General features: G+C 39.6%; 7 protein-coding genes and 2 long non-coding RNA genes across 30 annotated transcripts; 6 read left to right on the top strand and 3 right to left on the bottom strand.

The window, feature by feature from the left end:
* Positions 1-7,351: 7,351 nt before the first annotated feature.
* On the top strand, positions 7,352-12,720 carry LOC111249300 (uncharacterized). Its single transcript, XM_022802987.2, has 3 exons — positions 7,352-7,420; positions 7,941-8,140; positions 9,714-12,720. The coding sequence occupies exons 2-3, from the start codon at positions 7,966-7,968 to the stop codon at positions 11,030-11,032; spliced, it is 1,494 nt and encodes a 497-aa protein (XP_022658722.1). The 5' UTR covers positions 7,352-7,420; positions 7,941-7,965; the 3' UTR covers positions 11,033-12,720.
* On the bottom strand, positions 11,486-38,214 carry LOC111249301 (uncharacterized). Of its 8 annotated transcripts, none has more exons than XM_086986470.1 (12): positions 37,920-38,214; positions 29,887-29,987; positions 28,829-28,944; positions 28,237-28,582; positions 25,516-25,601; positions 20,546-20,595; positions 19,860-20,001; positions 17,985-18,251; positions 16,718-16,802; positions 14,844-15,016; positions 13,912-14,041; positions 11,486-11,682 (listed from the first exon to the last, which is right to left on the bottom strand). In XM_086986470.1, exons 4-12 carry the CDS (start codon positions 28,385-28,387, stop codon positions 11,567-11,569), a joined length of 1,200 nt encoding a protein of 399 aa, XP_086842596.1. In that variant the 5' UTR covers positions 28,388-28,582; positions 28,829-28,944; positions 29,887-29,987; positions 37,920-38,214; the 3' UTR covers positions 11,486-11,566. The 8 variants fall into 8 exon arrangements, with proteins under 8 accessions (XP_086842596.1, XP_086842595.1, XP_022658725.1 ...); XM_086986469.1 differs by having other exon boundaries at positions 25,516-25,607; XM_022802990.2 differs by lacking the exon at positions 25,516-25,601 and adding an exon at positions 21,739-21,905 and having other exon boundaries at positions 37,920-38,213.
* Positions 38,215-40,839: 2,625 nt separating this feature from the next.
* On the top strand, positions 40,840-50,039 carry LOC111249822 (cysteine-rich venom protein-like). 6 transcript variants are annotated; one of them, XR_015326475.1, is made up of 6 exons: positions 40,840-40,997; positions 43,137-43,276; positions 43,507-43,734; positions 44,970-45,117; positions 45,596-45,847; positions 47,939-50,039. XR_015326475.1 is itself a non-coding variant. In XM_086987189.1 (5 exons), exons 1-5 carry the CDS (start codon positions 40,926-40,928, stop codon positions 47,999-48,001), a joined length of 651 nt encoding a protein of 216 aa, XP_086843315.1. In that variant the 5' UTR covers positions 40,840-40,925; the 3' UTR covers positions 48,002-50,039. The 6 variants fall into 6 exon arrangements, 2 of the variants coding, with proteins under 2 accessions (XP_086843315.1, XP_086843314.1); XR_015326474.1 differs by lacking the exon at positions 47,939-50,039 and adding an exon at positions 46,089-47,593; XR_015326476.1 differs by lacking the exons at positions 40,840-40,997; positions 47,939-50,039 and adding exons at positions 42,654-42,719; positions 46,089-47,593.
* LOC111249821 (phytanoyl-CoA dioxygenase domain-containing protein 1 homolog) lies at positions 49,892-51,354 on the bottom strand. Its single transcript, XM_022804184.2, has one exon. It carries the CDS (start codon positions 50,964-50,966, stop codon positions 50,103-50,105), a length of 864 nt encoding a protein of 287 aa, XP_022659919.1. The 5' UTR covers positions 50,967-51,354; the 3' UTR covers positions 49,892-50,102.
* Positions 51,355-57,673: 6,319 nt separating this feature from the next.
* Positions 57,674-91,384, top strand: LOC147756321 (uncharacterized). Its single transcript, XR_015327079.1, has 4 exons — positions 57,674-58,370; positions 58,527-58,823; positions 87,330-87,484; positions 91,203-91,384. It is a non-coding gene; the product is annotated as an uncharacterized LOC147756321 (long non-coding RNA).
* Positions 91,385-107,645: 16,261 nt separating this feature from the next.
* On the top strand, positions 107,646-110,109 carry LOC111249221 (uncharacterized). The gene is made up of 2 exons (XM_022802781.2): positions 107,646-108,059; positions 108,408-110,109. The coding sequence occupies exons 1-2, from the start codon at positions 107,830-107,832 to the stop codon at positions 108,745-108,747; spliced, it is 570 nt and encodes a 189-aa protein (XP_022658516.1). The 5' UTR covers positions 107,646-107,829; the 3' UTR covers positions 108,748-110,109.
* Positions 110,110-117,900: 7,791 nt separating this feature from the next.
* Cth (Cystathionine gamma-lyase) lies at positions 117,901-126,747 on the top strand. Of its 5 annotated transcripts, XM_022804035.2 has the most exons (11): positions 117,901-118,152; positions 118,250-118,329; positions 118,609-118,802; positions 120,210-120,388; positions 121,957-122,244; positions 123,098-123,232; positions 123,462-123,737; positions 124,042-124,134; positions 124,604-124,698; positions 124,952-125,087; positions 126,572-126,747. In XM_022804035.2, the coding sequence occupies exons 4-11, from the start codon at positions 120,245-120,247 to the stop codon at positions 126,587-126,589; spliced, it is 1,185 nt and encodes a 394-aa protein (XP_022659770.1). In that variant the 5' UTR covers positions 117,901-118,152; positions 118,250-118,329; positions 118,609-118,802; positions 120,210-120,244; the 3' UTR covers positions 126,590-126,747. The 5 variants fall into 5 exon arrangements, with proteins under 5 accessions (XP_022659770.1, XP_022659771.1, XP_022659769.1 ...); XM_022804036.2 differs by lacking the exon at positions 118,609-118,802; XM_022804034.2 differs by lacking the exons at positions 118,250-118,329; positions 118,609-118,802 and having other exon boundaries at positions 117,902-118,152.
* Positions 120,112-133,596, bottom strand: LOC147756322 (uncharacterized). 4 transcript variants are annotated; one of them, XR_015327082.1, is made up of 3 exons: positions 133,212-133,596; positions 131,104-131,340; positions 120,112-126,917 (listed from the first exon to the last, which is right to left on the bottom strand). It is a non-coding gene; the product is annotated as an uncharacterized LOC147756322 (long non-coding RNA). The 4 variants fall into 4 exon arrangements; XR_015327083.1 differs by lacking the exon at positions 120,112-126,917 and adding an exon at positions 126,924-127,276; XR_015327080.1 differs by lacking the exon at positions 120,112-126,917 and adding an exon at positions 126,924-127,276 and having other exon boundaries at positions 127,788-131,340.
* A 144-nt stretch (positions 133,597-133,740) lies between these two features.
* On the top strand, positions 133,741-143,683 carry LOC111250014 (putative cystathionine gamma-lyase 2). 3 transcript variants are annotated; one of them, XM_086988053.1, is made up of 11 exons: positions 133,741-133,986; positions 134,411-134,698; positions 134,935-135,069; positions 135,599-135,874; positions 136,076-136,168; positions 136,265-136,359; positions 136,849-136,984; positions 137,299-139,186; positions 139,799-140,149; positions 141,542-141,739; positions 143,586-143,683. In XM_086988053.1, exons 1-8 carry the CDS (start codon positions 133,846-133,848, stop codon positions 137,311-137,313), a joined length of 1,179 nt encoding a protein of 392 aa, XP_086844179.1. In that variant the 5' UTR covers positions 133,741-133,845; the 3' UTR covers positions 137,314-139,186; positions 139,799-140,149; positions 141,542-141,739; positions 143,586-143,683. The 3 variants fall into 3 exon arrangements, with proteins under 3 accessions (XP_086844179.1, XP_022660327.1, XP_086844178.1); XM_086988052.1 differs by having other exon boundaries at positions 133,846-133,986; positions 139,786-140,149; XM_022804592.2 differs by lacking the exon at positions 141,542-141,739 and having other exon boundaries at positions 139,786-140,149.
* The last annotated feature ends 496 nt before the right edge of the window (positions 143,684-144,179 follow it).

Consider the following 144,179-nt stretch of genomic DNA (forward strand, 5'->3'; position numbering starts at 1 on the left):
ATTATTATTTACATATTGCCTTGCTAGTTATGACACTTCAATCTGTTACTGTTGTCAGCCTCCGCACATACACATACACATACACATACACATACGTATGTATAAATGCTAAACTAGCAAATTGATGAAATATGAAAATACTAAGGGGAAAATAAGATGGTACGTGCTTCGAATCGGACTACATAATAGCAAAGGCTTAAAATCATTTTTTACTATGACGCCAGAAGAAGAAGACTTATTCGAGTTATCTTATTGCGGAACTATCATTTAAAATGTTTGCATTGTACTTTAAATTATTTTCCCTTAGCTCGAAGACTACATAGGTTATAAATTATCTAAATATATTTTAAATGTTACAAACGAGCTCTGGGTTATGATAAAGTTTCAGCATGTAGGTTGACTTTATATATTCTTATGAAGCATTCGTGTAGTCTAAGGAACAAGTTAATAGTTAGTGAACAATTACTCTAATCTGTTACGCAAGTTGTTATATACTTCATAGTATATATATATATATATATAAATAATACTTTATGCGTCAGATGGCATATTCTAGATATTTTAAGGACAAACGAGGCTTTTCTCATATTCTATGTACTTGTTTGTTTATAACATTATAATATTTCGGTATTTGCATTACGTTGTAGGTTCTAAACTTCTAGATCGTACATGTCGACAGGGAGAGATAGGAGCCACGTCAAATACTAGGCACAAGCTCACCAGGAAAGTACGAGTGGGAGGTTAGCCTAGGGATATGAAATGTATACACGGACCCGTTGTACGATATGAAAAATTTGCAGAACTACAAACGTCAAACAATATGAAAGCTTATCCTGTTTCGCAAACAGCCTGAACACTTTTACAGGGAGAGTATACTAGCCCTATTCACTGATCTCGGTTTGAAACCAAAAGGTTTTACGTCTCCAATGAACGGCTGATGGAGCAGTCGATCCAAACCAGCAGGTAACTGTTCAATAATGCTGATAGACGACGTCATGCTGAAGCACGCATATACTTAGCGTGCCCGTAAATTAGCTTTGTATGTAGAGCATTACGTTTATAAATTTTACTTTGACGGTGATCTTTTTTAATAGAGCATTATTATTAGCAGATTGTCAGGCCAGTTATTTACAGTCTGATGGTATTAGACAAATGTCTGCGTAACGTCGAGGTGAAGATCATTCCTTTGACTGATTCGTGCGAGCCACCAGTACCTATCATTCCTATTACTTAGTCTAAATCGATTTGCCTGTGAGCTAATAAGGAACCAGTAGCCATGCAGACCTGTGTACACTTCGGGCTCCTTGAAGACAGACACTTTGCAACAGATGCAACAAACGTGTGCTAAGGGCGGGAGGACGCGAGGAAAATATTCAGATGGATGGTGATAACGTTTGTTCGAATGTGTCTACATAATGTACCAAGAGAACTTAATTGATTTTAATTTTAAGTAAATTAACGCTATGGAAGATAAGCCAAACCGGCTCGAACAATTAGCCCGTTCAACTAAAGTTCATGCCGGAAAATTATGATATGATCCTTGAAAAATCCACTCATTTTACAAAAAGATTATACATTTATAACGTCACTTGCTTTCACTGGGTCTTTGCAAACGTTATCGGCAATTCTTTGTTTCGCTTTAATCTACGTGCGCCGCTGTTGACTCTTTATTATTTAAAGTACGTGAAGATAATAGCATCTAATGCTAACAATACAATACTAATTATAAATAACATACAAACATAAGATAGATCGGTGCAAGTAAATTCTGCATGTGAACTATTTTAAGACTCAGCAGTGTTTACATATTTAAAGCTAGATCTGTCGCTACTTTTTATGAACGGTATTCTCTTATTAAGTTATGGCATCGAGTATCACACCTACCCTTTTTGTATATGTACATAAATAAGAAGTATAAGCATGCACTTTCGATAGAGGTACTTATACTGGTTTCCGCGCACGCATGAAGATCCACACATTAGGAAACTATAGCTTGAAGCAAGTCATGCGTGAAAAAGTCGAGGTACCTACGATTTTCTTCTGTTAAAACCAGTTACTTAAACTAAATATGGAGGTCACTTCCGAAAACACAGCAGAGTCTGGTCGTTAGCAAGCGTGGACAAGACTTTATAGACTTTGTATCTTGGCGAAGCTCCATGTGGTAATATTCAGTCCGGCGGAGCACCGGACTGACCGCTTTTCCTTGAGGATTAATATTACGCCCTAGAGAGAAAAATGGTCAGTGAGACCTATATTGTACTGAGGCTGCACATTTCAAACGCTTGTCGTCCGCCGCGGATGGATCGTTTCCAAAATCGTTATAATATTATTCACTTCAGCGGAAGTAATTTTTCTGATGCTGCCTGACAAGACCAACTCGAGCTGTCTCAGTCGACCTTACGAATCAGAAGATTTAGTCCGAATCTGATACTGGACGACCGTTTTGGTTTTGCAGTATATTATATGGCTCACGACTCTGTAGGAATGGTCCCTAGGTGGTAGGCCACACTGACCGATGAAACTGCTACGCTGCTTCACCCCTGAAGTTTTCTATTAAAAAAAAACAATGTGATTAGATTGGTTGGCTGCTTAGTGACAGTCAATCTAGTTCCTATGCCCTCGATCTACGGCAGTTTGCGAGAAACGTTTTGTATTGCCGGTCGCCGATAACCTGCGTGCTATATATTATACAAACATGTTTTATACAAACAGTAAGACGCTTTTATAGAACTAGTCAGTTAGCCATCAAATGGTATGTAATGAATTTTTGGACATCAATATATTTGTATTGACATTTTCATGTACTCTGTATTGAAACATACGTCTTAGGTTGAAACGAAAAAGTGTAAAAAGAAGTGAAAACATGCCCAATAGTAGCGGTAGTCCAGTTTAAACTGATCGCACGCAAATTTGATTTCTAAAGTGGCAAGCGGAAACATTACGCGGTAGCTAGCAACGCTCGTACAACGAACAGATATCTCACACTAACGACGTAGACTACAATATAGGGAGTCCCAATAATCCGTTTTCGCTCACTTTCCGTCGTTTGAGTCTGACTTGGCTATCTAGAAAGGGAAGTGTCGTTTCTTTATCCCTATGTATAGTCTCTGCTTACAGTTGCTTGCGATAGATCTGCAAGGCGAAGATGTATTCTGGCATGATGCAAAACAGAACCTGTAATCGAATCTAACCACTGGCGCGTAGAAAACCCTTTGCGCGTTTAAGTTCCGAAAGGTCTCCTAAAGGATACTTCAAAGCTCTACGGCGTTTGGAATTTTCTGACTACCTGAGGCAGCTAAGGCGGCTTCTACAGAGAGTACGTACTTCAACTGCATCTAATAATTTTCCGCAGGAGATGCGAGTACTACAATAAGCATAGAATATGCTAACTGAATAGAAGACCATCTGAGAATGCGGAAACAATCTCCTTTATGGCCTTATTTGTGCCGTCCCAATTCACAGCACGCTAATCGAAGGCTAATATGCATATGTATCTAACACACGGTACGTAATCGATATTTTGGAGTGGAAGCTGATGGTACAGCTCTTTTTCCTTTCCTTCTGATCTAATGATATCTCTGCATTAGGGCTTTCGGTTGCAAGACATCACTTCATAGTCATTCGGCACGCTTTCGACGGTTAAAACGGCGCGGGGGGGGGGGGGTCAGTTCGCAAACGCACTGGCAAAAATAAATCGATGTCCGAGTGCGTAAATATTATTTTGTGCAGGGACCCAGATTAAAAATGGCCATAAAAAGCAATTAATATTCTTTGTGAGCCTTTCCTAGTTCTGTTGGTGACACGACCCGTCTTTATGGGTCGTTTACGTAAGGCCATTCTTTGTTGAACAAGGCTTCGGTCCTGGATATATTTGTTAGTCCTAATCGGACACCAATTAGGAAAGGACTTTGTTTGATACTATTTTTCATCTAAGAAGCGTTTCGAAGAATCTGTTTTAAACGTATGAAACAACTGCAAGGAAAAGGGTTAAATGTCCTGACTGTCAATTAAGTTCATAGTTAAGTTAGTGGCTTTGAGGGATCGCAAATGATTTAAGACAAGTAAGTATACTTGACATATCTGTATCCGCATATGTGAAACTAATATATCAGCATTTTTTTCTGGCCTAGGGATACTCCTTATTCTAACAAGGCTGTTTAACAATTAATTTACGAAATCGAATTTTATATAGTCGTGTTTTGAAGAAGACACTGAATAATAACCTGACAAAATTTAGTTACGAAAATGTGTATCCACTTGCGCATGTATTCAAATGGCTAGAACCTACTTTCGGTCAATAATAAATAAACCTGACTAATAAAAAAAGAAAATGGCGAGATTCATTCGATTTCTTGTTTAAGGCATAACGGAAAAGTTGCATTTTAAAAGAGGTAACAACTAAAGACTTACCACTGATCCATACCAGCCGAAGTACTCCTCTCCATGATGGAGCACTCTAAAAATTGTACTTATGTTACAAGCATTATAGTAGACATTAGTTGGTGCGAAGCATCATGAGTATTAAATGAACTTATCGTAGTACCCATTTGATAGCATCATTTCTAAGCTTATTCGATTCTAAAAATGCCACTCGATAGATTTACCTACTTAGCCGAAATGAAGCAGGTCACTGTATTTAAGCTGACTGTGGTTGAAAGATTCGGAAACGTATCTTGATACGATTTCCGCCTAAAAATTCTGCAGAAAATTTATTAACTTGCAATAAATACTCGTCTCGTTAAGTTACAGTACTCAAAAATACGGGGAAGCAATGCTTGTAATGCTGAATATAAGCGAAAACTATTCTGATTCACTGCCATGTAGTATATATATGTGTGTATGAGCGTATGTATGGATGAATAGTTTTAGGTATAATTTCGACTCAAATATATGGACACAGTTAAAGCTAAGCGAACGGCGTTTTTTTGAACATTAGTTAGTAGTAGTCATTTATTGGATGCTTCGTCCCCGTATGTGCCGTTAACAGGTTGGCTACGATGCTGAGCTGAAATAGTGGGCATTCATTTCTTGGTCGCAAAAAGCGACGAAAACACTCAGGCCCTAGACAAGAGCCAGCTCCACGTGGCAGGATCAACGTGCCCTCTTAGCACTCGAAGTTTCTCGTTGTTATCGCGTGCCAAGTAAAAAGGTCTGGCACAGCCGCTAGTGTCGTGTTTATTCAATCTTCGCGTATGAGTAATTTCGGCTAGATCGTTTGCATGACTGCAGTAAGTAACAACTAACACACATATTAATTGGTCGGTAATTTATACTGGAAAGTTTTTTTTTTTTGTTTTTATATCTAATACTTAAACTTCTTACTACAAATAACATTAATTCATTTAATTGAGACTATTTTATTTATTTGAATATACGTACACATTTATTATTCTGAACCGTCTTTGGATTACGAATTACATTTAATTTGCATTATCTTTTATGTATCGCATAGGAGATCCTATATTGGCTTCTTAGCAGATCTATTTTCTATGTGTCAACACAGAGAAACAAGAGAATTTCTTAAACGAATAAAATCCTGAATGCCCTAAACCATAATAAAAGAAACAGGTTGAGGGCGCAGAAACCTAATTTATGTAGGCCGTTGCGCTGTCTCCTTACGACATCTCTAACGAGGAGTGAACTTTACCGAACAGTTTGGTAGTCTAGTTCTACAGAAAACCTATGTGTATCCTTAAAACGCTGCTACCGGAACTACTAACCTTTTAATAAATACGCACAATGGTAATAATAGCATGTTTTCAGGTTAACGAACATAATTAGGCGAGCTTTTACCGCCCCGTTCGTGCTAAAGAGATAGTCATATGGAGCATAGGGAATTTTAGTGCTAATGCTTTCAAATGAGAACGTCCCAAGACTTGAAGGTTCCATGTATATAGAATTTTAGGACAAAACAGTCCTTTTTGATTTTGCAGGGCAGTGAAATATACTACAAAAGCAAATACACCGAGACAGTGCGGGACGACACCGTAGTCTGCTCAAGTCGAGCTAAAAAGGTTTAGCTTATGCCGATTTGTGTGCTAGTAAATAAATACCTAGAATAAAAATAGTACTTAAATAGTAGGACGAAAAAGGAGTTCGCGATAAACAGCGAGGGTTCTAAAAAAGTGAGAAAACATATCTTTGATTTGTGCATTCTGTGCCGTGTTATGGGTCCTAGAGCCGTCAGCCTGTATTGCCCGAGTCGGACCGAGAAACATTTGTTTTTGGAAAAGTCAATGCCGTACACGTTCTTATTCTAGAAGCTAATCATGTAATACATATCTCCTAGAAATATACGCTTTTTGCACTTTATCGTAGTACTCTCGTTTCATCTTCTGGAGGGAAACGATGAGAAATCTCTAACTAAACAAGCAGTGCGTTTCTTAACTTTTTCTGCAGTAGCTGGTTTGATAATTTGATCTAGTTTTAAATATTCCATTTTTATTGCTATACAAATTCCATTCTACCGAAACAGTTTCAGTTGGCACCTGGAGCAATGTCAGCTTTAGCATTGAGTATCCAGTGTAGATGCTTTCGTACCTACTGTTACTTCACACGGACACTCGAGGTAACCTCTAAAAGCAACAACGTAAAACGTACAGAAAATGAAGTATTCTAACATTAATTATGTGTCCGGAGCTCAGTTATTGTACATGGCAAGTTTACAGGTTTGAGTGTTCATGACGTCTATGAAGAAGTAAAATTTTTACATCGACCACGACCATCGATCGAAAACCACCCGAAATATAATGTTTGATATTGTATCAGCTGTTCTATATCGAACGCATTAATATAAGCTGATTTGTTCCAGTCCAAATAATAACGCCCCTATGATATAAGGAAACTAATCTTCTACTAGAAATATAGGCCTTTTGAGACGGCGCATTAATCCATCAAGATTTTTCATTAAAATTAAAGGTACACGTCTTTCTCTAAAACTATTGGAATTACTACGCAGTTGGCTTTTTCTAGTGAATGACCAGTAAAGCAAACATTTTTTGCTTTACAGTTCTATCGGACACTTTTTTTTATTGCTCACCACTAATAATAGTTTAGAATAAGATTCGCTTTTTAGGCAATTAAAGCTGACGTTGTGTCGGCTTTGCTGTCTGTCATCACGTGAGTCGGAAGGACTGTTTTAGAAGATGCTGCTGTAAAGCCACCAGCATCAAAGATTCTTCGTTAAAAAAGACTCTATTAATCTATCATGATCTCTTGCCAGAGACTCCTTGCTTTCGATTGCAGGATATTCTAAAGCTAAACACTCGTTTTAAGGCGTCAACTGTGTCTCACGGGTATAAAAATTTTGTCGTAAATGTTTATAGTTTCAAATAACTGCTTTTGCACGCAGGGCATATATTTGGCGTGCGTTGCGAAACGAGGCAGTTGAAGCCTCATCTCTACTTGGCGGAGATTTCAGGTAAGGAATTCACGTCCTCCCCGTTTTACTGAAGGTAACAGTTGGCACCTAATAAGGCCACAGGTGGCTACAGCACTAAGGAAATTGTGGCCTGGAACGTGGGCAGCGTTTTCTGTCTCTATCAGCCGTGTGGTTATTTTAGATCAAAAAGTTTACCGGGTTTAATGTACAAGTATGTTGCATGGTATTTACATGGCTTCACAGCGAATAACGCTAAAAGCGAAGAGGTTGTTCTAATGATCTTAATCAAAATGAGAATTTACGCTTGAGGAGGCGTGTGTGAAATAACTGCCTTCACATCTGCATTACATTTACATTGCTATTAAGGCTATAAGTGAATCATAGGACTAAGTGGAAGACTCTCCCATTGTACTAATACTATGTTTTATTAGATTTTCGAAGATAGCTTGCATTCAAGGTAGGACTGTATGAGGGTTGGCTCGAAGGATAATGATTCTTCATTCTTCCTTCCGTTTTTGCATGTCAAGCACGCCTTTATAAATAACATCGTTTTTATTAGTTGTACATACATACCGCCATTCGTCATGAAAGAGGCTGGTGCGTACGTCATTCTGTGCTGTTTTGTGGCTGGCTCATGCGAAGCTGTTACCTTAACACCAGAATCTGAAGATCTTTTCGGTGGCCAAGGGACGTTTGCGCAACCTGCATGGCCACTTAGGTGGCCTTTCCAATGGATACCGTGCCGCATTGCCTTGATACGTAAGTTTTTCATACTTGCGAACGACAAAAAGGGTATTCAACTTGCTCATTATGAGGAAGCGCTGTACAAGTTCAGTAGTTTTTCCTAGTAAATAGATAACGGATGCTGATGTTGCCACATGCTTCGTGCTCTTTAGGGAATACACTTTTATTCTTACTTGATTAGTGGTGTGAACCCGGTTAACTTAATAGTTTCATAAGGATTTGGTAAGCTGGTTGGAGAAATGATGTCAACTATTTTGTGTTACGTTTTGTTTCGCTTGTTTCTAACGTGGGCTGCTCAGCCTAAACATTTTAGTTCGAAGAAGTGAGTTTGTGTATGGTCAAGATATCGTATGTTGTGTAGCTTAAATTAGGCAACTTAAAAGTTGTAGTTGATATTGATGTTAAAATTTTGCTGGCACAAGAATTGACTAGCGGATATAAAGATGCAGTCATAAATCCAAGTATTTTTTGTTTTATCTGCATAGTTGCATCGGTCTGTATAGCGAAAAAGAAACTAGGCTGGCTGGTAAAGGTATCAAAGCCGCTTCGGAACGCAACCAAACGAAAGAAGTTAACATTAAGTAATATTTACATTTAAATTGCAAACATGATTGACTAAGTAACGGAATAATAATAATAATGGATAGACTAATGAATATGTACACGATACTAATTACGAGATCTTATTGCACGCTGTGTGCTTCTAGAACTGGGTACCCCATTCGCTAGTGATTTTCTACGATATTGAGTTTTAACTGCACAAAAATGTTTCTGTTGGCATCTGCTTAACTTACTTTAATTATCCGAGTATAGGCAAGTCAGTTTTAAGAATCCTCCAGCTTCGGCAATGCGTCGAATCTAGTAGCGATCAAGAGAAAAAATGGAATGGAAAAAATTGGCGTTCTCTTTGTTGTACGTTGATCAGCCGTTTAGAGCGGTCACTGATCCTTAACCATTCGTTTAATGACCAAGAAACTAATGGATAATGGTTATATTAGAATTTGTTCACGATTACCTGAATTTTTTCATGTACAGGCCACCAAATTACGTGTGTCCTTGACGTGACACAAAATCATACAGATCCGTCTACACACATCTTTAGATATGAGATAAAGGTGGTTCTCCCGAAATGCCTCCATCCTGGAGAACATCTCAAAAGCGTCGTAGATCAAACAAATTCCAAATTTCTGTTAAACACGTTTTTCTCCATATTTAAAACGCGAAAAAGATTCAGCAGAATCGCTAGTGCCTACAAGAAGTCGCGATACACTGTGACTTATAGTGATGTAATGATTAGTAGTTTATGGTCGATGTACACGTTTAAATATGCTTTTGGATTACTAAAGATATCTGTCGAAGCTAGCAAGAAGAAGTGTGCTTACAGTTAGGATAAATGTCCGTTTACTGCTAGAGCTTCTTTGCACATTTTATCACTGCTACTTTTACCTTTTAGTCCGATTTCGCTTTTTACTATATATTCTTTACAGCATATGTGGATGAGATGCTTCTTGTGTGAAGTTCTGGGTGAAAGGTACGCTATTACAAATGAAACTATAAGAAATCTATACTCATTTATGTTATTTTGCAGACCCTGATTCTACAGATTGCCGTTCAAACAGGCCCAAGGAGGTGTCGGATAAACACCAACGCGATGATTCTGAACAAAGTTTGTCAGATTCACGTTCTGAGAAAATACGACCAATCACCACAACTGCCGTTCCCGAAGGAATTTTACGCCTTGAAAGTGGCCCGAAGCAGAGTTCTATCACCCCTGATGGAATCCCGAGCCATGACGATGCGTGGAAGCCCAGTTCCACTACTCCCGGAGAAACCTTAGACCGTGAAGACGGTGCGATGGTCGGTTCCACGACTGCCGAAGAAATTTTAGCTCGTGAAAACGATTTGAAGCTTAATTCCGATATTCCCGTAGGAATCCTAGGCCATGAAGATGGCCCAAAACTGAGTTCCACAACATCCGAAAGCATCGGAGGCCGAGAAAATGTCTCGAAGCCCAGTTTTAGCACTCCCGAAGAAATCCTAGGGCATGAAGACGGTCCGAAACCATGTACTATAAACCACAGTAAAATCGTAGGCCATGAAGATAGTGCAGAAACTAGTTCCACTACCCCCGGAGGAATCGTATGCCTTGAAGACAACTCAAAGCTTAGTTCCGTTTCTCCTGAAGGAACCGTAAGCTATGAACTTGGCCCGAAGTTCAGTTCCGTTACTCCCAGCGGCATTCAAAATTATGAAGATGCTTTGAAACCTAGTTCTACAACTTTCGAACGAATCGTTGGCGCTGCAGATGGTTCGAGGCTTAATTCTACCACATTCAGAAGGATTCTAAGCGGCAAAGATAGTCCCCTGCCAAAGTTGACCAGCGCCGGAGAAATCATGGGTCGTGAACACGGATTGAAGCCGAGTTTCATCACTCTCGGTAGAATTCTCAGCACCGAAGATGGTACGAAGCGTAGTTCCATTACTCCCGGAAGAGTAGTAGATCGAGAAGGTGATCCGAAGCCCAGCTCCACTGTTCTTTCAGGAGCCCTAAACCTTGAAGACGGGCTGAAGCCGAGTTCTAGCCTTCCCGGAAGAATCGTAGATCGAGAAGGTGGTCCAAAGCCCAGCTCCACTGGCCTTGCAAGAACCCTAAACCTTGAAGACGGACCGAAGCCGAACTTTATCACTCCCGGAGAAATCATGGGCCGCGAAGGTGGACCGAAGTCTAGTCTTATTACCCTCAGAGGAGTCCTGGGCCGTAAAATAGGTCGAAGCCAAGCTCCGCCACCTTCGAAGGAATTATCAACCCTAAAGGCAGTTCCAAGTCAAGTTCCACTATATTCGGAGGAACAACAGGTGCTGAAGACGGACCGAAACCCAGCTCCACTATACCCGGAGAGACCCTAGGCCGTGAAGGTGGTCCGAAGCCGAGTTCTATCACCTTCGAAGAAATCATGGACCGTGGAAACGGAACGACGCCATACTCCAGTACCCTCGAAGAGGTCAAGGGCCTTGAAGACGGACCGAAGCTGAACTCTACAACCCCCGAAGGAATCCCAAGCCGTGGGGGTAATACGAAGCTCTGTTCTACGACGCCAAAGGAAGTCGTAGGCCGTGAAGGCGGCCCGAAGCTCAGTTCTACCACTCCTGGAAGAATCCTTGGATGTATGATGAGTAATTGGTGGTAACGTGGATTAAAAAACTACAATTGAAATTACCGACTCTGGAAAAGTACGCGAAATTAATTTAAGTGTAGATTATAACTGAGTGTCTCCTAAACATTCCTTAGCAGATAATAAATATTAATATACTAACAATGGAACAGTAGCCCAGCAGGGCAAATACACAAAAACAACTAGATAGGGCAATAACATTTTGTGAGTTTACTATTCGTTTAATTATTCAAAGATAAATGTAATTATAAGTATATGATGGACCATTTTAGTTTCCTCGCTGCTTCGTATCTCTGAATGAGAACCGTGGTTTTTCGACAAACTCAAGTCCATCACCTGATGACGGCACTGGTTGACTTGATTCTGAAAATGCGAATACCCTCGCTGAGAGCAAATGAGAATACACATGAGTTAGTTAAGAAATGACGCCTTGGCTTATAACCCAATCAGAGTAGATAACTCTCTAAGTTTAATCAGTTGTAACCATATTTACGGTTCGCGTTCAGGGTGTTTTTTTCTTGCTACTATTGAGAATCAAAACTTCCACACAATGTTTGAATACTGAGAAACATTTATAAAGGACTTATATTTCCTCTATATAAATTCAATTGTTGGAATCCTCACAAGCATTCGCATCGTTTCGATATTAAACTAACCTATCTCATGTTCTGTTAAGCAGACATATAATAATAAGCAGTCGAGGCAAAAAAACTTATGTAGCTTTTTAGCTAGCGATCTGAGGTAGTTAGTTGAGGTCAATGGAGTACAACCTGTTTGCTAGAGTTCAGACAGAAGAAGAGATTAGATCTGTTCACTCATTACATACCGTGTGCTTTTCCATGAAACTGATTTTTATAGATGGAGGCTGACTCGTCTAAAGTTCGAAACAAAGAATTAAAGATGTGCATAGAGCGTAGTTGTCTGCATCTAGCAGCGCATAAACAATGTAAGAACGAATGCTCTACTCAAGATTCACAGATTTGTGCAGTTAGAACCAGTTATGTCAGAATAACGATCAAAAAACGATGCAGATAGATAAAGGGAACCTTTGTGGATTATGTAGATAACGGTAGCCTTCTCTGTAACTTGTGCTGACAGAATAATCAGACTTCTGTCATCGTAGTGTTAAATTTACAGTTCGAATATGACTGGTTAAATACAGAAACGCAACGGTTCACAAAAAGCCACAGCCTCTGCTTAGACGACTTATGGCACTTATGTGGGGCCATGTGATCCTGACGATCCTTCATCCATCCTTGTATGTGAACAAATCTTTTGTTACAATATGACGCCTGCACGTAGGCAAAGTATCTGTTCCGGTTTTACTCAATCTCCACTATACTTAATTTTAAAGAAATGATCTAGTGTAATAAATTGTGGAACGACAACGTAAAGCCCCACACTTCCTTGTAGAGCACGAAATCTGCCTCTTTCTATACAGTCACCCTGTACTGCTAGTGTGGTCCTAGGGTGGTGTCCGCCCATCGCCCACCGTCGGGATATAAACAATTCAGTACTTCAGCCTCCAGTGGCTTTTCAATTTTCAAAAACATTTGCATAAGGCTAACAGCGCTTGGCTCTGGTCCAACAAGATCTCAAACATTAATGCATTGAAGAGATTTGCCTCGATTAGCAAAAGTATTGCCTTGTTTTACCAAGGTGCTCACGTAGTCTGAAAATACAGCATAGTGGTCGATGCATGACGAGAACTGTATGTGCACGACGAAGTGCTGGTCCCAGTGGCATCTCATTTCTTCAACACAACGAGGTAGAATATGGCCGCTTTTTTTTTAGGAGTTTTTGGAAGTCTCTCCTTCCCTTTTGGCAGAGCACAGCTCCGCCGGCCTTTCCCACCGTCCTGGCAAGTATGACGAGTTATCAAACATACCCAAATTAATACAGACGTGCATAGTATTATCTTGTTGAAGTGTTTCGATCGAAGGAAAGTGGAGTGAATTCAACGAAGTGTTGCACCGCTAACAACCTCGCATGATCTATTACCGTTATATGTGGAGTCACATAATGTACTTGCTTCTTTGAAGGGTCCACGCTTTCTGGTGTGATTTCTCGTCATCCGTGTGGAAAAATTCTTTGAGTTGCTCAAAGGCGTGCGTCTACGGCACACCCGTAAGGTGGCGGAAAGCGTAGGTAGGCCTTTTTCGGAAGACATTCTCTCACAAAGTCATAGGCGAATTGAAGTATAAGGCTGCAATAACGGTAACTACAGACTCAACAGGTAAAGAGCTTTAAAGCACCAAGCGCGACTTGCAACCACGCCTAATTACTCATGGCTACAGGCAGAGTCGTATTGAATAAACTCGCTACCGTTTTCACTGCAAGTTCACTGTAAAGCTTTAAAACGTCTCAGACCGGGGAAAAATCCGATAAAATTTGAATTTTGACAATGTTTCAATAGAAATGCATAGTTTCTAAACAGGGAACCCGCCTATAAAAGCTTTAATCTCGGATTATATATTAACGATATAATTATGGAAATATTTGATAGGATTGCGTTTTCCCAGTAATAGTAATAATCGCTTGAATGTTTAAAGATTTTGATCTTCATATTTACTGCATTTAGGAATCGTTCTGAGTAAGTGCATTGATGATTACCTCGTGATACTCGTGAGCCTAGCATGGTTTGCGATGGCTTAAACGGGAGCGTGACCTCTCGTCCGGGAGATCCTTGGCGGACAGCAGGCGGGAGTTCCGGGGTAGCTGTTTCTTCGTGATCGGTGTTTCTCTAAATACGAATATTTAAAATATCTTCTAGTATGTATTCTTGATATCATTCTGGTGCGGCTCATATACTCCGTTCCTGTATGCTTATGTATCTTATATGCCATCCGTAATAATATTCGACGACCAACTGCGCATATACGAGCAACATGGTTTTTCATGGAAGTAGGGAGTGCTAATTTTTACAAGATCCCTGTGGTCTATGATGACACTTTGGGCGTCGCCAAACCCACATCGTTTGATATCTGTATCTGATAACCAAAATATGTTTATCGCGACGCGTCTGTCGACACTACTATCGATCGCCAGGAGGCATGGAAAATTGTATTAGCGGGTTCCTAAATAATTGTACATACTTCGCAAATTTTATTCGATTTTTTAATATTTTCGGCACTGTATTATCTACCTCTTATCTCATTTAATCACAATTGGAAGGCCTATCGAGCTACAACCTAATACAGTAGCTAGAAAGGAAATAATATTCACGTTGACTCGCGAAGATTATAAGGACATTTTCCTACTTACCTACTTTCCGCTATTTGTTTAGTGTCAATTCAAATATGTTTCAAACTACCCAAGCTTTGATTACGTTTGCATCACACTGCAGTAGTTGATCAAATCAAAAAAAAAAAATGATACATTTTTGTCCAAACGTAAGCCAAAGACCTTGCGAAGCCTCGTGCGAGACGTACTGATAGCTGATAAACTGTCGAAGCATTTCGATAACCTTAAAAGGGCAAACAAGCGGCTTGATGCCACTACAAAATATGAGTATCATTCTGTTTCGTAGTACACGTGATATATACCTCGTGTGCGCTGAGTTGTTGAGATGACGGAGCTCGATGTGGCCTAAAGCTGAACGTTTTTCTGGATTTTATCTGTGGTACTGTGCTGTTACCTTCTTCGCGAGAGGTCGCTGCCTGCTGAGTGTCAGGTTCTTGAGTGGGTATCGATTGCAGGCTCAACTGTGTAATTTCTCCTGCATACCACATACAATAACAAATGAATTATTTGAATATGATTTGCTGATGATGTAGCTAAACATTTTTTCCTCGGTGAAAAACATGAAAACAGTATAGGTACTCAAGGAAAAGTAATCACTGGCGATCAATAAGCGAGCATTTGGCTCGTTCAAGCGCTCCCGTTGTTTCGATGCAGAACACCCAGTAGTCGAACTCGGGTCTACTTTGCAAAGCCTAAGGCATCTACGGCAGGCACCTACGTTTCCTTTCGGCATTCCATCCGCATTATTTTTGGCCAATGTAGGGACATTCTGCCACAGTGCAATTCGGCTAGCTTTTCATTCGCTCGGCCACCTCGTATCATTTTTGGCCTTCCAGAGGTCCAACCAAAAGCGTGGTAATACGAGCATGACGTGGTCAGTAAACAACCTTGAAGGGGAATCTCATATATTACTATCTCAATAGATTTGCTCAGGCGTTATAAGATAGTTATGCGAGTGACGACGTGTAATTTCCGATAGGTAATATTATGGACAAATGTATGGATCTTCGTGATTCGCAGATGCTGCGAACAGAACACAAGTTACTTATGAAAAGGGAGGGTGTGTAGTCGACAAAACATCTGACAATTAGTGGAACTATGGCGTACGCCACCTACATTCGGAATAGAAAAATTACAATGAGAAAAAGCATACTGGCTACTCATGCGAACATCGTAACTTGTAAATTAATCTACGAATAAAAAGCTGATGTATATATAAATCCAATTTCATTTTTGCTATTAAAGGTTTAAGTAATATGGAATGGTACCTGAAAGCTAAGGGTTGGTTTTAATATGTTTGTGGAGTACCAGCTGCAGAATACGATTAGTAGGAACATAACTATTCAAAACTCGGACGCGCCTAGTTCAAACCGTACACTGCCAAAAATTAAAAGTCAAATTGGGTTGCTCATTCAAGAAAAATTTTCATCGTTTACCTCAGATTTAAGGTGGTGGAACAATCCAATTCGTAGAGTGGTATGACGTGGACTAGATTCGGGATCGGGAAGTCAGTTTACGTCTCTCGCATATTTTAAACAGACTTTAGGAATGCGTTTGAGCGGATCATCAAAAACTGCGCCAAGAAACGTTCTGACTCTATAGGTTTCTTTAGCCAATTTAGATTGTGTCAAACTTGGCCATAAGTCTCCTGTGGGATTGCAAACGTGGCTGAGGCAAGGCTTTGTATGGATGCAATCCTAGATGCTTAATCTGCGCCACGAGTACCCCGGTGGAACGGTTGTCACTATTGATGTGACTATAGTTCAACGAAATTTTGTTCGGGAACCTTCAGTATATATCGCATCAGATTTTGGTTTCATATGTATGAGAAGACTCATTGAAATTCATTATTGAACTTCGCAAATGCAGACAACGGATCCATGCATTTCAATTGTTTCTCAGTAAACAGCTTTGGCAGCGACGGAGATGCAATTCGTTCATTTCATACTAAAAAATACTTTTACTGAAAAACATCACGGTGACGACTGCGTTTCTGGATGCGACATCTCCTCTGAATTGGACTATGCAGGTCAGCTGCAGAGTGCCTTCCGTCTAAAGTTAAAATAGGACCTGCGTTTGATGTTTCAGTGCCTGAGCAACATTCTGAACATAAAATATTAACATATATCTTTTGTGAATCAGACCTTAGACCGACTTTTATTGTAGCACTATTTACCTGGCGTCTGAACTATTTTAAGAATGTGTCTTCCTTGTGGCAACTCGACTGTCTCTCCGACCGGTTGTAATCTCCTTATTGGCGGCTGTAAGTAGAAAAACGAAAAAAAAAAAAAAAAAGGTAGATACCCAAATACTATTTGCTTAGAATAATACAAACCAAGACGTTAAGGGAACTTTTAAAACCCATTTTCAATTTCAATTTTAAAAAAGTACGCGCACATATCTGTACTCTAATACAGCAAAAAAGCCAGTACGTGAAGTAAAAAAGAAACTACAGTTTTAAATGTATCATTTTTTTCGACCTTCCAAAAAATAACCCCGCTGCGTTATAATTTTAACCTTAAAGTTACGTACTGACACAGAATTTTGAAATATCTTTAAAAAAAGCAATTTTGTTAGCCAAAAAATTATAGAATTAGACTCACTAAGGTGCACCTCTTTGATTTAAAATACACAGGGCGTATGGCTAAAAGACGTCGGCAGGACGAAAAGGTAAGACCATTTTAATTAACGCGCAATCTCTGACGCATTTAGGTAACTTGATGATACCTAGAGGCGTCGTAGAAACTTTATTGTAAAAAAGTTGCTCGAGAAATGAGACCGTCTACAAAAACGAGTAGCGATGGTGTATTAATTTGAGATTTTCTTGTTAAAAACAGGCATCTTTTAATATGATTTTAAAGCAATGGCAAATAATAAAAGTAGTTTGCACTTCTACGCAATATAACAATAATAATCTGAATAATGAACGGCGGCAGAGCCAACTAGAGTTTTAATAGAAAAAAATTATTTTTCCCATGTAAGTTCATGCGCTGTTTCATGATATGATTTCAAGTTTAAAAACTCAAATGAATAGCAAGCTTTGTTACCCTTTCAGTAATAGTTATCGATCAATCTATAGCACTTGCATAATTTTTAAAACATTCGATCCTTTAAAAACTTTTTGTATCTCTTTTGTGACAACGACATTGTACCTCAGCATTTCAGAAAACGTTGGCGATTGTAATTCTCGACGATTTGATCACGCAAATAAATTAAGACCTAGATGGAACCTGTCATCAGCTCCACTCAGCCACGTTATTTAAAGTTCTCGTAACAAACAGAGGTGGTTCGTATCGGACACCTCGTGGTTCCAGCTGCACCTAACTAGATTCAAATGTTCCACCAGGAGCTGTGGTAGCTAAAATGACGAAACGATTAGGAATGGGTATTGGCATTCGATAATAGTTCCACAGTTTATACATTTTCTAAGCAAAGGCACGCACCCTGGATAAACGCAAGAGTACATGCTGGCCTCCACTCGTAGTCACCACTTCGTACAACGGACCAATCGTTGGATCTGAACCTTTAAGACCATCGCTGAACTGCCTCCTTCTGACAATGATATGATTGTTTAATAAAATATTAGGTGGGCTCATTGTCGATGAAACCAGTCTAGTGGGAACACGATTCGTCCCAGGTCTAATAGTCACTCCTGCTGGAAAAGCATCCAGTTTCGAGCGGTCTTCGTCAAAGTCACCAACTTGTGAGACCTGAAATTAGGACGCAAAATCCACATTACTAAACAATATATACGTTGATTTAGGTTGTTAGAGGAAAATGCTAAGATTAAATTGAACGAACCGTAGCCATATTTCACACGCGAATATTATTTTTAGGGAGATCTAATCGGAAAATAGTTGAAGAAAAAAATCAATGCTGCCGTTTCGTATGGAAAGCGTCGTTAGAAGCAAACCAATCATTTTTTGAATGTTATATCCTTTGAGTTTAGTCCTCTTAGTGAAAATCTCACCGTTTTTAGCTTCTAGTCGCACGATTCATCATTTACATAGGATAATGCCCCTAAAATTCTAGTCTAACCGAGGAATTTTCTGAAGTTTTAGAATATTCCTATTTTTAACTAATTAGTCCTTTCGTTACACACGGTTCTTGCTGCTTTGTCACTCAGACAAATTTGCTTTTCTCCGGCACCAGACCAGGCGATCCACGAAAGGACCATCCGGTCACCTAAGGTCAGTCGCAGAACAACACGTTCTGGGTGGTAATGGCCTGTCCGAAATACTTCGAATGTCATAGGTAAAAAAAATTTCAGTACTAGTTATTTAGCTGATGCTAGCAATAACCTAGACAAAGTAATCATTATTCTTATCAGTAGCACTCATTGGCTAAAATGACTGATAACAAAAGGCTATAATGGCTATATAAAGACAGCGCTGAACTTCGACAGTATTTTGATGGCTATTATCGCATTGATTTTTTATTATATATTTTGTTGTAACTTTACGACGGAAGAAGCTGTATGTGGCACGCACAACAAACACTCTTCGCAAAATAAAAGCGACCATATTTCCTTTCCTCTGATAAGGGAAGAATATTTTGGCCTGACCCTGGTCTCTAATATGGGACTTCTGTTCCTATCGGTTCCGGACTAGGAAAGCTTAACATTACTATGTAATAATTATAAGCGATAAATAAAGCAATGTGAATTATTGCTTCTATGTGGAAGTTCGCTACCCAGATAGCGTACTCAGAAATCATTCTACCAGGAAAAAAAGCATCAGAAAGCTAACACGGCGTTTAAGGCTTGAAACTCAATCGGATCTGTCCTACTGGAAAATAAACGACGGCGCACGACTCCCTGCCGTTAAATAGGTAATAAATACACAGTCTATGATTTTGTGTAAATAACCGTATCTATCGAGACATTCTACATGTATCGGGCTGACGAAAAAGGTACTATATATTATCTTACTTTGGATTGGAACAGCATGTTATTGTATGTGTAACTTCTATTTACTAGCTGGAAACGGTGCCTATTTTCCATTGAAACTTGTACTTGACTAGACATTGCACTTTGCTGGATTAAGCAATTTTTTTTTAATTATTAGTCAACATTTGATATAACTTGACTGGCAGTCACAGAAATACTACTCGAATACCTAAAATACAATGAAAATACAATAGAAATGCAGTCTCCCTTCCATGGTTGTAACTTGAAAGAGTAACTCATTAGGAGTAGAAGTTAGGCCTAGACCTACAAAGAATGCGGTGAACGGTCCACTACGGTTTGCATTTAGTGCCCCTTTGTGGTATGATACCCGGTTTTGCGAAAGAGTAATTATCAGCTGCAGTTAGCTCACCTGCGTAACGAGGCGTTTTACCGGTACAGAACGGGCCAGAGCGGAACTAATAACCGGTCGGGTTATTTGATCACCAAAAAGTCGAACGGGCGGTGGGGGCGATGCAGACGTAGATAAGATTGGCGGATGATGGGGGTTCGCCCTGAAGTATTATGGCCGACGCACGAGTAAATCTGATAGTTTTGTGATCACAATCCAGGCCAAAAGCTAATATGTTACAGATCTATTACCCCAGTTAGCGTAGCGGACAATGTTATTCTATGTAAGCGGAAACTGGCTAATGGCTTTGATTTGGAAACAAGTAGGAAAATGTAAAAAGAATAATAGCCATTGTTTACAATCATGGCATTCAATTTATATACTTTGAGTACGAGGCTTCTCTATTCGAATCTGGTAGTTATTTTAGTACATTATACTTTGTGCAATACTCTGTGTGTAGTGCTATACTTTGTGCTTCCCAATTTAGACCAATATTAGCCATTGCATTACATGGAAAGCTTCATTTTGTTTTTCTATTTTATTTTAACCATCAAGTCCCCAAAGTGTTTTTTTTTTAGAATTTTTTTTACAGTTGGATAAATTTGTTCTCAAACCTAAATATTCCAATCTAATTTATAAAATTAAGCGGACTTATTTGATGATCTGACCTTGAAGTAGCAAGTACCCAAATGTTTTCAGCTACTTACGTCAATTGCGGTGCTTCTGTTGCTGGTCTTTCTTGCTCGAGATCATTTTGCTGAAACCAATTAAGAAAAATGGCAGCCGAGCCGTGTTAATTTGTAGACTGTAAAACATAGAATAGTGAAACCATCTTCCTTATGCAGGAGAAGTATCGTTATTTTACAAAAAAAAAAAAACAATTTCTTATTGTACGGAAAGCAGGTAGGTAGCCGGCGTATAGTTTACCTGATGTCGATAAACTGCTTTTTTTAAATTTAACAATTACGGCCGTGCATGACGTCTAAGTAAAGCTCGCCATCTTTTCCGAGGTATTATTAAAATTAGGGAGATAGTCCTACTACGACGCACTTAACCTAATTGGTCTATAATACCACAGCATAGTCGTAATGACAAAGATATTCATATTTAGAGATATTAAATATTATGGCAAAAACGCACTCTAAATACTTAACTGTAGAACCTAAAGCTATCCTTTTTCTTTGACGTTAGCGTTGTGTATGATCTTAGAATGTGGTGTTAAGCAAACTTTGTGACGCAATCTGGGTCTGACGTGATCTATTAATCGGTTATTACATACGTAGAAATTTGGAATATTCGGCATCTAGTTATTATTCTTTTATCGGTTAGCTGTAATAAAACAGATTTCTGTATAATGATAGGCGGCTTCACGGTAACACGGTTTGAGAGCGAAATGATATTGTACGACATATTGAGTCGTTATTAAACCTCGATTATAGAAAGTTTCAAATGTAAACAACGTCTCAAACAGTTAGATATAGGGATTTTCATAAAAACTTACTATGGAATCAATGCAATGAGCGACTTCGTTCACCTTGAAGTTTTCGTTATTTGAAGAAGCATGAGACACTTTCAACTAAATTGAAAATATTTATTTGAAAGTGTCTCATGCTTCTACATGTAATAGATATTAAACTATATATTTGAAAGTATATATGTTGAAGAAAAGACGACCGAGCTCTAAACGATTAAATGTACTAGAAGGACGAAACGACTGGCCATCGGTGTTGCATGAAAGCCAGGGACAATAGCTGTTTTCTATGTAAGCTACATAAAAATGGGACACGTCATTTTTTCTGCAGGAAGGAGACCATTGTAAATTATATCCGCGCAACTTAACTATGAAAAATAAGGAATACTGTTGAAAAACTGAATCTAAGGAAGCTGTCTCTCAGCTTACAGGTTCATTGAGAGCTTTTTCAGGTTTAAAAATCTGGTCGGTAACGCTGTTATTGTCGTCGTTTCCAAACGAACAGCAGACGTTTGACGTAACCTGGTCACAATAGCCTATGGCAGCACCTCCAGTCACGATGCATTCCCAGTATGGCAAACATGCGCACTGTTTTCCTATAAAGTGACGAAAAATATATGTTTAGCTATTTAAATATTATCGCTAGCCGTAAGCAAATAAGAGCTTATGCACAAACCTCTCTGTGACGTTCAATGGTGTCTAACAGAGATAACAAAATATCTGCTGGCGCAAACTCAAATAAAAAATTGTTCCTTTTTATGACATGTGTCTGTACATGAGAAGCTCTTTGAGCACTCGGAAACAGATAGTGCCTTAGTCGGGCGTTAACTTCTATTTCCACGGTGCAAAGGAGCTTAAACCAACAAATTGGAAATGCCAATACACATGCTTCGTTAGGTCTTCGATCGGCCAATTAGGTACGCATAGGTAAGTTCACAAAGTGGTTAAAGACTTGTCCTTTTTCGATTCGCTGAAGACTAACCGGGAAAAAGGCAATTTGCTTATAAATGTAAGTTTTTCAAAACATTACACAATTTAAATCCTAAACGTAACCGTTATGGTTACGTCTCTATGAAAAAGTGTACATTTCAATTGACTTAATGAAAAGTTTTTCTACTCTGTTGTCTATCACTAATACTTTTTCCATTACTTAAAGCTTTTTGTAAGGCCCCCTTGCATACGCTTAATGAAAAGAGCCGCATCAATAGACAACAAAATTATTATAGCATTTACCTGAAGTTTTATGTTAAACTATCTTTTTTCACAGCCCATTTGGCCATTGTTCATTACGGTTTTGATGTCATGAAAATTTCCGGAAGACATTTTTTAATAACTCAAAATCTTCTAAGGTCCTTGCGTACAATAATAGGCTCAAAATTTATGTAGCTAACAACAAAGTATCGAAAATTCGCTAAACGTGTTTATTGTATGTTCCTATTCTATTGTATATGCATTAACTCTGTATAAACTGATATGTCTGTACGCCATGCAGGATACTACCCAAAAAGCTTCGCGCAACTATGTAGGGAGTTCCTACCTATTTTACTCCACCCCAAGATAAGCTAAGTTGGCGCAATACAGCTCACACTCGCACAGTCGCCCACGTCTACCAGTTGGGTGACGCTCACCGACCCAATTGACCGACCTCGCCCCAATTTTTCGCGGCTACGTAGAGGCGTTCTGATTTCTGAGGCGACTCAGCCAACGCGAGTGCTATTCATGTGTCAACATTAATCCAGTTAGTGTGATAAGATGATACTGACCAGCCGTCTCTGCCGGGGCCTACATATGGCTTACCATGTTTATTAGAGAAGTTACAAGCTAACTTTTGATATGCCTAGAATAACGGGGTTTCAGTAAAACGCGAGCAGTGTGCAGCAGCATTGATAATGAATAATCATAGTCAAATTTTAACATCTGATCTAAATATAACTGAGTGAGGCTCATATCAGAGCCTAATGAGACATTTTCTCTTGAATCCTTAATCATCCTTAATTTAAGTTGCCATCCCAACAGGTCCAAGATGTCTGAAAACAACGCTAACAGGCATTAATGTGCTGGTAGCAGAATACTGCGCTCAAAAACAAATATTTTCGAATTATTGCATAAAAATAGGCGTTGTTTACAATCACGATATAACAGTAACAAAAAAACAATCGGCTTGATCATTATCAGCGCACATTTCGTTTTCAGCCTTTGGTCTTGTCAGCTTTCTTCAGTTGGTCTCTTTTTGCCACAACTCTACCTTCACTGCATTGTGAGACGTAAATGAAGTTGACAACAATCTCCCAACTCGTGAGCCAAACGGGCACTGACTTTTAACAGAATTCGAACGTGTCTATTGTGTCATTTGCACTGTTAAGGACCCGCGACAAACCATTGTCATCTTTAAGCCATTTCTGTTCAACTACCCAACCTACCAGCGCAACCTGTAGTAACAAGATGGTTCACTTTGCCAAGAGGGGCTCGTGATTCCCGCATGCAGCTATATTGTCTTATGCCGGCGTCACACTTTGCAATGCAACGGGTCTGCTTTACTCACACCGCATCGATGATAACTGGGACATAAGAAACATCAATGAACGCACCTGAGCTGACTTTAGCACCGGCAAACCCTCAGACAGGTGTTTGGCAAAGTAGATAATTGAAACTATTCTTGCCCCATTTGAATATCACCATATTTCTATTTATGTGAACGATATCAGGCGAAATAAATAATCACGCGCAGCGTATACAAACTAAACAAATCGCAGGGTGCTTTTCATGGACAAACGAGCGGAGCAGGCGATATCTGAGAGGCATGTGTGCTCGTTCTCTCTTGTGCGAGTTTTCTATTCGAAATCAAGGGATATTGAGTAGTACTGACAGATGTCAACGTCACCCAAATGACAGTTCACCTGCGCATCGCTAACCGCAACGGAAGTTGCTACGGTTACGTTTCAGTAAGTTTGACAGCGTAGAGAAAATTGGCCAGAAGTGGCAACGTAGAGAACGATACTCGTCCGTGGTTCGCCCGTGACGTGCATAGGATTGGCTGTGTCTGGAGAGCTTGCCGTTGCACTAGGCAGCCCTGTAAGGCTAGCCAACATTTGATTAATTTATCGATCATAAGTACGCGACGTTCGGTGAAAAATAGCCGTCAAAAATTCTGGCAAAATTAACTAAACGGGATTTGTACTTTCTACACTTCGATTCAGAAGAATGGGAATGTTGGCAAAATTTTTGCGATTGAATGACTGCACTCATAAGTCATACTATGGATATTTTTTTGCGATACCGTTTGCACCACTGGTATAATAGGATAATAGTTTTCTACCGGATTTCATTGCCAAAAACGCCGACGTAGCGACCCACCAGGATATCTATCTATAGCATTTCGAAATTTTCCATACTGAATTCGATTATTGCTATTATCGTTATCAGTAGTAGTTATGGCCCATTTTTTACCGGTCCTCACCGCGGAATAGTCTGAATACTATTATTAATGGTAACTCTTATTTACCTAGTAATATTAGTAAATAATATATATATTGGAAGATATATGATCTGTGACGGCGGAATGAGTAATCTGCAGCATCTATAGGCACGAGGCTCTAATCACCATATCCAATTGAGTAATTTTTCCCGTGATACGACTTCTCATTGCCGCTTTTCTAGCATCAATATATATATATATATATATATATATATATATATGCATATGACACACCCTACCCGCCATATTGGTTTCTGCCGAAAAATTTAAGCCGCCGTTAAAGTTTGTTATTTGATCTACTTCGATGCTTGCTTAAAGTTAAAAAAGTTCCCGTTTTTTAGCATTGACTGACGAGTACACAGGTACGGAGTAGGTAGCATCACCACATGAACAATTTATATCAGAATTTACATAATTAACACCATTAAGATAGTGACTATTTACATGCAAGTACCAAACTTGCCAGATTCCGCACATAAGGATTTTATACGACCATAGAAAATTAAACTAACCCAATCCTCCCTTTTGTTATTTTGGATCCTAGGTGTCTATATTTTGACATTGGTCAATCGAATCCTGTGACAGAATTGGTTCAAAATACCTGTTGCGTTTGAAAAGGCATACGCTCATCATAAATGGCTGATTTTCGAAAAACAAATGATTGCTCAGTGATTAATTATTAAAGGTTTGTTGGCAAGTCAGCAGGAAAACATCGGTCCGTCGACACTTACTTTGACAATATCTTGCCGGGCAGTTATTGGCGTGGGACGCAGTTCATCCTGATTGAAGTGCGCTAGCCAAAGCGAAACAATTTTACCTGTAACTGGGGTGTAGTTTTTGATAGAATATGCCCATGGACGTTTGCCCTAGAATTATTCATCGACAAATGGCCTTGTTCAGCGTACAAGTAAAGGTGACCCGTGTCTGTAGTTCTCAAGCTGTCCAAGTCCTCTTTCTGATATTCAACAATGAGCATTACGTTTTCGCGTCAAATGATATAAAATTAGCAATTATAAGTAGGGGCCACATATGAAACAGTTCACACTTATCTAATACATTGTAATGTTTAAATGCAGGCTTTTTAGCGATTTTGAGATACGAAAACGCGTTCTCTATAGCCGCGATGTGCTGCGATCAAATCTACTGCGAATGTAGCAATTGTTAATATACGTAGCGTGGCCGTTTTGATCGGCTGGTCAGTACTATGCCTCGTTGGTAAAATAGTCCTTTGACTAGAACGACATATATGCCTCAGGAGTATACGCATTACGGTACCTTACGTGGTTTTGTTTCGCTTGAAATGGCTGACTTTAACAAGAGCATCTTTGCACAGACAGCTCATACTGAAGCATCATCCCGATCCGTATTGCAGTACCTTTTCGTCGTATCATCGCTTTTGCCCTCAGCAGTGATCGATGTGTTAAATTATTCATTAGGTCCGGTAGTAATATTGCAGACGACATCGTATAAAATATATCCATTGCTCGCCATCTAAACTCTGGCAGAAGTGACTAGAAACAAAAGTATCACGTCTCTGCTAAGATCCAACATAGATTAGGTCTCCTTGGCTTATTTCGAAATAAATAAAAAACCTAAAATACTATCACTAACGTACTGAAATCACAATAATCATAATAAATCGTACTTTCAACCACAGTGGAACGACTACACAGTGTCGGATTAAATCAGATGCTCCACGCACAATCTGGTCTGATATAGTCCCGACAATGAATGACCAGGTAATGCCTCCCGTGCTGATACCGAAAATTAACAAACTTTTTAACAGTTGATGAATTGTAGGCTACATACACAGGTAACAATAAGTGAGCAGCTTCATATTAGTAAGGAAGTGAGGACCCGAGGTACGGCTTTTTCATCACGATCTCCCATTATCGCTATACCATTTGGCACCAACACTTGGAAAATTCGACCATTTAAGCAATGTACGGCTTACCACTGAGGTGAAGGTTTGCCAGCTCGAATAGCTGAACTCAGACTGCCACATCGATAAACAGTAGCCGTACCGTCCTGCCGACACGTTCAATGCCATTGCCCCTTGTCGATCGTGTAATAATATTGGAAGCGATTGGAAATCCATCTAGACGATGGAACCTGTTTCGTTATTAATTAGGGAACATTCGCATAGATACGGGGCACCCAAGAGCTAAAACAACCCTTTGTCAAATCAGTAGAATGGTCAAGTTTTCGAAATAATGCTCCACTACTTCAACAGTAGTAATGCCTACTTTAGTAGAAAAAAATCGTTCGGTAGCAGTGATATTTATACCAGCATATTCCGTTCATTGGGAATCCTACAAAAATTCGAATGGGGCACAACGTATTTGTACGATCGTCGTAACGATGCTTAGTAAAATATTTATCCGAATTAGCCAACATGTTCCAGGCGCCTATGTCAAAGCAAAGCCAAGACAATCACTTTCGACGCATTGTAATGCCGTCTACGCTTTTACGAAGGCGACAAAATTTCAACGAAACCGTTCCAGCATCAACTCACTGCGACAAAATATGTGCTACGATTTGTTATTTGCGCAAGGCACCTTTAAGGCCAATACATCAGGATCATTTATCTTCCAGTAGTTGATATACGATAATCGGATTCATACTGGCATTTTAAGTTCCGCTAACAAGAACATGTTATGGATGTCCCCATCATAATTCCGCTCACTTAGCCACACCAAATGGGACGGTTCAGGTTCTGGACTGGACGTCAAACTCCATATAGATCATAGGTAGAGCTGCAGAGATTAACTAAATTCCCAATTGCGGTCACGTCAAATGATCAGCGACAGTTACAGCTGGCAGCTCGCCACTTTCAGTCAAAATAAAGAAGGCGGTTCATGTTCATTAGTTCCAGAAAAGCGTGTGACTAGTCAATTTCTATACTCTTATTGTATAGAGATGTAAAACACACACAATGTCGGGTAATAGAAATATCCTTGTTAAGAAAAAAGAATATTTGCTCGTCTAGATTACTTGAAGGACCTGATATTCATTACGTGTTAGAGCGCCAGCTTCATCCCTCATACAGTCGAAGTGGATCATCACTAACCAGCCAACTTCGCATGCTTTCCTATGAAGCCTTAATTACACCTTGAAGCCTACCTTTGAGAATATAAGTAGGGTCAAAATTAGCAATAAACGGTAGAATTGAACGATTCACTCATACTCCAGAGGTATGATCCCAGACATCAGATAACTGTGTATTTTCTCAATGATGCAGCTGGGATTTGTAAGTTCTTTCTCCTTTGGCGGGACATTACCCTACCGTCGATTGCCCACACCGGCAGAAGTCATAACCATAATGCTGTTTGCACTGCAGCCCGAGATGGCGCCGATATGCTAATAAATATCTATCGCTATTTTCTGCGTTCCATAATTGCTTAGTTGGTTAGTGTCTGTTTGTCTGTATACGAACAACGAACTTTTCTCACCCTCGGTTACTCCATTAGCGAAGGCCAATAAGACAAAGGAGATCAACACTCGAGCCTTTATAACCGGCGCTGATGCTGCTGTCAAGGTACGAGGAGCCTGAATCAGCAGACGAGAAGCAGCCGTAACACCACGCGGTAATAACTGCATCATTCTTGCGATCAGAATCAACTACACGATGAAACAGATGAGAATACAGAACTTCACCTGAACAGATCCACCTGTTATTCAGTGTTCAGAAGTGGAAGTGGCGGCAGTAGTAACAAAGAGGACTGGGCTTCAGATGCATCTCCGAATTTCCCGCAATGCGACGATCAACGCAGCTGCAGCGAGGACGAGTTGGCCGGTCTGAATCGAACAAAAAAGAAGTAGGTACATGGAATTGAGTAAGTACATACGTATTATATGCGTTTGTGCAACATGCATGCTACTGATGATGGTGGTGGTGGTGGTGGTGGTGGTGATGATAACCATAAGCACAAAAAGATGGACTTATGATTGAAAAAAAAAGCAAAGCGTAAATGATAGAGAATAAGGCAATAGTATAATCAGAAAAATCTATTTTGCGGTTACTGACGACTTGATGAAACCCACTGAATACTGCTATGGCTAACAGCGATGGATTGGAAGGAGGGTGCCACTCCTGATCTATTTGGAAGTTCCAGAAGCTTCCGGCGGATGCTCGCCGCCAATGCTGGGCGAGACGGCTCCTAAAGTAATACTTATTTTTTTATATCGGACGATAAATGGGCTGAAGTCATTTGACAAAACAGGCTATTTATTGAAGTGGTAGACGTGAGGCACTTCGGATGATGGATGGTGTCCCGCTTTGGTGCCTTAGGGAACAATCGCTCAAAGAAGTTTTTTTTATTAGTAACGATTACATACGTATATATATATATATATATATATATAGTTGGTTATTAATAAAAATATAATAATGACGTGTTGCTATTATCTGCGAATGATGCACAAATATATTGCAGTTGTTCCATGAATAATAACGGGGGAACCTGCATACGTCACAAAACTTCTATTTTGGTTATCAATACAATGTTCGAACAAACTTTTGTATGACATACGCGTGTATTTATGTGAGTAGATCGGGCCCAATAGTGATGACCACTGTCCCTCTCCCCCTCCCCCTAGAAATTCCGCGTATCGGGTCATACATTGGCTGATGCGACGTAAACCGAAATCAGATACAGATATCCTGCTTGAATATATATGACAGGACGTGTTACGTAACTAAAGTAATGACAGTTGCATTATATGAAAAATCAATTAAATTACTCCACTTGTTTTTTTTTTTTACTTTATATCTTATTTCAGCCGATCCCGTAATTAGCAATAAGAAGTTTTATACTGACATTAAGTTGTTTGTGAGACCGTTTCATAGGTGTGTTAAATAAAGACCCTACCTAGCAAGGTCCAATATAGGTAGATATTTTAGCGGGAGCGAAATTCTTGATACTATATCAAAGAAGCGATTCTTGGGATTAGTTCATGCCGTAGTAATAAGTATAAACAATAAATATGGAAACAAAAATAAATATGGAAAAAGTATATACTCTTCTTTGTAAGTTATTGGACGCCAAAAATCTAGTCAGCGTATACACCTAATACAAATGAAAGAACGAAATCATATTTACGTGTTATATGTTCTCTAAGGGTTCCTTTGGCTACCACAGCAGAAAAACCATAAATGCGCGCACGCTTAGCTTATCGAAGTCTCTTGTTCCATACAGGGTTCCTAAAAAATCAAATACAAGGCTGAAAAACTTATACGATGTATGGGAACAGCAAGACAACTCCATTATTATCATTATTAAATGAGTCACTCACAAAAAGTGCCCACCCACAAAAAATATTGATTCTAAAGTATATCTAGAAAATATCGGATTAATAGGTCAAGTTCGTATACGTTCTAAGTATTTCTGTAGAGGTAAGGATGTATTCATTCGCATAAAAGGAAAACAACCTCTTCGGCCATCACATATACAAATTCGTTCAGCCCATGCAGTCGTAGAGGAACCTTGCAGAGGACAATTATGCCATATACTATTTAAATATCGCGGCGACAAGGATCATTTTTTTGTTCTCTGGTAATAGCTTCTGAGTAGGCGCAACCGTCCACCTCTAGGTAAAATAGTTAAAATTACGCGCCGTTCTAATTTATTAAGTGGTTAGATATTTACCGAGGTGTTACGCATGATATTTGGTACTGCGGGGAAGTAGAGACGATTTCTGTATGACCCTAGAAGTGGAGGCCCAGTGACCTACCGTCATAGGTAGTAGGGCATAGCCACAGTGCCTTAGATCGCGTCCGGTTCCTGTTTCGTGACCATTGGACATACTTGTTTGCTTTGGTTAGCTGTTTGCGTTTTGCTCAATGATTGCACGTGACATTTTACTTGCCCAAGTAGGGCCACAGCTGCGAAATGTGGGATTCAGCCCCGACATCAATCGACGTTCGCTTAAAAACCTAGAGCTCGGCTAAAAAGTCAGTACACAAAATTGGAATTTGGAATTTGGAACACAAAATTACAGTTTGTTCATAACAACAATTATATGCTGCTACGAAGACACTGATTAACAAAGAAGAACTCTGAACTGTGATTAGCCTAAAGTTACGAATATTATAATCTCTGTTGCAATGAGCATGCTATACATCGTATAACAATATTTGGAACAAAACAGCAGTTTGTGAAGACAACAGTAAAAAGTTACTTCAGTCATCGCTTGGCTAACGTTCAGTATTTCTGAAGGTTGCGAATCTTCACCGCCACTTCAACCGCAGAACTGTTTATTCACTCTATAAGTGCCTTATAGAATTCAGCGTTTTATCAGCTTAATTCAATCAAATAATCTTATCTATTATAATGTGGCCGTTGGCGGCAGTGAGACTGGGCCTTTATCTGTTTTGTGACGGCACGTCCTTCTAAGTGCGCGATTATCACTAAGGAAAATCAGAAATGTTTGCCGCTATAACTATCCTTGCAATAGATTAACTGTTTCTTTTCTAGTAGGCATATGTCACCTATCCTAACAGATTCATAGAGATGAAGACTTAGCACCTAAAATGATGCCTTAGACAATCAGCTTCTATGATGTGTTTCAATCTATAGATTTCTATCCAGTCGAACCACTATACCTAACATCATGGACCGGTGACTCCCACATATGGACGTAACGTTGCAATCGCTGAGTAGATATATATATACATATATAGATATATATATATACGCAATCTAGCACTCGAGTAATCGGCAAAGCATCGAAATATTTCAGCGACCCATAACGTAGATGCACGTATGCAACGACATGACCAAGCAAGAAGTATGTAGTAACACAAGTAAGCCGTTGTATTTGAACGGTGAACTTCTTTGTCGCTTGAGCCATAGAACGTGCATGCTCCGTTTGTGCTTTTTCGTTGCACACGACCATCTGAGAAAACACAAAAGCGAGCTAAGCCAAATGTGTCAATCTCGCACACTTATATTTTACAATATTGTAATACTGTGGACGGATTCAACCCAACGAAAATGCTGACAGTCGCGGTACAGATAAACAAAAACCAGATAGGCATTGCATGAAATCCGCTTAAATGCGTGTAATCAGGATTTTGCAGTGTCGAAGGGAAGCACTTAAGCTGAGCGAACCTTTCAGGGACACACAATGATAGAACGAATGATACGATGTATATAATAATGGAGAGGGGTTTAAACATAAATATCTACTTTTTACAACTTGCCATTGCGTCTGCATACACCGCGCCTTAATTTTGAAGCATTCCTCATATACGTTTAATGTGGGTACTTTTATGTGGGTACGTTTAATGTGGGAACGAATACCAGTGCTTAGTATGCCCTTGCATCCTTACGAACGTAAGCACTCTTGCCTTATTTTTGTAGTCGCCCACAAAAAACCTATTCATTAAATACGACAGATGCTTCTTTTCGCGATTATACAACTTTTAGCAACAATTATGCGTCAAGTCTTTGACTGCCTCTAATAGTGGACTTTATCACATGGTGACACTCATTATCGTTTCAGCAGTGCAAACAGGGCCCGCTTAACTTATGTTCCTGTACTTTCTAAAGTTGTACGACGCGTTTATATTTAAATAATAACCATATGAGGTAAAAGCTCACCGTTTATGGTGTATATATACTCCGTCTCATAAGACCTGGGCACATCAACCATAACTGTCCGTATGTATCAACGATATCTATCAATTCGAAAAGCAAATAGCTAGAAAATACAATACTTAGACTAAGAAGTAAGATAATGAGATACTGTAAGATATTTGTCTCAGCATTACAAGTTTTTTTATCATATAATTAGGTGGAAAGTGTTCGCTTTCTTCCAGAACACGCCACATTTTCTTTTATTCCTATGACAATAAGTTATTCTCCGGCATTGTTCACGACCTTCTATCTGTCAACCAGCGTATTTGTTTCTTTTCAGCAAAAGTTATCAAATCTGGTGCTAAGCATCTCGCCCAGCTAGGACACCTGCGCTGTCAAATGTGTGCCTTTTAATTTCATTTACTACTTAGCGGAAAAACTGGAAAACATGTCACTGTAAGGCCCGCAGAATATGGAGGACGCAACAAAGTATTCCATTCAAAGTTTAGGAGGGCAACGTTGGTGATGTTTGCCGTGTGTGGCCCTGCGTTGTCATAGAGCAGAATGGTCTGACCTCGTTTATCGAATTTTTCCTTGAATAGCAACTGGGCCAAATAAACGTACAGATCGACTGTTTGGTGAGTAGGAAGCATTTCTCAACGAGTTAAACCCTCGCAGTGTCGTTAAACGCAAAGCATAACCTTTTTTTTGGATAAAGATTTGGGCCCTGGCTTTTTTCTGGAGCCACCCATTCCGATTTTCGGTTCACGTTCATGACGTACAGACACCGTTTCTCATCGCCAATGACAGTTCTGTGAGAAAATCGATCATTACGGTCGCATGACATTCGATACGGGACGAGATGTTAAGACATAGCGTTAAACCGTAATTACTTGTTGTATTCAGAGAACTCATAAGGTACGTAAGCCCTAAGTTTCTCTGTCGAGTCAAAGGTCATCAGGTAGTTAGCGACCGCCGTGTGACTGCAGCCCATCATTTCAATTAATTCCCAAGTTGTTTATCGGCCGTCTTTTTTCAAAAGTGCCTCCGGATGGTTGTCACCAACTTAGAACGCCGGCCGGAGCTGAGGGTATCTTATAGGCCCAGGATACCGATTTCACACCACTTTTAAGTAGTCCTTTTTGCTTACGTACACTAAGTACGTCCTTGCCGTGCACAAGCGAAATGCTTCGGGTTGTTTCGGCAGCTTTTTGACCTGGACGAAGCGCGTAGTACAGAAAGTGTACAAATGCACTTTTTCTCACCTAGAATATCCATCTTTAAGAAACTCCTTAACATCGCACTCATAACACAATAATACAGTTACAGCAGACCGATGAAGGAGGAAAGGCGGTTTCGAACAGTATGTCAGAAGTAAATAACAAGTGAGCGGAAGGCGGAAAGAAAAGTTTTTCAAGCTGCGGGGATTTTCTGCTCTATCTAGTATATACAATAAAGTTGTGCTATTTTTGTAAGCAACCTATTCTAAATTTTCAATTAAAATAAATATTACACGAGCTCACAATAGTGAAGTAACGAATTTAGGTTATAAGTACGGAAAATATTTGTTAGAATGTTTCCAGAACATGAAATATCTCGGATAATTAATTTTTATTTATAATTTGCCATTTAGTTACCTATAGGCTAAAGATATGATGCGTATCGTACTAGTAATATACAGATGTAGTGAAGGGCAGCTGTTATCCATAGCGATGTCTAACCCAGTGCTTGGTCAACGAGGCAGTCTCCTCCCTATTATGTATATGGCGCATTGGTAGCTCATTTCGCGTGGATCGTTTTCTCGAAAATGCAAGCATAATCAATGCTCAAAATTAGAGTTTATAAAAAAAAGTTTTTTTTTCATTAAACTACTACGTACGAAATACTAGTGCAATGGGTCTGAGTAGGATCGAGTTGACTATGGAACGTTACTGCAGTCGACTTAATTTAAATTTCAGAATTTCAGCTTTCCAAACCTTAACTTAACGGTACGGTACTATAATGCTACAGCGGGGCATAGTGAACGGCTTCCAACAGTCGCTGGGACAAGAACACGTTTACAACAAGGAGAAACGAGGTTTTAGGCTACGACAGATCAACTACGATCATTTATATATACCTTCCATCTAATATTACGATTATGGCATATCAGGACCGGTTGACTGCTTCCATTTGCGTATGGTAGACATGTTATGCGTCTAATTGCTTTCACTCGTAACAATTACCTATGAAAATATTTACCTAAGCAAAATCTCGTAGCACGTCAAACACCCTGTTTCATGATTTGGATGCTATAGACTCGAGAAAACGAGACAGTGGTCGGCCATTTTTAGGATTTCCATAGCACAACAGAGCGTCATCAAGACTCCTTCATGCTCGGTCCAGTGTAGGGTTTATTCTTCAGTAATAGTCACAAGAATGGTACTACCGCAAGCTTAAACAGTTCGATGGAAGGCATGTACGGCTCTTGCTTCATATTGGGACTCATTAACGGGGTCTGCGTGAAGAACATTTGGGAGAATCTTCGTCAACGGCTTTAAGAAGCCAACGACAGATCGATCAACGTACACTTTTAGTTGTCTATTATTAACATAAAATTTCTAAAACGCTTGCGACGTACTAGCTTATGATGCTTATCTAGGTAACTAACTATATGAAATCGTGCATGCACAGATTCTTCAAGTCTATCTGTCTTCCAAGGGAAGAATATGCCGATTCGATAGATTTTTAAAAGCTTTAGCAAATAACAGATGACGTCAAAAGTGACCCTTAATAATCGTCGACCGATAAAAAATTCTTTGTATATAATGTGAGCACCTTTTGAAGTGAGCTTACCCACAACATCATGGAACGAGATTTGGAATAGACTCATGCCACTGATACAATTTCAGGTAACTTGCTTTCTATAATAATAATAGGACGCTTTTGATGACCTTATAGCGGGAATCGCATTATGTATTCACTACGGGACTAGTCGCTTTTTAATGCTTATAGATCAAAACATTTACTTGCTATGAAATTACAAATTACATATAGATTTTTAGGTGTCTAACGGATGAGTCGGTACATAGATGAAACACTGATTCACTTTTGCAACTGTTAATTTATTTTGTTGTCACACTATCTGTGAGTAGATTTTTTGAGGTTTATTTCGGTAGCCATTCCTCTAGCTAAGTAGCCGTCGTCTGCTAATGCACGAGCTCTGTTATTGAGTAATTTCCACAGCAAGTATGATATGATATGATGATTGCAGTAGTAATACGAAGATAATGATGACTAACAGTTTACGTACTATCAAAGGACAGTCAATTTCATAAAGTACGATGCCTAACTGCTAAATAAACTTGGATTTAATTAGAATACTATATATACCAGCAGCTGTTGATAATAGAGCTCGCCGTTCGTAATTGAGTTCAACCCGCTACTTGACTTGTCTTGAAACGTAGTAAAAGCTTAATAAACACGATTGTGTTCCAATATGTGAACACCCGCGCCGCATTTGAAATATTGCTGGAATGAACATTCGAGGTAGGTACGAGTACAATAGACCATATCCTGTAATAGCCTTCCACGGCCGGATCAGTATGGCAAATGAAGCGTACTGGAAGACTTAAACTGGAAGACTTATTAAGCTAAAGCGATGATTTTTTTTACTATGTGTTAGAGGAATTCTCTTCCAATTACTCTAACATACTTGTCCCAGCGTTCTGGCAATTTCTGGACAGTCATAAACCTGCTATTCGCGTCCCGATGTGAAATTTCTCTGTTTATGGCTCTTCGAAGTAAATTGATGGTCCGATATTTTTGCCCACGAGTTGTCCTTTTTCACGGCATGAAAAGCCCTGCGGACCTAGATCGACAGAATAAACCGGCTGGAGGCAGCGTTGGATACTTCTTTGCTCAGTCTAAAATGTAATTGAGGCGTGGCGGTAAAGTCTGGCATTGTTATCAAGCAACCACACTGCGTGCTCTCAATTGCCGTGCCAACGATCCATGAATCTCCAATGAACCTGCTGCATTCACTGTCTTGTTTTTGGCGAGTATCTCCTAGTAATAATTGCCCCTAATGTTCATTGCAAGTATTACCATCATTTTACGCCTGAACCCGTTCGACATTGCCATCAGACCGAGGTTCTCTCCAGGGCGACGTCATCCTCTCGTTGGTCTTCGTTCGGATAGCGGATTAAAGCGTTCATTAAAGCTCCGCAAGTGGTACGTCGAATACATCACGCGCATTTCGCATTGGCCTGAATTCAATTCACAGGGGACCTATGTTTTATCGCAGTTTTCAGTATCTCGGTTTAAATTTTGTAACGCGTTACATGTGAAATGCCAGTTTAAGCCGCGCGAGCCTATACTCTTGAAGCTATGCTTTAGTGAGAGAGCTTTTTCGATTGCAATTTTGCATTTTGTCCTTCGGTTAGCATGATCTTCGGTAGTCCAAGATTCGTCCTTGAAATGTGTGCAATATTCATGTACTATATATTTTCGCATAAGCGATCCTTGCCTAATGCCTTTACCAATCTTCTAGGATTTTTCGCAGTGCTATGGCCTTTAAGATATAAAAACCTGCGCTGACTCTTTAAATTTCCGGTTAGGTATTTCTAGAAGACTGAAGCATTTACCAGCCATATTTCGTCTGCTAGTCATGGATGGTCCAGAAGTTATCGAATTTCAAAGTCCAAGAAAAAAATGAAAGTAAAACAAAATTGATGACAAAGGAGATCTTAAACAAACACGCTTGTACTTCAGATTCATTAACTTGCGCCTGTTCTGCAGAGCATGAACGCATAAGCATGCGGTAACTTGTAAAAAATCAATGTATATAATAATAGGTATTTTATCCTTAGATTGTAACATTGAGGAATATAGGTATTTGGCTGTCAGCTAATGTAAGGAGCTGTTCAATGTTGCTCTAAAAAGCTAGTACTAACAGGAGTTCATATGACCACTTATAGGTCTGGACCTGAAGACCCAAACAGCATAACAACGGAAGGAATGAAAAATTCTGATGACAATAGGTTCCATTTTCGATTAGACGTGCCTTTATACGGCGCGTACCACCATAGAACTCCAATTGCACAGTTTCAGGACAATTGCGTCCTTTTCAACGCTCGCCCTGCCCGGGCCCTGATGTTATTTTGTGCTGCAAAAACATGGGTTGCTTTCAAGGCAAACGTAACTGAAACTATCTCATAACGTGGAAGTTCAAAATGCTCGATCTAGTAGCTGATTTGGTTTGTTCGACCTCCACGCTTTTACTGGTAACTAGGCATTCGTAGTGGTAGTAGTAGGAGTTACTATTTTAATCTTCGACAGAGTAACTTGTTTATTTCGGACATCTTTTTTTTTTTTTTTTTTTTTGCTTAGTCTTAGTCGGTAATTCGACATGGCTTAGCATTTTTTTTTTAGTAAAACACCATTGTTATGATAATGATGTTTTTTAGCAAGTGGCAACCTTCATGACGACGTTAACTTTCACTACCTGAATAATCTCTTGTATTACGTCGATACAAACTGCGTATCACTAACACACAATGGTAAAAGTCACGTACGTTCGGTGATCGGTTCGGGCTGTTTGCTTTGCGTAGGAACAGCGACGTTGTTTAGCATGGAGCACTATACAGGAGACGGTGCGTATCCGCGCTCTCGTCGCGCGTATTGCCGCTCGCCGTGGCAAGTTACACGACTTAAAATCAAAGCAAAAAAACGAAGACGTTGCAGAAGTGGGCGCATTCGCATTGAAGTCAGCTGCGCTGTCGGAGTGGGTAGCTTTTCTTTATCGAAGAGCCGCGCGTTGTTTCGGCTGCGTCTGTGATCACTCCTTGCATCTTCTATCAATAGCACCGTGCTGTGACGCATGCCGCAGATTGCGCCGGTCGCTGGCGAGGAGGGCAAATAACTAGACAGAGAATGAGGGTTGTTGAGTGTGTTTCATTGTCTGTCTAGCCGGCTGATGAAGTGCTTCTCTCCTGCTTATGTATTATATCTGAGTAATAATCATCATTACATTAATGACAACTAATGCTGATGGTTCTGTTGTTCCTCTTGCCGATGGAACACTTCTTGTAGCGCGCGGTATCTGTGTATAGACCCGATGACACACGTTCGTATCATTCATTCGATCGCGATGTCGGTTCCAAGCTAGCATTGTTTATCGAAGAAGCCTTAATAATGTACGTATAAAATGATGAGCGCAAAGGACAAAATATTTTCATTGAGAACTCTGGTTGGCTTATCAGTGTACCAGATAAAGGCGGTCATGTACGGTGGATTTAGGTCTACTAGGCCCCATTTAAAATAATTGACACTCGTAATATCCAGCTAGAGGGGGGTGCCATTTAGTAGCTGGAAGACATTTTAGAGAGGTCTGATACAAACGAATTATAGATCTACGATTAGTAGCAAATTAATGTCAGATGTGGGAAGGCATGTCCAACTGTCATGAGCTGAGGCTAGCAATGAACGACATCGAGGACTCTGTTCAAAGTAAGTCGATTCTCTGAGAACTCGTATCTTGCGCTAAACAGGGACATATCTAGTATTTTCTTATACATTTGTGCTAAGATGACCTTAACTCCCGCCATTGCTACAACTAATCGAAATAGTCTGAGCCGCCTCCATTCAATGCCTTAGACCTCCCTAGGAGGCACCCGGAACGAACTTGAGCTGTTTGGTAATTTTCGACCATTCCTGCTGCCTATAATGACAGCAAGAGTCGTTGAAACTGGTGAAAAGTTGGTACTTGTTTGCCCGGTTATTCTGTGATGCGTTTTTACTATGACAGCCTAAGCTGAATTTAGTACAATCAACAACGTTTATTAAGAGCGGGCTCAGTCGTTGCTTTCCTTGGAGCAAGAAAGAGCTTTCGACTTACATTCAGAATATCACTTGTCGTCCCAGCATGCCAACGGCATACCCAAATACCGCACAATTTGTATGAATACAGAGGGTTATTTTGTACGCTTACTATGTCGTGGGATTTTTTTTTTGTTAAAATTACGCATGGTATTCTATTCTTTACACCAATCAAATCTACCGACGTCTATAACCGACCGTCGCTGTAAGCGAAGTTGGTCTGTTGAAACCCTGTTAATCGCTGCCTCATTTTACTTCGTCGAAAATTTATAAACATAAAAAAGTAACCAAGAGTTGCCTGTTGCTATTTACATATACATATCGAATGGAGTCAAGTAATTGCTCTTATCCTCTCCAACATTTATCACCTAGAAGAATTAAATTTATTCTACCTCAAGCTAAGACATCGAATACTCGACTAAATTGAAGTATGCTTGTATAGAAGAACGTCTAGTACTCAAACGGGTACCTATAACGCGATAGGCATAGCCGCCTTTGTCTGCCATAATCAACGTTCATTGGAATCTGTAACCCTTCAACTCTGCCCACGTTTATCGATTCCTGCTGAGGCTCGTTTCGGAATACAACAGTAGTATAAGGCCGTTTCACTCGTCTAGAGATAATGCGGATTATATAAACTGCTTAACTCGTAAACAACGCATTTTCCTAAAACGCGTGAGTAGGTATTAGCTGAGTGAGAATCGTGACACGTACCTATCTAATTAAGCGAGTAGAGTTTCACGACTTTATACGTGTCAACTTGAAACTGATGATTGCTATACATATTGCGAACTGATAATGGAAGGGCTACGATATAACTTCGAATTTGGGTAATCCACGTTTCCACTATGAGCGGTGTGTTCTTGGCTTTTACGTCAATGGCTTGCCTTTACATAGAGAGAGCGATAGGCGTCATGCCACACTCTCAAATAAGGAATCCAAGACAACTTGTAGGAGATGCAGCTAGAGGCAACAGCGCCTCTGCAGATTGATAAAAGTGTTTTATTTGTATTACGTTTTCAACTAAGGTCGGTGTTTTAATGTTTGCCTTATCCCTGTTTTTTTTATTGGTCAATGTAAACCTTCGAAGACAACCTTTTCGTCTTCTTCTATAGATCTAACAGTTACCTTCTCCTAGGATTGGACACGTAAATTCATTTTTAGAAGGCTGTCACCAGCAAAGCACGAGTATGCTAGTCGAGAAGATATGATGGTATTCATTTCAGTCTAATTTTATTTAATTAAATTATTTCTTCATTGCTCTGGAAACGATTCTACGAGCTTCCCTAACTAAATTTTATTAATTAAATACGAAACTGTAGTCTCCATCATATACAATGGATCCATGTTAGCCGATACTGATGACTTTCAGCTAATTGTACGCACTCTGTGTCTGGCAGTGACGTGTCAGCACATTGTCGACTCATTTTTTCTTCAAACGATGATTACGTATCCTTCATCGATACTGCTGCTGAGTCACGATTCAGAGCTTGTTTAGGCGATAAAACTTAGAAAAATTTAACGATTCCGTGACACTTCTAACGGTTTATTAAGACCAACGGAACACGGATTGATCCACATATATATATATATATATATATATATATAGGGTCGTATAAGCGCAAAATGCTGTTGAGAGGCAAGCTTTAATCCGCTAAATCAAGACTAGACTTGTCGCGTTGAAAGGTTTACGCAGGTCTAAAATGCTACTTTTGGTTTACGCGATGCTATCGTTCATGTGCTTTGTGAATACTAAGGATCTGTGCACATCAGAGGTATGAAATTACTTTTGTAAAATTATCACGCGACTCCTCATCATAGCCATCCTGAGTGTATCCCGCATAGGAAATAGTGTTCACTAGAATGCCCATGAGCCTAATTCCAAATCACGCTAAAGCAACACCGATTGAATCTTTCTATGTTGATAAAATAAATCAGCTCAAAGGGCACGCGGTTCTACAACAGATATTGCACTTAAAGCTTATACATATATATATATATATATATATATTAGGTTTTTACTTGAGTAAATGTGGGACGTTTTTGTCTATACTTGGTATTAGAACCTTTATTGCTTTAACACTTATAAGGCCCTGAGACACCCCGTACGCATGCTCTTATTGTTTTTAAACAACACCAATGACTGATAAGATAATATACTGATCAAAGGAGCAACCAGCTAAAAACTGCAATGATAATAATACTAATAAGAAAATAATAATGATAAACTACAGAAATGTAGTATGAATAGTATTGAACATTGAGACAAAACATAAACGCCTTTTGCAGTTCTCGTTTTTCTTTTTGAAAAATATTAAAAAATTCTAAGCTCGTTTTCCAAAGCGAAATATGGTCAGGCCGTCCTACGCTTAACTTTATAACTTGCGGTTACGTCAGCCATGAATAAAAAAACACATTTGATCAAAAGGTTTAAGGCATATTTTGCTCGAGCTACTCTAATTACTAGAATTAATATGTCATACGATAACATTGATCTGTCACGACAACGTTTTCATTCAGATTTTCTAAAATGATAGCAATTGGTTTGCAGTAGCTGTTCTCATAATTATCATACCCATAATCCATATCTACCGTTTTTCGAACCCAGGTCAACATGATACAGCAAATACGTTGACAGTGAGATGTAAACACAATTTAGCTCAGGTACCCAGCCACATCAAATTTCGATTCGTACAACTTTAAAAAAGGAGAGCTGTGTGTTGGTTTGCCGCGCGGAGTAGTGTGACCCTGCTAAAATCACGCAAATGTAACAATGACCCAGCAGGCTAATCAACAGTAATATCACCTGCTTACCAGAAAACATATCCTCATCCCTGTACATTTGTGCTTTCATACTGGTAGGATTTAGTTACTCACAGCCAGGCGTGAACTGCTCTTTAAAAACTCATTCAGCGACAAATATGGCTTGGCTTAACGATCTTGTCGAAGGAACCAAACGCGCGTTCCTCTAGCAGACGCAAAAGCTAGCTAATAATCCGTCAAGAGCGGCCGCCCATGACACCCAGCGCTATCGCCAGTTCATACCTAGCCATTTACTTAAAGCAAAAAAACTTTATAGTTACGAATCAATAGTGCGTACACGATTGTCGCTAGCTTCCTGTCACAAATACATGAGGAAACCCCTTTTATAACAGATTTAGCTATCTCTGGCACCCTTTCGATGTTCAAAAAGATTTGTCAGCATTTCACTCAAGCCGGCGTCAACTCCTATATACATATACATTTGTGACCTTTTTGCTACCAAATAAAAATTCTTCGCGTACACATAAGAGTGCACCAGAATCTCAAATACGAGAAGACTATAATTAGTATCTTGTCAACGCCGTACTGAATACGTGGCAATATTTCGACATTAATTTTACTGTTTTACACGTTGAAACCAGAGAAACTACAAGACGATACACATTTGCACATCCAGTGTTTACCAGCTTGGTCAGATGTTGACAGTTGAGTTACGATGGCAACAACGACCAATGGTAACAAACGGTGAATTTATCCCGTTCACTAATATTTTAATTCGAAGTGAACCGATAGCGTTTTTTTTTTTAATATAATGTAATGCCGATATAGCTGTGTTTGTATTCCGGAGAGAGACGACCATTTTGAATGAGTATGGCGCTGTTGATTTCTATCTTACTTACAAAGTAGCTCTATTCAATTAAGAACTATGTGTTTATTGATTCCTAGCCAAATGGAAAATGTAAACAAGGTATATGTTTAAAGATGAACTATATAATACAGTTTTATGCGGCTATCTCTAAGCGAGGATAGTAATAAGGGGCATGACGTGGCTTTATAGCCGGACAATGTAAGAAATTTCATTTCAGGAAAGAACTATTGACCTGTTGCGGCAAGTGCTATCATATTAAGACTAACTAAATATACTTGGATAGGTACGTCAATACTGCTATCTTCAAAAGCGTCATCCAATGGCATGTGTCGGAACTTACGTGTGCCCTCAAATATCAGAAAATCAATCTGACGAAGAAGAACGTTTTAAGGAGAATATCGTCCGACTTCATAACGTGATCCGGTCTGTGCGCCTCCCTTTGTTTGTTCTAGTCGAAAAACACTTCTGGACTGTACTATTCACAATGGATATCGTGCTGGAATCGAACCGTTCCATCAAATTTATTGTTTCTGATGCCGTGATTAAAATTAATTAAACAAAAAAAAAAAAAAATCGCTACGAAAAGCGCTAGGATTAATTTACGAATAGTAAAAAGATAAACTAAAGTATGATCTTGACAATTTCTCGCACAGATCACAACCAGTCTACGGGCTGACTGCGGCAAACATGCGCCAACTGAAATGGGACGACCAATTAGAGCAAATGGCGAAAATAACCGCGCATCAGATCTGCGTCAATACCTACATCCAGCGCTTCTGCGAGGCAACGCCTAAGCATCTCGAAATGATCGGATCTAACGAACTTGTGCTGTCTGCTAACTTCAAACTTAGGATCAACGCGGACACTGTCATGGACAAGTGGTAGGCGACTGACAAACATTCTCGTCACAGTTATCATAATAATAGGTCAAAATTAATTTAGAGTTTTTTTTTTTTATTACATTTATTTTCGCTTTTGTTGAGTACTTTAAACTTTATAATATAATAGATCGTAAGTGTTTCATATATGACGTTCATTCGTTCATTTTTGGGTGGCACTGAAAATACTACATTCTCGTAGATAGACTCAAGTCAGAGTAGCAGGTTATGATGAGTACTCGACGCCCTATCAAAGCCTTCCAAGCAAAAGGCCAATTGGCTAAATCAACTGAACGAAAATTTAACATCGATCTATATTGAACCGCGTTGGATTTAGAAGGGTCGTTTGTAGCCTGTGCCTGATCAAAATGATTTTGGACGAAACGTTATGCTAATGAGCTAAAAAACAGGCCATAGGCACAAAATAATTTGCTATCGACTCGTACATAGAGATTGATCGAGAAATAGAGCCTAAAAAGTGACTGAACGGGAAATGGTCTTATGACAAGAGGCGCCAAATAGATTTGTCCATATATGCAATGAAATTGTTTCGCACAGACACCTTTTACATTACGGAATATATGATCCGAATTTCTGTATGGTCTATTTGTCTACCCTCGGGTCATAACAGCGACATCTTTCGTTGAGCGATTCCCTAGTCAGTTCTACAGAGAAATGAATCAAGACAGGACACCTCAGAATACAACTCAGCTTAACAGAAACGGCGTATGCGTGCACCTATGTCATGCTGAAACAACTATGTCGTGTTGCGTTTGTTGTAGGAGATGTCGTCGTTGTCGACAACGTTCGACACGTCGTTGCTTTTAAAACGGAGAGAAACAATGTACTCGATGTATACCCCATACAAAACCTAATCGGGCTGGTGAATTGGAAGCATAAGTATTCATATTGAAATTAGGCATCATTATGATAGTTATGTAGGTTTGAGTGTAGTCTAGCCGGCTTTGGTGGGCATAGTGTTATTGTTGTGGATAAAATGCAACTCGGATGTGCCGATATAGCAAGGATCAAAGCCTTTCTTCATGTATAATCCTAGGCTAGACAGAAAATCATTATAAAGAAAGCATGTTCTTCTCAGTGTTGTGACAAATTCACTGTTTCACCCTTCAACTTCATACGCTATTGATAATAAGTCACACTCAAGTCAAGGCGCTCGTTACTGCATACATAGAGCTAATATAATGTCAGCTAATATAAAGTTTGAAACTCTCTAACAGGTTTAAGAAGAGAATGGAATATAACGCGACTAACCTAATTCTGCCGTTCAACGGAAACAGATCAATACAGCCAGTGGCGCAAATACTTTCCGCTGAGACGCACAGCATCGGCTGCGCGTACCTACAGGCAAATAACCGAGGCCTTCAGGTATCCATTTTTACACAGTTAATATTCATCTAAGATTCTACTATTCGGCGAGGAGAAGTTGATAACGTTGACCAACTTAAAGTAACTTCGCTCATTCAACTCCAGTCAAACAGCAGTTATTGCTAACAAAACCAAATCTGATATCTATCTATCCATCTATCTATATATTGATCTAATAATGACCTGTCTGAAGTTCAAACGGGAATTAAAAGACAAAATTAGATAGCACGCATTAACAGGTACCTAATTAAAGTTTCCGTTGATCGTACCTGACCGCAAACAGGGATGAGTCTGGGCTAGTGTTTAGTATTCTGCAATCACAAACGATTTCGACTAATCGTACCCTTATTCCCTAGTGTCATCTGTCCTAGCTTGCTTAACGGCAAGCGCGCTATTCGCTGTCGAGCGATGATTTGTGATCATTTTTGTTGAGCCAGCGTGATGACATCGTTGCTTGTTTTGCAAATGTCCTTTTCAGCTACTTGTAGTCTGCAAATATGCCCCTGCTGGTGCGAATGTAGGCATGAATGCGTTCATTGTAGGTCCCCAGGGAAGCCAATGTCCGGTTAACACAAGCCGGACCCCTGAGGGTCTTTGCAACTAGGATCAAACCACAGTGTTTTCGTCTTTATCCTTTTTTACTTGCCTTTTTGTCTTCTGAGGTAGCAAATTAGCCATCGGACTAAGAAGCTCCAACATTACCGCATCAAATCTCCCATTCCTGTAAAAGGTAAATAAATATACACGCGTAAAATGATTATCGTCTGGCCTACCAGGTTTTCTGTTCAATGCTAGTGTCATTTAATGGTAATTGAAATTCCAGTCGTGTTTTCAAGTTGTTCATTAGGCATATTTATTTGATAATGGTGGAAATGCTTGTTAAGGTAGTTATTGTAGATATCTGATGGAATGGCCAACGCGGTATAGGATGCAATGCTTGAAACATTAAGTAATTTTTTTTCGCTTCACAGGAAAAAGCACTTTTCATCCTGTTGATATTTTGGATCTTGCAAATATAGAAATCCTCGAGACAAGGTTCCAGTGTGCCCATATTTGCCCACTTTGAACACTGAGTGTTTACGAGTGGCACAAACTTTGCAAGCCTACATATACATTTTACCATTGCAAGTCGCGGTTAAACTCTAACTGGAATAGTTTTATATTCAACCTTTCTAAAGCAATAAAAAGGCTGTAGAAGTTTTTCAGGTCAGCATCTATGAAACGTACAGGTACTATCTCGCAAACCTTTAAGACACGGCGATGTTCTGTGTCTTTAACGAGATAATCCAGACTAATGTTATTATAGCTATTATATATGACAAATACAAGGATAGTTAGAACAGCTCAAAGCATGCTTTGCTTCTTAAGAATCATGCGGAACGTAAAGTAACTAAGTTTAACTTGTTCATTTTTGTATTCACTCATAGGAAGCTTATACGGGAGAATCTACAGTCAATTTCAAACAAATATAATCTCTATGAATATATTAATAAAAAAAAAAAAAAGACCACACGCCTCTATGATAAATAAGCGGTAGTTTATTGTAGTTTGAGATCTAGGTCATATAGCAGTTTAAAAATTACGCGACGCCAATTTTATCGGTAATAGATCTACCGTTTACCGCGGTCAGTTTAAGCTAAGAAATAACTGTGGGCGTCCAGGAGTGAATATATACATTGGTTAAATGCTTCTGAGCAGTAGACATGTTGTAGCCGACGATACTACAGAAGCCTCCGCACTGATTCCCCTCTGGTAACCCAGCACCTAATTGTTCATCTAGTAACAAAACGGCGAGTTTATTGTCAGACTGATTACAACAATCAGTTGCCCGGCGCAATTGCCGTAAGGCTCTTGTGATTTCGAGGATATGCTTCTTACGGACGCTGTGCATAAAATGAATGCCGATGATTCCTAATTACATGGTATTTCTGCGATCCTCTATTGACGCGCTTGCGTGGTACTGCGAGGGTAATGATATGTTAAGCTCGGTCCTAGATCTAGTTTTGTCTGCCTATGTTTATTGTAGAAGCTCTAGTCGTCTAGAAGTTGTTAGCTAGTGAATTGCGAATGTATCCTAAACTCGCAGGGATGGCAAAGCTGATACGTAGCCAAACATTGCAGTTATGGTACGAATGGAATACGAAGGAAATGTCCCATACACATGTACTACAAAGGCACATCGCCGGATAGGATTCAGAATGAAATTTCCTTAGGATTCTAGTTGTGGACACTAATGCAATATATGACGTATTTAAGTAATCTGTCGTGTTTAGACCTACCGGCTTCCGGTATAAGTGTTAGTAGATAGACAACTTAGTAGACATAAATACAATGGATCAGTGCTAAACATAGCAAACTACACACGTAGCAATCTATAAGAGTTTTTCTCTATATGCTGATATAAATATATATATACATATATATGCTTCGCTAACAAGCACGCATGCCCTTTTTTATAAATAAATATTAATGTTAAGTTGTGTTTTTTGGAAAGCATTAATGTGTACTGTCCCAATACAATTTCAGATGTGTCGGATAGTTTTGGTTGTGAACATACACTTAATGTACTGATTTTCCAAGCTGCAATCTAATGACCAACTTGCCTGCTAAGATTGAATTAAAAGATCTACGGAAATACACAACAGTGCGTTTACATCCCATGACAGATCGTTCCTAAAGCTGACGTAAATGTTCTGGATGTTTGTTTTTCCTGCCTGTTATACACTACGTCAAGTTGAGTGCACTTGCTTAAATAATTAGTTCAGACTTACATTTGTTTCTCTCTTGATCCTGATTAAGTGATTTTTCTACCGCGTTGCAGATGCTGATAATCTCAACGAGCAACTCCTTGCATACACCTGGGACACCAATACACAGCTCTTAATTTACAACCAGTTATGAGCGATAGTGGTTGGCATTTGAATGATCAAGAGCATAATTCTCCTTCATTGTTAGGACGTTATTGTATAAAGAAGAAAACATGTATAGACACTTACCCACTATAATCCTATAGCAGCCCTTTTAAGCTTTTTGGATTTTTTTTTAAGTTTTCCTTAAAGGCTACGTCAATATGAATCTTAGAGTTTCGTTGCAGTTCAAAAAGATGCATAGATAGTTATAAAAGTATTTGTTGGTTATTTCGAAAACGTTTGCAAAAATATCTCTACTTACAGAACAGGTTTAAAAAACCAAAGTAAGGAAAACATTTATCCTGTATTACTTCAAAAATACATGCAGATTTTTTTTAGTTGAGTTTCAACTTAATCTTAAATTTAAAAAAACAGGCCCGTCAAAGTTTTGCTATGTCACTTATTAACTTAAAGAACTCAATTGATCTTAAGAAACGAGCAGATAAGCGTTTAACTTTATTTTTTCTATTATAGCATGATGTTCTCTATGTCAATGCGGTTTAGGTACTTCATCAAGAACTGGCTAATTATTGAAATATTGCTCCATAATGTGACTTCCAGACTTGTTCATACATTTACCCATAGTTACAGATGGGGGAGGGTGAAATCAAGGTGGAAGTGCATTTTTCAAATTTCTAGGAAACGGTTGGTAACAATCTGGAAGTGCGAAGTCTGAGTTTACTTTAGGATACTTTTAGGGATCTTTAGGATACTTAGGGAGTATGGCCACGGATGTTTGCTCATACGATGTAAAGCTGTAAAAGGCCACTGAATCCCGACCTCCTGAGACAAAGAGGGAGGTCAAGCAGGCGGAGAAAAGGTGGCCGAAAGAAGTTCAAAACTCAGCGCATAAATAAACACCTTTGAGGGTCTACCGCATTAGAACACGCTTTACTTCACGAGAATAAGCAAAATTACAACACTTAGACTGTGTAAGCCTTGCAGCTTTGTTTTTGCTCATAACGCGCCCGTGTCCTCAGGCTTCGTTTCTCTAGAAACTTTGGATAACCGGTCGAGTGATACATGTTAGTTCGTTCATTGAGAATTGAGATCTATCTCTGTGACTTGCCACTTTGCGCAAGAGCAGCCTTCTCTAAAGACGCTCATCGTACAAATGGGATATTTTGCGAATATCCTTTTGCGAAGTTTAACATAAGCACAGGTAAGATACGAACATTTCCTGCTGGGATCTAGATAAATCATTCATTCATCACTATCTAAACTAATCTATAGCTATACTAGAAGGAATCTGGCAGAATAATTTAGAAACACATGAAAATTTTATAATAGTTAAAAACACGAACTGGGTTTAAACATTTGCTGCGAATTCTGTCTACTTTCTCCTCGTTCTTACTATTTTCATTCATATGAAAGAAAAAAAGTACCCTTGGAAACTCTTGACCGAAAAGTAGCTTGACGCTAAAGATTCGCGTCTGTATAATTTTTGAAATTACTCCTATAATGGGTCTACCTAAGTTTGAATGGCTTTAACTTTCGGAAAGCTAAGAAATCACCTTACGAAAGTTGTATCTAATGCACCACAAAAAGCTTCCGATGAGGTATATTCACTACGTACAGGTCAACATTCAGATAGATTGTATGAAAAATGAAATGCGATGGCCACTTTGTTTTCTATCCATTTTGAGTCCTATTCCTTTTCAAGATTTCGAAAATCTATGAAATCTGGAAATCATCATAGTAGTCTGCAACTTTTAATCTGTACAGCGTTGAAGGCTCAAAACAAACCTGAACGTAGTAAAAAAACAACGCTGTAAATTTGAAGACATTGGATTGATGCTGCTTAAAGTTTCCGGAATGTTCTATATAGTATTAATTTCAATGTACAATAAAGTTACTACTATGAGTGCCAGCCTTATCGTAACTTGTTTTTATTTAGTGATTTTTTTTCCTTAAAAATGCAATTTGAACACTTTTGTAAAAAAAAAAGTATCTTGGAAAATTGTACCTAACATGTCCGGTGTTTCTTTTTTTTTCTAAAAATTTCGATTTCAACAGAAATATATTTGCAGCATTTATTTCACATATGAAATAAATTATCTATTTTGCATTTTAATTTTAGTTTTCGTATAGTTTCGTGAAGGGCAGTCGCTTTGTTGGCTGCAACCAGTTATCAAATGCGTAATCACTTTCGTGGATGTCGATTACATGGAAGGTATATGCAGGCCGGGGTTTGTCTGAATAATTTCGTTCACTTTTATGCACCACACGGCCGTCAATAAGCACAAGCCCACCAGCAGGAACTTCTACCGGGACAAATTCGTCAGGACGAAAACTACGCTGTTCGCCCGTGAACTTGAGCAGCGTGCCTTCACCTTGAGAACGTACCATACGACGCGTTACATTTTCGGTCTTATGTGAGCCTGGGATGTACCACAGGCAGCCATTTTCGGGCATTGCTTGATCGATCGCAAACCACAGGCCAACAAGCTTGCAGGGGTCATTATACAAGAAGGTGCGATCCGTGTGGGGAGTTACTTGTGCGCCAATGTTCGGATGCTTAAAGATATACATTGACTGGACAATAGCTGGCTGAACAAACCCTAAACGACGCACCAACTGCTTGATCGGTGATTTGAATGATATTTTTCGAAATACTGGTGAATCCCAGTGAAGCGCATGACCAATTTTGTTCAGAGATCGGTCTTTGGGAACAATCAAGTTTCCTCGGCTGTCTAAAGCGTCCTCTTCAAAGAAGAAGCTGATACGGTCGGCCGAGTTTAAAAAATACTCGTCGTGCAGTTTCACCTGGTCATATGTCGTTTTGAACGCGGCTTTTTCCTGTTTTGAGACATCAAGACCGTTAATGAGTCTAGCAATTTCATCCTTGATTTGGTAGAGTTCCTCAGTGCTAAGAAACTTCGGAATTACAACACAGCCTTCTTGCTCAAACTTCATCAAGTATTCTTGCAAGTCTTCCATATTGAAACTTTTATTGTCTAAACAAAATTATTACGGTGTGTATTGTCAGCAACGTTCAGTCGCTCTCTCGTCGCTGGAGTAACTTATATAAAGTGTAACCATTATCCACTACAATTTGTTTGCCAACGAGTGCAGCGCGAGCCATTGACGACAGCGACTCTTTTTCGCGTCCTATTATTCGTTCTTAAGCGACTCGCTCTTTTCCTGTTCGCTTGGTGTTTCTGCCCAACACTCCTGGCTTGTTGTGTTCCTCTAGCGTTGAACATCGCCTGCGTCGTCCATCCAGAGGAAACAACGGCGTCCTCTCTGGTTAGTCGGCCATTTCTTCTTATTACTGTGTTTACACGCAGAGGCCGTGCGCGTCGCACAGAGACTAAGGAAACAGGAAAATAATAATCCCATGAACAGTTGCGTTATCGCAACAGGTAAGGGAAAGGCTAACAGTGAGTAACAATTAATCATTAAAGTATGATGACCGATACGACGTTAAATCGGGCTGACAAGATAATAGAACACACTAATCTACCGTCAATGGACATATTCGTGATTAACGAAGAGTTAAAAATGATTTAAAAAATCCGTTTTTAATGAATTGATCCATAAATAAAAAGACATATAAATTGATCTATTATCTCATACAAGTTGTGGGTATAAATCGGGCTCAAGCCCGAAATTCGGTATTCTATCTACAGAACATTCAGTGCTGTTGTAGGTGCTGTTGCCAGTGAACATCGGATACGAAGAAAGTTCATTATACATCCAATTATCACGGGTTGGCTTGGGAAAAAGGTGGAAAAATTACTAACAAATAAAACGGATAAAACCGAAAATGTTCTAGGCGTTATTTTTCCACAGAATCTTATTTTCCCTAAAATATATTCCCTAAAAAAGAAGATTTTGAAGTAAGGCTTATTTAAAGAGCACAAAGACAAAAATGTTTCTTTACTTTGCCCCAACGTAGGTACACATGTACTTCTAATAAGTCACACAAGGTTTTGTACTGCACGACATTTTGACTTTAGTTGCTACTGTAGTCGATATCTAGCGACTCGATAAGCAAGAGAGCTATCGTAAACATATTTATTGAAGTATTCTCAAGTTTCAGTTAAAATGTTCTTTAAAAACTACTTACCACTCTCAGTTATAGTAATATAGAGAATATTTTTCAGTAACTTTTATGACACAAATTTTAAGAATATGAAAAATCACCGAAGGATGTCATAATAAAAATACTTTCTACGGTCACTTTTTATTGAAAGTATCAGTATCTCGACGATTTTGAATTAAATATAACTTTGAATTTCGACTCTCGCCAGAAAATGCACAGCGGATATGCTGCTAGATTGCGCGCCGGCAAATATTTCCCTTAAACTTCATTTTTTTCGAGATTAACTAAAAGAATTGATCTCCTAATTACCTCTACGTATACAAAATTTAACTTAACTTGAAAGGTTCGTCTATTTTCCTCGCCCATGAGTGGGAGGAAATGCTGAGGGTACCAAAGAAAGGAGGTATTTAATAAATGCGCGCGTATCTGGTGCGTAGGACAAGACATTCGCAACAGGCACACATAATATATATACATATTTGTCAATTAATTGAAACCATATTTGGCCAAATAGATTTATTAATAACCAGGAATTGCGCTCACTTGGGAGAAGCCATATGTTCAGAACTCAAGTGTGTTTAATAGATTTAATTACCACGGTATAAGACTTGATGAATTTATCGATCCTGCATATTCATCTATCCGTTAATATACTAGTTAATTCTGAGCTATTACAGTAAAAAAGCGGTTAGGAACGTGCTCCTTAATATAACCGTTACTTGAATAAAAAAAAGTTTGGCAACCTAAAGCTTTCCTGCTCTGCGATTTATAATGAGTGAGTCTTAAACGATTTTGTTTGATTCCTTTAGCCACGCTTTAGTACTGCAGCTAAAAGGCCAATAGCCATTCCGACGTGCTAACAACGAGGAACATTTTCCTTACTCGCTGTATCGTTTATTGAGAGGTTGTAACTTTTTCCAGAATATGCGTGTAAGCCGATGAACTGCCTTAACATGGAGCAAAGGTTAAGAACGCGTACAAGTCTCTAGATTCGATCCCAATTCCCCTTTACGACAGCTCCCTCTTATCTTCAAAGAATCCAACGGCTATGAATCTTTAAAAGCGCGAACGATCCCGGACATCAACTCCGTATGTTACAACACTATTCCAAAGGTTATCCACCAAAAATTACCTTCCAGAGATACATCGGCGATACCCGCCAAGCTGTGATGCACACGTGCCTCCTTAGAATATAAGTAATAAACAATCAAATAAATAATTTTACATCTATATCTATATACAATTAAACGAGAGTTTATATATCCTTCTGACACAATTGCATTGCTTATATGTCATAGACAAATAATCGAAAAAAAAAAAGATTTTTAATTGTTTTTCCGTTAAGCTCATATAATTTTCACCACTATGATACCGTTAATATACTCAACGAAGTATCATCCCAACTATAGCTTTGCTTATCACTTATCATCAAAATCGCCGGATAGGTCGTGGTACAAAAGGTACAAATGTCAGGGTCCAAAGAGCTAGACACATAACAATAGTTCCACAAAAACAATCAACCAGTAAGACGAATCGTGCCTTACGGGTTATTTAGGAGCACAGGAAATGGTACAAAATTGCGTTATTAAACCCTGGACATACGATTGCATCAAAGATTCGTTGAAACTGTCGCGCTTTTTCAAGAGTAGCATTCTGCCGGCGACTTTGCTCTGAAATAAAGGCTTTCAAGAAACTTCACAGCGACAAATATTGTTCTTCATGCAAGTATTTCTTTACCATTATGCTTCACTTCAGAGACGTCTGACACCGCACACAGCAGCACGAGTTTTGGGTGACATCGATAGAAGGTAAGGCTCTTCGTAGAACTTTGGAGTGACGCTCTTTGGTGAGGAAATCATAAGGCACCTGAACGACGGCAGAAGATTTTGATGTACGTTTTTCAGAGAATGGGCATTGTAAAAGGTACATGGAAAATCGATAAAAATAATGTAGAAAAAGTAGAGACTGAAAAACAGGGCCGAAATCAGCACGGAGTACCGGGGCGATGTAGTGTTGATTCAAATGATTGTTTTCATCGGTCGTTCAGTAATCGAATGTGCCTTTCGACATTGCCTAGTTATTGCGACATTTCCATTGAATAAACATTTCCTGTCGTTATTTTAGCATAAACCTAACCGTTTTAGTTTTCTAAGAGAAATACTAAGTTAACTTAGCAGTCGAGATCTAAAGGTCTAGTTCGGGCGCCTCGAACTCGGTGATCGAGGCCGATCATCAGGCACATTTAGTAATCATCAGGTGTGGTCTCGTGCGTAATTTTAGGTGTAAGTGATAATAATAATAACTAAACAAGTAGACTGACTTATTACTAAGACGTTTATTTCCGTTTATTTCATATATTATATTTTTTACTTATTAATTACGAATGACGGGTTTTATTAAAATCGTCAGTGTCCTTAGTATAGATCCACCAGTTGAAATAGCTCACTTGTATCATCGACAAAGAAGCTGCATTGCGGTCCAGTTTGGATCCTCAGTTGTGGCCTTATGAAATGTAATAGCTTGCAATATATCGCGTCTTTTATACTTAATTTTAGGGCCTCTTATCCAAAATAGCTATGCACAAGCATGCGATGTTGTTCTTGATTGAAGAGGTACGAAGAGACACAGACGCTATGGATTAATAATTAAAAGCTTGCGATCGTTTTCCTTAGCCCTGCGCGTAAGCGACGGTTGATAGCATACAGCCATTGTTTAAGCGGCGGACAACTTTTTTCAGGCCACAAAAGCGCTATCTGTTTAATATTTAAATAACGTTACTGGTACTTTACAGGCTGGCACGCAGCGATAATACCAAATATACTACAATCAACAAGTAAATATACTACTGTAGGTTTTCTGCAGAAATGTTTGCCTTCGAATCCTGAATTATCTGTCCTGAATCCCCTGAATGATATGGAGTGATTCGTGCACGTCGCTGCATGATATCGAGTTACCTGCCATCTGAGTAGCTATACGCAGCCAGTAGAAAGAGGTTCCTTTTTGGTTGGAAAGGCTCCGATATGTTTCATGTAAAACGCTGCTTGAAGTAAGGTGTAATTCTGCATCAATTGTCTAGTTCTAAACGCTGATGTGCCTTTATCGATCAAAGTCTAATTTAAACAATGCATAACAAGTCTGGGAACAACGTAGAATGAGAAAAATGTAATTTGGTTTTTGGTATTACATAAAAGTATAGACGACAAACTTCAATTGTTTAAGAGCTTGACAAGTTCATTTGAAGTGCGGACGACTACGAAGACGTCTGTTGTTGACGGCACCTGAAAAGATAACTCATAGCCTAACAGTGACTTACAGAACGCGGCTTAAGTAATTGCCCCTCGAGACCTGGTTTAAATTATGGTCTATGCTGCATCTCTACAGACAAAATACAGCTCTCGTACGATGAGTTCAAATTGTATGATGGCTTTCCAACTGATGGGTATATTACAAACGTCCATTACGTCCAAACAAATTAATCCAATTTGAGCGGACGACTCTTAAAATATAAATCTACGAATACTATACTTTACCAACGAATATTAGATCGATTTAAAAGTTTATTTTTTAGCCGTTTCGGTTCACTATAAAGATTCGAATAAGTTAACACATCCTAGTTCAGGTAGTACCCTTTACTTTCTACAACTTTCTTCCATCTTTCTGGCGGCAGCCGATCTAATAAATCTAAGTAAAAAGGCTTCACATTTAGAAGCGATGCATTTTTTGATTCACTCGTAAATTTCGGTCCCTGTTTGAGACCACGTTGCATTGACTGACCTAAATGATATTCAATGGAACGATGTCCGGATTGTATGTTCGATGAAGTAGGGTTTTTCATTGGAGAACTGTTAGCGTTTGTTAGGTTATTAAAGAAATACGCAACGTAACGTTGTCATGCCCCAGCATCATTTTTTACTGCCATTGGCCGGTATCAAGCTTTTTTTTCCGACCAAATTCATCACCCAAACAAATACATTGATTTGCATAACAGTCTTAGGTTTAAGAAGTTTCTAGTATAACACTCTATATGCAATATAACATATACTAGAAAATATATGCCCAATACCCTATAAGCAATATTATATATACCCAATCTTGGATAGTCTGTACAAGTCTGCTAAACACACAACTTTTAACCAAGAATATTTTTCCATTGCGTCGAAGTGAAAGACTCGAATCAGTCGCCATTTTGGGGGTGTCGCACAGAATCAATCTCTCATCGCCGGCAAGGATCTTGTGTGTAAAGGTGATGTTCTTTTCTATCGTGTAAGCAACGAAAGGTATATTATCAAGTAGTTTTCTCATCATTCTCATACGAGAATCTGCTTTCCCTCCTTTTTCGATCTTTCTTAGCGCGTCGAACGATTTACAGCAGTTATCTGAATAACTTCCAGCCGTGCAAAGAGTTCCTAGATCCTAAAGAGCGCCCGCAGTTAGTTGTCACGCGCTTCCTCTCCTCCATTCGGAACGTGCTTTGACGTGCAAGTTGAAATCTTCCATTCAAAACCAGTTAAACCAAACTGGTAAATGGTAACGCTGGGTTGCTTTGTTTTCGATTTCGGAGAAAATATTTTTGTTTCGGCGCCACTGTTCATGCATAAAAAAGTGAAGCCGACAATATCGAATCATTATTTCGAAAGGCAGCATATTAGCGAAAACAACGGAGCACACACACCTCACAGCTAAAACGATTGTTCCAGTCAGACATGATTAATCGGTGTGATGCTAGCCCCAGTTGTCGGGTCCAGTGAAAACTTACTGCTCAGCTTCTATCTGTGTAATACAAGTTAAAGTAAAACTTGACGCTTCCTCCAATACAACGAAACTTTGCATTCTTTTACCTAAATGGTTTTCTACTTAGCAGTTGTATAGCCGGATGGCCATGACATTATTTACCTCTCTCAAGACATACCGACCGAGGTTTCGCTACAAGGAGCTCTTTAAACATGAAATACATAGTCAACTCTTTTTCAGGCCATCTAGAACGTAAATGGTTAAAATCATCAACCTGTAACAAACAGATAGCGCCTAAAGCATAAGCGTGTTTTATCTGTCATCATATATTTGTGTGCAACCATGACCTCTAATGATTTTTCAAAGAAAAGGGTCTTTGTCTATTTAAAAGATATGTGAACTCTAGAATAGTACATTACCTTTATGATAATTATACGGCAATATGTAGGAAAATGATCATGGTGCTAGTTTTCTTCATTGTACACATTTTAGGTGCTATGAAGAGATCAGAAAACTAGTAATAGTCAAGTCTCTAATGCAGGCCTTTCCACTGACTGCGTAGTGATTTCCAAATTAACAAAAGGCCATAACGGGCTGTCTAGAGGTACGATGCTTAGCAACCGTTATCGGAGAGCGTTGCCCGAAACGGAAGTATCTACCATATTAGAGTTAGCATTAAATGACAGTATCACCAGTAAAAAGTCTAAATTATATTTCCTATGAACGCCATCATCTCTTTTTACAACGAATCCCATATGTCTGTTTTCGTAGGCGTCTTATGGATTATATGCCCCAGTCGCTTATCTTATTTAGCTTGACACACTTCACCTCGTCCCTGCAGCATTCGCACTTCCAACGCATAGACGCTATGATCCGTAAATAAGTGGAAGCAAAACGCTCCTCTTCTAAAATATAGGTATCAATTTTGCTACGCTCATTTTCCGGATATTTCCCCACGATACGCTACTATGCACACCCGTGCTACGGCGAAGGATACAAAAGCAGCTCTTACAGGTGGCGGTCCAGACAGGGAACAGGCAACTCGTTTCTGCGTACTTAGGACCCTCCTGTCTTCAGTATTCAATGAGTGCAGTGAAATATGAGGACGACACGAGCTGGCGATACAGCGCGAAACTGGTGGCGCCCTCTAGTCAGCCAGCTGGCAATCGTTGATTAGATCGCCAGGCATGTTTAACTGTTTACCAGCTGATAAAGAAGAATGCCCTTCAGCTCTCCGCTTTCTGCTGCGGCCATATAACTATTACTACTGTCTCTTTAGAATATCTTAGAAAAAAAAAAGACATTTATCTTTACAGCAGCGCAGTACGACTATACAACAACCAATTGAAACTAATGAAATATCAACTAGTTGAGTACGCTGCTGGTCTGTTATAGCTGCCTGTTACCGTGAACGAAGTATTTCCGCGCGTCCAGCAACAAATGGAGCCTTGCTCTCGGTCGATCTGAGAAAAGGCTAATGAAAAATGACGCTTGAGCTGTGATACTGTATCGTTTATACGTTTGTGCCGTCTTCTGTCTAATCGAAGTCTGCTTGGTTATTGGCGGTACGTGACCATTCCGGCAATGCAGTACAAAACTGCAGTGTGCCTATATACTATGTCCTGTATAGACTATTAATAAATTAAGTTAAGATCCTCATAGAAACAAGCAAATCCTTCTTATTCCCGCAACTGAATTTCTATCTTGCTATCTATCCTAAGGTATTCGACAAACGATGCCTCTTGTGATGATGCCAACCTATCATTTGCAGAAGAGTATACAAGCGGTTATTGTTGTTTCTGCTGCTGCACAGCACGCCGAGCACCTGCGAGCCGACCAGCCTGCCCGGCTACCTATTTGCTAGCGATTTTACCTTAATAAACCAGGATCAAGCGTCACTTTGTCTCTGGTGGTGATACCACTGCTTCAGATTCTAGCATAACTATGATCGTTACGACTATAGTTGAATAAACGACAGAAGCAAAAAAGCAACGGCGAAAACCGCATGCATTGTTTTGGTAAGCTGACGATGCTAATCGTTGAACATTAGCGATTCTTATATTGTTGGTTGGTATTTTTCTATTGTAACAGTTCTAGGAGAGACGAGCCGCTTCAGGTACAGCCTAGCTGTTGACCTGCCTTAGCCGCGCTGGATGATTGCCCTAATGGTTCAGTGCGGTATATGTATGTGTCTATCTAGCGCTTCTCAGGCTCTTCTAAAGAGCCACCGATGAGCGACTGTATCGGGCGCAAAGTTGCCGATCGATGTTAGACGTGAACATCGTGGTGAATGTCGCTTCAATCGCTGCAAGGACAAAAATACATAGTAGGTGTATACATAAAAATAACCGACTCGCTAGTGTATGCTTATTGCCCTCACAGACAACACGACGGCATCGGCCTGTAATGTTTTGAATAATCCCTTCTCAACCTAAGGCAAAAGCTGGGTCGAAATTAAGACGAGAAAAAGCTCACAGAAGAAGGGTTCAAAGATAACTGCGGGAGAAAAACAACGACAAATTGTGTCGCCTATATTGCCATGTCTAATTTGAAGCTACTATGAAGGTAATGAACTTTCCCGTGGCTAGTGGAGATCAATAGTGACCCTCGAACTTCCTGGAATTAGTGCTGTGAGCTTCATCCTATTCTTTCTGTAGAATCCAGGGATTATAGTCAAAACCAACGAATGAGTTAGGCCAATCTGTGTGTTGTGCAAACATCTAGTATAATGGAGCAATCACTTAAGCACGTATCGAGGAAGTTCTCGATTGAGGAGCGGTTTCAGTGGCGTTCCGAAGAGGAGCGACACCTGATCGACAAAGCCCTCGAACGAGCTATGGAAGAGGACATTGAGATTTGTTCGTCCGATGGACAGCTAGTAAGGTCTCACCGATGCATACTAGCTGCCGCTAGCCCATTCTTCCATTCCATGTTTAAATCTGGCATGCGGGAATGCCGCGGCCAGGTCGATCTGCATTTTTCAAGTGAGCTCCTGGCATCTCTGATGAGGTTCTTGTATGAGGGTCGATTTGAGGTAAGCGATTCGACGTTCGAGCAGACGTTCCTGATGTATCATCTTTTCGAGCTAAGAGCAGCACTGGCCTTTATAGGAGACCTGATGTCTGACACCGTGGAATGCGATAATGCGCTTGAGTTGTATGACACGGCAATAAATTTTGGTATACCACAGTTGCGCACGTCGGTAGTCGAGTTCCTACTTTCGGTGCCTATTTTTGAGGTGCCATTTGATAAGTTCCCTTTCGACCTGCTTGCTGTCTTGCTGGACAGGGACGAATTGCGAGTCGAGCACGAGGGACAGGTCGTCGAACTTATTTTTGCCTGGGTCAACGCCGATGCTGATTTGCGGAAAATTCACCAGGACGCCTTACTTCATCATGTGCGACTACCCCATCTTCGTCTCAGCGAAGTAGACTCATTTCGTAACCAGCTGGCCCATTTAGATCTTTTTAATCTGCTTACAGAGAGCAACGACTGGCTCGCTGATGTCGGTAAAAAAATGCTTTCGAAGAGAGTTCACAGTGAAGTCCATTTGCACGGGTTCTGGGCTGAGGATAGCTTGTGTGAGTACAGTTTTGAAGCTATGCGCCGACGTAAGGTTGAACAACCTTTATGGATGTTCGACACCTCCCGATACTTTATGATGTGTTCATTTTTAGGCAAGCAACCGAAAATTGAAATCGAATCATGCAACCAGGACTATTTGAGTACGACGAGCCTCGATGGACTAATCATCCGTGAAGACTGGACTAAGCGGCCCAGCTATGTTTTGGGACCCGAGCTGCACATTACTCTCCACGATTCTCTGAGACGTGTGGCAGATATGAAAAGTGAACTAGACAGCCCCGACTACGATATTGTCTTCCTTAAGGTTCCTATAGCTCAGAATGGAGTAACCAGTCGCCGTAGTGAGTGCAAACGACGCGCTTTCATCTTCGACTTCTACAGGGCGAGAGTGTGCTGCGTTACCGAGCATGATGGTGAGGCAATATTCATTGTTGGCTCGCATGTAGGCGTTGAGGACGAGCCTGACCTATTCCTTATGCGAATCTGCCGATATAATCCACGCATAGAACCCCGCTATGGCGACGGCCTGCAGGAGCTAACTTGTGACATTGAGTTGACAAAAGACTATGTGCCGGTTTGTTGCCTCGTTACCGAGAATAAAAAATTGGTCGTGGTTTCGCTTCATGACATAAAGATCTACAGTCTTCAGGGGGACTCGCAAGAAACCTCACATGAGTTCTCGATTTCGCTCGAATTTGAGATTGGTGTCACGGCATGGATAAAGCAAGACACACTCTACGTGTATCTCGTCGACAGAATGAAAGACGTATTCGATAGCACTGACGGCGAAGAAGAGCCGCCCAAAATGCATTTCATATCCGGTTATAGTATCAGTAATAATTTTGATAAGATCTTCCAACATAGGTTGGACTTCCAAGAACGAAAGATTGGTTATCCAAAGGACATCCGATCAATAATTATCCGTGACACAATCTACATCATGTACAAACCAATTCCCCAGTACAGGAGTCCCCTTGCTGAAGGCTTTTACATATACCGTTACGATGAGGACTTGCAGACGATGACTAGCGTCGACCGATTCGAGGTGCTTAGGAAAGCGAAGTGTGACCGCTTTCCTACAAATGGCGCCATCTACGAACGCGACCTGGTCACGTTATTGCCTACCGATATGATGCGTTGTGAGCATACCACGCTACTTGAGGAATTTTGTCACCGATGTTCCTTGGACGAGGCGTTAGAGTATGATCCTGTAAGGTTGGCCTTACTAAGAAAATATTTGGTGTGACTGACGCAATCCAGACTTTCAAAGCCTACTGGCACATATTTCCACATATACACTTATGTAAGTACAAAGTATAAAAGGATTAATTGCACGACTATTTTATAAGCCGTTGGCTCATCAAGTATATCCAATGGTCTACACTTTACAATGTAGACATTCTGTAAGGGCTTTTAAATGGCTGAAGAAAGGCCGACAGTGCTTGGAACTCATTTACTTTCTGATATAAACCAACAGAAAAAACACCGGTGCGATTAATTCAAATACGTCCTGTTTGACTAAGGTCAACAGGGTAGAGAAGACGATGTTAAATGATGACATTGTGGCTAAGATCGAGGTGGCAAGGATGGGATTTTGTTTCGTCTTCGACCAGTCCAAATTGATAACTCTAGGGCTATGATAGGGATTATGTATATGCGCACGTGCACGATACTTATAATCAAGCGATACATTCTCAAGCCTGTGCGTACAAATGTAGCAAATATTTGGAGGTCCCAAATGGACAGGTATATATATATATATATATATATATATACATACATGTAAAAATAACTTACAGTAGTATTAGTAGCAATAAAGGGTACAGGCTGTAATACTTGCCCCAATGATCAGCGTGTTCCTACTGATGAAAATAATTTGCGGTTTTTGGAATATGTAATAATAAGGCGTTTCTAGCTAGTGATAACTTTATAATAACTGTTATCCGTGCCTATTCTAAGTAGGCATCCGAAACTAGACGTTTTGTTGAATCGTTCCCAGTTACAAAATTTAACCTAAAAGTAGGAGCAGCAGCGTGACACGAATTGCATACGCCTACTACGTGCCTGTCGCGCAGTTGTCGTGACATCTTGACGAACAATTTCACTGAACTTGAATTGGGCCCATCAAAGAAACGTTAGGATAGTTAACAGAAACTAAATAAGAGCGAAGTTGGCGTAAAAAAAATCAATCCTTTAATCGGTAATCGGCTGCCTCTTTTTCACCTCGACCTTTTTGCGATAGACAGACGTTAACGGAGTGTGTGCCAATGTTCAATCGACATATTTCTTGTGAGTGTGATAATATTCGACTTTTAGAAATAAAATTGTTACGGAAAAGCGTTTCGTATGAGGCAGAATGCAGTTGTAGTACCTCACTACATCGAAAAATTCGAGGACAGCAAAGTTCGTTCAAACATGCTTTCGAAATAGGTATTTGCGCTATCAATTTTGCCTCTATAAAATAGTTGCCGTAGGGGTACACGACCCGCTTGTCATAGCAGAACGTCATTCATGTCCGGATTTCTTTTCACAACAGTGATATTGTAGGTCCAAATGTCATTTGTCCCAGTACACTGAAAAAAAAAAAAAAAAAAAAGAAGGAATATCCGATAGAAAAAAAGCCATTCGAAGTTAGTTTGCATCGTTTGTAAGCGACCCTTTCCTATGCGTTCCTCCGATTTGGAGAGATAACTTAGCCTGCAACTATTTTCGTAATTCGAAATCCTTAGCAAAAGGCTTTAGTAACCGAATGTTTTTTTTTTTTGCATATCTAGATAATTTTTCTAGATACTTAAAGAAGTCGTTATCGTTTTATTCAGAAGAGGTAGACATAAAATACATAGGTGAATATCAATGCCGATTTCACAGTCAATACATTTAGAAGGTCATTTTGTATATTGTACATACTTTGTTATTAGTTTTTAGTTGTAAGGCAAGGAGGTTCGGGCTGCAGGTTGGCCAAGGTGAGTCTGACCTTCTTCTAATCGTTATGTTGCTATCCCGAGGATGATTCTCTTATTTGAACAGAGTATATTGATTCGCCTCTGGAATCATCGAGTCTAATGGTCCGTTTTTGTCCCAGCTCATTTGTGGTCTAATTTCTATACCAAACCAATATCTTTAAGCATATCTAGCAATTGTACTATACAGAGTATTTTCACTACAAGAAAGATCAGGTACGAAACGGTCTACAGCTGTAAATGTGGACAGTTCAACTCCATTGAATCATAATGATTCGAAGATTCGCTATGCCAAACTACGACAATAGCGATCCGTAGGCTCGCTCAGTTATCGTCATAAAGCAAATGTCGGCAGCGACATGGAACAGAAATTTCTACGATCGTCGGTCGTCCACAACATACAGACACCAACGTATGGCTCTGTATTCGCCGGTCCGCGCACAAGACACGCAACACTTGTTACTGACACCTATTTACGTTAGGCGACAATGATGATTTTAGGTTGTTGGCTTATTTGAGAGATATTGCCCTCGCGCAAATTTCAATGTTGATATCATTTCACTCATCTAGTCCATCCAACCCGTTACCGCAGGGTCAAATGTTACCACTGTGCACTTGTACGAAAATTTGACATTTTAACAAATTTTACAATCGAACCCTTTTGCGTCAATCTATATATATATATATATATATATACATATAATCTGTTTTAAATTATTCAGATGCGCTTATCTTTTGCAGTGAAGCAGTATTCACAGCAGTTACTTTCGGCAGCCTCAGAACATTTTAGATTACATAGAATAGATTAGATAGAATTATCAGGTACGTTTTGTAGGAATGCTCGAGCATTCTTGGTAGTAGCTCATATAGCGGACAGATTTATACATGAGTATAGTTACAGTGAGTAGTACGACGCACTCACTGAGTTATATAGACATCAAACTGTTTTTCAGTAACGATTGTTCGTCATTAAGATGCTAAGGACTAATAAAAGTGCCATATTATTTCGAACGTATTACACAGCCTATTTTCAAAGTTCCAACACAGTAGCTAATGTGGCACAACGCTCTCGAACTGCGCTATCCAGAGCACGACAGGTAACCAATTGATGAACTATAGAATTCAAAATGACCGCCTTCTTAATACATAACGGTTTATTCGTATGTGGTACGTTGGAATTTACCTTCTTTCAATGCCAAAGACAATTGAAAAGTCTGAGCTCGTAGCTCATATATACATTTATTCAAGCGAGAAAATCGAGCAAATAGGTAAGTAATAAATTTAATTATTTTGAATCGCAAAACGGTGTGTCCTTTGCTTTACATTCGAATACTTTTTACGAAGAGTCAGGTGCTTTTTAGTTAGGCCACAGCCAGTGCCGCTTATATCACCGCACTTACAAACTTAGAAATGTTGCATTCACAAGGTCGTACTCAACGTAATATCACAGAATGTTAGCAAGAATGAAACACGCAAAGCTCGAGATTTCTCGTGTCAAACTAATGCTGAAGCTAAGAAAGCCTGCCAGAACTCAAGCGGCCTTACTAATATGCGACACTACATTGTATTTATCAACAGAGAGACTTGTTCTTAAATTAAATGCAACTTTGACTACCCACAATCGTCCTACGATGAATTCGAAAAGAAAACTTACGATAGACGCGATCGTTCTTGCTATCACGTAACTACCAAAAAATAGCTTTGTAAATACATTAGGTGGCTTATTTTCACTTCTGGGTTATTCGTATGCTATAGTTTATCAGAAAAAGGCGACCACGACGTACGAAAAAATCTGTGTTGTAAATTCAACATGATCTGCGTCAAGTGAAACTTAATGGCTAGGGTAAACACGCTCATATACGTCTTAAGTTTAGGATCTCCGCGTCATATTCAGTGGTTATCGAAAAAGGCGAATTAAATTTCATGGATTCTCTTTTGTGTGTTGCGATAATTAAGAAAAATCAGATAAGTTCCTTTGACTTTTGTTTCATTATCATGATTTTCTATTGTATTCGATTTAACGATAAACCTCTAAGCGTTCATTTGCATCAATCATTTTTTAAAAGTTCGCTCGTTTTGGTTCGTACAGAGTTATCTACAAAGTAAAGAAACTTTGTGCCAAACAAATAATAATTAAAGTACCTCCCGTGCGTTTTTAAATATAACTCCGCAGCCTTTACTATAACTAAAGGTACACGACGCATGTTGTTGGGGCATTATGATACTTGCATCCGTGCACTTAGCATAACCGTGGCGCAAATACTAGGCACAAAAGTAGAAACCTTGGAAATAAAAGGTGTGGACTTCAGCAGCTGGGCTGATCACCTAGAACATCTTCAAATGTAATTTCAAACCGTATCGCCCGAGGGTTGAGGATGCGATTATTCCAAAATATCTGAGCTTATAACTTGAATTGACTGAAATTACGTTGTAGCTGGCATTTTAATAGTTTGGCAGACAGCTTTCAGATACACGAAAACAAGTTGTATGTAGCTAAGTAAGCTTCTTACGTATTTGGCGTAAATAGGAAAGAGTTTTTCATGGACAGAGTCGCTCAAAGTGGAGGGCCATTCTTCTCGCTTTTCCCATCAAAAATGTCCATGATTGTCCTTTTGACACATGGTAGGCTCTTTAAGCTTCGCCTATTCCTACTTTTTGGCGTCCATTCGTATGGACGTTGTTGCGCAAATGAAACTTAAGCAGCCATTAGAGCTGTCAATGGCACCGCGATGGGCTGATTAAGGATATCGATGTTTGATTACCTGTGCCAGTTTATTTTATGGATACCTCTGAGGATAACATCAAGAGCTAACAAATTGAATCCTAAGTTTGAACTAACTAACTAACGAAGAATTCGGATAGTAGACGTATTTTCTAATTAGGTTGCACGCCGGGTAATTCTTGATCCTGTGAACGATGGTTATTGGGACGCCTAGAATATGACAACCGTAAGTGAATTTGCCTGGTCGCTTATGACATAATAATTGTATCGATGTCCTCACATTCACCTACTGATAGTTATAACAGTAGGCACAGCTGAGCCTTTGGTTTCCTGTCGGCTTTTTTCGAGGCTCGGGCAGCATTTTCCTTTAGAAGTATACGCGTTTTTGACAATTAGAAATTGTTATTTTTTAAATAAGAAAATAGGCTTATACGAAGATGTAGCTTTTTAGGAGTATAACCATGGAGGCATGAACTTAATAGCAGATAATATCTTCTATTTTGAGGCTCACAAATGTTTAAAAACGAAGTTTGAGCAAAACACTGCAATATTCACGATGAGCTCAATATAGATAGATTACGGTTTTTTTTTACGGAGAGCTAGGACCCTCCTCCCAAGGTAATCAGTTCAGAAAATTTCAAGGTACGGTGTGCGCTAGCTAAATCTGAAACGATTTTTCAGTTGGAAGTTTTACCATGCAGTAATGTACCTAGTTGGTAAGGCCAAGCTCTAAATAAATACGTATTCTCTCGGCTATAAAATCATAGAATTGCCGTGGCTGGATTAATTAACGAGTAGCTTACATAGAATTCACTGGCTAGGTTCACTAGGAACATAATGTCCAAAATTATGACCTTTTCTAATGAGACACGATTGTTACACACTGATGCAAAGAAAGATAGTTAAAAGCGAAATGACTCCCAAGCTCACCAGAAAGATGCATTTCTAATGATATTGTCATTCCGATACGCAGTTTAGCGGCCATTTTGGAAACGGGCATAACTATTACTTGTAGGAAATATTTCAGGTATACGTCAGATATGATGAGATTTAGGCAGATGCCTTTTGGGTATGCTAACGCGAAAAATCACGCCCGCTCCCGTTGCCACTCAGTTGTTAGGTAAAGCGTAACAGCATTTTTCTTCGATGAAGAAACTTTTGCTATCAGTCGGAGATACAGTCCCCTACACGCATTCGGGTTGTATTTAAAAGAGATTTGATGAAAAAATGAAGCCAGATCATTTGGCCAGCTCTTTTTTAAAAAGGCAAGACCGTTACGAAGGAGGTCCTATGCCAATTCTGACGGAATTGTGGATCGATAGAGTAGCGAACAGAACAAAATATGACCTTCAGCAAGACGGCGTACCCGTTTACAATTATCCTTTAGTCAAAGATTGGCTTTCGGATAATGTGAGCATTTTTAGAGAAGGTACTCCTGCCGTTAGCCAGCTAAATCTAAACAGCCGTAAGCTAAATCTTTCTTTTCATTTTTCCTTGCAAGGCATACTTGAGGCTCTCACTAGTCCCATATATATTGGCATCTTTATTCGAATCGCCATCTCCACAAACCTAGTAGTTGTTAATCACGATGTAGTTAGTCTCTCTAGGGTGACACACTCAATGGTTCTATTATTACCCTTTGTGTAATTATCTGAAAAATCAATTAGAAAAACATGTTCAGGTATAAAAAGTTTATGATTATCAGCCCTGCAAAACACAGAGTCAGGCCCAAACGACATGTAACGATAATATGCTTGACTTACAGAAAGGTCAAAACTCAATACATATGTGTAACAATATTCTGATGTTTCGCTGATTTGCCCTAAGCAGAGTCGTTGCGGTATCCTGAAGTCCAGTGTACTTCGGTTGTTTGTTGAGAAATCTTTATCTAGCATGAAGACGGTATTGCTGATTTTGTAAGTTACCACTTGCATAGGTCTTGTCACATGAGGCGCCCTATTAACAACCCGTTTGATGGTTAAAAAAAGCAGTCTGTTTGGTCTCATGTAAAGCACTGGCAGGTGTCAATCTTTTTGTTTTTACAAGATAATCAGTTTTATTTCTTAAAATGGATGCATTTGGTAAAAAGCAACTTTTGCTAACCGGTCACGTTGCGATCTATAGGAATTGTTGCGGAACCTTACTCGAACCAGATGAGTCAACAGGGTGATAAAACAGTATGTATTCCATTTATTATGTCGCACGTCATCAACGATAAGAACTGTGCGCGCATAGCAGTCCCCATCAATCATCGTAGCATTTTGATAGCTACCTTATCCTAACAGGATTGAACGGGCTCGCTAGCTACTAATATAGATAATGACGCTAATTATGATCGTGGTCAGTGACACTGGCCAACGAGGCGAAAAAGTCTAGATGATCAAACCTTTAAATATGTCTTGCTTCTGTAAGAAACCGACTGACCCGTGTGTCGATTTGGCGATGCCGCTGCGGTAGGAGATAACGCCGTAGATAACAATACGTCACTCGTCAAATTCGACCGGGGCAACATTAGGTCGTTGTGTTTGTTTTCGGACTGCTCAAAATGAACTCGAATTTCCAATACCGTATGCGACTTGTTTTTGTAGGAAAACCTCCACACGTTTCTATTCCTTTGTTTGTGTACAGCGCAGGAGCCAACTAGAATTATTTGCAAGCTAAATGTGATATTTTTGGAAATTTCGACAAAAGTAATTCGCGGGCGGAACTCTTTAAAAAGAATACGTTTCGTATTTTTAGAATGTGGCTAAAACTGCAGGAAAGTAGTCGTAGGCAGTACCTAATTCTGCAGGGATATCGTCCATATGGAAAAAATAACTGACTTCTATTTGAATCTAGACGGATAGCGAAATCACTCGAGCGCGAGATGTTCGGGCCCCAACGGTCAGAGCGTTCCTTAGGCACTCCGAAACCGTAATGCCAAAGCGTTCGACCGTCGGAGGTCGGAGAATTCTAAATCGTCGTCCTTCAGGTTTTACACAGCTCACAAAACTAGCTGGCCGTACGGCCTGATGAACAGATAAAGAAAATACAGATTAACATTTGAAACTAATTTCTTGGTTAATGCCTATGTCGTTCTTATTAAATATGTCGTTTCGTGTTTTTGTGACGAAGTTTAGATCTAAACGACGGAACAGTGTTGTACGCGTTTGGTACAAGATTACTGCTCAGCGATCTGTACAAGGCACTGCTAGACTGATGAGTGAAAATGGTCCTTTTGCAAGGTAGATTACGTTGTTAGCAATTCGACAACGTGACATTCGATATACCTATCCCAAATGGGCCCTGCATTGCCGATCAGTTGGGCCTTAGCGATGAAAAATTATATGAGGATGTTGTTTACACAGCGATGTATTTGCGTTTGCACCTTCCGTCGACGCCACTTCGCTGATATAATGCTGATCAAGACCAAATCAGGTTACAATATATTGTTATTAAAATGAAGGTATACCGCAGAAGTACAAACGTTTGAACAAAGTTAGCAAACCCATAACGACCCCATTTGTTTTCGCTGGCCATAGGCAATTACAGTTGATTGTGATCGGAATCAAACAACCCAACTTATGAGCACGAACGCAGACATTTTCAACTATAGCATACCTCGATGAGTATCATATAATCGTATATCATTCTTTTTTGCCGAATATTGTCAGAATGCAGCAATCATTTATTTAAAGGAAGTTCACTTAAGCAACGCATAAAGCAAACGTAGCTTTTATTCAAAGCTTAACTTAAATTTATTTTTTATCAGTTCTGTAGTAAACTACGCGTACACGAATCAATATTGTTAAAAAAGCACGAATTATATAATATCCTGGTACCACGACATCGTTTTTCAAGCAGTTCTAACTTGGTCATGATGTTTACCTATGGGGTGAACGCCCGGTCAGGTGTGCATTGTCAGTCGTCGGATATTGGTCTGACAGATGACTTCTTTCATTTAGGATTTAGAGTAGCAACGTAATGGCAACAAGATCGATCATTTACACACCATAGTATTAACCTAAAAGGGGCTCTGTTATATAATTACGGTATGAATAGGTTAAATGATTGAAACGCTACGTTGCGATTTTATTGCTTTATTTTAAGAGAAGAATGAAGCTCCTGTCAAATTGTAGCAAATGAACTTGCGTGTTCTATGAAAAGCGACTAAATACGATAACGAGTAAAAAAATTAGCACCGCACAATTTATTACTCTAAAGCGATACGTTGGTGCGCTTCGTAGCCACCAGGCTGATGAATGCCTCATTGATTCTTCCTTCCGAAAGCGGATTTTTCCAATTAGAAGAATCTTTCATATGTCAAGTTGTCATAGATAGTATCTTTAATTTTAGAGCTTGTCACGCACGTTTCTTTTTCTTCTAATTATGTTTACTGTCATATTTAATTGCGCATTGCCGGATGTAGGACTCGGAACCTACTCATGGATAACGGTTGAGTGTTTTCAATCCTCTTATGCGATTATGAAAATCGTCTTTTTTTTATTAAGCCCTTGTGATGCAGGTGACCTGCGAGCCTCAAAAGCTATTGTACAATACTAGCACATTAAGAAAAGAATTTCTTAGCGCTGTGGCAGGGGAGTCCTGTACCCTTTGTTAAACGATCGTATCACAGTTGTGTAGTACGCACCCTAAGCACCTACGCCTTCGAATCCCCGGCGCCAGATCATTTGGTAAACGTGATGAATAAGTGGATAACGCACTTGCCTGCTAATCTTAGGGACACGGTGCAGTCCATGTTCGAACCCGGGCATAGACAGACAGGCCTCATTTCGTCCTGAAACGTAAAACTCCAAACACGGAGGTCCTTTGCTAAAGCCATATTTTCAAATATCGGCTACAATATTGTAGCTTGACTGCGGAAAGTATTGGATTATATATTAATGATCCGTACATTGTGAAATGAGAATACAATAAAGCTGAGCAAGTACTATAATATAGCAGTCCAGAGTGACAATATATAATAATTATTTATCAGTTTAGTCACTATGGTTTCAGCATCGTTCCTATGGGTGAACATATGTACCTCTATATCCCTATCTGTCCTTCTATACGCCAATGAAGGAAGAACGTAGGTTCCAGGCACTTTCCAGAATAATCTACTACCGTTTGGCGGACTTATTATTACGATTACTGCGATTATTAGGCTCTTTTATTGGGTCAATCGGAAGTTTGGCTTTATGAGTCGATGCAAAACCGTTCATTACGTTACCGTACGTTGATTCTGTATGTCTAAGGGCTACTGGCCAGCGTCGTTTTGTCCCGTTCGAAAATGGCACTAATTGCATACAAGGCACCCAAACATTCGTACCCTGTACCACCATATAGGGAACAATGTTTCTTCATGTCGCAGACGATGTCCTAATGCAACAAGCCCACATAAATACTAAACGCTTTCGAAACCGACAAAATTCGCATCTTTTTTTCTCTTAACAACCGACCGGCTTGGAAACGATGAGATAATTATCGATGATCGCGCTATAATATACGAACATTGCGTATTGGAAAAGCAAACCAAACTGATCAATAGACTCCCTCGTCTCTGCTAGCCGATTTGTTTTTTAGCTTTAGATAACATATATCCGTCCCGGGGTGGGTACACGCTGCGATCCCCCCCCCCTGTGTCTCGATATCGTGCGAATGACACAACAACATGACACCCAGTCAACCATCAGATGGCGATGTCAGCATTGCTGGCCAATAATGACTGTTGTTTGGCCCTGGTCCTTGTTGATCTTTCATTAGTTCCGGACACGGGCGGCACACATGGGCTAAGATAGGGATATATGAGGAGATATAAATGAAAAGAGGACGAGTACCTGATAATATACTGCTATATTTTATAGAGCAGTAAGAGAAATAACAATAGCGACTAGTGTGTCCCGTTAGTTAACACTTTGTCATTGGATACCTCTTTATTTGATAGGCCTTGTTCGAGGGAATTTGAATATCTTTTTATCATTAGAAGGCTTGTCGTTATGGTTCGGCCACGATTTTTCGTACTGAAGGACTGTACACTTGCATAACTGTCCCCTGAACGAACTCGTACTACTATATTTTTAACATTTTTAAGAAAATGTTAGCTTTAAGTAGATTCATACTAATCAGTGTATGTAGATACAAACAGATTGGCTTGCGTTCTAATGAGAGCTGGAAGCTGACTAAGATCGGGCCAACTGGGGAAATGCATTACCCTTCAATGATATCAGCCAATTTCAGCAACGTTAACAATGAAATTTTCAGTCATCTGAAGGCAATACGTTAGACTTAAAAACAATCACGTCAGGATAAAAACAAACAAAAGCAAAACATATATGATTAATAAAAAGCACATTATAGACACTTTTTTTTCTGGGATTATCGGAAACTCGTGACGTGTTTTGTGCGCGGCTTATACATAACCATACTTAAAATTGACTGTTGTGAACGTCACCGTATCTATCCGCAGAAGAACTTACTTTTTAACACATTATCCTAATCGAACCCCAGAGCCGTTTCTAGCGGGCTGTATGTACTTGACAGCATGCTATCGAGTACAATGCTCGTCGCTAAATGCTATACTTTTTCGGGCGACTCGTCTCGAAATTTCCCTACAAGCTCAAGTTCTTAATTTTTTCACAAAAATAAAGTAGGAGTATATTGCGGAGAACTATGCGTTCACGAAGTTTCGTCTTCGGTGGCTTCGGTGCTACAAATACGCAGTTGCAGGTGTAGCGCCGTCCTGTTACAACCACATATTGTTTATGTGAAACTTATCCAGTTTCAATAACAAAAAGTGTTTTAACATGTTTCTGCAAAAACCATCACTAACAAAAAATCGGCTCGAGGACACTTTTTCATGAGAGCTCCGAACCATGCTGTTCGTTCGCGCACGTCACGTAAGTTAAATATTTTACAACAGACCTATGTTTCTAACTACTCTTTGCTAGCAGCCTTTCCGAGCAGACTCTGCGTAAGGCACAGGACAACAGAGAAGACCTAGATCGTGTTAACCTCTGCCACCGTATCGCACACGGAAGTCCTGAAAGGTGCTGCATATCTACTGTGCAGTGTGCGATATTATCGAAAATTTCGGTGTTAGAATAACTTTTATGTTTTCTGTGAAAAAGGTCAATGATTTAAGTCAAACGAACTTCTAGGCTAAATTTAGAATAAAACGGTATCTTCTGCTGGTTCTTGTGAACACTAGCTCGTCTGCTTTGGTAATTTAAATTTAGCACGAACTGTTGACGAAGACTGACACATCGGAGATGGATGACCCAATAGGACTGGCTGTAGAGAGAAGATTCGATGTGGCATATATTTTGAGCGATGCTAAAGCCGATATACATCGGTTGATTGGGTAGGCCCTTTCAGTTGATGTCAATATAATATGTTGAATTTATCAACGTCTTATAAAATGATTGAAGCTCCTAATTAAGTCAATCAGTAGTTCAATGTAGACAAAGAAGAAAGTAGCTTCTGTTGCTGACACATTTGTTTGGCAATTGTCAACAATTACCAACTGCATGTATTTTATGCTTCTACGATGAAGGCGCAGATGTAACGAGTTCTAAGCAGGTCCTTTTAGAAATAGGACCGCAAAGCCACGACTGGTCGAATTCTCGAATGGAAATACCACCAACTGTCCATGAAGTGTTATCCTTGCAGTTTACGCCAACCGCAGCCGGTAGGATTAATCCGTTGCCAATCATTTTCATCTTTAATCGATACGAATCGCACATTTATAGCCGCGTGGCATTCGCTGCCATCCTTGAGAAGATCGTTTCAGAATTTGAAGAATGAGCGTTCCGCGTACTTGACGGCAAATCCTGAAGCCAAGTGACATTTATTGATGTCCTTCTCATCCACGATAATCATAGCTTTCTGCTCTAATAATAGTAGCAATACATACGTCTAAAAATAGGTTGTTCGAGACTGGCGATCGAAATTCAAACCTTTTATTAATCTTTTAACAATAATCGAACCTGCTCTGAGTTATCTACGTTACATGCAATCCACTGCTCACGATGTTACTTCCTGCATAAACTACTCTATACAACCAGGATGTCTTTTTTGGAGAACTGCGAGACAACGTTATATATATTTCGAAGTAACAGTGTTGTTAGCACTTTCATAGCTTTTCTCTAGTAACCTTTAACCTAGAGTGCTCTGGCAATACTTCAACGATAATTGCGTTGGAAATAGTATAACAGTGCCGTAGTCCTATATACATTGGAATATACAGTCATAATAGATGCGCTTCCGGGTTGGACATATAATACCATTTGGCTGGCCGGCCGTCCGGCCTCCCGCCCGGCTAATTGCTAGTCATTATCAGCGTCCGTCTGTAGCATTTTTAGCTCCAGCAGTATATATCTTTATCTGTCCTTTCCATAGTCCATTTCAATAGAAATTTTTAATGATATCGTCGAAAATAGAATATATATTTTGTGCTTTAAATCACTATGAATTGGCTACCCCGCGTCTATACCACTTCTCAGACTCAAAGGGATGCTCTGCAACGTTTACCGACAGCAATCTCTCTATGGTCATTGTGGATAGGTAAGGCAATTGGATGGAGAGAAATCATTTTGGCTAGAGCTTTGGCCTTAATTTGAAAGTGACCTACGAACTATCGAAGTTTCGTTAGACTAACGTATCTATTTATTTGAAAGAACAGAAAGCTTCCTTGCTATTTTCACCTACCAAATATACCTACAAAAATATAGGTTTTTTTAAGGTCTGGTCTCGTCGTACATTCGTTAGCTGTTTGATTCCATGAAGCACAAGGTATATAAAATCTAATTTCTCTAGGTTAATTAACTAGGTACCTGATGGTGCATAGCCGGTTAAAAGTAAATTTACAGAGGCACATCTAATATGGCACACCGCCTGTGCGTTATCTGCACACACCATTGGATTGATCGTGTGCATTAAAAAAGCCCGCATGACCGCCTTGTGCTAATTTTTTTTTTCATTAAGGACGTTACGCAAAGGTTTTAATAATTCATTTCAAAGCTAGCATCTTCCTTCCCTATTCTCTGTGTTTCTAAGCACATCGTATTAACTACTAATTAGAAATAAACTATTGCCCCAGTTTGTTAGAAATTCCGAAGGTGGTTAAATTCAAACTAATCTAATGCTAGGCTTCGGACTAGCTCAGTTTGACAGGGTGAGATTACCATCTAAAATCAGGGGCAAACATTAAATTGCCTCATGTGGCGCTTTATTGCGGACGTATGTCATTGACTTCCATTGTCGCCAATACATGTCATCTGTTTTTCTTTCGCCGCCGGAAATAAACTGTCATTATCATTGTACAGTTCTACGGTCCGCTAGCTCATAAGCTAGGAATAGTGACGGGTGACGTTTCAAAGGTTTCCACAGTTGCCTTTCGGATGTGTCATCCTTTAGTTCGGACGCGAGCAAAAGCAATGCCGACTGCAGCGATGAGGGTGGCTGCGATCTGCTTACATTGGCCTGTCATTGCTTTGTCAAAGCGTAAAATAGGGCTTGTTTGACTGCGAGAGGTCAATCTGTCCTAGCCGATGGCGTAGCAAATAGGCCATTCATTTATCAGTTTATGTGAGTATTTCCGTTGTTTTGTAGCTTAGCGCTCACGCGTGAAAGTCGCCCACCACAACCCGCCAACACTTCGTCGTAAGAAGTTGGAGCGGCTCACACGTCGGGCGGATGAAAGTGGACGGATTCTTAAACGGAGACGATGCATTCATGTAGCTAGAGCGCTGTTGTGTAACCAGCGAAAACCGTTTTGGGTCTGAAGCAGTTACCATGCTGGTGGAACCAACGGTGATGAGCTGGAATTTGTTGGATGATGCGTGCGGGACCCCTGCACCGTTACTGTTATTGAGTTTACTCAGCCGATAACAACAGTACTCACTTTAACAGATTATCGACAACACCAAGAATAAAATTTTTCATTTTATTCTTAGTAGAGAGAGATACACCGGCCACGTTCATTCAACTAACCTATACCCGAAGGGATCCGAATCAGTTCGGTCTGAATCATACACATACAGACAGGAAAGATACTAGTCGATGAACTATAATGTTCATGAGTGTAGTTTAAAGTATCTATTACATCTCTAAGTATAACATGCCTGTCTAAATATAGATTCAGCTGTTTACGTTTAGGACAAACGGCTAGTCCTCGGCTGTCCAGGGCTACCTGCAAGCTTACAAGTTAATCTGACACAAGTGTTTATTTGACTTCAATAGAACCGCACTTTGAATAGAAATGAATGGTATGAAATTAGCTGCATCGAACTGACAACGACATTTTGAATTCCGCCAACGACACAAACGCTATACAATTTGACTGAGTGAAGGGCGTTATTATGCGTACCACTAATCCACTGGCTTTTATAAATGTGTTTTGTGATGCGATAGCTTTTTTTAACTACACAAATATAATTTACAGTTTCAGAATCGCTCCCACTATAATAGCTCTTCAAGGGGTTTTGTGTAAGAAACTAATTCTATCCAAGCAACTGATATTTACCGAGTGAACTTTACTACGGTGTTTTGTGTCGAGAGTGATTTAGGCTATCCTTTCGAAAGTTAACTATACCTATCTCGTTCCAGCTGGCGTCTAGTAAAGGTGCTCTCCAAGCCGGCTTAGACTCGTTCGCTGACCACTAGTCTAATTTAAGTATATCATTTATACCTTTCTTGTAAAGGCTTAAAGGCAAACGGATTGTGCAGGCCAGGCTTTATAGTTGACCGCTTGACCAAATATATTTCGACCAATTTAGCTCTGCTCGTACGAAGCCCTTCACTCCAGGTTGTTAAAACAACAGCCAGTCTACTGCCGGCATAAACGCCATCTTGCTTTGTATATCCTGTCTTACCTGTATACACATGCCACTTGAGGATATCTCACTTAAATCAAACTGCCGACCTTAAGTTAAGATGTCTGTTAAAGTGCTTGGATTACTTATACTTACTTACACGAGATGTGATGCATTTGCCTCGTGTAAAAGTGGATTCGTTTAAGCCTGTTGCGCTCCACCTCCCTCATCTTGGACAATTTAATAGAATACCATAGAACAATTATAGCTAGATTAGATGGCAAGATGCAGAGCTCAAGACGGCTCGGCTGCCATATTGTTGTCACATAAAGGCCATCGAAGGAAGGGCAACGACGTTATCTTTAAAGACCCCCGTCTTACAGGTAATTACTGGCATGCTTGCGTTTCCCTTTGACATCTTACTTTCTTTGTCTCTTTACATAATCGCCCGATTTGCAGCCGTGAGTCTACGTGACTGTATATCTATTATATCAGGTATTTCGTCTGCCGAAGCGAAACCTGCATCAGCGGGCAAGGCAGGCATATTTGCGGTTAACTCTTCGTCATTTGTTTGTTTGTTTGTTTGTATATTTGTGTGCTTCGGTCTCCTAGATTGACGGGGGGGGGGGGGGGGGGGAGGCAAGCACAAAAGTAATTATGTGAAAGCAACTTGAGGTTATTAGAAGCACGGCACAACCAAAGGCGGTGAGAAAATTAAATATAACTCTGTTGCTATTTGCATACGCAGATGCATCATGACAGCATACGATTATATGTTTAAAACGAGTTAGTGATTGCATTTTATGTAGGTGATTGACTAGTGTGTGGGGGGACGTGGGGGGAGCTTTACTGCCATTTGGTACCGGTAAACACAAGTTAAATATAGATGGAAATTGCTATAAATTAGCTTCATTACATAACGAACGTTTTGTACACATCAGGCGATCACAGTGAACTTTATGGACCTCACAGGTTGTTCTTGTTCTTAAATTAGCATCATAATCACACTGATAACGAGTTAACAAACAAACGCGTTGCTTAGTTTTGCAGTCTACCGTTTAGCAGAATATTGAAAAGTTTTGTCTTGGATATTCGAAACAAGCAAGGCAATATCTATAAAAACAATTTCTTACCGGAAAATGACATAAAAAGATCTGATGCCGGCAAGGTAGTCGACGATTCGGTAAATGTCCCACGAGATATTAGTTCCGTTTGATACAGTCACTTTCTAGACGATGGCGAGCTATAAGTCGATTTTAAGTGTGAGTACGACGACTGCCTCGAACAAATGCGTCTTGCATTGGAAACAAATATATAGTGATCTAACCGCGCAGCTCTCTGTTATGGATTTAGATATAACTATTGTACTACTTTGTTGCATCTCATCAGAAATCCTTAATAAAGAACTTTCGTTCATAAATGATTGCTGCAACCAGGTCTGACCAAGCCTCGTAGCTCTTGTTCAGCTGAGATTGTCTTACATGAGATAGTAGTTCATTTTTATATGTGCATGATGGTCTGCAAAAGTGTGCGTTATTATCGGAGAAAACAAAAAATCAAACTATTTCTTATATGGAATACAACCGCTTTTAGAAGGTTTTCATTTGAATGTACGCTAGGGTCTATCGCGCGTGGTTGAAATCGTAGCCACCGAATTTCAGATCTGTATAGCATTTTGAGGTGTATTCAGTATAAAAGGTATAAGAAAATACAGTTGACTACACATATTGAGGCTATGTGTAGCAAGTAATACGTAGCCAGCAGAAAAGTTCCCTCTGAACCAAATGAAGGAAGTGCCGTCAGTTGAGACATGTCGAACGTGGACATCGGAATGAAGCTACCGTCGGCCATCTAAATCGAACTGCAAGCACAAAGTCTTCAAAGCGTACTTTTTACTTTTTTAAAGGTGATAGGCAGGTTCTGCGAGGGACTCGCTGAGGACCTTTGTGAACCGTCATAAATTGACATTGATTCCATTTTGGCTTATTCTAACGTTAGCATTATAAAAAAGCTTCCGTGGAAAATATGTACTTCCACTTATGGAACTAGAAAAACCTCTTACTCTGAGAATCCCTATAAATCCACAGAGTCTACGAATAGAAATGTTTAAAACGTACCGAATTCTGTACGTGTGCTACATTGGTAATACCGTGGTTTTGTCACATGAGTTTCGTGCACAGATAAACGGAAACGAAACCGTTTTCGTTTTCTTGATCGTCGTTCTATTGAGGTGATAACGACATCGTAATTACGTGCTTTCCCCATGCTATTGCGCTGTCGCCCATCGACAAGGAGTACTTGCTCTGCATAGATAAGAACAGACGCAACTTATATACTGAAAGAACAACAATACTCTAAAGAAAGGACGTATGTTACAAACAATTAAATGAATCCATTTATTATCTATCTCGGTTGATAAAGGAATAGTATTGATTCAAGTGGGATTATTGGTACTTAGTATCTATTTCGCAGTGGATAGCACTTTCAATTCAGTATTGATAGAAGATAGCTAGAACATGCGTTTGTTGTTAGTGCAGTAAATACTGTAGGCGGTAGTAGTGCCTTTAATGCTAAAGACAGCCTGCTTACGTGGGGCATGATCTATAGTCGATTTTGAACGGAACGATCTCCAAAGATGACAAATGTATTGTGATTGATTTTAATAAGTCCGCAGTCACAAAAAATAAATAGCAGTTATGGTGCTTCATTAAAAAAAAAAAATATATATATATATATATATCTTTATTTTTAATTAATTAATTAGTTTAATATATTTTTTATTATTGTGTCAATAGGCGCACCAGCATCAGTAATCTCGGAGAAGTCTCCGCTTATGTCTTTGGAACTATTTTCAAGAATGTAAATACGATATATTAAAAGGAATTTACTGTTTTTTTTTTATGTGCATGCAAAAATATGATTAATTACGAGGTTCTTTGAAAACGTCGTGCTTTTATCTGAACTGCAACTCTCAACAAAACAAAGCTGTAAATCAAGGGAACAGGCTTAACTGTTGGACATTTTTGGGTGAAAGATACGATTAGGTAATAGTAACTGTTCTCCATTTAACTGTTTGCTTTATTAAAAACTATAAATGCGTTTCAACCAATAGTCACGATCTATAGCTCAAAGACGATCTATTCAGATATATATATAGTATATATATCCAGATATATAGTATATATATTCAGTTATATATATGGTATATAGTATGGATTCGATTTTTTTGTTTTTTTCTCGGATTTATTCGATTACACACTTAGAATAGCAATATTTGTGTGGACGTGTAGAAGACGAATCCTAAGAACTTGTTTTGGCTTCGTTGTTCGATATGCGCCCAAACGACTGACTTCCATTATGTCTGTATTCCAAACAGGTAGGCCGTCTTCTGGACCCTGAAATCAGGATTTGCAGTAAGATTTCATTCTATTGTTGTCAGTGAATTGCTTCAAAAAATTATACTGTTGGTAATATTCAAAGAGCACTTTTTCAAATACCTGTTTCAGTGTATTAAACTACAATTCTCTCATTCAGCTTTTGTAAAGATCGCGCTACGCGATGCACAAGAAACCGTGGCCAGGGTTACGAAGCTCCCAGTCAAGTGTTTGCCGATAGCAGGCCTCCTTTCGCTTACAGTCGGGACGCTGGCCCTTATTTAGAAGGATAGAAATAGTGGCGAATGTTTTGGCTGTCATAAGTCAAAATCAGTTCATACCTCTTTCTAGCGAGTCCAAATTTCATTCTCAAGTTAGGACTTGAGTAGCCAGCGTTCAGAACAAGATTGGCAAACCCGGCAGTCAGTGATTTTTTTAATCCATGCAAAGCATTTAAGTGTGGACTTCTAGTTTTTGTTGCGGAACTATTATATTTATGACACTGTATTCATATAAGGTAATGATAAGCATAGTGTAAGCATATATGTAAGCGCTACGACTCATTGAAGTATGAAGAAACTGCGAGCGGCAGCGGAAAGAGATGCAAATGATGACCTAGTGAGATAAATCGTGTTTTCAAAACGTCAGCACAACTTACCTGTAGTGCTAATTCGACAGGTCGGCAGTGTCACTGACTTAAAACGTACATATGCACTTGAATGGCATTGAAAGTAATTCAGAACTTTATGCCCGGTCAAGCTGTAGGGCAATACTTCCCCGTTACATCTTATTATCTTAACTGGTCTTGCTTCGTTTAGCAATATTCCAGCTTCAATTTACAAACCTTAATGTATTTGTGTAATGAATTTCTTCAGGGAGGCTCATATAGACGGTATTCTTGGTAACGGGATGACCCAGAAAAACATATCAGTTCAGACCCCATCGAGGCGTTCGTATAGTGCGGTTGATACGATAATTTGCGACGTATCAAAATCCGAATACCATTTGTTGTTGAACTCCACGTTTACCGGGCGACAGTATAAAAATGGTTAAACCTTCGCTAGATGGCGCGTGACTAATCGAGCTATTTCCCTATCTGAAGTTCGCGGTTCGCGCTCAAGAAGATGGACATTTTCTAAATGTTCTACATAACAGTGGCCAAATGCAAAGCAGCACTGATCTGGCGAACGAATGAATTTTCTCCGCGGCAGTAGAAACATAGATAGATTAGATACCATATTTACCTGGCCTCTCTGACATATTCTGTCATTAGTACTAAAATACTACCTAGTTTAGATGCTACGGCAAAAGCGCGCTTTTTTTGAAAATGGCGCGCCAGATGCTTGGTGATGCATTTAGCTTCGTACCTAGTGAGTAATGTGAAGCGTTCGTTCCTTTTTCATACCGACACTTGTGATGGATCGGATAAACAGAAACACCATCAGAAACCATATATATATATATATATATATATATATATATATATATATATATATATATATATATATATATATATCGTTCGCACCGATTCTAATCAAGTCTATTCAAATAGATGGAAATAATCTACTTTGTACGGCTTATTCAAATCAAACCGTCTGCACTGCCTCTCCGAAGGGTTCTCTGACAGGTCTTGACAGCCAAATCACCATTGATTCAATGCGCGTGTCGACTGTGCGAAATTTCTGTTGTGTGTCTGTTATCATTAAATGAAATTGGTAAATTTCAACTAATGCCTTAAATACCTTATCGAAGAAGCACTCACGCGTGCTCTGACTCGTCTACGTGTCTCGCACAGACACGCATATATGTAATACGCTGACCGGAAAACGACATACAAGTCTTGCGTGAATGGTCATCTTTTGGAAGATAATGAAAAAACGGACCAGTAGTATATATTGGGCATAGACAAACCAAAACTTAGAATTTCAAATCTCAGAAAGTTACAATTATCGAATACTACAGATGTAGACAAAGTACGACGCTGTAGTACGCACGATTGCTCACGGTAAGTGCGTTTTAACACGCACCGAACCCGATAAATAATTTAGGATCTATATCAAATACATCTTTTTCAACTCATCATACTTAAGATGTTGGCTCGCTGGCCGTTCGCCGTACTTTAATAAAATAATGGCCAGTTTGGCCAAAAGTAATTAGTTATTCTGCGATGCATTACATTACCGTACGAGCATCCGTTACGATATATCTTGGTTTAAGCGTTGACGAATGAATCCGTCTCAAGCTAACTCGCAATCACCGTTGAAACAAACGTTTATCAGATCGAAGCGAGGACGCGCTTGCTGCTCGATGAAGATGAGCTTTTGACCGAGCAGGCACAGGCTCGAATACAATGTGGCCTTAAATCAGCTAATTATGACCAATTGATCCTCAAAGACGACTTGCATACCAAGCAAAACGTAAACGAGTAGACTAACCACAGAATCATTTTTTTTCGTCAATATATGGTGTCGTTATTGTAGATAATGAACAAATCAAAATCAGTAAATTAAACATTTCAGCATGTTTAGTCCGGTGAACTCTACATCCGCATGGGACGCAAACAAGTATTCACTCTTATGCAAAGATCTGGAGACCCAGAACTCGAAGACCGGCTGATAAACAACCGCTATTATGCATCTATATGCGTTTACCTGTTCATTTTGTTTGGGGACGAAGCGTACTCTAATAATTTAATTTACAAATATAGTTCTGTTGTTGACGGCGGCCTTCGTGTAACTGCAAACAGGGAGAAATTCAAAACAAGTTGCCTAAACGCTGGATATGCACATCTATACAATTCGTTCTCCTCTGAATTTAATTACGTATGATAAACAATGTTCCCTATACGTTTGGATAGGTCGTCTATTATCGACCCCACGTTCAACATACCGGCATGTCTGCTTGCGTGTGTCTCCTTCCTGGCTCTTTGCAAAGCAACTAGAACGTACGTAAGCTCACAGGTCAGTAGAATAGTATTTGCCTTTGTTCCAAAAATGAGAACTGCTCACGTAAATAAATTTCAACAAAAAATGGATCAAGCTTCAGCCTTGCAGCTGAAATGATTTTTTATGAACTAAATTTTCCATCATTTATTCCAGAAATGACCTGAACTCTACATCTATTTTTATAAAAGTTCTTTTCACTCTGTTTTGAACTCCATAACTAATTCGTTTTCAATAACTGTAATGTGTTTGTGGCATACATAGCATAAATTGTCAAAAGTTCCGATAAAAGCAAAAAAATTACGCTATTAACGTTGATAGTCTAGGCAGTTTGTCAGGTCGAAATGGCCTTAAAGACACGACACTCAGGGTGGTATCACGGCGAATTTCAGTAAAAACAACAGCTTACAGCCTATCTGTGAGTGACTGTCGCTTATTGCGTCTATGAGTGCAAGACTGGGCACAAAGTGAACCGGATCCTGTCTCGTACGGATAGCAGTTATGGCGAACGATTTGATTAGTATTTTATGCAACATCTACTTAGAGGAAGTAGGCAGTTTGATAGAAATTCGGATTTAACCAATTCCAAATAGAGGCTCATTGCACTGTTTTTCTCAGGAGAAAACCACTGCCCAACAGCATAGGCTGGTTCACACAAACATTCGTGAACGATTGCTTCTCTTTTCCAGAAGTCATGGCGAATGTAAAAATCATTCAAGTGTTTTGCAACTATGATTCAATAGGAAGCTTTTGTTTCTACCAACAAGTCGGATTTGACGGAGTGCAACATACTCAAGCAGGAGCTAAGTTGACTAAAATGTCCACTAGCTTCTTGTTTATCGTCAATACCAGACACAATTAAGCCAACAACTAAAAAGAGATTTGCCCTAATATGGCCGCGGATGAATTATCTTCAGGACGTCAAAACGGGACGTCAAATAGGATTTAAAGAAAAGGATCACTAAAATCGTCATTTGTAAAGTAACGAAAATGCTAACCGCGCCGTAGGCCAAAAAACTTTCAATTTTTTCTAAACATCTTTCTATCTAAAAGAACATACATATAGGTACCACAAGTGACCTGGGCGTTGAATTCACACCGTGCAGTCAGCTAGTTTTACGAAAGTGCCAGCCACTTCCCAAATACATCTGTGTACATTTTCCTGCGAAAATGGAAGTGTGGCCTTGGCGCGACTATAAATGTTCGCATACTGCTGATTAGAAGTAATAAAAGTTTGCTTTAGGCATTGTAGCCAATGCTCTGTGGGATGTATCTTAGGTTGATTATAGTGGAGTAGTCATAGATTCTTGTTTCTCCCTTGAAAGTTATGCTACCTGAAAATAGGTTTGAGGTAATCAAAATAACAGTCCTGCCGCAACAGATACCAGCGTGACGACGAGACCGACCACTATTTCTCTGAAGACCAAATTGATAGAACTGGAATACAGAAAACGTGAACAGGTACTCCTTTGGCGAACGCTGGCTCTCAGTAAATATTTTCTATTCATATATTTTCTAATCGATACTTCTTTTTAAAATAGATTTAGCGACAATCGTGAAGTGACACCTGTCATGAGTGCGAGCCAGGTCGCAAGAAGCGCGTTCGTATAGTTCTAACAAAAGTATAAAGTGTAACTTCTAGACTAGCCAATTTCGGGCAAATTTCTGTTCGAGTTTGGATACTCTTCAGACGACTTCATTTTGCAAGACTGGAAAATTGGTTTTTTGATACTTGTTACAATATTTTTTTGTGTTGTTTGATTTTGACTATTGGCTCAGTTTTGCGAGTATTCGCTCAGTGTAATATACTAGATATCTGTGCGCTTGTATCTAATAGCAAGTGACAATATGCTATCGTTTTCCGATTGATGCCTGTACCTTCCGAAACTCCATTAGGAGGAAGATCTGTAGTTTATGTGCAGAGTCGTAGATAAGAAAGTTCTGTGTTATTAAATTAACTCAACATGTCCTTCAATTCATATAGTTCCTTGACCAGAAAAGGCGTAATCTTGGTTCAAAATCATATCAATTTGAGATAGTATAAAAAAAAATTATAATATTTTACGTGGCATAGACAAAAAGATTATGCATTTTTGCGGCTTGCAGTATCAGACCTCTTCAACGAACTGTTTAATTAAATTTTTGATTTTAAATTTGAGTAAGCAAAATAGTGGAATTGAATTGATCCGTCCCGGTTCAATCTCCTCTGCTTCGTGTGCCTCATGTTATGTACCTCGTGTCCACCTCCAGCGGTTTGCGGAAGACGACACGCGACAGCGCTCAGTCGCTCCACGATAGACCTCAAGACTTCATGACGTATTGCTATGGGCATTAATGAGCTGGTGCGTACTTGACTCACAATATAGCAAACGTTAATACTTTCTTGATTGAGAGCCAATGGCTGTTATCAGGCTTAGCTACATCTTCGATAGATGCTTATCGATAGAAGTTGTAATTTACAAGTTCTCGCGACGGGTGCTCATTTTAGTACATCGGATGCAGTGCGCACAATCTCAACTCGACCATTCAAACAACAAGTACGATACGCTTGATCGAATTAGTCACATTAGGGAAATTGTTGTATACTTACGATGCAGATTTAATCAGATGAACGCGGTACGGTACTGGCTCGCTAACGCCATGCGTGCTTAGTTGAAAGCTATTGTTATTTCTACTATGGTAAGGTATTACTGTTGACAATCTGTTACATGACAAGGCAGGCAGCAGGTACGTTCTGACCGCTTGCTGTATGATGGGGCAAGTAAGCTGAAAAGACGACGTCACACGTCAGCGATTGCTTGAACGATTCGTGTCTAGTGGCCATCGGTGATATTGATGTTAGGACACTGTCGTCGTGACGACGTTGCTTCCATTGGCCACCAAACAGACATCATAAAGTTATCCCTGCTGATGCTCAAAGTAGCCGAAGTAGTACTGCGATTTACTATGAAACATTCCGTATAGTTGTAATGGTGATATCCGAAAAGAAAGAACCTGCCCGTTTGCCGAACTCAAGTGCATCCAATAGACTTTGCCAAAGCATTCGACAGTAGCGATTAGCTCTAGACCGTTCGCTCATGTCTTTGGCGCGCCTGTTAATAGGTGCTGTCGCGTGCCGTTGTAGCCCTAGCTTGAGCGGTAGACGAGGCGCCGGGTAGATGGCGATTTATCGCGTGAATCAAATAAAGAAGCGAGTTAGTCTTCTTTGCCTATTTCTTCTTTTTTCTTTGCATCTGCTGTGATATCGGCACAGCGCAGATATTACACGCTCGTAGACGTCTTTACGGGAGCTCCAAGCCTACGACGCCGGCTAAAGTTGGGCAAAGTAAGCAAACAAGCTAGCGTTGACGTTTGCCCATCAGTGTGTGTCTCTGACGGCGTAGTTTTGCGAAATTATTCGCGTTCACCGAATTTACCATGCCTGCCCTTATTTGTCTTTCCTGATTTTCTCCGTCTACCTCCCTGACGACATACTCGCCGTCAGCAGCTTCTTATTAGTTGCGCTGCTATTGCCGCTTAATGCTGCCCCCTTCCATCCTTTTGCCTCGATTACATTTTCCTATTCTCTTCTCACTGTTCATCGGGTCGCAAAGATATCCTCATTATTTTTGGCATTGGCTGTTACGATTGTTTTGCTCTTAACCGATGTATGGATGAATATTCCTTCGACGCCTGCGGAATCTGTCAAGATGAGTTGGTTTGTTTGTTAACTCGTGTCAACGGTAAATAATATGAGCTTGAACGGCGGATTGGTTGTCTGCAAATAATCCGCGAATTGAAATAACAAAAACGTCATGCGACGTTAACAAGACTAAAATTACTGGTCTTCAATTAATGTGGTAGGATCTACTGAACTCATAACTCACAATACGTGTATGAACAGACTGTTTTATTGACATATACTGTATAAGACAGTATGGCGGGACGTGCTTTTAGAGAATCTGTATGGCACTTGGAATATGTTGCCTTATACTAGAAATTAAGAAAAGCGTTCGTTTTTGTGATAATATGCTTTGTAAAGTTTGATTCGCTGCATCGAAGCCTTAGCACCTAACTACTACGCAGGAGAACAAACAGTCGCTTAGCACTAGCGTCGAATTTAATGTATTTATTATTATTTTGTCACTCGTTGGCTGCGGTAACGAAAGAAGCGACATAAACTCAAAAAAAACGAACTCCATGGAGCCACTCCACGACGGGCCTATCCAGGCGGACTACAATGCCGCAGACCTCTCGTCTTTGAAAGTTGCCCCGGAAACGAACTCGTGTGCACCTCAAGCTCTTCAAATACGATTTGCCGATGGTAAGTTTCAAATCTTCGCTAACCTACTAGATGTCCAACTGCTCAGTTTAGCTTGGCCTACTTCAAAGTATTTGGTGTTCACAGTTGGGGGGTAGCAACCCGGACGTCCAAATCGAATTCTAAAAGCACTACATGAGGTGCTATGCACTTCATTGTATAGTAACTAGACAATAGACGTTAGAGCTGTTAGGTATGAAAAGAGCGTTCTACTAATAGATTAAGCGAAACAGCTTCGTTCATGATTTACCACGCTTACCATGATCACGCTTGTTTCTGTACGGCTTTCAAATGCGGAACCGATTAGTTCAACACACGGCTTATTCACCGTACTCTAATAACCACTTACTTAGAATGATGCAAAATCTGTTGGCTAGCCAATGGTTCTCGGAGGGAGGCTAGGACATAGGCTTTTGGGTATGTTACCGCACGGAAGTCCGTAAGCTGCCAGATAAATAAATCGGAAAAGATCATAGCCACAATCAAGTGGATAGTTGAGGTCTTGACACTGTTTCAAGATAGCAAATTGCACGTTTGTTCAGACTGAAAATCGGCTTGTCATTTTGGTTGTCACAGCTGTCACAGATTTGGTTTGTCATAGCTGACGAAACGCTGTTCGCTGAGCGGAGGGCAATTGTGGAAGGCAAAACATTACTGCCGTGATCCGTGGTGCAAACTTGTTTTAATAAGTTTCTCTCAGTCGCGCTAACTTTTTACTACTTTTTTTTTTAATCAGCTTGCTCTAAAGCTGAGTAGCTAATTGAATCGTTCACACCGGAAATATTCGTTGAAGTAGTACGAGAGTTGGCGCGTTCGGTTTTGTATACAGCCGTTTCGGATGTAGAATTGTAAAGATGTTCACTTCCCTAAGTTGTTTTCCGCACCCAACATACACATTTATCAAGTGTCTAATTATTGGAGAACAATTATTTAATCTAACAATTGAAGGGAGTCGACATCGTGGGGTATTAGTCTTCAAAATGATATAGGCAAAATTAATAATGACTCGCTTGTCTTCGAAGAATGCGTCTATATGTATAAAGGCCAAATTTATTAGTGAGGACCGGGTCATTGCTATGTAGTGCTTTCTATGGAATTGATATCATCACAGTGCTTTCACTATGACGGTATCAATTCCATTGAGGTAAGAATAGACATTGTCTTCACCATCCTACCACCATTCTATTACGATAACTCTCCTACGCCCACGTAGTTCTAGTTCATATAAACGACAAATTTGAGCATGGACATAGCGCTTGTTAGTAGGACAAAGCGACCATATACGGCTTTTTTCACGGCGGCTAGGATATTTCTGGCCAGGTCAGCACCCGACATAATTCTTTCACATCCGGCCGAAAACCGCTCAAGTTGCTAGACATCCCATCTACTTATTAGCTAACAAAAACCCATCAAATCATGCACTGTATTTTTACGCATTAATCTTTTTTTGTTAACGTAGAATGTTATTTTCTATAACTGTACGGATAGACATCTGGAATAGATATGTACGTTGGACCAACTTCAGTTATGAGCAAGTATCTAAGCTAACTTTTTAAGCTTTCGAACACATAAAAATTCCAACACCTCCCACCGGTACTTCATCGTACATATAAATAAAGCGTGAATGAAATAAAATAGAACAATACGTTAGTTAAAAAGCCACTCAACATATGCTTCAAGTAAGTTGTTAGTACTATTATGATGAGACTATTACTTCAGTGTACCAATTTGTATTGGAAGATTTCTATAATACAATTTGTACTGCGTGTTCAATAAGTAAAGCGTTCAGTATATTGGGAAACAGGCGCCGTTTAGTGTTGTAAAAAGTATTTAAAGTTGTTGTACTATGTTCTAGAACCGTTATTTGCACCGGTTGTCACTACGCGCCGCCTTTGGGACCTAGACCACACAGTAACCGTTCTCGAGGTCGTCCTTCTTTAATGCGCAAATAATTGTTCAATAACAAGTGTGTTTCAGGTGATATCAGTAGGTATTAAAATTTCCCTCAAATTCTTCAAAACGCCGTTGAAGCGTAGCTGGGCACCGCAATCGGTAACTGATATTTTCCTCTTTAAAACGAAGCCACATGAAAAATCTATGTTATTCCTAGTTTTACGTCTATATATATATGTATGTATGTACAAATATATATATATATATATATATATATATATATATATATATGTAATTTTATAAGAATTGCATCTCATTCAAAAGTTATCGAAAATTCTTATTTGCTTATTGATACTCATGCTAAACTGCTCCAACATTAATGTCAGCTATATAGAAAAGGGTAACGGGATATAAGAAAGAGGTAATGCAGGTAGTTAAATAGAATGTACACCTCAGGGTAGGCTTCTACTATAATAGGGATTACTACGCGAGGCAGAATATATTATTAATCGGCTTCGAGGATCCCGGGAACCTTCTAATGACAACTTCCTCTAATAGGACAGGCTTATTTTAAGCCCACGGCTATCATGGAGATTTTGTTTTAAACTGGTCGATGTAAGTGTTCCTTCAGTTCATAATACAAATTTTACGATATAGACCACAGAATATGGCATACACTGTGAAAAGCGTGAGATGAATTTGTTGACAAGGCATCAAACAACTTCGACAGGAATCATTTTTGTCAGTCTCTTTTGTGAGGAAAATAGTTGACCTTTGGTCCGGCTTGGTAACGCCTGGCCATCAACATACACCTCAACACTACATATACGATGAAACAAGAGTAATTAGGCCGCGTCCTAATCTGCCTCATCATTTCATACGAGGCAGGAAAAGCTCGCCAGCTTGTCTCTCAAAAAAAAGTTTTGTTTTTATTTGCACTACTGAATTCCACATAGCTACTTATTAGCTAGACGACATATTGCTAGGTTACCTTTTAGGTGGCCTTAAAACACACAACAATATAACACGTAAGTTGACAGAATATACACTGTTTACTAACTGCGCACTTTAATCAAATAGAAAAAGATACAAATAAAAAGAACGCAGTGCGAAACTAACAAGTCCTGCATCCTATAAAAGCGTTGATTTTTTACAGTTTTGTTTATATGTACGTATATTCAGCAACAGGCAAGGCAGAGCAAGCACAAAGGCACAGTATAGCAAAGTGAATCGGTCGTCGCCTTCTGAGCAGGAGCGACCCACCTTGTAAATAGCATACATGCACTTAATCTCCAAAAAGTAAAGAATGGGTCTTTCCTATCTGTTCCCCCTTCTCGGAACGTTCCAACTTGAAAACTTCATTGTGAAGTTGCTTAGAAGAGTTTAAAGAGTTCCACATTAGATAGCAAAAGTCTTCAAAGCAAATTAAAAGCTCCTGTGTTCCAAACAAGGCTAATGTAGCCTGTTCAGAGGTTTTTTAAACCTAATGCACATTTTGTTTTTTATTTGACACCTCACATGTATGTTCTTTTTCCGTTGAGAGCAATTTAAATACGTTCACGACGAACTGTGCAGATGTCAAGCGACGAGATCAAGTTATTCTTATTTATTTACTGTTGCTATTGGTGTCGTATATATTGCCCTGAAATAGTGTACACGATTTATATAAAAAAAAAAAAAACTATTCTCACTAGTGTTTATTCGTTTAGCGGAAATACGGAAGCTATATAGGTAAATCATAATTTGTTCCGCCCGAAGAAAACAACAACTTTTTACAGTTGAAAGAAGGCGCTGATCATATTATAGTGCTAATGCTTTCTGAACACAGAATTTCGTCGAGGCAGAACGGTCCGGCGTCCCGATGCAGTTGGATAATGTGGCCGTTCCACTCCGCGCGCTGTAGCACAAAATGTCATGGCTAATGCGTTCGTCTGTTCTAGAACGACGCATTCAACAGAAAGCTATCTTGAGCAAGAACTACTTAACGTTTTATTAAACGCAGTCGAAACTTGTAACTTCCCTCTGTTGTTATCATTCCCGCATTATAAAAACAACAATAAGTGTTTCGGCATCACTTTCGTTGGTTCGGTACCTTTATGAACATCATCTAAGATGGAAAGGCGAAACGTCCGTTTGCAAGCATTGCGAGCCAGTTCGTCCGCTACACGTTTTTCGCCATATTGTTTTAGTTGTCATTTTTTTCGAATGTAGTTATTGCCCTGCTCTAACAGATCACTAACAGGAAACGGTAAAAAGAGTCACCACTCTGTGTAGTATTTCAAAATTTCGATTGTTGATAAGAAATGCCAGTTTAGCCTATGCTTGAAGAAAGTTTGGGGTTGGACAGACGCTGAACAAATAACAGTCCTATGGAATTAGAACGCAAAAGAATAGCTTTTAAACCTACATAGGCTTACGAGCACGAATGAGCATACTAAATAATCTTTACCCGTTTATAGTATATATTTACGAGCTTGGTAATGGCATTATAGCCTTTGATCATTCTTAACAATTTCCAAAAAAACCCTTACTGTACTCGCAACAAACATATCTATCTAGGGAAACTCAATTATTTGTTTACCACGGCGAAAAACTATCCTGGAAGGGTGGAAATGGTTTGTGATTGGGGTGGACGGTAAACAGCGGGTAGAAGGTGTCTCGTTGAATCGAGCCAGGCCAACAATTAAGCGTCAGCTGGTGCTTGTATTTGACATAAAACTGAGATTTTATACCTTAAACCTGTTGACTATACGTTTCTAGTGCTTCCTAACCTTACGACGCTATCGAACCAGAATTAAATGAACTCGAACTGAATGAGTACTTATGTGCATCAAGTGCTCTGTGCAAGTCCGATTCTCAATTAAAGTTGTAAAAATGGTGTTTAACAACAGCTTGTTGGAACCAGTCCCCTGTGGGCTGCCCAGTACCGCAAACCAACTGCCCCATAAAAATCTAACCTAACAGCTAATAGATTTAAAAAAAAATAAAAGATGACCACAATTTGCAGTGTTGAAAAAACGTCCGATGCCGGCTCATCTTAAAGAACGGTCATTCATCGAATCTCATCAGCGGTGACAAATTTCAAGCACTGAATCAGCTCTTATTCGAGCTCCTATGAATATGCACGGAGGAGGTCACCATCATGAACCGGCAAGGTGAGATTTCCAGCTATCGTGAGGAACAGTTAGATAAAACCACTCGACCTATAGTAGATATACCCCATAGTATTTTGTGAAATATTATTCAACATTTGCAAGTTGCTTTTGGAACGATCAATAGAATGAATTTTTAAGGCTCGTCTAAGGAATAAATTGAAAGTTTAGTGCAATACTGAAAAAGAAAGAGGACAAACACATTCACATACAGATAACAAGAGGATACTCAGGACTTTAGTGCTAAATAGCAGGGATGCTAGGGCATTTCTAATCAAGTCGTATCGTTGTATGCATTTTACTGCAAGCATTCTCAGTGTCTCGCTTTTGTATGATGGCCATTTCGACCTATGCGACCCAATTGATAATCCAATTAAACTCGCTAAAATTTGACGCTTCCTTAGTTGTGATCTATTGTACATTATAAAAATCAGATAGGTCATTTTTTACGAGACCAACAACAATGCTTTCTGGAATGACTGATTCGGCTAATGTTCTTGTGTTAACTGCTTCGACGAGTAAGCTGGTGAAAGTGTAGGAAATTGAAATTGTTTCTCTTTCTTACAAGTCTATTATTATGTGTTTATTGATAAAAATAAAAACATATATCGATTTTGTAAGTTCATGAATCAGCGTAAGCAACAAAATAACGCGAATAATAATAATAATGTAAGTGGAAAAGTTGTTCATAGCAATAGATACGGTTTATCTGTTGTGCGTACGTTTATCTGAGAGCCAATCGAGTATTTTTTTGAACTTTCCCGCCAATTGCATGCTCTCGCGAATGGCTTACATGCGCATTGAATCCAAAGGCTTACTCCACAGCTCAAGCATAAACCAGAGAGGTTTTGTGTGTTAAAAATTCAACTTCATATGGCCTCTTTGATTCAAAACCGATGCAAACGGATTAGAACAACTTTCCTCAGTTTAACTATTCGTTTGGAAAAATATCTGATACCAATGTCAAGTAATTGCACCGCAAACAGGTTTCTTATCAATGGTAAGTGTAAAACTTGAAAACATGTTTGACCGTTCTGTGGTTTTCAAGAAAAAAAAAAGTACTAGTAAATGGCTTAAAGAACATTCGGCCGCGATACGTCTGGAAGCTCAAGAACACCGGCCAATTGCCCAGTTATAATTCTACGATGATTAATTTATCAAAATTACGATTATTGCCACCATATTGTCCAGAATAAAACTGGTTCTATTACAAGAAAGAATACTTTGGCATATAATTTAGAACACAAAATATCACCGTGTTCCACAAAACACCCCTGCCGTATCATGAAGATCATATCGTAATAACTGGTTTGGGGCGGCAAGTTTCGAAGACTGCAATTTCTTATCGAGCCTCATTAGCGTCCCCTGGGTGAAATTTCTAGATTTATCCAAATTGCAAAAAAGAGGCCACTAGCCAGTGACAATAAACGGGGGTAATCGATGTGGCTAAAGTTGCGACACTTCCACTAAGCGCCACAGTCAAAAGTATGACTGCTGCGGCTACCGGATACAGACGCCATAAATCTTAAACCAATTAACTAACGCGTTTCACTCTGTAGACAAAACAGCACAAAATGAATCTGAGCGTCATCTGAGTGCTGCTAGCGACTAACTGATAGCGGTCGAAAATACGGGTGGGGGAGGGATGCGGGGTCTTACCTGCGACTATCATTGCGTCGCACGATTACCTGTGGCGGAGATAAAAATGCGTCTTCTGCCGTCAAGCTTTGGTTCCAATAAATGTTGCCGATGTCAATAGTTTTATAATAATAGCAATAACAATAAGAGTAGTACCGGTCGTTATTGTACATATTGCTCAGTTTAGAGCTATCACTAGCCATCCTGCCGTAGCAATACTAACAAAAGTGCTCTAATTTTGTCCGATTTAATTTCAATGATTTTCGTTACATTGTGACGTTCTGTTATTTCCAACAAAACGTCGTGCAGTGATACATAGACAACGTATCATGTGCTGTAAGGATGGCCGGCAGTATATCAAGGTATGCCTTAATATTGTACAGATTAAATGCTGGTCTGCTGGAAAGGCGTAGTGTTGAACGGTTCGAGGATCGCTAGTAAAACACGTGCATATGAAAGAGCAGATATAGTGACCGATACAAGGTAACGCTATGCGAACTCTAGTGGGACAAAAAAAAAAGCTTGCAGCTAACTTCCAAGACGTGAGATGCGAGAAACATTTTGCATAGACTTCTAGCATAGAAGTGACTGTTGCAGAAGTTGGAGAATACAGTTGAAGGCTACCATGGCTAAATAGCGGAATTCACAACACGAGGTCGTTCCGTCTCACGCCATTGCGTTTCGGTAAAATCGGAAAAGTTCCCAACGTGAATATCCTTAAGCGTAAATGGCAGATCGTAAATAATACAGAGGACGTTTTGCATCAAAACGAAATCTGTGCGTCTTACAAAAAAAGTAGCAACAGGCAAGGTTGGTAACATCAGCTTCAACTATGACATCCAGCATATCAGTAGCGCTGCTTAAATCAACTGGCATTTTAATACCTGCGCCGATATTCCATGAAGGAGCACATTATCGTTAAATAAAATATTAATTATTTCAACGTACGATGAAATCGCTCATAGGACAGCCCTATACTATCGCTAACATCAATAATTAGACCTTGCAAGTTCACACACAAAAAAATTGAAACTGACAATTTAAAATCTTCACCAAAAAAGCAAAAAAATTAATGAAAATATTTTGCTAGTATCAGTAACGAAGATCTATTCATGTAAAGCTGCACAATACGTTTAATATTTCTTTGCATTTTGGTTTATACAGGTTCTACTATAGTGTTTTAGCACGTAGACAACTTTTGTCAGTATCTTAAGTTACTTAATAATATTTAAATCTCGGTTATACAAAGCCAGCGCGCTCAATACGTGGTCGCTATAGTACCTCCAATTGGTAGTAATTTCATCTTATGCAACGTGTATATGGATTTTTCCATGCTGCATCTGTGCTGTCAATCTTTTACCGAGATGACCAACAAGCAGCCGTCTATAGTGCATTACTAACGGCTGACAATCATCGTTACTGATAAAGTATCGTATCAAAAGAGCGTGTCGGCAAACCGCAAGACAACAGGAGTACGACAAGCCGCCAAAGTGCGAAATCGAGCAAAAAAAAATATTGCAAGACCTGCCTGAAACGAGCAACATACACGTAGTCTCTGAGCTAAAGTATACTTACACGAGCTAGATAGGAAAGCTTGGCCACTGAAAAACAGCAATCTGTTAGTGTCATCTGTGCCGTCATATATATGTATATATAGAAATACCGAGACAATGTCGACTATAGCTACGAGTCCACGTAAGTTAAAAAAGTAAAATGGCGCTCGTCTTTTAAGTTAAAGGCAGACAACAACTTAGATTCTTTTTTTAAAATTACCATTACAGCGGACAACATTTTTTGTGAATAAGAGGTTGAGAAACTTTAACACGACCGCCACAACGAGATAAAAGTCCTATTATTTTGTAATTTAATCCAACTGAGGAGATATATACGCGGTTACAATGTATGGTTTTTTTTACCTCCCCAAAATCGTGTACAGAATCTAAAAGCACTTCTACCGTACATATATAGTCATTGTTCGTTCAGACTTAACCATAACCTGACTTGCTTTTAAACGTTCACTCGCCAAGATTAACTCAGCAGTAATAACGTTCACTTTATTTCATTTAGTCATGCATTTAAAGAGTTCTTAGTAATCAGGAAAGCCAGGAAATCAGACAAAGACCGATCGGAAAACAGAAGGTCGTCAAGCCAAAAGGTCAACCCATGTCATTCGGAGCAGTAAAGCCGATGGCACCTGGGCTACGATCCGAATAATTGGATGCACCGATAATGGAACTAAATCCTTTTCCCATTCCGTTTTTTATCAGCTCTGCGCTGTACTGGCAAATTCCATAATCCGTCCGTTCGGCGTCCTGTTTGGATTAATTTTTTTTAAATCAACCAAAACGATTTTGCCAAGACAAACAATAATAATAATAGTAATCACTACGAATTACCTTGGAACGAAAAAAAAAAAAAAGTAATTGCTACTGTCTGATGATTGAAGAAGCATTATTTCTGTATCTATGTGTATATGCTATCTCTAATTCAGATGCACTCTCGGGTGGGTGCCCGGGCACGCAAATACATGTGATGCCACTGAATATAATTATTCTCGACTAGTAGACGAGTAAAGTAATTGACAAATATTATAAATAGAAAAGCATAAATAAATATAAACCAAATTCTTCATCTGTATTCCACTATAGCGGCCGTCAATCGAAAGTATTTGAGTAAGTTACAAAATCCAGCGCGTGCTAAATCTAAAATCAGTCTTGTTTAACATATGACTACTATCTGTTTCGAACCAAACAAAAACGAGAAAAAACATTGACCTAATCGAAGCTCTTGTTAAAAAAAAACCAGACAAAGGTTTGTACCGTATGATAAGTTGTCGCGGCGCCCGGAAACCACACTGAAAGAATTTCCTGTGAAGTCTGGAAAAACTTTGTAAGTGCTGTTTATGATTTGGTGGGATTTAGATCTAGAGTTCTAAGATATGCGTCAACATTTTTTTTTTTCGACAAATCTACAGGATTGCTATATATTTTAATCATTGCAGCCCCGCCACACTTCTCCGGCAGAGGTTCCTTGTCTCGTAGCCGATATCCTCTAACGCCTAATGGGTTTGATTTCATACTGCCGCGTCTAATACTTTTAGCGACCCTTTTTGACGCGTGTTGAGCGGAATTTGACATTTCTTGAAGCGAACTAGCGAGCGGCACAACTGTTGGTCATGAATGTTGTTAAGGGTGCCTCGTCAACAGGTCTAAACAATCGGGTCTTTCGTCCTGAAGCGCGTTGTATTGTCGAGGTAGTAAACGCTAGTAATCTCGGCTGTTCCCCGCCCTAACAAAACAAATACCCGCCGAGCCTTTGCTGGTGAACTAAAGGTGCTTCTAAAGGAGAGAGTGCTATCAGTTGTCGGGCAATTTTCTGCCCCCCCAAGTCGGAAAAACAAAGGCTGGTTTTGGTAGGGCTGGCCATGATCCTTTTGAACAAACTCGACTCATAAAGCTTCCTTGAAGATAAATCCACGGATTTTCCGTAACACTCGTTTTACCGCTGCTTATCAAGAACTGGCTAGTTTATGCGCCATAATCTATGCATTTTTAATGGTGGGAATACTAATTAGAGTGTCCAACCTTGATGCCTCATAACGCAGCAACTGGAGTTTGCCATTCTTACCTGGTGTCCTGTGCACTGGTATACTTCATTTCCAAATAATGAGGGGAATTGACATTCTCTCTTCGCTCGGTGCATTCCCAGATTAGGCCATTAGGCCAAGTGACCGCGTACTAATCAACTCTACCCTTTGTGATCAAATTATCGAAAGTAGTTAATCTCACAATAGGTTTGCCAAAGCACACTGAATATAAAGGTCACCTCAAGCTCATATAGCACTTACCACGAAAAACCGTTCAAACGTCTTCTCGTTCCTCCTACAGTTGTAGAAGAACTGACCCGGCGAGCGGTTTCTTCCGAAAGAAAGCTTTAGTAAAGCCTCTTCCTGAGGCTCTTTCACGTCTCGCCCGAACCGATTTTAAAGTCGAATCGAGTACAGGCCACTCTTTACAAATAACGATGCGCTTGCCTCACGACAGGGTCCAATAACCATTACCATCTCTTCAGAAACGCTTCCGCAACCCCGCTTGAGTTTCCTCTCGTAAAACACTACCGGGGGAGATTCCCAATCACCTAACCGTTCAAGTAATTTCTTTACGATTTCGTGCTGATAACCAGCTATCCCCTTACTGCTACCAGAATAAAACCAGAATATATTTGTCATTGGCTGGCAGGAATGAGCGTTTCATAGCTTTGCAATTATATAGCCGTAAATATGCACTTATTCATTAACTCATATTATATTGTTTGCAACATTATAGTATAAAAGGAAGATTGAAAATCCCCTGATATATATATCAGGTGACAATAATCCCGTTTTATTTTCTTTTTTATAAAGTAGAGATAGCTGAGATTGGTCAAAGGGTTCAGATTCGGATTTGCAAGATACGAACTAGCTAAATTAGCTGCATTTTTTTCGGTGCACCTGTCTTCATGGCACTGGGAAAACAATGCATGACTCTCTTGTTAAGAGGTAATAAAGCTATAGCTTTTTTCTCTTTATCATCTGTCTTAATCATGCGTCCATTTGAAAAACAAAACATACATTTGCCATACACGACGCAACTGATAAGGTATATGCCTTGCCCCATATGTGTGGTTTCTCTACTATAATATTCTACAATCTACCGTCACCTGGGCTGCAGTGGCTAAATGATTGCCGCTATTGTTGTGCAGTGACAAATCTCCTTGGCTGCGACGAAACAAAAAAAGGGAAAAAAAAGAATTAGACAAACCATAATGGAGGACGCTTATCGATAGCAAATGTTCAAGTTCGTATGATCCTTCGAACGAAACTTGTTTAATGACACAGGAGAGACAATAATATTAAAAACACCTAAGACACATAAGAACAGGTCGGCCTTTCGATAACTCAGCTGATTTGGAATCCATATAGTTGGACTGGGAAAAAGAGCAGGCTTAAATATCCACAATAAAAATAACGATGAAGTATGTTCGAAATGGGCAAAATCGAGTAACTTTCCGCTGCCTTAGCAATCGCTCAAAACCGGTACAACGGAAAGCTTGCTTATCAGCAATAAAATTTACTCAAACGAAATTTATCTTCTGGTGCTACTCTATTTATGAAGTATTTTAAACGCCTATCCGATTTCCTGCGGAACAATCTAGGCTAGTTACTACTGCTTTTACTGTCGTTTTCATTATGGTAGAAAACTATTAAAATAAGTATTCGGGCCTGTTAGCAGACCGTGAAATCATTTCGTATATCCAACAAGTGTTTACTGTTTTCTCTTTAAACCCATCTTTACGCAGTGCGCACAAAAGATGTCATATATTTGCTTCAGGTTTAGAAACTACAACTCCTCCGCGCATCGATGTTTGTTCATGGAAAAACAGGAGAAGCGCGCGACAGTAACTCGTGATTCCATTAGGATTTTATTGCCAATGGCTTCAGTCGTAGCATGGCGTTAGTCTAAGAAATGCATTACCCAGTCTTCACCTATAGACGACTGTCGCTGTTGCCATTAACAGTAGCCAAAACTGATCTTCAATTGCCTATTCCTCTTTATTTTCATACGATCTATCGTCGATTCCTTTTACCTGTAGCGTCATTCTCCCTGGCCCTGCCACAGGAAGAAGTGTCTTACTCGTCGGAGAAGGCAGGCCTGTTAACACACTTCCAGGCATAGTAAGTGTTTCGGGTATGCCTGCAACGACTTTTATAGTAGCACAATTGATGCGCGAAAGCCGAACCAGAGCCAAGGAACCTTGGCTAATTTAAGGTTGACCCTAAGTGAACTGGTAACGTTGCCGAGTTAGCGTATTTGCACGAGTGGATCAACATAATCAAAATGACGAAGCGTTGAAGAAGACATCGGCTAATATGTCCGAGCTCAACTGGTCAACGTAAACGTTCATGGCTTCGCTCCATCTTACCAACTACGGCTGGAAGCTCGTAGAAGAACTACGCATCGCACTAGTATCGTTGCAACTGTCTTCATTGCCTCTATTGTTGTAGTGCTTGTAGTAGTAGGTAAGGCAGGTAGTTTTCTAAACCAGCGGCCGGAACCGCAATAGCCGCCGTTGTTGATCATCCCAACAGCAACCTATCGACGTCGGGCGTCCACTAGCCGTGGAATCGGCCGACGGTTGCCGACAGACGCATCAGTTCAACTTGAAAAGAGGCCGTTGCTAGGGGGGGGGGGGGGGAACAGCTGATCGACTATCATGTCGCCGCAACCACAGCGACGGTAACGACTATCAATAGACGCAGCTACTGGCAGCTTTTCACAGGTGCCAATAAGAACAACAGCATTAGCAGAAGCCGAGCTCACTCAGATGGCTGCTCACCGCTGCAGTGAAGTCAGCAGGAGCAGCCCCAAAGAGGGAGTCGCGTCCCGATACCTGCTCCTCCTTCCCCCAATGTCTTCTCTGCGCTGCCGCTACCGCGGCCGCCGCCACATGACGCTACAAAGCCGCGTCTGGCAGCCTGAAATCGCGGCTTCATTCACGCTTTATATCTCAAAACTCAAATTTCGAAAACGGCGATTTGAAAATCGTTGTGGTGGTATCTAATGTCGAATGTCACTTTTTCTCTTCTTCTACTTCCAATCGCGCGCCGCGTGTCCGTCGCAAAATCGCTATGTCATGGTCATTGCCGCCTGTTACTTGCCTCGTACTTCGCCAACATTCTATCGTAACTCGCGCTGTTATTAAAACTATTATTATATAGCTGACGAACGACAAAGGTCCATGATGCCGCTCGTTGGCGGGCTCCGAAAATTAGAATAGTCCCTTTCATTTTTCCAGATGTCTATTTATTAACTGTCTGTTGACTATCTGTTCGATGGTCTATATGGGCACCTGAATGTGATCGTGTCGCGGCACGCGAAGCGAATGTTGGAGGACGGCTATCTTTTTTTGCTCTCTAAAAAGAAGGGTAGGAAGACAGTCAAAGGAAGCAATAAAGAGCGTATGAGATGTAGCAAATCAGACGACTTCAGAATAGGATTTACGGTGGGAATTGATCTAACATGAGTGCCGCGGTTATGGTCGAAAAATGCAACAAACGAGACCATACTGCAGTGGCAGTAGTGCGATCTTACCACATAGTGACGATGCAGACAGTAACTAAACATTGAAGTTGCTTCTGTGTGATGCCAGCCAAGCTGTCTGATCCAGCATATTTCGAACAATCGCAGTTGGACTATGACGAATGATCTGAAGTGTGTAGCGTTCGTCTCTTGCGAAAATTTCAATATGTTTCGTGCAACTGGTCACTGTTACCGCTAAGTAGTCTAGTATTATAGGAAACATTAAATTGCTAGAACAATTAGCATTACATTGTTAGATATCTTTAGGCGCAAGAGATCATCCATAGAGGAATTGTTACGTCGACCTTATACGTTGCCGCTTTTTCCCTAAAAAATATAATCCAAATGGGGAAAGAAGCACGCGTTTATTCTCTGTACACGAATACGGTCATACAAACCCTTCTAAGTTTGATGATTATCGTTTTGAATTAGTATTTTGTCGATCGTTATGCACAACTACAATTGCTACCTTTCAATCATTCGCTTTTTTATTTTGAATTGATTATTTTGTAACTATGAGCCTTTTTGCGAGCGTCCAATGTATTAGATACCTGAAGACTATTAATGAAACAGGACGAAGGCGGAACATTGAGAGTGTTTTTTTGCTGACACGCTGACCCAGTGCACTGAGATATGAACTACTAGTTTAGCTAATTAGGTGGAGGGAAGCTGCAAGATGCTATTTAAACCATGAAGAATCGTGTATGGGCCGCACTGCGAGAAATAACTCTTTCTGAAAGCAACCGTTGATCCGTTGGCCATGGAAGATGGCTAGAATTGTTATCGTTCGCGCAGAAGGTTTTACACGAACGATTTGTCAATATAGATAATCCTCCTAGTTCTCATGTATTTGTAAGAACAATAGTAGCAAAATGATCGCTTGGAAATTGGAAGGATGAGGTGATCCTTAATCAACGGGTATCAGTTTATAGACGTAAATTAACGGCACGCCGGTTATGACATTACATTGAAACATTTTAGCCTATATGATACTAATTATCTTGATATTTTAGGTTGAATAGAAGGCGAAATCGCAGCTGGACACGTATTGAGTATAACTATTACGTATCGTGGAAAAAAAAACGGCGATACTCTCTAACATTACATCGTTCTCTAATTATGAAACCCTTTTCAGAATCGGTTTTTATACGATAGCTGTTCTTTTGTCGCTGACTGTCACAGGCCCCAATAGGAAACACAATACGCAGTGCCGAACGACTACGCCTAACTGCTTACAAGCCTTCTGCTAAAACCTAGGTTTAATATAAATCATAGTTGCAAAGTCTTAGTCAAAAAACCTTAAGCGGCTAGTTGAGAAGGCTTAGTTTAGAGGATTAAACAGGGACAAATTACATAGCATCGATATTATCGCTTGTATCATGGCCATGAGCAACAAGCTGTTGCTCTGCGCAATGCGACATTTAGTCCGCTAGATTTAGATAGTCGCAGCGTGTGGTCGTTCGCCAAACTACGCTACGATCTGTCGTGATCAAATCTTTCAATCATCTCCTCTTCATATTGTAGTATACCATATTAGCAACAAGCAAAATATATACGCTGAGAGAACGATACAACAGCACCAACATCGGACTAGTTAACTTCATGAATGAATGTCGTCTGATTATAGATCAGACAAACGAACAGGGGAGTCAGTTGAGGAGCAGGTGGCAACCCAGCTGTCGAATAGTCGGTCATTGGCCGGACTTCGGGCGTATGACAACCATCCGGACGACTATTTGGACGTTCCCAGCGACCCCGCCGAGGCAACGAAGCGGTTTCGGGTCAGCTGGTTACGTGATCTAGCCACGATCTGGCCCCAGGCATAAGCTTGCGCTGCTGCTTATGCTGCTGCTGCTGCTGCTGCTGGCGAGATCGCAACCGGACTGGAACAACAACCAAGATGGCAAAAGCGCCAACGATGATGACAACAACGACAGACATAACAGCGACGAAACAGTCCAATCCTTGCAAATTGTGTAACAATCACAACCGCCAGCAGCACTACCTGTGCCGTTCTTCTCCGTTCAGCAGCATCTCCTGCTGCTTCTGCTGCTGCGCAGCAGCAGCAGCATCAGCAAAGGCGGCGACAGCCAAGAACGGGCTGCGCGTACGATAAATGCCTGGAGTGCTGTTAGCAGCAACGCTAACAGTAGCAGCAGAAATCATAGCCATGGTGATGATAGTGACGTAGCCATTGTGCCACAATCGCGGTAACGGCTTGCGATGATATAGCCAATATGGGCGGTCAAGGAACGGTCCCCAGACGAATAGATTTGACCATTCGGTGACCGACTAATCACAACTGAGGGTCACCTGAACAAAATGCCTATAGGTAGCCACTGTATGCCCCTCTGGAATTGGATAGGCAACTGAAACAGCTCTTTAAGATAAGGATAACACACACAGTAACGACCTTACGTGCAACGAGCGAGCTTTGTTTATGTTTTCTTGTTTAGACGAGCGTGAGTAGTCCTATTTGGGTACTTTTGACACAAACGATCACAACTAACCGGTCAGGCAGCTTTGTTGCTTCTTCTTTTTCTTGCTTGAGATGTCGGGTATTGTCGACGATTCGGATTAAGCAGATTACCGTAATCCGGCAACAAATCAACCTCGTGATTGATGATTGATGCTAATTGCTAATGCTGAGATGTTAAATTGGTCCCTAAAGTTGCAACCTATTTTTCGGGCTTTTTGCGCCGTTGCGTTGCAAGTATATTTGCGACCGTAGGGGGAGGTTAAAGAAAATAGCCTTTTTCTAGGTGTTATAGTGTATGCATTTAGCAGATATAAAAATGTTTAGTATTATTATTATTTTTTATTTCTTGTTATTTATTTTTACTTTTTTCTTTTAACAAAACACATTGAATAAGTCCCGTCCCGGGCCAAATTAGATACAACTAGTTTTCTTTTTTGAACCAACGGAACCAAATTTTCCAGACCATATATTTCTATATACATGAATCTTTTAATTTCAGAAGCTTTTTCGTCTTTTTAGGAGACTCCAAGCTCTAGGTTTACATTCAGATTTGAAGCATGATTTGAAGTGTATAAACTCGTTGTCAGAGATAACGTCTTCAACCAGAAGTTAAATGTAAGTAAATGAGTATTGATAAGTCTTGTTACAATAAACTTTATAAAACTAAGCTTTATACACTGATAGGCATAAATCGCAAAATGTGATATTACTTTGTTCATAAAAGAAAACAATTTTTCTTCATCCGTTTTTCTTTCAATGAGCACTCTCTATTCATAAATGTATAAATATCTGTGTTTCGCGAAGTCTATAATAGACTGAATTGAGTATCAGCTGGGGGTCTAAAATAGGAACCTCAGTCTGCAAAGTTCAAGCTGTATATTAAGATATGAGGATAGTTGGCGTATTGTTTGAGTGCGTATATATATGCCATGTAATCTGTAGCAGTTTGATACTGATAGGGATTGTTTTTGTACCGGTTGTGGCCAGTCAGCGAGGTTTTTGACAATACATCTCTTGATAAGCTTACTCTATCGCTGATCTATTCATATGACGGAACACAAATTAATTTTCCAATGTGATCTGCAACACTATATGGAAGCCACACCGGTTATACTAATTTCTTTACATGTATAGTGTCAGTTTATAAAAAATGTAAAAACACTACGATCAAATGTGAAGAAATATATACGAACAACAGGTTAACAAACTTCAAAAAAAGAAAAAAAAAAAAAGCTTTTTCTTTTTAAATAACTTCAAATCAGAAAATTCTTTCCCGCTTTAAAACATAATCCACTATAAAAGACATTCAATGCTAAAGTGAAAGGGTCAGTCATTTCAAGATAATGAACGACCCTTTCTTAAGTTAGTAAAGCTACCACGTGCATAAATCGTTCATTTAATACTAATTATACAAGTTACTTTTTTGTTACACAGTACCTAGAGTGATATTGGTTACTTATGACGACTAAATATAAGAGCCCTATAGTGTTTCTATACAAGAGAGTACAAATTGTAATGTAGTGAACCTATTTTTGCACGCTGTTTTCATGCTATCTATCTGCTGTTACGTACCTTTTCTGTAACATTACTGCTCAAAGCACGACAGCTAAAAACGGATCTAAACACAGCTAAAAATCCGTAAAAACAAAAAGCCCGTCTTTGTTGACTCACTGCTTGAACAACCTAAAATGTTTTTGCACCCGCCGAGCTTATTTCAACCTAACCTTCGGTACTTACGTGGTGCGGCAGCTCAACCTTTTTCTGGAAATGCTCGCCATCAACAAGTGGCTACTATCAAATGTTTGTTCGTTCTGAAAAAGGTCATGGACTCATTGTGATCGTTGACACTCCAAACATAACTTATCACAAAGTCTACGCCGGTAAGTAGTATGGCCTAAGACCACGATGATTCGAAGCTTCCTCAAAAAAAAATGTAGACAATCATCCTGGCCCCAGAACCCCGATGCGGACACTGGCGTTTCTTTAAGCCTACCGAGTTGATAGGCTGAATTCAACGATTTACTCCTTTTGACCTTTTCGAATGTTTTAGTATTTTGGGTTGCTTCAATTTTGTGGTCCTTTTGTTTTAATGAAAGCTCGTTATGATAAATTTCGAATGAAAACGTCAGGCAAGGATTTATGCGCGACATCGGGCAAGAATTGAATAAAAAATTGTTTAGGCTTTCATTAAGTAAATTGTTTATATTAAAAAAAAAAGAAAAAAAACATTTCCAATTATTATCCATTAAATCCTGAAAGTAATTCGGTTCCTTTGGACCTTACGGCATTCCCTATGTCAAAACTATGATATAGCGGTTTAACATCTAGTAGGTGAGTTGTATAGAGACTGGGCGTATATATCGACATTCTGGATTCTACTTACGTTACAAACGGTATTTTGTAAACGATACCATATTGACTAACTCGAAAACAGACAATATTCACATTGCGGTTATAAATAAAAAAATTTTAATCGGCTATATATATATATATGCAGCTGGGTATTACGTGTTATCCTAGTGTTAATCTTCCTCGTATGTCCTGGCGTACAAGGTTATTGAAAGTGTAGTATTTTAAAAGCAATCAAATGGTTTAATCGGTCAAAAGCAAACCATTCATTTTACCTCAACTAGGGCCCATGGAAACAAAGGTTGACGTACTCTAGGTTTCCATCACATACGAAGAATAATATTTACATTGGGTCTATATAACTAGTTTTTGTTAGATATTAGTTAGGATTTAAGTTTTGCTAGCATCACCTAATTTTTTTAATAACCCAATTTATCGCCATCCGGTAGTGCATTATTTCCAGGGTACGTAAGCTTACTCTTGTCGGAGAAAAATATACTCAGACCCCGACAGATGTTTACAAATCAAATAATTAGAAATAATTTTCCAAGATTATTTGAACCCCAAAAGATTTGAACCTTGGTGGCAAACTACATAGAACGGCTAACTAGAATAGTTATATATTATTACATTATATAATATATAGATAACATAACGATTATTAATCTAAGAACTATAAGATTATTAACTTACAAATTATACCTGTGTTCTCTATTTTGTACTATCGCCGCTATTCAATGCCGCTACCTAGCGGAAAAGTAAATAATTAAATAGCAAGAGAATGTAATAAACAGTTCGATAGAGAAAAATTAAAAAAAAACAAACAAAGTGTAATAATCAAAAGCTATGCCTTCTACGTTAAAACGTTCATTGTCAGTGTTATAATGATGATCTCATGAAAGACCGCATTGCCCTATTGCGCTTATTTGTATACTAGAGCCTTCCTGATCATTTTCCCACTGTAGCCGGTATCTATCACGGTGCGGATAGGAAAGCATGTTGGTTAAACAGTGACGTTGCATTGGTGCAGCAGCGGTACGTTCATCGAATCACTGCATATCCCGGCGCCTCGGTGCTGATACAATACACCACAGTGCTTCAGTGTCCGCCATTACTGCCAATAATACGTGAGCTATGTACTGCCGTGAGCTCGTTCTGCGGTGATAACCTCTTCTTCTTTGTCGTCGTTAATGTGTGTCTGTATGTATGTGTGTCCGTTGACTGGCGATGATCTGTATGATAGCCTCGGTGCAGTCGCCGCTATCCAAGAGGTGTGAGTCGTGGATACTGACTGTTAGGCAGGTATGGTCATCAGGGGCGTTGACCGCACATTGGGGTATCGAAAGGGCCGGGACGTCTTCCTTCACATCCGGTCTTCGTGCGGTCGCGACTACGGTTTCGGTAGCCAATACCGCGACGATAGTTGCGACTGCAGCGGCGAGGGCGCCTCAACGAAAGTGAACTTCCTTCACCAAACGGTGATTCCTTCAGCTTAGCCCTTAAGCCATTGCTGCTGTCGCTACCCCTGTAGGGGTTTACCGACGCTCCGGCACCGGAAGGGCCATAATCAACGGCTCTCGCCCCGTCTAGGAGAGGGCAACCAGGCTACAAAACAATCCGCTCGACTAGCGAATACTTCACAATCGAAAGTTAGTACCGCTTGATCAGCTTGCGGTACTCTGAGGAGCTGAAGACAGTAGGCAGCTGGCGAAGCAGAAGATGAAGACCAAGCTGTGCTTAGCCCTTCTGCTGGCCCTAGTGGCCGAACAGGTGTCCTCACAACGACTCCTTGGCTTAATGGCCAGTGCTGGGCTTATGCGCGCTTTACGAAATCGCGAACAGCAACAGAAAGAATCTCCTTCACCACTAAATCAACATCAACCTGAACCGGTGCCTGGAGGATATCCCGGTTCGCCCCCACATGGGCCAGTTGGATTCAGACCAGCTGGGTGAGTCTTGTTGGATTTCCTTTGAACAGAAACGTGAAGAAGCTAACTGTGAGTTGAAGGATGAGGTTCAAAAATAGCTTCTCGTGCTATCGCCAATTAGTCAACTGACTATGAATATGTTCTTGTTCAGCGTTAATCATACTTCTCTTGATCTGTTAGTTGAGCTGATGATCTAGCTTTATGTTTTCGATCCTGTGCAAAGCATTAACACCCGAATGACTAGCGTAATGCAAATCGGTATCATTGATATATCCGGATTTACCAGAAGATTCTAACATCGGAACACGATCGTGATCAATACGATTTAGCTTAAACTATCGAATATTGACGAATCACATATTGTTACAGCGGCTTCAGTGAATATGGATACGGAGGGTATGGAGGAGGATCAGCCGGATCAAGTCTAGAGGGAGCTTCGCCATTTGGCGCGGCTTCGTATGGCTATCCAACTTTCAGTCAGTTTGGATCGAACTCGTTCGGCGGTTATCCCGGGAACAGTGTTGGATTTGCGCCATCTTCAGCCTTCCAAGGCTACGGGGGTTCATCTGTGGGCGCAGAACATGTAGCTTCTGCTAGCCAGCAGAGTTACCAAACTGCACCTGCCGGCTCGTACGGACAATCATCGTATGCCTCGCCTTCAGTCGGCTACGGAAAAGGTTATAGCGGACAGGGGCAAAGCTTCCAATAGGCTGCTAACTTTCTTTCTCGAAGACTATCCTTCCTATTGCTGACCTCGGCTGAAGACTCCGACGCTTCTCGACTATCCGCAAACCATCAAATATGTGCTGTGTGTCCCTAGACGTGACAGTGTCATTAGTAGCGTGGTATCGTCTCGTGGCGTGACCCTAAGCCCTCAACGTTAATCTAACCTCCCTAAGCCTGCTATCTACCCTTTTGTCCCTTTTCCATCATATAGCCCAACTATGCAATGAGTCAAAGTTTCCTGTCTCTTATAATTTACTCCTTTCTCTTATCGTTTTTGATTTTTTTCCAGTCTTTCTGTTCTCGTTCTAGTTCTTTACTTGCTCTGTTCCTGTGTGTTCCTGTTCATTCTTTCATGTCTCATACTTTCGTCTATCAACTTGCCTCATTCGTCTACAACTATTCTATGTTTCTAACCTTTTCTGCGGCCGCGCTGGTGCGGCTTGCGAGCAGTGCCAAAGATTTCCTCCCGTTTAACAAACGAAGGTTAGTCCTTAGTAGCAGACGTCCCTAGTTTATTGAATGTTTCATGTGGGGTATTACCGCTGGTGGAAGTGATGCGTAACGAGAATGTCAATATTCGCTATACACTTTCCTATATTGCTATATTTTACCCTCGACCTGTTTTTTCTGGTGTTTGGACCCGAACCGTGTTTATCTGGCCTAGGGCCTCCAACTCAGATAGCCTTTTTAGCCTGAGATCATCAACGGCCGCATGATCTTCAAAAAAAGTTCTTAAAGGTGTAAGTATTCTTTGACACACAAGTCTAGCGTCTAGCGCCCATTTGTTATCTGGTAGCTGCTTCATTAACTCTACCATTTGGAGACGTTTCAGAAATGGAGGAGATCCTCGCCCGCGATACCGGGCCTTATCCTCACTATCCTATAATTTCCATTTCGCTAGATGTATATTCTTCCGGCTACCTTGAGGCCACGCTTTTATTTGAAGCTCCCATCATCATTACCTAATAACGATAGGCTCGTTAGTCCCTGGCCAGCTTGGTGATGGTGTCTTTTAGGTTGCAATCCTGCGAGTTCCGGTTAGACCTAAATAAGTAGAGTTAAAGATAACCTTAAATAAAGTGCTGCCAAGAAATTCTGTAAGTTTAAAGACGAAATAAAAATGCTGCTTTTGGGCCTCCCCGAAGCTTACATATATTCGGTAAAAGTGACGAGATGTTAAAAATAAATATTAGTCGGAGGTTGATTTACTACGTTGACGGGTCGACGGAACACCGTTGCCGACCCGTATTCATCGATCCACGAAGCACACTGTAAATATTCTAGTCGTTACATCTTAATGTTATATGTAAATTAACAATAAATTAATGTTTCTATAAACGTTGTATACTTGTGTTACATTACTGATGGTCTAAACCTTTTCGGCTAGTCCATTTGTAAACAAGGCCCAATTTATCGCCAATACTATAATACGACTTGGGCCTTCAGCTACTATTCGGCTATTATGCTAACATGTCCATACCCTGAACGTTAGTACGGTTAAAGAAATGTGGTTAATTTAATTAAATTCGGATTTAAAATTAAATGCATCATCAAGTTAATTAGACTGATAGCGATCAACAGTAAGATAGATTTCTACTCATTATAATGTGTGGTCACTTATTTTCTTTGGAACTTTTGGAAACAACAATTTTTCCTTGGAAAAACTAAGATTTCCGTGGTTTTCTCGTCTGTACCCTACTGTCATGCTGTATTCGAATCAATAACCTGCGTTGCTGATTTCCAAGCGAGCCCGTTGTTGGTATGAGGCAGAGCAGTGACTGATAATGGTAATACCGTTGTGGGATACTTTTCCTCCTAGCCATCTGAATCTGGTTTTTCTGAGGGAAGGGTAGATTCCTCCGTAACAGAGCACACTAGTAGCAGGTTCCGCAAAGTGCATAGAATGATGAAACATTTTTTTAATTTATCACGCAGAAAATTGACTGAGGCAGTTTTATTGCATGTCTCAGCCGATAGGAACGGTCAAGTAAGTTGTCTGTCATTTTACTCAGACACAAGCGTAATAATAACAATGATTCCCTAGATTTAGCATACCTTTCGAAGGTATAATCGATTCGCCTCCTTTGTGCGGTGACTTTGCTTATAGAAGCATGCTTGTAGGCTTTTGGACAGAGATTTTGTATCAATAAGGTGATAAGCCAAGAAACGTAGTGGCATAATAATCAGTATCGATATAAGTACTCAATCCCGTCCATAGATAATTCAGATCCCAGCATATACGTGCTATCTGGTCCAAAAGTCAGCAGGTTAAAATGTCATGGTCATCATTTTTTCTAATGTTATTCATAATTTGTTTGTTTTAGCTCATACATTTGCCCTTATATCTCTCCTCTGCTTATTAGTAGTTTTTTTTTTTTGCTATATTCCTTTACTTTATCTTCCCGATCCATCTTTTTTTCTCGAAACAACGTTAACGTGTGCCTGTCTGCCGCTAATATACCGCTGCACTGTGCGCTGTCCGGCGAATAACGTGCACATGCAGCAGGGTTAAACGACAACTAAACTGACAGGCCGACCGATTTCCTGGCAACTTTGGAGCTGTACAACTCCCGTTCATCCGTTTCCGAAACAACAAACGCTTCCGAGGCGATTAGACTAACAGCACGATCCTCTGTATCCCATTGTTACAACAAAACCTCCGGTTTATTTCCACTCCAATCAGCACAGACTATGGATACAAACCGCGGCATCAAACTTTCTCGCAGCTTAAGCTATGCCTGCATCGACCCAAAGTGGTAACCTCCCCTCGATATCATGGACAACTACGTTAAGACATCGCGTAATTTATTATAAGAAAGCGCGTAATTTATTTCTTGCAAACATTGCTAATGAAGACGTTGCTTTTTTGTGTGGAGAGTATCAAGCGTGAGGTTCGACACGAAAACAGTGTTTTATTTATCCTGCATTTTTACATTTCCAGATGATAACTTACAGCATGATTTGAAGTCAAATTTGACAATGAGGGAACTACTTATTAATTGCGTGAGCATACTGAGCCCGTATTTAAACTAATCCTAAGTTTCTACTTAAACTTAATTATACAAAAGTGGTTTGAAAATAAGTTTTAATTAGCATGATAGCAAGCTGATAAACACTCACTTTTTTGAAGGGGAGCTACCCGTCCGACATTCCGGAAAATGTGGAAAACTAAATCTGCGCGTGGGTAGAAGTAGATTTCATGGAACTGAAGTCCAAGCGAACTCATTATATTCATGGACACTTCATTCCGTAAGGGAATTAGACAGGCTTTTAGATTATTTATTAATTAGATAAGATTTCAAAAAAGTTGTATTGGTTACAACAGTTAACGACGTTTGCTGGAACGAAGTATACATATATATGTGCCACTAAAAGTTTCCCATTGTCCTTAATAAAAGCATTTGTTAAATGGTAATTATAAACACTATCCACTCTTCAAGCGATACGTCCTGCGGAGGACTCAGTGGTACATTCAGAACCGGTTCATGTGAACTCATTAGCGTAAGCTACAAATTTACAAAGTGTCAGCGTAAGATTTACCGGTCCCTTAAGGATTTATCAATACGCTCTCCTCATCATTTTATTTATCTATCTTACGATAGCAGGGAACCAAGATCATGCAAAAATGTTTGTGCCTCGTCATAGTTGTACTCCAGCCATCAAGTTAATAAATTCACAAATGTTTCTCGGAAACTAACGTATAGTCACTTCACTGTTGTTTTATTTACTTAGTTTGTAGTAGCACGAAGCTTACTTTGATCTCGTACTTTAGCATATAGATGCTTAAATAATCAAACTTGGGATCTCTGCCGAGTTTAGGCGTGCATATATTCATGAAGGAAAACCGAAATTCGAGCCAGAAGACGAGCTTTAAAAACTTTAAAATGTTATGCCAATACTCGTTTCTAGAAACTCTGTCGAGAAGCTTCATGAAACCGCTATGTGGGTATCAAGCCGGGTTGTCTCTTTCTGAGAGGGTTAACGTCCCGCTTGATAGAATTATGCCTAAAAATGATACCGGACGTAAAACTGGAAACATTGACAATTTATGTCAGTACATGGTGTACGGGTCAATGGTCTTCTAACTTCAACAAGACTCATGAAATTTTTGTGTTAATCTGTCCTAAAATCATTGAAGTGGGCTGTCTATTAAAAAAAAAAAAGTTTTCGTTCAAGAGTCTTGGCCAGTTTCTCTAATGCTTGGTGAACGTCCGCAATGCTTTCGAAAAATATGCACTGCGCACCTTCTCCCGTATACATAATCGCTAGAACAAAAATATTTTTATCAGACCTATGCGGGATGCGCCAATAAATCCTAGCTAATTAACTTCAATTTCCGTAGCCATGTACTTCCTTAAAAATAGTACTTAGAAGAATTTTTTGAAAACTTCAAAAAGCATCCCTGAAGAAGACTTTTGCCGTGTGTAGCTGTCGCTGGTTTTGTCGCTGGTAACTTCTTACCCGAGGGTGTGTGTGTGTGTTTTGTAGTCCACTGGCTACTGTTGTTTGAAATTCACAAAGTACCATTTAAAATTAGTCGTGAATAACATGCCTTTGTTAAGTCGATACCCACTGGGTTACCAGTCTAATACACGGCGCACAATAGGCTACAATTTGGGATGCTTTGTAAGCAGAAGATGCTTGGTCAACTGCTCAAATGTCTAAAAATCCAGTTTCTGTCGAAAAGACTGCCGTGAACCAGTTTTTTTTGTACCTGTTCATTCCATTCATACCATTCAGCAAAATATTAATTTCCAATTTCGCCATTGTTTGCCAGAAGCAGGCACTAACTAAGTTGTAACTGAATGGAGTGTACAAATATAGCGAGGCAGCATGAAATTAGGTTTACTAGTTAATTATACTAGTAGGACTTGATGCAGGCCATGGAATGATCACTGGTCATCAGTGGCGCTTGCAGGCATCTGTGTTTTATATGCTAGAGCTAGTCATTTAATTACAGTCCAGCTTTATGGCGCTTAATCGCTGAACTACGTTCCACTGAATCGCGTTCAAGTTAGTAGCGTTTGTGCAGTTCTGTTAAAATCATCGTATATCCTCATATAACATCTAAATAACGCAGTACGAAGCCAGAGGTCTTACCTCTAAAGTGATACGTTTTCCCGTAAATTTTAAGATGCGACGTAAAAACTTGAAAATGTTGTTAAATGAAAAGATCGAACCACGTTCATCTGTAGGCAGGTGCGTGTTCTATCCATAAATGTGTCAATAATTAGCTGAACTGGTTTAACATTGAAAACATTCGTAGACGAGTCAGCAGTAATTTTTTCAGCTGACTTAAACTTCAGATATGAAGATTTTCTAGCAGAAAATTAAGCCGATATGAACGAATACTTCTGTGTACTATAGATATATCTAAAAGTGCTTAGGAAGGCAGACTCAAGAAACCAAATCCTGTCTTTGGCATTATTGTCTTACCAATTTCGTACCTGAGCTATTCACAAACACTGCTTACACATAGCTGAAAAAAAACACCAATAAAGATAAGAGCATTCTCGTCTTTAGTATGCTTTTCGAGACTTCTAAATCTATTTTACATTATCTATTTTTTTATATTGTTATACGAAGAACTTTCTTGAATACTTGGGGAGCGGTACAGAAAACGGCAATCTCGCAAACTGTTGATGTCAGTGGCATCCGACAAATTTTAAATCTACCCTGTGGCGCGAATACCCTTTACCGACATTCGTTTTCGGATTGATACATGATTTTTGGACACACTGTCTCTGATTCACGGCAGGCCTAGCAGTAGCGGGCCCTAGGTTTTTCAGTCAGTGAGTTACAAGTGCAACCATCCTGACTAAATCAGTAAACGGTGTAGCTTAAGCCGCAAATTATAACAAGAAGTTTTAATCAAGTTCTTGACAACTGATGAGCCGCAAATGAGTTCCTCGTATCGGAAGTAACTGTCCGTGACCGCGGAAATAACGGCTGAACATAGGTTGTTATTCGATTAATTATAAGTGATAGTAGGCGGGTACTTAGTAATGAATTTTAAATTTTTCGCGCCTAAATCGTGTACACTTCCATTAGATATGTAAGAGGCACATTGCGAAAATAATAAAATGTCTTATGTTTCTTTAATGTTGCAAAAAGATATACTCTATATAGAAAGCCAGCATAAAACTGAAACGGTCTAATCAGGGAATACCTATATACTAGTTCTTGTCCTGTCGATCGATCATAAGCTCACGTTACCTTCTCATGAAAGCGATAGCAATCAGGGCTTGCGGTACGAATCATGCTAGGGCTTTAACTGAAAACTGCGATAATGAAGCGGGGCGACAGGGCCGTGCACACTGGATCGTCGTCTTCGAAGCGCGGAACATAGAAGTACTAATTTTTCTACGTGTATTACTTCAACTGCAGGCTGTATCAATGGTTCATCTCTCGTCCACTTAAAATTGGCCTAATTATAATATTGGTAAAGATTAATTTTTGTAGTTTGTTTAATGAGATTCAGGTGCTGGCTTTTATTGTCCACGCTTACTAGGATGAACATATATAATGTTTCCGGCTTCAAACGCTATTATTGCACCGAGCATCGCTAGCAAACAAAACGTATTTGGGATTCGTGCGAGCCACAAAGCAAAGATATTGTTAAAACGAAGGGCGATAGTCAAAGGGCCAAGCCTATGCTTTTTCATATGACATCTGTGTGTATAACAAACCAAGGACTGAGTACAGTCCACTAAGTTCCGATGAGATTATAACAAAAGTTGCGGCTGTTGTTGACCTAAATTATCGAAAAGCCTCTCATCTTCTCATCCGATCGATCCTGGCAAAGGCGTATTAAGAAGTCCCCCCTAAGCGTAAGGGCACTGCTAAGATGATAGGACGTCAATGCAATCTTGCCACAAGCAAATTGACCTCAGAATTGCGCTCCTTGAAGAACTAGGATGCTGCCTTTACTCTTACAGCAACGAGTGCAACCATCAGAGAAGGAGATATCTGGGCTTTATTCTGCAGATCCCACTTATCCGTTGTAGAACGGTCCATCTTGGCCTAAGTCAAACCTACAAGAAGGAGCCGCTAACAATTTTGGAGCGGCGGTAATTACATTCTTCTAAGATCTAGAGATAGTCATTAAAAATTCCTCCGGCTTTACCACTGGCAGAGTATCGAATAGAATTACCCATCAAATCAGAAATCAGCTTCATGCGAGAGCAGTTTCTTGCAGTGCTGGATGTCGTGCACAGACATCATCCCGCATCACGTAGTAACTTCGTGGCAACGAGAATGAAAAGAAACGTGCAAGCCAGAATCTAAGGCTGCTTCCAAAGAACGGTGTCGACAGGGCGCTGTCAGGCACGTTATTGTTTGAGTAGAGAGCACGCTCTCTTTGGCCAAATGCAGTCAAAAATCAACCGTGAACAAGTTAAGGGGATGGCAAACTATTGATGTAATTCATGTTAGCAGCAAACTCCGTCAACGTAAGCACTATATTTCAGGACAGACAGAAACCTGGAGTACCTTTCTGCGTCCTTAAAAAGGCGAGAAGAAAAACGTTACGACTACGACCGATCAACTGCAGTCATCTACGAGTTTCAAGCCGCGTTGATCCTAAAAACAATATAGCGGCAGATTTAATTTAAAGCAAGGATCGTAAGCTTATACTGCACGTAAATCTGATAACCAGCACAACTCAGTTATCTTCCGCAGAGAATCTTTTTCTTGTGAAAACCCACAGTGGCCCACATCAGGGCCGGCTTTTAGATGAACATTTACGCAAGTGTTTATATACATAGATATTAAGCAATTTCTATTGGAGAATCTACGTAAGGATCTTGTAGAAACGTTTGCCAGCTGTAAAATTTGAACTGTATGAAATAAATTGCTTTCAACTTTAATAAAAAATTTGATAAAATGGTACTGCCATATTATTAAATGAAACTGTAATTTAATTTCTTACTATCTGGCGGAATTATTATCACAAAATATCTGTGCCGTAACGTACTGAATTCAGACGGCTGGCTTATTTGGCATCAGTCGAAACGATGCGACAATGCTTGGGGCGTATCGAACTGAAACTTTAAATAACCATATATAGTCCACAATAAGAACGTTCGACACACGATCTCAGAACTTGCGTTTTCGTTGTACGCTAAAATGACGCGAACTTATTATAGACGACTTTAGTTACCGGACACAATTGTCTAGGGAGATCAGAAGGATATGCATGCGTACTATTTCATAGCTATAGAAGGTGGGCATATAGTATAACGATTCGATCAATTCAATCAGATAGTGTTCTGCCGTCCCGAATATAATTATCGCGCATTATTATTTACGTTCGTTTTTTTCGTTTGTTCATACTCTTTCGGATCTGTTCTAGAAACCATGATATCAGTTGTTTTTCTTTCGTAGCAATGCTTAAACAAGCCTTTCATAAAGCCTCTGATTTGGCATTACATTTTTGCCGTACCCGTCGTATAGCAGCTCAAACCAAATCCCTTACTAATCAAATACCTCCTAGTTGCCCAATCTGTGGCCACTAGCCATGTAATGGCTGACGTTTAGCCGCTACTGGTCCCATCGTCAACGATTATGTCTGGTTTTAAGGCACTACTATAAATATGAGCGACAGCAAGGTAAATGAAGTATGTATCTTCATCTGAAAAACAACACTCCTTTAGTTTAATTAAATACGTGGGAAACTCTCAGTTGACGGTACGTTGGTCACTTCATTCACCGTAGAAAGCCAATTGCTGAAGGCTACAGTGTGTAGGCAGACAGACTAGATTACTTAGTAATGCATACGCTTTTCTAACAAGAAATCTGCTGTTTTCGCAGGAAACTCGCAGGAACGATCGCTCAATCAATATACTACCTAATTGCAAAAGCGGTCTTCTCGCAATGACAAGCAGTGAAGCTATTGTTTTTTTCACTACTTGAAAATTGTGGCCATGAAATAGCTTGTCCTGCCAAAGCGTTTAGCGTTGACTTGGGGCTGCATATTGAAATCGTCTAAGGACTCTCAAAGCCATACCGGGTTAGTCAGCTAGACTGCTGCTGCGCCGAGCTCGAACAGAACAAATAGGAGTCGTACTTTTCGCGGTTATTCTGACGTCACAAACCTGCACGAATAAACACTTCTCTCCCACAGACAGCCGCATTCAGAAACCTAGTGCCGAGCAGAATGGAAGGCATCGACCTGATAGTGTGACGTTTACGCGCCCTTCTCTACCTGCGAACTTCTTTAACGCGTGGTGCGCTTTAGCAGTGATAGCCAAATCGTCACTTGGAGCGTGTAGCTTAACGTTGGACAGGTAGATCGCCGGCTAGAACTGGTCTCTTAAAAAGAAGTGCAGCCGGAAAGTGACGCGCGGGGACGAACATTTCCCGGAAGACGCCAGCTCGATTTCTTTCGGTGAGTGAACAACACGTGTTCAGGGTAGAACAGATCTTGTTATAATAGTGTGAGCACTTTTTTTTTTTGCCTAAACCGCGTTTTCAAACCTCCTCAGGTGTTTGCGTGTCGAGGCGAGAACAGATCGATCAGAGCTGTTAAAAAGGACAGCGAAACGCGTTATATCGCATGTTCCATGTGAGGGATGCATGGTCATTAAATAAGCATCGTGCATATCATTACCCCACAATTATAATAATATTATTTGAAAACACTGAGCAGGTATTTGCCGTTCGGCTCAGATAGGGCACCATTTGAGGAACAAATTGCATCCATAGTTTAAACAGTCCGTTGCTTCACAAGTATCCTTTGAAGTTCCTTGTAACTCTTGCGCGCACGATTTTGTCGGTTCTCAGAATAATGTTTCCGTTAAAAAACCTAATTAGCAATATTAAAGCTACTAATTTTTATTGATAGATTCGGAAACATATGGCCCGCACATCGATCGAAACGCCAAATAGTTTGGATTGAGGCTTTGTATTTGTGAATGCTCTGCAACTAATTGCCCCTTGCCTTTATGTGCGAGGCAAAGAAACACGTGTGAATATGTAAAACAGCGGTTATATATGAAAGCCAACGACGCTCTGTCTACAGTGTATAACTGGGATCAGGTGAGGCTGAAAACGAAGTGATGCTAATTAAAGATGATTCTATTCAAGCGATAGATAAAGTGGGTTGTTTTTGTATAGCTACGTGGCCGTTGATAGTTCATGATGGCTTTCATGTGAATTTAGGAGAACTATTATAAATCAACTTGATAGAACAAAACGTTTATAAGTGAAGCAAACCCGCTATTATTTCTCTTATTGCGGCATATATATATATATATATATATATATATATATAGGTAAAATATATGTAGTTTATATATACATGTAGACGATCTTCAAAACTGTGGTATTGATCGATGTAAAAGCCATAGAAATGCTAGGTACGACACATCAAGGTTTTCAGATAAAAATATTTTCTGAACACACAATACAAATTATCCTTACCTTTATTTGGCAAATATATAGATAAGCGCTACCCACCACAATTACCTATTTAAGTGTATCCTATTACGAGGTGAATGAATCTGTAGTTTGGTTGAAGATCTTTATCCATAAAGCCTTCTAACTCTTCCTCAAACGCATTTTATAGGAGCATGCATCATGATCTTGCTTCGACTTAGCCTCTTACTAAGGTGTACCGGTACGATTTTTTTTTTTTTACACAATTCTTTGGGGTAGCAATCAATATACATCGTTACCGCGTACGTTGTATCTACATAGATATCGGCACGATAGCTTTTACGTTCACACCTAAGGTCGCTTCGAGCCCCGCGAATAATATATACTGCCCGATTGATGTGATTAAATCCACGAATATACTTAAGTCATAGTAACAAAGTAACGAGTCATGCAATATTTTATATTTGCAAAGCTAGAGAAGTTCAACTAACAGCTGAAGGATTCTTTTGCCACGAAGTTAAGTAACCTGGCCAGAAATAATAATAATAATAATAAATAAAAAGCAATAGCTGCCTCGAACAGCAAAATCTGCATAAATTGTACCTCCATAGACGGCCAATTTTGTTGAAGATGGGTCCTTGCGGCAGGCGCGACAATAGGCCATTGGGATGCTATTGAAAACCTGTCGATCAGTGTTAGCGCAACAACAAAACTTGGATAAAACTTAAAGCTACCTTGCCAAATTCCTCAACTCTAAGAGATGTTGGCCGATATGATAACACGGAGCAGTTTTTGATTGATGTTTGCACTGATTATTATCTGATTACAATCTGACGTCCAATAACTAAAAACTATATTGACCAAGCGAACGCTGAAGCCGAGCAGGTAAAATCTCTGCTAGAAACAGAATGTTGTTGAAAAAGGATTTCCAAGCAGCTTCTGACTGTCTTTTAAATCAAAATAATTCATATATGAGTACGTATTTATTCACTATTAAATATGTAAATTAAGTTATTGAATAACAGTAAATGATAATCATTATGTTGTGGTTAATTCAAATCTATTTAGAGTTTCAAGGTTCTTAAATAAAAACGGACTCAAGGATGCCTTCGATAGACCTTCCGTTCAGCATCGAGACTCAGGCAATTCACGCTGGGCAGGACCCGAAGCAATGGAATTCCCGTGCAGTTATCCCACCCATTTCGCTTTCGACCACCTTCCAACAAACTGGCCCAGCTGAGATCTCTGTAAGACGCACATCACTCCTATCTTATTGATAAGTAGTTACTTACTTGGCAATCAATTTTGTAGTGTAACAGTCATGTCTGTCATTATTATCAGCAACATAACTGTCACATGTAGTTATTTCATTAAATTTTATACCGTCACTGTTAGTTGCATCTGGTAACCTATCTATTCTATTCCATTGCCTAATGGAAAGTAAAGCGACGAAGCTTCACGGCAATGAAATGTTTCAAGGTTTTCACCGCCAGGGCGTTGACAAGTACCGCAAGTATTACGATAACCATAGTGGAATTCAGTTTAAGTGGAATCTGTTAGTGTCTCCTATTAAAACAATGAAATCGATCGGCGGACTAAGAAATCAAAACTATCCCTGCCTCGAACAGCGCCAACACATGTTAATGTATACGCCTTAAAAACACAATTGTGATTGAACCGAATGTCGAGATAATCGATATTCTAGATAGTCCAAAGGAATAGATACTGGGATGTTCCTGATTCGCTAAGACTAGATGTGTTTTTTGCGCAAGTTTTTTGGAACCTAGAAAGTTCCTAAACTGGTAGGCCCCTGTTCAAATTGTAACATAACTTTCTCAAGTTACGAAATGCAGTTGAAACTACAGATGTATCAAGTGCAAGGTACCCTAAACCGTTAGTGGTGTGGATTCAGGAGACCGACATGACTGACGGCAAGAAACGTAAGACGGATCACCCGGCATATCACTAGGTTACGGTCGTATATCAACGTTTGTGCCTAAGACGCCATGAAGCTACGTTACTGACCGATAGTATGTGCAGTATCAAAATATTTGTTTCGAGTTTTATGTCCGCTATTGCCTTTAATTTTACGGCCGTCTCGTAGGACGAAACGAGATATGACTACACCTCGTTTTGAAGCTATGTACGCCTAACTTTAGGTAAACAGGTTGCCAGTGCGCTATCAAGATTACAGTGCCTACCAAATCGCTGCCTTGGGGCATTTTCGTTTCGTTTATGGCTTAACTAATGAGCATCAATGCTCAAGCATAGCTGGCACATCGGATTGAGGGTATTAAGCATCAGATTAACGAATTGAATTTGTATTAAGAGGTAGAAAAGTAATTAATATATAAAGTAAGTTTCATTTGCCAAAGTACCTTTACAAGTAACAAGTGCACATCATTTATTACAATAGTTACAAGCCGCTGAACATTAAAAAAAAAACAAACAAACTTAATCTTTGATGCGCGCTTAATTATTGCATACATCATTATGAGCTGGGCTCGTCGGGCCCAATACTCTCCTGCAGAAAAGATTGTTGAACCAATCGATGTTGATAATAAAACAATTTCTCTGAACACTTTTAGCCTATTTGCTCTTTTTTTGCTAAAAATTTGTCGGCTTCACCATTGCATTGGAGGTGGGTCATTTATTTGTATATTTTCGCATAGGACGAGCAAGAGTCATGCGCCCTCTGTATCGAGCACCTTGTCTATGTTCGATATATAATATACGAAAATTAAATCCCTTAAGGACTAGTTCCTTTGTGGGTCCGTAGAAGTGATTTTAGTAGTTTAACGTATCGCGTTCCTAGGGTTACGATTATTCCCGGTCGGGTAATCCAACCCGAAATTGTCTCGAAACCTGCCTAGCCGCATTGGAAAAAACAAAGTATGCCTTGTGCTACGCTTCGGGTCTGGCTGCCGTCGACAATGTACTTCACCTTCTTCAAAACGGAGATCACATTATTGCTTTCAATGACCTGTATGGTGGTGTGAACCGGCTGTTGCGTAACTGTGCCATTCCACATGGACTTGAAGTTGATTTTGTTGATGCTACCGATCCTGCCAACATCGCCGATGCAATAAAGCCTAACACAAAGGTACGTAATGCGAATTCAGACTCCTTTTTTTTTCTAGCTTAGTCAACTAGCGTATGTTAATTAATAACAACCATAAGCTAATTTGGTTAAAGTCTTATAAATTTCAGATCAGCGCCCCATTTCCAGCCATTGTCAGTGGAATAGTTTAAACTCTTTTGTTATGAACAGTCGAAATCACATTCATTTTACACAGTTTATATATATATGAAACACAGTTTATAATCTGTTGCTGTGTTCGGAAAAAGATTATTTGTATATTAGCATTTATCGAGCATACTAGCGCTTTTTTATCTATTTAATAGTTCCACTTTAACACTACACCAATGAGCTAAGAATGCAAGCCTAAAACTCACTAATAGTGCAGGCCTGAACGATGCAGGGGATATGAGCTTGCTCACGAAGTAATAGCCACGTCCTGAAATCTGATCAAATCGCTAGAGGCCTGAAGGAAATTGGGGACACATCTTCTAATAGGAGAATCAGGCGATGATCAATGCAATGCGTCGCAGGGACGCATTTGGTAAAAAAAAAAAAAACGGGTAGCCACGAGGTTGTGCGCGCCTCACGGCTCACGCAGCTCCGTCCTAAAAGTCTTAAAAATCGGAGGCTGTGATCCGATCTTGGTCAAGAGTCGACCAAGAGAAAGGCAATACCTTCACAATACTTATGTTAATAGCAAATGCGTCGATGACTCTAACCAAACGTTACTTCTTAGAGGAAGGTACTAACTGCGTATTTTTTTATTTTAAATTTGTTAATCGCCACGTTAATAACACTTATATAGTATTACATTATGACCATTTTACAAACGACGAGGTGCGTTATAGCACGTTCTTTGGTCGTGGCTTTGCAGGTGGTCTGGGTAGAGTCACCGTCCAATCCAATGATGAAGCTGGTCGACATCGCTTCTGTAGCAGCTCTCGTCAAGAAAAATGCACCCGATGCCATATTTGCTGTGGATAACACGTTCATGAGTCCATACTTCCAGGTGAAACTGAAACGCGCTTTCGTTTATAGAGCAATATCCCTACCGCTAAAGCTCTGTTAATTCAAGCAAACTGTTGGTAACCAAGTTGATTGACAACTTGGCTACCAACAGTTTACTTGCCTCTCTTCGATCTTTTATGTCTATTAAACATGCGCAACGTTTGCGATAAACTGTGGAGGCGTTTTTCCGCGCTACAACTATTGTCAACACGGTGTTGTTGTTGTTTCAGAATCCTGTAACTTTGGGCGCTGATCTCATAATGCATTCAATAACGAAGTACATCAATGGTCATTCGGATGTCGTAATGGGCTGTTTAATGACAAATCGAGATGATCTACACCAGCGTTTGCGATTTCTCCAGAATTCAATTGGAGCAGTACCTTCGCCGTTCGACTGCTTCCTGGTTAACCGCGGCATTAAGACGTTAGCAGTTCGGATGCAAAGACATCATGAAAATGGGTTGAAGGTTGCTAACTTCCTGGAACGGCACCCTCAGGTCGAAAAGGTCAGTATCCTTGAACTATGGAAGTAAGGACGAACGTAGATGAATTCAATATTAACGGCCACTTAGATTAAGATGGATAGCCTATGAAAAGCAGTTTGTTGATATGTCTAGTAATACGTTTTTTCTCCGCAGAACTGAATAGGGTCATATTGCCAATTCCGGTTTCAAAGGCAGTTCACATTTAAAACTCTGGCGACGCATATCAGCAAAGGCCACTAAAGAAAACCACTCACGACAACTTAATCTTATTCGTATCTAGGTAGCACTAAGCATAAAAATTGTTATTTCATTAAGATGTTTTTAGGTGTTACATCCAGGCCTTCCATCCCATCCTCAACACGATATTGCAATGAAACAGTGCAGTGGCTTCAGTGGAATGATCAGTTTCTACATAAAGGTACACGGACGTCGACAAATGAATCTCTTCTCACGTAATCAATACTCACAGGAAGTTGTAGAGATTACTGAAGTCTTGTGCTGACTAAACTTTGCCACTAACGGTGTTGTCGAAACGGTATTTTCCGCGTTGGATTGCTACTGAAATTTACGCTATTGTATTTTTTGGGATTTCATTTAGTGGGGCGTAAACTCGTACACATCCCGTCGAATTTATAATTATTAAATGGAATATTACCTAGGCGTGCTTAACAAGGCTAAGGAGGCACTATGGCGCTGAGTTCGAATATTGTTTTTTAGCTTTGTCAATGATCGCTAATGGGTGATGGGATCTTTTTGTGGGTAGCTGCACGAATCATATATCAACAAAAGACCTTTTTATAACAATATGCAGTGGCGACAATTTTATAGGAAGGAAGAACTAAACTAGACTGAAATGTTTTCATCTATTCTCTTCTTGTCATTTCTAGGGCGGCGAGAAGGAATCGCGAGCTCTACTATCAGCTTTAAAGGTGTTCACGCTCGCAGAAAGTCTCGGCGCCGTTGAATCCCTTGCCGAACTGCCGTACGTACCTACCTGAATGAAGTATATTATTCAGACTGTAGATAGTTAATGGCGATATTTTTGTTAGTCAAGAGGAAGTAGGTCAGCTAACTAAATTTGACTAAAATTGAAAATTCTGATGTTGACACACCTCGATAAAGACTGAGCTGAGAACATGTTAAATTGAAGAGAAAATGTTCCCTAACTCATTTAGTAATATAATAATAGAAATGCAATAAAAGAAACTTACTAAACAAGTTTTTTTTTATTGCAGTTCAATTATGACTCATGCCTCGGTGCTACCAGAACAAAGGGCTCGGCTTGGTATCACTGACGCGCTCGTTCGTCTTTCCGTTGGTCTTGAGAATGCCGATGACCTCATCAAGGACCTCACACAGGCCCTTGAGGCGGCAAGTATTTAGCATCTCGTACCGCACTACTTTACTAAAAATTGCTCTATCTCGATAACGACCATTTAGCCTCAATTCAAAAAAATAATTAAAGTGAAGTTTCCTAATTGTTCGACTATTACGAGTAAGTTGAATAGCTTTTGAACTAGTCGCTAGCAGACGAAGTTTAGATGGTAAACACTCTAGACCTCTAAAAACTTGTATGCACAAGAGAAGACCTTGTGTGAGTTTACTTCAGTAGAAATAAATTCAGAAAATAAACGGCTCAGAGCTAAAAAGCGCACGAAGGCATAGTGCGTGAATGTTCCAGGCGTTGCAAGAACGTAACTCGGAGTGTTAAAGATTAGCGAGGAGACAACAAAAAATTGGGATTTGAAGGATAGAAATATATTGTTGCAATCGAGGAGGCTTTTCACGGAAGGTTCAAAAGCTCTGTCGGCCAAAACTATCATTCCACATATAATAAATTACAGGATTATAAACCAAATACTGAAAATGCGGGAGCCGACTGAAATAGTTGTTCTGAATTTACCTCAAACTAGTTAATGTGTATGCAATCTATACGCAATTTATAAAATTTTAATCAAGACAAGACTTCTTTCAAGTTTATGGTTGCCACACGCAAGGTATAGTTCGTTTTCTACCGTCCGACCAAGCAAGAGAATGGCGTTTGTCTGGAAAGAAATCAAGTTCGGTGGCAGCGTCGAATAGGTTTGGTGACAGACACACTTGCACCACATGTTTGGGACATCTGATATTATGGGCTACCTGCCAAAAAGGAAATAATGAATGCAGCTCAAGTTTTAAAAAAGACTGTTGGCACAGCAACTAAAAGCACGCGGTATGGGCCCTTAATAAATACGCCAGACCTCATTGTTATGCCTCAACTACTTTTTTCTGGGTAACAGAAAACCTATCGTTGGCTTTAACCCGCTTATCCTGCTTATCTAAGTCCGTGTGATTACGGGGCTTCCCATGGCCTAAAAAAAAGTAATTGGTACGCAAACGTATTCCTCTATCGATGTACGTTGAGAGGCCATAGATAGAGAAATTACATACAGGAACGCGAATTGTAGGTACAGGACAGGTACAGAAGCTGCCGGAGCGTTGCGACAAGTGTGTGAAAAAAATAAGAGATTAGCTCGAATACATATTGGAAATCCATTATTATAGCCCAGCTAGCTGAAATTCTGTTTAATAGCAAATAGTCTGCTTGATTCGCTTCTGGCAGCATGGCATATCGCGAAGCTGTGGCAGGAAATATCACAGGCAGGCAAAAACTCACTTTCACTGTAGAAACGGACTAATTATAAGTGAGTCTTTGGTGGTAAGTTTCTTACGTCAACCGTTTCTAACTACTCGTCGCTGCTTAATTTGCTTCAGCTGTTCGACCTGTTGCTTTTAAAGCAGGTACCTCAATATGTCTCTGAATATGTATACTCTGCAAGTTTGTAACGCTAACCAAATTCCACATAATTTTTCAGGCCACGAAGGCGAAGTAGAGGCCCTTCGTTGATTGCAACATCATACTGCAACGAGAGATGTTAGTTTCTGGCCATGATTAAAGAAGACTATGTTTATAAAAATTACACAACTTTAGTAAATTGTATGGTTATACTTCTGTTTTAATAAAAATTTAAATTAGGAGGAGAACAATTTAGAGTGCACTGTTTTATTTGAAATATAAAAATTATGACATGTTGCTAATTATCTAGGAGCTAGCGGGTAGTTACTTGGTAAATGGATGACTGTTTCGAACTCGATTTGCCCTTCAAAGATACTTAAGAATATCCACTTCATCCACTGTAGATGTTTTAATTTCCATTTGATCTGAGAAGAAGGAAAATAATTTTTTAATTAGTCAATTTCAATCAAGTTGAGAGGCTTTTCCTTTTTGGAGGGGAAATGATTTTATCGGTACACGTAGACGTCAATGTATTTGGCTTATTAATAGGTAAACAGTCATTGAAATAGACAGTTTGGGCCACGTGGTAGGTATGTTGCATTTATGAAATGACCCAGTAGTAAATCGGCATTTCCTAGATATTATAGACGAAGTGTCAGTCCATTTTGGAAGTTCATGAACTGCAGTGAAGTGCGACGTAATGCACAGGATACTTCGCTTATTCATTTGCATGCACTTCATAAAGCGTTGTACTTTGAGTCAGTCCGGTTGTTCTCCACTCGATCTTAAAAAGGGTTCAATAGTATTAATAACTGATTAGATAAAGTTGTATTTTTTATTCCGCATCGCGTTCCTGTTACCCGCCATTCTTCAATTCGTGGCGATGTTTCGCTTTAACCGTTTAGGTGACGTATGGTACATAGCTTGAAGTAACCAGAAGCCCAATTAAAAAACAGGCATACATGATATAAAGGATATGAACGCAAAATGTAGGGTACAATCTGAGTAGCTAAAGGCTTCTCAGAAAAAAAACTTTCAGAAAAAAGCAAAAGCCAGAAGGAACTTCCTCGTACATCCACTCTCATCCGGTTTATAGAGACGAGTTTAGAGACTTGCAATGCGTTCCTATCTGTTGTAGCAGCGGAAGGAGTCAGAACCTAAAATCGCAGAGCTCTTAAGCCCAATATTATCCTTCTCTTAGGTACAAAGCTTCCTTTAGAGGAAAATCATAAACTGGATAAATGTAAGAACAATGGAAGAAGGTAGAAGTCCCAAAACAAACAATGCTTACGTACCTCTTATTACGGTGTTATACGCATAAAATGAAATAGATTGCACCTGCGTGACTGATGTTCAATGGTTTAACGAAATACCTTCAAGGGTGCTTAATTAAAATAGATCTGAATATGCCTTCAAGTGAGCTCTCTTTAGCGTTCAGGCCGGCCAGGCCCGAAGTGATAAAATTCGGGGGGCAGTTGTTTCGCTTATGACCACCTTTGAACTGGGTGGCCAAGCGGAACACTTTTCTTCTAAGACGATTTTTACTTTGTCACAAGGATTAATAGTGACCTAGTTAGCAATTGTGGTCTCTAACGAAACATTCATGACTGTCATGTAATGTACTAAAACGCTCACAACTAATGAGAGTAGTATTTTTTATTGCATTTAATATGTAACGACCATCCATTGTATTATATTGCCTTTGTGGAGGATAAAGCGACGAAGCAGAGTGTACCGGTGTGTTTCTCATATAATCCGCCCGAGTGCGCATAAGTATAGCTGTGATGAGAACCATCGTAAAACTGACTCGAAGCGTAAAGCATTGAAAGGATCTACAGCTTATGTTATCTTCTGTCGAAACAAGGAAATCAATGGATTGAGAAAATTAAATTGCCGGACAACCAATGCTGGTTAATGTGCAAATGGTAAGTGCGCCCTTTCATTGTTTCCTATGTGAGAAAGACTGTTAAAAAAAAAAATTATCAGTTTTATCTGAAAGTTTTAAAATTAAAAGTTTATCAGATTTATCTGTGAACATTTGTTTCCTATTTCATTGAGAAAGACGCAAGATTTCCGCTTGCAAAAAAACCAGGCGGTTGAAAGTCTAAAAGTAAATAGTCGCTTTCGTTATGCCATTACACGAGGAATATATAACGACAGCGTTGTAAATCGTTCATAGGGAGAAGCACTTAGCAAAAATAAATATATAAGAGATACTAACTGTTATGATTGTCCGTCTTATATTTAGGTGTATGACGTGACAAAGCTGTATAGTTCAAACACAGTGACTACTTTGGCGCATTTTTTTCATTTAATTTTGTAAGCAAAGAAAAAAAAGACAAGCTGAATCAGGTACAGGGTATGGAACACCGATAGTACAAGCTCCTCAGAGTGTAATCTACGGAGCAATTAAAGGATAATTATATTATACTTTTTGTCTACCATGTTTACATGAAACCAGTGTACGTCACCTAATATGACGCGGCTAAACATTTCTGTATATTGTATCATTGTGGATTGTTTCCACCTGCAGACGGTAGTTGCCCACGTCTCATAGGGTAGTTTGCTTCAATGTTAAAGAGATTGTTGATGCTTACGTTGGCACACATTAGTTCATAGAGTGTCGCATAAGGGAAGTCATGCGATTTCTATATGGGGCATTTCTGGAGCTTGTGTACAAAAAGCTCGCATCGTAAATTCGATGCCAAAATCATTGATCGAAGTTAATGCTGGCCACGTGCTTCGTATCCTGCTAGAATTCCAAAGGCAACATAGGTGATCAATTAAAGCTATCGTAGGGAATATCTCTTCGTTATTGCTACGTACCCACACAGGGTGTGCGTCTCGTATTTACAAGGTTACCGCTGCCTGCCTGCCTGCCTGCCTGCCTCAAAACTTGTTGCAATGAAAGGGGTTCAATCTTTGTTTTATGCCACGCTTTTGGTACAGTTGTATTTGACAACTTACTTCATCTCGCCGAGACCAGGGATCATGTCGTGGCTTTCGACACTGCGTCACTATGCCATATCGAGTTGATCTTGTTGACGCTACGAAGCTAACAAAAAAATTCCCGAGCCAAAGGCTTAAGTGGAATAACTTAACTAACTAATTTACTAAGCATATTAGCCAATGTGTTCTACTAATTGGCGGACAACTACTCTGCACACCAATACCCCTCCATGACACTTGGGGGTTAGATACTTCGGGGTTAGCAACAATTGTGTCCGTCTGTTTATTCATATATGATAATATTGATCCTTTTTCTATTCATAGATCATTGTCACTTAGCATGCTTACTGTGATAACTATATGGAACCGTCAATAATGAAATTATTGCTGCTGCGGCATCAGCGATGCAATACTCGGTGCAGGCAATGCCTTCAAATACTTATTTCCAGGCCATTTTTATTACAAGCTTATTTCACCTACATCATCTTTTTCATTTTTCGTAGACATTTTTCGTGAACGACGGAAAGGCCTCTTCGCGATACAGTTATCGGCTTGTTTTAAAGTTCCAGAAGTCTGGATAGTGATTTCGTAGTGCACCCGATATAATACATTAGCGATTTCTGTAGAATTTATTTGAACAGTGCCTTTGTTGTTAATTAATTAATTAAGGCAATGAATTGAAAATCGATGCTTTCTTGAAACAGCACCCTACCGTTTAAAGAGTCGATCTTCGTTAGTTCTGGAGCTAGGTAGTAACAGAACTTTGCCCATTATTAAGGTTAAAATTAATTGAAATAGGCTTCCCGTATAAATTCTTGGCCTGTCTGTATGTTCTAAAGTGTATCTTTCGTTTACGAGACATGAATAAATTACACTCGTAATTTAAGAAAAGAAATATTGCCAGTTACGCTTTACCAATTGCTCAACCTTGCTATGGATACTAGAATGCGAAATTAGGAAAAAACCTCTAGAAAAAAAGCGACAACCTGGCCATCAGTAATTTATCCTAAGTGAAAGGCTCGCGCGAAGAAATGCTTTTTCGACTCTCATTTTTTTGCTGTTGCACCTATGTTTGCCATCCGATTCTCAGCACGACACCGCAATGGGGCAACGCAATGGTTTCAATGGAGAGGTCAGCTTTTCAGTGACTGTCTATATTTGTGACGAATATAAAACTCAAATATTTACACTTCATATCTTACCACATACATATATATAGATCGGTACCATATACCGTTTTACTGCATGGTCATTTATTAGGAAAGTATTCATCATGTGTTGCGCAAGTCTCAGCACGACTACTAATGATAAGCCAAGTAGACACCTTCACTGTCTGAGGTTTTGTCTAATAATCATTTAGCACGCTACGGATCCTCTTATGGCTATCCTATTCTGACAATGGTAACGTTTGTGTATCTTATCCGCACGCGTTCCTCACAGACCCCCTGCAATTAGGGCGATACACTAATTGTTCTATATGAATATGTTGGTAACATTCGCTTATTTCATCGGGGGCATATATTGCCCTGCGATGATAGTTTATAATTAATAAGTTAAACGAATGCGAGTATCTAACAAATCACTTGTTTGTTACGTGATATCGGTTGGAATATACGGAGTTAGAATCAAATGAGGCTTTAATACTTTTCATCTACTCCCTACCTGTAATTTTTCGTGCGGCGAGAAGGTGGCGCGTGTATTGCTTAAATCCTTAAAACATCTTCAAGTTCGCAGTCAGCCTCAGAAACGTTAACTTACTTACGTGACTGCCATAAATGTCTATTTGACTCAAGTTAATGATTTAGATCCTATGGTAATTGTTATTCTGCGACGTGGCAGTTTTTTTGTACTTGTTTTTGCTCTTGTACGATAGCGGATAATTTTGTCATCAACGTTGAGCTAAAATAAAACCGGTCGTGTTATCAGTTTAAGATTTCATTTTCAAAAAACTAATATTTGTTATATTATTTTCTATTAAATATTTATTTTTATCCACGATGTATAACCTATGTAGTATTATGTTAAATCTAAATAACAAAATGTTCATCTAAATCAGACAGCCGTATGCTAGGCGCTATAACTGTTAAATTATTGAAATTATAAGATAGTGTTTTTCAAATTGGCGGTAGTATGCCGCATTGTTCCCAGAGGAAGCGGTCAAAATTTGGCAGGCACATACGTGTTTCCATTGGCTTTGAAAATGCCGATAACCTCATTAAGAATCTCGCAGAGACTCTTGAAACCGTCAGTTGCTGGCACCTTATAGCATGACGTCACTTATTACTTAAACTACTAGGAAAATGTGCTTGATGACGAGCACGTAGCTTTCCTGTTAGGTAACGTAATTTAAGCGTATACGTTTTTTTGAGCTGAATACTATCTAGAGCATAGCCTGCTGCTAACCTTAAAGTAAATAGAATGTTCAATAAAGCGCAGTCACAAATTGCTTTTCCAGGTCTTCAGGGGTAGTTGTGTCTGGTTTTCCGTAAGGAAAGCTAAAGGGAAGTATTCTGTTTCCTGCAACATCACAGTGCAACAAAGTACGAACCGACTCCTATAGAGATTATGCGTTTTAGTAAATCATTTTTTTTTTTTTCTTAATAAAAAGGAATCATTAACGAAGTGATGCCTATATTTACTGTTGACACAACAATTTAACATATGAAGATAACAGGATATAGTTTGCACAAAGAACGAACGGCTCTTTTGGACTAAGTTCTTGCTCTTGATCTGCCACTATTCAAGAATACATACTTCACAGTGGGTATTGGTCGTACCTATGAGATTTTATATTGACAAAAGTACTATACACAAAAGCTGATAACAGCTCGCAGCAAAAGACAGTGGTCGGACGTTTGTCTTCGAAAGGTGATAGAATCCTGTACTGCCTGTACTCGTCTGTTACGTGTTAGATAAGCAGACGTCGGAAAGTAGACCGTTCACAGAACGTCTTTGTCATAGGAAAATGAAAACTGAGCAACTATCGCTATCTGCCGTATCTCGTGCGACTAGTGCGCATATATTTTCCGCTTTAAGGCTAGGGTTCACTTACCAGACAGGCAGCAATAGGAAAGAACAAGGTGTTTGATCAGACACAAAATTGTTTGATACGTAACGTAGTAGTTTGTTATAGTACTAAAAAGTGAGCAATAACTTTTTTTTGTAACAAGCTAACGGATTTGATTGACTTGTCTACGCCATTAGCGCTGTTCACCCAGAACCCCAGTGAATGTCGACATCAAATCACCTCAAACTGATCTGACTGACAAAAACTACTATATACTATTGAAGTTAGTATGTTTTTTTTTTTTCATAATAACGATGCAGCGGGATTGAGTGGAGTAAACGTATCGTTTTGTTGATTATGAGTCATCTAAAAGACGACTAGACGCTGAACTGATTGGGGCATGTAATGTGTTTAGTGAAAAACATTGATAATTCTTGTTGGGGCTACGTAGCAGGTACGTTGACGTACATGTAAATTGGCAATTTACGGTTTCAAGAATTAGTCTGCACAAACCTAAGCTTAGGCAAGGACGGACAACAGAGCAACACGAATAATAACATGAATGAGTAAACTGTATATACCTTTATCAGGTAGACCGCAAAAGCTATTATATTCTCGTAAACAATTCCGGAAAGATCATAAACGATGCTTTTTCAGGTGAATAGATACTAGGCCACGCACCGCGCGCCTAATTATAATTCACTGCCATAGCTTGGAATAGCTTCACATCTGTAGAACTGTACGTCTACTTCCGCGAACTTACCTTCCTAAGTTGCGAGAGGTTCGTTAAAAGCAGGTGTAGGCGGAAAGTCAAGGTGTCGTTTCTCTGAGTAAAAGTATTTCTACGGGGAGGTACACTATTTTTTTGCCGTGCAGACGAGGTTAACTTAAGATAGGTAGGTAGGTAGGTCCGGGCGTCTTAGTTTCTTCAGGTGTGTAATTTCTATGCCATAGGCAACCGATGGGCTGTTATAGGGTGAGAAGCTAGAGGGCGATTTCTGATGACAGACATTGCTATCATAGTTTCCCCGCACACTTTTAGGTAATGTGGAATGAAAAGCTCCGCCGTTAAACAAAAAGTATATAAAAGAAGCAATCTAATCTTATTATCAGGCAAACGACCAGTTTCTAGCAATTTTAGTGCCACGCCACTGAGTTAGCAAGTCAAAGCTCTTATTGCCTTTAAAGTCCTTAAAGACAATTTTAAGGCCTCTGGCGACTGGGCAGTAAAACTTTAAAGGAAAGGGGTTTTCCTCGAGCGCTCACCGATACCCTCTCTGGTCCGGGCCGCTAATAGATGAATGCAGTATGTACGGGCCTGTTTTTTTTCTAATCATTTATGACTTTTAAGTTCGTTGATTAGTTCAGCTTATTTTCAGATCGGTTCTGTCTGAAAAATGTCCGAAAATAACTTGTTTCGCATCGAAACGAACGCGATCCATGCTGGACAAAACCCGAAAAACTGGAACTCAAATCCTGTCATACCGCCGATTTCTCTTGCAACCACTTTTCAACAGTTTGCGCCAGGTGAACATGCGGTAAGAAAACGAAAAGCACATAAATAGACAACAATTTGTATGCCAAATACATGGCACATGATTGATACGTTTTTCGTCATATTGTTTATTTTACTATTTGCTGATAAAATAGTTTGTTTCCCGATAACTTGATTTTTTTTTTTAATGATTTCGAATATGACTATTTATATACAAAGATATCCTTTAGGCTTCGCGTAGAGTCCTTCGAGCGAACGTGGTTAATGCTTAACATTTATTTTATGCATTGATTAAGTACACACTTTTTTAATTAAGTTTTTCATAGCAGAAATCGTGCGTTCGTTTCAATTTTCGCTAGACATTGCCAAAAGCTTGGTTAAGGTAGCAGCCGAAAGAAGGGTCGGTTAATACCCTGTTACATGAATCAATCGGGGAACTGTCACACTAACATATGATTTTATTACAGGGTTACAAGTATGCCCGTTCTGGAAACCCTAGTCGAACTTGTCTCGAAACTTGTATCGCCTCACTAGAGAAAGCCAAATTTGCGCTGTGTTACTCTTCGGGTATGGCGGCAGTGGACAACGTCCTTCATCTCGTGAATGCTGGAGATCATATCGTGGCCTTTGATGACCTCTACGGTGGCGTGACCCGTATACTACGTCATTGCGCGGTGCCACATGGCCTTGAAGTAGATTTTGTTGATGCTACTGATGCCGATAACGTCTCTAAGGCGCTCAAGTCTAACACAAAAGTACGTTACACAAAGTATTGAATTTGAAATTGCATCATACTTATAATAGTCATGGGATTTATATATTCTTACTGTCGCATTGCGCTTGCGGATATATAGTACATTTTGTGTTATGATTTTCTTCCCGTCCCGCCGTAATACAACATTTTGCTACATTTGTTCAGGCTGTACTTACATTTACAATATTTGTTATGTTTTCAAGAATGTGACATCTTTGTATCGTTTTCGACTTTTAGCTAATTTGGGTGGAATCGCCGTCTAATCCAATGATGAAAATTGTCGATATCGCTGCCGTGTCCGTCGTAGTCAAGAAAGGGGCGCCGGAAGCAATACTCGTCATGGACAACTCCTTCATGAGCCCTTACTTTCAGGTAAAACAGGACCGATATCCTAACAAACCCTAATAAAGCATATCTTACTTAGCAAATAAAATCTACAATAGTTTCCTCTGTCCTTTGCACGTGTCCAGGCCTATTAATTGGTGATAACAATGTCCCATCTTTCGTGTTCAACCGCTTTTAATTAGGGATCACTTTATCAACGCAAAATTACTATGACGCGTATTGACACTAATTGATAATGAGTTTCTACAGGATATGTGCACATTCTGGTACAATACCTCTCATCGTTTGTTTCATTCCCGTAAGTAGGTTAGGTTAGGTTAGGCCTCAGCTACAAATAGCTGAGAAAAAAACTTCCTATTAGGACAATCAGAAGACAAGTTACCCGATTTTTGCTTTTAAGTCGGTGCTAATGGGAACGTGTACTACATTGATATAAATGACATATGCATATGGCTAAACTTTTATTTGTGTTTTACTAATATTCAATTGAAAGTGAAAAAAAAAGTGAGACACAGAGAAAAGAAAGTTCTAACTTCTGAATGTTAAATAATTTCAGAATCCATTAGCTCTAGGCGCTGATGTCGTGATGCACTCGGTTACGAAATATATTAACGGGCACTCCGACGCTCTAATGGGCTGTATCATAACCAATCGAGAAGATATCCATGAACGCTTGCGGTTCCTTCAGAACGCTATTGGTGCAGTGCCTTCACCTTTTGACTGTTTTCTTGTCAATCGTGGCATCAAGACGCTAGCGGTGCGTATGGAGAGACACCAGGAAAACGGGTTGAAAATTGCCCGTTTTCTCGAAAGTAATCCTCAAGTACAAAAGGTTGGTGCTCTCCAAGTGATGAACTCAGATGGCTTATTCCAAGGTAAAAGTTGTGCTATTCGGAGATACTCAACACGTAATTAATACTTGTTTTATTTAATTGGTGACATCACATGTATATACAATTCGTGAAGATTTGGTAGCTAAGCTGGGGCTTTATCGCCGACCGGTAAATTAAACTCATTCTGATTAAAAATTCAGGTACTGCATCCAGGACTTCCCTCACACCCGCAGCATGAAACGGCCAAAAAACAGTGTAGCGGCTTCAGTGGAATGCTCAGCTTTTATATAAAGGTATTTTAGTTGAAGGTCATTCTTTGATAACACATAAATCTTTGGATAATACAATCGATTTCGGATCAAAATTGTTATTTCTTGTTGTTGATTTAGGGTGGTGAGAAGGAATCACGTGCTTTCCTCACGTCGCTGAAAATATTCTCCATCGCTGAGAGTCTGGGAGCTGTTGAATCTCTCGCTTCATTACCGTATGTCTTGTCTTTCTTTTGGCTTAATTCATTACTGTTCATGTTAAACTTAGTTGACTAGCTACATACGATAATATCGGCCGGCCTTGACTGAGCCGACAGAATTGTTAATCAGCCACGTTTTGTCTCACTCAGTGAAACACGGGTTAACCTATCAGTACCTAGGTATCACTATTTTTGAGCTCCCGTTGTGTTACAATAGATGGCAATATTCCGTATAAAATGTATCCAGTGAATAGCTCTATAAGCTAGGAATAATCAAATGTTAAATGCTTTGCTCCACTTCGAGTTACGCTGGCACAGACGGGGCAACGACGTGCTACATGCAAGAGATTAAACAAACGTTGTATATCAAGTAGGGCCAACTTATTAAGCAACTGCATTCTAGGGTGCCTTCGCTCTACTTTACGACCTACATCTTTTTCCGTAAACATCAAATGAACCAAGTCGTATAATGTTTCGTTCTCTGAACACGGCATTTCCTCGCAGGTCGAAAATGACCCATGCGTTGCTGCCTGAGGAGCAAAGGGCACGATTAGGTATAACCAACAACCTGATCCGTCTCTCAATTGGCCTAGAGAATGTCGACGACCTGGTGGAAGATCTCGATCAGGCTCTCAAAGTTGTAAGTAATCCATGCTTATCGCATACTATCGATCGGAATTGTTACTTTATTGATTATTGCTACATGTAATTGGCTCAGGTCTGTTTCTTTTGAAAACAAAAAAAATTGGTCAGCTTTTTTTAAGTTAAGTTTTTAAACTTAATCATCATTAAGCTTTTAGAGCTGACCAATTACCTGCTGATCCATGTGGATAGAGGAATTCCAAATACTTCTCAATATTACGATTTATATCGTTTAGTGGACGAACGCGTTTGGTTAAGGTGGGTTAAAAAGTAACGGCAGCAGTATTACTGAAATCTGTTTTGATCTTTCAGGCTGCGAAGGTGTAGCAAGTTCGAATATGAGCGATCGGGCACCACACGTTACTGCAGTGCGCGATTTTTCCCACTCGTAGTTTCAGCCTTGATTGATTTTCATCATAAATAAACAAATCATTAAACATCTATTCAACATATTGCGTCTTACACATTGAACACTTATAATATATCTACGCTTCACAAAGCAGATTTTGGTTCTATAACGTAATTTCTTTGATGGCGCTGCTGAAATAATATTTCTAATTAGTGTGACAAGATAGCAAACAACTGCGTGTACTGGCCCAAACGGCGGCCTAATCTACCTTTTCCTGTGAAATGTGCTATATGTACCTCGTAGCTAATCATTATCTTAGGTTTTCTTTAACGATATGAATATTCAGGCAAACGCTCGAAAAATATTCGGTAGGGGTTTCAATAGAACGTCTATAGATGGCGCATGATTTTATTCAATGCTAATAACAACAGTTTTTTTTTTTAACACTTGAATAAAATAATTTTTCTAATGTGATAATCAGAATGGTTAATTTACGATCTGATGATAAATATCAGGATATCTTGTGCTGCAATTTAAGAACAATATATTTGTCTTATGAATTGCGAGAATATTCAAGTTTTTTAGACATGGCTGTAACTTTAGCAATTTCGAATATGGGTACCTGTTAGCCAATTACAGACTAATACCAGGTGAAGTGTGTAGCTAGCAAATGTTTGATTGCTATCATATATAAATGATACTGACACCTGCAATCCTTTACGAGGAATCTGCTAATGTAAAAGATGAATTGTATCTACGAGGAGAACACGGTCTGTTGTTTACTGTTTAGAAGTAAAAGGCTTTAAAATCATCGAGTGTTATTAGAGAGGCATTAGATGACCAATAAACCGTCCGAATTAGAGAAACAATATATTTTTTATAAAGTTACAAAAATATAATATAGTTATTCTATTATTAAAGTTAATTAATAACAAGAAATAATCAAAAACACACGTGTAACTTTTGTCTTAGCATTACGCCTAACGCTTATTCTTGGAAAACGTTACCGAACTAAATAGTGACGTGTAATCATTTAGGCCAAGTTTCAACGAATGCCTTGCAGGCGTTTTAACTGTCAAGTTACCAGGTTCGGTGCTGCGATAGCGTTTAGAGTTAAATTTGTTAATAAGAAGCTAGTCGATACAACGTTCGTAGCCACCACAATCAAAGCCTTGACGAAAAAAAAACAATGCACGCAATATTAGCCGGTGCAGTAAAATGATTAACTCAAATTGAAAGCAGGCCTTATGATTATAATTTTGTTTTTCTCTTTTAAAATACCTGGCTATTTATTCTAGGGGAATCCCGTCTAGCACTACGTCGATTTCTGATTATTTTGTAAATCCTATAGTAGACTCGCTACTTTCGAGCAATCAGCTCATGTGTATGCGTTTTCATTTCTGTTTCGTGGAGGCCATGCTTCTTCCATTGTGGCATCCCAGCAAATTGATTCATTCTTGAATTGCGTAATAATAGTCTCTACGGAAAGAGCAGCGAAGAGAGATTGCCGTAGACGGCCCTTCGTAAGCAGACCTCTGTATAAAGATCTTCGACAGTGAGGATTGCGATTCAAGTGTGAGTAGATGTAGCAAAAAGTGATTTGGGCACTGCTGCTTACCCTCCCGCGTTTCTCAATAGGTAGGGCCAGAAAAATCAGACATCAATACTGTAGTACTATATCTTGTTAGTTAGTTAGTTGCAGTCGAGCGGAACTCATATGGATGTATCAAGGCTAACTTCCCTTGCCTCGTGCATTCGTCGCATGACAGAGCGCAGTCTTCTAATATTATTCCACATTATCTTCTCGTGGCTAGCTCCTGTCTACTTTCAGCGTATGTTTGATCCATAAAGGTAAGATTACTCACTCAGTTTTTCAGCAGCGATGCTTGAAGATAGCATACATGGTGTAATATATGATATTGAGTATGCTTAATAAATAATTTCGGTACAACGGAGAAATTGCAAGCCTAAACTCCGAAAAAAAGATGACGACCGGCATGACGCTGCATGCATAACTGACGATCATAAGATTCTATTGTCCCAGGTATGTGTAGTCGTAGTAAAATGTAACTAGATTCGCTTACTAATAAGCAGACTGTCAAGCCAAGATCGACACAAAAACACTCGCCAAGTTTTTTTTAAAAATTCTTTACAAAAAAAAAAAAAGTAGATTTGAGTAAAAAAAAAACTATTGTTTTTAACCCATTGCACTAATTTGTCACATATCTTAGCGGACCCTTAGTACACATTAATGGAAGTTTTAATGGAAAGCCGACTATGATTAGATGAAATACTTTTACAATACAATACAATACAAAGTAACGTTTGTTACAGCGTCTGCCATAGAGTTTTCCTAAACCACTTAGCTTTCTCTCACAATAATCTTCTCTGCACTAGTAAACTGTTCTGTTCGCTCTAAATTCTGCTGTTTCTTGTCATCGGCATACGAGAGCTAACCGGTAGGTCCTGAGGTAAGAGCGTCACGATCCTTTCCTTGCGACGATGGAGATCCCGTGGATTTGTGCATCCGTCTTCCTTTTGGCGTATGTGGTGCTCGTCCTCGGAATAACGGATGGCAGCGCTATGGATGGAGGCGATAGTTCTGCGACGGATCCAGTTAACACCGAGACTGCCACGAATAACAAGCGGTTAAATAACAGAATTAATTTCGTCACCGAAAACACTTCCATAGACAATTTGACAGAAGTTAAGCTCGAACTACCTGAATTAGTTATGAATCGAACGGTCGCTATTCTTATGAGATTCATGGATCAGGACACTCGTGGAAGATTTGAGTCTAAGGAAATACGGCAGGTTAGTCGAACTTTTTTTTTTGCACTATAGAATTTTATGAGCTGATCTAGCGTAAGATAATTATATTCACTAATCCAAAAAAAGCTAAATTCTGCAAAAAGTCTGATCTAGATAATAGGAGACTACGAAAAATATTGAGACGCGTTGAACAAGAACCGTACAGCATCGGTTGTCTATCTGTTATAGATATCTTAGTGAACGGAACATTCTGGCCCACTTTACCTATCAACAAAATATCAACTCGATCTGTATTCATAAGATCGTCCACTATTGATAATCAACAGAACTTTGAGAAGAAATGCTATAGAGACATGCGAACTATAGATATAATAAGAGACTATTTTTCACCGTATTAAATAGTGTGAAATTGAGTTTATATCACGCGGCACATTTTTGATTCAAAGGCATAATAAACAAAAGAGGCAAATAATTAAAAAGGCAGAAGAGAAGAATCATTTTGACCCGTACAGCTTGGCGTTCAGCGAAACGCTATGATACATTTTATCTATAATATGAAGCCAGTGCACACTATACAGTTTCATTGTGTGACAACTGAGTTTTTCGTAGTTGTAGAATGAGTACACTCATATTGCGGCGCTCGGACGTCCGGCTTTCATTCAATATATGGAAATTTTATTGTTGATTGACAAAATTTCCGTACGCTCACTAGAAACAAGGTCGCTATACAAGGGGCACGATCAAAGGAAAGGTCCGCAGTTTACGTCGTTGCGTGTGCACGTACGTGTCGGCTATGTCTACACTATTTGAGCTAACAACTCATTTTAATCATACTCTTGTTAATGCTTACTATTAGTTGAACTTTTAGTTCTCGCTAGAAAACATTGATCGATCTTTCCTGCATTATAGCTAGCACGAGCCTAGAGTTTTTGTTGGAGGAACAATTGCGGTAAAGTGGGCTTGAGTATCAACATCCACCTCTACAGATGTATACGATGAATTATGCAATAAAACCTAAAATATCACTGTTACCGTCGCCCCCTCTCTAAATAATCAAAAGGTTGTTTTTTTCCTTCTCTGCAGACAAACTATATGAGAAGTAATACCAAACGCAGGTAAAACCGAAACAAATTTTTGAATGATAAAAAAAATCAATGCCACCAGCTATGAATACAGTGATTCTAAAAGGTGAATGTTACACATTGGGCAATTTTAATTATGATTCGTTTCTACAGTTGCTACTACGTATTTGACGTTAGCTAACTTTGAAGTTCGAAACTATTTGAAATCGCTAATTAGAACTTACCCTGTGAGTGTATTTTGCTGTGGTCAATAATTTTAGCGAAATCCGTATCTTTCCTAAATAGCATCTAATATGAATCAGTGACCCTCCATTTATTTACATTACTTTTGCTTAATTTCTGTTGCCTACAGTTAGCCTTAAACACTAAGGTACCCTGCTTGATGAAGACACTGCGCGACATCGATCAAGTCGTTTTAAATGATACGCTTATTATCCTAGAGAGGCATGTAACCTGTGTTCAGGAAGTCCTTGACAGCCCTGGAGGAATCAATGATACCACAGAATTTCAAGCGTTTTGCAGCAGAGATGACGAACAAATTGACAAAGCTGTACGTATGGCAAATGAATATTATAGATAATTTCTGAAACTACTAGGCTGTTACAAACGAATCCGGTGGACTTTGAAATTGAACGATTTTTTAATTAGCTGAACTGGAGTGGTCTTGTATTTTTTGTCAGAGGTATTCTCCTTTATTTTTTACACACTGTCCCAATGCTATAGCAACTTTTGGATAGCAATTACCACCAATTCGCGTACGACATATGACATTTTTCTATAGCGTATCGTAGTAAATCGATATTGGGGTATGCTTGCTGGGGGCTTTTCATGCTCGAAAAAGGCTTTTTAGAGCATGAAAAGCCCCGCTATTACACAGGCTACGATTAGGAGAGTAAGCGAGTATACATAAATGTTGAATATTCTTTTAGTTAGTCTATAAATTAGTTCAGGCATGACAATATGAGGTCTAGCGTTGTTATCAAGTAACTAGACTGCGTGCTTTTGATGTCTTGAGTCCCTTGAGTTGGTTCATTTTTGGCGAGTCTCCCTTAGTAGTATATGCCATTAATATCTATTAATTATATTATCTATTAATAATACTACTACTATATTCCGTCCGAACCTATTTAACACTGTTGTTGTATTCGATGTCTTTCTAGGGGAACGCCATTCTATTGCCTACTTGCTTTCTATCTCGTGGTCGAGACTGAATTTTACCTCGCCTATGGCGATCGTATGCTTAAGGCAAATTTTTGTTGTTCCACAAATTACCCGTGGAATCCACTGCACGCATTTCCAAGTGTCCTGGAGCCAATCTACAGAGGCTCATTTTTTGCTCTGTTTCCGCTTATTCGGCGTTGAATCTACAACTCTGTAGCACGTTACATGTTAAATTCCAGTTTTCACTGATAAAGAACCCTTAGACTCAAGCTCTGCTTTCGCGAAAAATCTCCTTGGTCCCGGTAATTCGTTCTTGTCCTTTGGTTTCCAACCTCTGCGCACCTCCTCGCTGATCTTCCCCAGTCCAATCATCGTTCTTGAAACGTTTGTGTCATCCACGTACTGTGCTTTCACTCAGCGTTTGCTTGCCTTATGCCTTCATCAACTCCCGATGCATTCCCACGGCGCGGTGTCCTTCGAAAGAAAAAATTTAACGATCAAACGTTGATTGTCGAAACTAAAATAGGTTATTCTTTTGAACTTACGTCTCCAGATGTAAACTCAACCGGTCCTCACATACGAGTTACTGACAGACTGGGGTGTTTACCAGCCAGGTCTCATCTGCTAGCAACACGTAATTCGAGAATTAACCAGTTTTAAAGTTTGCCGGATTTGGTTATGACATTTTATTACGTGTAACTTCTGCATCGCTTCCATGCCAAACGGAAGAAGGCAATCTTACCGGCAAATAATGAAAAAAATTGCATTGTAACTTGGGGTGCTACGTTTTTTGTTGTTCAAAGCAAAAGCCAGTAAGCTTGAGTAGAAAAAATGGCGTACACCTCTCAATAAAGACAGCACTCCTAATGTGTCAAAATGCAGTTTTTTTTTTGTATTGTATATTTGTGTGCATGAACGAAGAATTACATGTTTCTGCCCACACATCGTTACTTTTTGCACCTTCAATATGACTTTACGTCCTTAGAAAGAATGATCAACACGAAACGATTAGATTCAATGCTGACATTTTGTTTCTATGTAGCGATTAATCTGCTTGAAAAATACAATTAAAATAATAAATACCACGTTGTAAAATCAATTCATTTCACAAATATAAAAGCATCAAAAAAAACATATATATATATATATATATATTTTTTTTTTTAATTTTTTTTTTAATATATATATATCCAATGTACTGTGGCAGAATGTGATTATTCATTTTGTATTTGCAGGTAGTTGATGCATTCAAGACATGCCATGTATTTATTGGTCCCAGATAACGTACCTCCGCAATATAACAGAATTTGAAATAAAATAGATGTCTCCAAAACTTGAAACGTTTTTTTTAAATAACTAGTTTAGTTGTGGTTAATTTAATAATCTGTTTATAGTGAACATAAAACGATTATTTTTATTTTCAGATATATACGCATTTAAGGACACAAGAGTATATCTCTAGCATAAAAGATTACGATGTAAAGATTAACATTAAGATAACTTTCTAATCTCATAACTGTAATTCTTAAATGGCCCGTAACAAAGTACATATTTAATAAATAAAATGAAAAACATTTTAATTTGAAGGTGAAGCAAAGCTTTGCCAATACTATCTCAGAAGGCCAAGGACGAAACACTGAAAACCATCGGTATCGTAGATATGAAGTGAAAAGCATCCTAGTCGGGCGAATACTGAAAGGTGTTTCGTTTACTTTCGAAATCCAACAGTACGGGAAGGTTTTTCCAAACAAGAAATTTAAAGAGCATACGTACATACACAGTTCCATTGAGCCTGATTTAAATTACCAGCAGCGTTTACTTAATTTTTA

The sequence above is a fragment of the Varroa destructor genome, unplaced genomic scaffold (genome assembly GCF_002443255.2).
Source record: "Varroa destructor unplaced genomic scaffold, Vdes_3.0 BEIS01000004.1, whole genome shotgun sequence".
NCBI lineage: Eukaryota > Metazoa > Arthropoda > Arachnida > Mesostigmata > Varroidae > Varroa > Varroa destructor.

Coding starts and splice junctions, on each gene's coding strand:
- LOC111249300 (XM_022802987.2), top strand. CDS start 7,966: ATGAAAGAGGCTGGTGCGTACGTCATTCTGTGCTGTTTTGTGGCTGGC. Junction 8,141..9,713: donor GTGCCGCATTGCCTTGATAC/GTAAGTTTTTCA, acceptor GTTATTTTGCAG/ACCCTGATTCTACAGATTGC.
- LOC111249301 (XM_022802992.2), bottom strand. CDS start 28,387: ATGATGCAGTTATTACCGCGTGGTGTTACGGCTGCTTCTCGTCTGCTG. Junction 20,002..20,545: donor ACAGAAGCACCGCAATTGAC/GTAAGTAGCTGA, acceptor ATAATACTTCAG/GGCGAACCCCCATCATCCGC. Junction 16,803..17,984: donor TACTCTTGCGTTTATCCAGG/GTGCGTGCCTTT, acceptor TTCTACTTACAG/CCGCCAATAAGGAGATTACA.
- LOC111249822 (XM_086987188.1), top strand. CDS start 40,926: ATGCTACTTTTGGTTTACGCGATGCTATCGTTCATGTGCTTTGTGAAT. Junction 43,277..43,506: donor CGACTTCATAACGTGATCCG/GTCTGTGCGCCT, acceptor TTTCTCGCACAG/ATCACAACCAGTCTACGGGC. Junction 45,118..45,595: donor CAAATAACCGAGGCCTTCAG/GTATCCATTTTT, acceptor TGTCCTTTTCAG/CTACTTGTAGTCTGCAAATA.
- LOC111249821 (XM_022804184.2), bottom strand. CDS start 50,966: ATGGAAGACTTGCAAGAATACTTGATGAAGTTTGAGCAAGAAGGCTGT.
- LOC111249221 (XM_022802781.2), top strand. CDS start 107,830: ATGAAGACCAAGCTGTGCTTAGCCCTTCTGCTGGCCCTAGTGGCCGAA. Junction 108,060..108,407: donor GTTGGATTCAGACCAGCTGG/GTGAGTCTTGTT, acceptor ATATTGTTACAG/CGGCTTCAGTGAATATGGAT.
- Cth (XM_022804035.2), top strand. CDS start 120,245: ATGCCTTCGATAGACCTTCCGTTCAGCATCGAGACTCAGGCAATTCAC. Junction 122,245..123,097: donor CAATAAAGCCTAACACAAAG/GTACGTAATGCG, acceptor GTGGCTTTGCAG/GTGGTCTGGGTAGAGTCACC. Junction 123,738..124,041: donor GGCACCCTCAGGTCGAAAAG/GTCAGTATCCTT, acceptor AGATGTTTTTAG/GTGTTACATCCAGGCCTTCC.
- LOC111250014 (XM_022804592.2), top strand. CDS start 133,846: ATGTCCGAAAATAACTTGTTTCGCATCGAAACGAACGCGATCCATGCT. Junction 134,699..134,934: donor CGCTCAAGTCTAACACAAAA/GTACGTTACACA, acceptor TTCGACTTTTAG/CTAATTTGGGTGGAATCGCC. Junction 135,070..135,598: donor TCATGAGCCCTTACTTTCAG/GTAAAACAGGAC, acceptor AAATAATTTCAG/AATCCATTAGCTCTAGGCGC.